Source organism: Trichosurus vulpecula, chromosome 1 (assembly GCF_011100635.1).
Source record: "Trichosurus vulpecula isolate mTriVul1 chromosome 1, mTriVul1.pri, whole genome shotgun sequence".
NCBI classification, from domain to species: domain Eukaryota; kingdom Metazoa; phylum Chordata; class Mammalia; order Diprotodontia; family Phalangeridae; genus Trichosurus; species Trichosurus vulpecula.
This window is the reverse complement of record NC_050573.1, coordinates 365,385,965-365,530,143: the sequence shown is the minus strand read 5'-3', so window position 1 is coordinate 365,530,143 and position 144,179 is coordinate 365,385,965.

The window sequence follows — 144,179 nt, the reverse complement described above, 5'->3', positions numbered from 1 at the left end:
CGTTTTATGACCTACAGGAATATGGATTTAGGTAAATTTAGTGCTCCTGAAATTCAAAAGGAGATTGATAGCCTGGGAGATAGAGGGCTCATTCTAGGAGCAGGTGGTGCATAAGCAGAGGCGTCAGAGGGGCCAGCTAGCTTCTCCTCTCACCAGTGCCTGGGCTCGGACCCGTGCCAGCAGACTCTGTCCTCACTAGAAGGCACCTATGCTGGAACTAAGCAGAGAAAGAGTTCAGTCAGGAGAAGGAAAAGGCTACTTGGCCTGGCTAGGAGGGTGAAGGAATGCTAGTGCTTATGAAAACACCGGCTGGAATGTGAACAAATTCTTTTCTTCTGGGCTAGGAGCAAGAAAAATAAATGTAGCTCATTCATTTGTGTAGAAGATTAATTTTGATATGAAAAAGTACTTAGGAACTTGATGTTAGTCACTGGACACTGGGACAGACGTGGGGGGAAGACCCTAGGATTCACAAAGAAAAGTTACGTATGGCCATCTGATTTCTTGTCAGAGAAGCCAATCCAAATTCAATCTGTCCCACATAGCAATAGATAGAACTTAGAAGCAGAAGAGTTGTGAAAATCACAAACCTTCATTTTACACATGAGGCCCCATCCAGGTTCCTTCTTTTACAGGAAAGAAATACAACTGAAAGTACCCTGAATTTGAAAATGAAAAACCTGAGTCCAGATTCCAACTCTAGCATTGACAAACTGAATAATATCAGTCAAATCATTTCATTTTGATGATCCTCAGTTTCCTCATCTGCAAAGTGGAGGGAAGAAAGTGTGCAGTATATAACTCATACGGATGTTGTAAGAAAGTGCTTAACGGACAAAGAGCCATAGAAGTGTGAGTTATTATTACAATGCAGGGCTGACCAAATTCTTGCTGACAGCAAGGTCTGAAGCAACCTCGGTTTTGCCACCCCCTTTCACAGTCCCTAATGACACCTGCCATCCAAATGACCTTGATCATTTGTCCCCCCCCACAACCCCACACACATTTGCCTTTTTTCAGCCCCAAGGCAACAAAGAGTTTTAATAAGGGTTTATTTATTTACAAGGAGAAGAGTGGCAATTTGCAAACATACGCAAAATGATAAAGTTAGAAGTCACTAATCACTCAACAAAAGTAACACAACTCCTATCCAGCCCTACCAATTGAACTGGGTTGTAATAAAAACAACAATTCATATTTAGATGAATGCTGAAGTTTTACAAAATACATTTCTTTCTTGTAACAACTCTCTAAAATGGGCAGTGGCAATATTATTATTATTATTAATTTTGAACCAGGGTCACACAGCTCGTAAGTATGGGGACCAGGGATCAAATGCTGGATTTCTGACTTCAAATCCAGGATTTTTTCCATTATGCCAGAAAGCAAATAACTGCATGAAACTCTGTTTCTTGCCTGGGATTGACAGTAGAGTAGGGTAGGATAGTGGGTCTTGCCTGGTTTCATTCTTAACTTAACAGTTGATGGATACACTTTTGTTTTCCACTGAGCTCTCAAACTCAAAAGAATTCTTTCTTCCTTGGACCCTGTATGAGGTTTTCGCCTATCCTATAACAGTTTCTGTGCCTTAGAACTTGCTATAAGCTGTTGGTACTGCTATGACAAGTAGTTCTTCCCTGACTAATGAGTTCAGGGCATTTTATTGGTCATTTATTTGTGTTCTCCTCTGCCAGAAATTCATGTGATATGTGTCTGTATTGTACCCTGTTGTTGTTCTGTTGTTTTCAGTCTTGTCTGACTCTTCATGTCCTCATTTGGGGTTTTCTTGGCAAATATACTGGGATGGTTTTCCATTTCCTTCTCCAGATCATTTTACAGATGAGAAAACTAAAGCAAACACGGTTAAGGGACTTGTCCAGAGTCATCTAGCTAGTAAGTATCTGAGGCCAGATTTGAAATTCCTGTATCTAGGCCCACCCAGCCCTCTATCCACTATGCCACCTAGCTGCTGTCTTGTCTCTTATTAGACTGAAGGCTCTTTCTGGAAAAGGACCCGTTCTACTTAAACTTAATCTCTCCCCAGTTGTCTAGCCTAGTGTTCTGCATACAATGGAACCTCAACTATCCGTTGTATTACATTGTACTGCATTTCATTGCCTTTTATTACATTGTATTATATACAAAGAGAATATAATATTGCCTCAGTCTCAACTGCCTGAATATGTACCTATTTCCAGGGATGTAGCACAAAAGTCACTGTACATCATATATATTTATACAGATAATATCCATCTTGAACAAACATCAAACATTGCCTTTCATCATGGGCATTCAGGGGAAGCTGACCAAGCACCACTGTGGGACCATTCTCACACTGCTTTGCCAGAGGGCGGGGCACCAATGTTCCTTGACTTACCTGATTTATACAACCATTCCCCTGAGACTGTCTCTTGAGGGTAGTGGTTGGCTTTGCAGGAAATCTGGAGCAAGGGAGAATATTGAAACTGACCATTTCATTTTATTCAAGGCCCCCGAAACATGCTCCCCAGCTTCCATATGCACAAACGAATTCAGAGCACAAAGAGAAAAGTGAAAGTCCTTGGTTCTGATTATTCATCATCCTAGCCAGCCAAGCTGCCCATCTGAAGGGATACTGAATCTCAGATTTGTTTTGTCTTCTTAGATTACCAAGAGAAACTCTTAAGTAGCCAGTGATGTGCTGAATTATCTGAAAAATAACATGAATTGAGAGTGAACTGCTCTTTCCATTAGTTAGGGCTGAAGGCCAATGTGGCAATGTGATTTCCTCTCCTATCACAGTGAATGCTGATCAAATTTTAGAGCAAGCAGCTTCCAATAAGGAAAGGAAACCTTTTCTCACCCGGTAAATTGTATCATCAAGTTGGACCGTAATTAGCACTTCATATTGTATTATGGTGATGGTGTCAGATCAACAGCCAAACAGAATTAGTGAGTTAAACGGGCATCAACAGAAAGTTTCAGGTCTGATGAAAGGCACTCCTGGTTCATTTATTTATTTACTCTTAGCTGTTCAAGTTATCGGGTTGCTGTCAAACAGGGCCATCATTTTGTTAGTGTCAGTGGGCAATTTGTTAAAAATCATAATTACTTGTCATGTTATTTACCATCACTTCATAGGGCTTTATAAGGCCAAACCTATAGAAATCGGTTAAGGAGACAGCATGTTCCAGAATAAATGTACTGGACTATGTCAGGAGCCCTAGAATCTAGTCAAAGATTACTTAGTAGCTTTGTAAAATTTAAGCAAATGCACCTCACTTCTCTGAGACTCATTTTCCTGATCTGCAAAATAAAGAAGGTGGATTACATGATATTTAAAGTCCTTTATAACCTTAGACTTTTATGACTCCATAATTTCCTCCTAGGGTCTATGCCTGCCATTTTGGTAGGTGCTAGGTGCTATCAGGTCTATGGGAAATATTTTCTTGAGATATAAGTTGAGAGAAATCAACACCAGTCATTTGAATTTTTTTCCTAACAGAATAATTTCTTAGTAAAGATGTCTCTACTTAGTAAAGATGAAATCTTAGTAAAGATTTCCCTCATATCTACTAATGAATTTCACAGAATGTTATAACTGCAAAGAACCTTAGAAATCTTACAATCCAACCCAAGATAGCTACAAATATTACCCCAATTTTCTTGGGGCAGAAAGTAATGTGAAAAGGCAAGGGAGACTTATACCAGTTCAGCCTTTCTCTCCCTAAGCTAGAAATCCTTAGATTAAGGATAAATTAAATATTCTAGCAGAATGGTGCCTAAATAGAAAAGTGAACAGAACCAGAAGAATGTATACAGTAACAGAAATATTGTTCGATGAAGAACTGTGAATGACTTAGCTATTCTCAGCAATACAATGATCCAAGACAATACCGAAGGACTAATGATGAAGCATACTATCTGCCTCCAGAGAAAGAACTGATATTGACTGAATACAGACTGAAGCATGCTATTTTTCACTTTCTTTCTTTTGTTTTTTCTTTTATTTGAGGCTTCATATACAAAATGACTAATATGGAAATGTTTTACATAATTGCACATGTATAACTATATGTGATTGCTCACTACCTCAGGGAGGGTGGAAGGGAGAGAGGGATAGAATTTGGAACTCAAAGCTTTAAATAAGAAGGTAAAAAAAGGATGGTGTCTAAATGCAGAGAATAGCATTAGTATTAATATTTTTTTCTTTGACATAGAACATAAACTCATGTCTACTCAAACTGCAAGTCTGGGACTCTTCCAAAAATACCTAATCTGGCATCTTTCAACTTCATTTTTTTAAATAAATATTTTGATAATTTTTCTCATTTGAATTCTATCAAAGTATTTTAATAGTACTTGGAGATCACTGGATTCTTTTGAAATCCTACATATTTTATGTTATGCACTTTTTAAATTATTCTAAGAAGCGTTCTACAGGACATATCAGATTGTCAAAGGGATCCATCACAAATGAACACCTGCACCAAACAGTGGCACTACAGGTCAATCTGGCTTACTTAGAGTTTAGTTAAGAATTAGGGGATTGTAATCTGGGAAATAGAGTTAAAGTGAAAATAGAACATATACCTTGCTTTCTTTAAAAAAATCATTTTACAGCGTAGGTGTCCAGGCAGTTGTTGGATTATGAAAGAAAGTGATCTGGAGATCCCTCACTTTGGGGATCTCATTGTTAAATCTAGAAACATGCAAGGAAAGAGTCATACACTACAAAGAGAAGAAAGCTTTCCTTCATCTCAGACCAGCCATCTGCAAAATTAGGATAGGAGGTCTGTCACTTTGACTCCCCTAAGGACAGGGGGAATGAATAACAGCTAGTTTACTTAGCACCATGGCCAGAGAAAACTGAGAAGCTGAAAGAGACAGAAAAAGAGACACAGAGGCAGAGACACAGAAAAATAGAAAGAGAGGGACCGACAGAGAAAGAGAGAAACAGAGAAAAGAGACAGAGAGAGACAATGAGAGAGACAGAGACAGAGATAGAGAGAAGTGATACCTCTTCCCAGTAATTAGACTGAAGCCTACTGTTAGGGAGTTTCGATCCTCCCCCACCCCTCAAAGAAAGTAATTCAGACTTTGGTAACTTTCCAGGGTGTGGGAAAGATTTGCCTTTGTCTCTTTTTATGCCTTGATTTTTAGGAGGGTTGCTTGGGCAGCTGTGTTCTGTATCCCTGTTTTTCTTCCTTGTTCTGTCCTTTGTATTCAGAATCCCAGTACTATGGCTATACTGATACCTCTCCAGTTGTACAAAAGGGGGAGGAAGGGAGAGGAGGTAGAGGAGAAATCAGTCTGCCTGGACAGGTGAGTTTGGGATGATAAAGTCATTCTGGGCCAGTGTCGGCTGCATCCCTGATCTGGCAACTGTCTGAAACTTTGCACCATCAACCTCAGGGCATATTTGAGAGTTCCAGACATAACACTTATTTGTATTGTAATAGGGGCCTCCTGGAAACATAATGTCTTAATACAAATGAATAACCCTAATGGTGGATTTCAGGAACCATTGCAGCCTGGTGGGGGAGATAATAAAAGCCTTCAGGTTGTAAATTCTTCCTTGGCAATACTAACAAACTTGTAATGTCCAGATGTGTCCAGTAGAGCCCGAGTAAACAGAAAGAGGTGGGACCATGGGGGAGGGAAAAAAGTGAAGTCAATGGATCTTCGATTAAACAGTAATAACATTATTTTAAAAAAAAAAAGATCTCAGGCGTAAAAAGAAGGACTGCCACTCAGTGATTTGCCCTGACTAGGTCTACTGATTTTCTTTGCTGGCCCTCTAATAAAGCAAGGTCCCATTTTCTGAAACCTGTGGTGCTGCATGGAGGAGAGAAAGCAGAAACTGGCCTGTGTAATCCAACAACGAGGAAAAATAAACTGTATGGGAAGTTCAGCAGTGAGGAAGGGAGAGGGAGGCAAATGGTAAAGGGGTATACTGACTGGGTGAATTGTTTGTCAATGGAGACTAAATCATAGAATCACAAAGTCAGAAGGTATCACAAGGTCTTTGGAGGCAGCATGATACAATGAAAAGGGGAATAGATATAAGACCAGAGGATCTGGGTTCATAATCCTGTCTCTGCCGCTTAGTGTCTATGTGACTGAGTAAGTCACTTAACCTTTCTAGGCCTCATTTTTCTCATCTGTACCATAAGACAGTTGGACTAGATGACCTCCTAGTTCCCTTCTAGGACTAAAATGATGATTTTAGTATTTAGCCTAACCCTTACCTAACCAGAGTAGAAGAATGGCAGGATCCCCTAAAACCCTAATGAGGGAATGGAAAAAGAATTTGGTCATTCCCTAAGGGTTTTCCTATCTTAATGGAGGAAAAAGAAATGAACACTGGATTATTTGTCCACTAACACCTCTGAGGGGTTAGAGAGGAATAAAGAAAACTTCAGAAGAGACTAGATTATTCAATGTGACCTGGCCCCCTTCTTATTTTACATCATTTCTTTAGTGCTACATATTCTAGAATAATCCCTTTGCTAGTTGCTAGGTGGGTAGGGGAGGGAGAGTTATAAATGATACCTTGCTTCTACTTTCTAGTTGCTTATAGTCTGTCTTAGGAAGATGACATAAATATATGATGGAATGATGAAAAAAAAAATAATACAAGTGCTATAGCCAGGCAGTTTATGCTTAGTTGTTGGCTGAGTAGCTTAGATAATAGAGTTATTATGACTTTGGAGGATGAGAGTAGTCAGAAAAATCATCACAGAAGATAAAGGACTTGAGCTAGACTCTGAAAAATGGTTAAAATGTAAACAAGTGAGGGATAACATTTCAGATGCAAGTGAGGTGGGAAGTAAGGGCATCACGAACAGAGATGGAGAGTGGAGAATGCAAAGTATGTTTAATAGTAATTAGAATAGTCTAGTAGCTCATGTAGAATAGAAATGGAAGTAGATACAACCGGAAAAGTGGACTGAGACTAAACTGGGAAGCATTTTTCAAGATGGAAAAGTCAAGGTCAAAAAGAAAAGCAGTGACTTTATTCTGCAGGAAGTATGGAGGTTTGAACAGGGGACTAACAAGAGCAAAGTAGGAACAATAGCTTCTCCCAACCCTCTCCCCACCCCTCCAAAATTTTTTTTTATCTTGGTTAGATCTAAAGAAGTAGAAAACCATTTGGTGTTATTTTTTACCATGCCTAATAGTCATTTTTCCCCCTGACTGGGATAGATATACTATTTGTCAAACCAACTCATGGCTTAGAGAACAACCTTAAGCAGTCAATCTAATTGAATATCTGATAGGTACTCAACTTCTTTCAATTAACAAATAAAAACTTGTACTTCCCTACCAAACCTGTTCATCTTAAATAATATATTTATGTTGCTATTAACAACTACTTAAGTGTTTAGAGAACTCTCCAATTCACTTTCCACTTCAGTGGAAATTCTTTCCGTCAGACAGCTGATTCATTTATTATAAGTCTCATGTGTCTGGAACACTATATAAATAGATATATTGTGGAACCTGCCTTCATGGGGCCTTTAGTGTCACAGTGTTTTCTCTTAGTTGATCCTCTAAGTACCTCTATAATCAAATGAGTATTATTGTTTTCATATTATAGATGAAGAGACCAAGGCCCAGAGAATTATGGGATTTATGGAGAAGCACATAGCAAATTAATGGCAGGCTGGTGCTAACCTCTAATGCCCCCTGGCATCTAGTCTATTATTTTAATTCTTACCAGAGGATGGTTATGATTCAGGAATCCACACGTGTGAAGCTTCAGAAGTACAGAGCTTAGCAGGTGAGATTGGATTAGTAACAAAAGCAATACCTTACTGATTGTGTGATCCTGGGGCAAGTCACTTAAATTTTCTGTGCATTATGCCCCATTTCTTCACCTAAAATGGAAAGATTGAACTGGATAACCTCGAAGATCCTTTGTGGTTCTAAATCTGGGGTGCCATGATTGCCTGCTCATTGTCTTCATCACCATTGCTGCCACCATTGCATCATTATTACCACCATCACATCATTTCCATTTCCATTTGCATATCTATGTCTGTATCTATCTCTATATCTGTCTTGTTGTTATGTCGAAGTAACTTTAAAGCATACAGAGTACTTTACTGCATCTTCTTGTTTAATTTGCACAATGACCCTGTAACGTTGATCAAGCAAATATTCTTATCCCTGTTTTAGAGAGAAGAAAACTAAAACTCAGAATAATAAAGTGACTTGCCCAAGGTTACTGATTTAGCTAGGGGCAGAGTCAGGATGTGAACCCGGGTCTTCTGACACCAGGGCGGCAAGGTAGCACAGGGCAGAGAGCACTGGGCCTAGATTCAGGAAGATTTATATCGCTGAATTCAAATAGCTTGGGCAAGTCACTTAACCCTGTCTGCCTCAGTTTCTTCATCTATAAAATAAGCTGGAGAAACCACTCTAGTGTCTCTGCCAAGAAAACACTAAATGCGGTCACAAAGAGCCAGACACCACTAATCAACAGCAACATCTGACATCAAGCCCAGTGCTTTTGTTTTTTGTATGATGTACATGAAAGGGCTCTTGCCCAGGAATATTTTCCCACTTGTCACAGTGGCTGGCATTCCCACTTCAGAGTCCTTCCTTAAGGCATCTTTCTACTAGTATATATTGTCAAGAAAATAAGACTTGTGCACATGATATGATGGCAAATTATATAATATATATTAAAATTACAATATTGTCAGGATACGTGATGAAAGCACAGAGCTAAAGAAATCATTACATTGTGGATTCTAAAGAGTGTAGGAGGTCAGAAAAGTTAGTATGAACTGATATAGTCAGGACAGCCTCCCTAGAGGAGGTAGGCATTAAACTGAGCTTTGAAAGATAGATGAAATTTGGATAGGTGGGAACAGGAAAAGTCCCATACTGCAGGAACTCACCCTGAATGAAGGTGTAAAAGAAGGGAAGTACGATGTCTCACACATTATAGGTGTTCAGTACATACACAGTCATACCCTTATGTCTGTGCATGTATATGTATATGTATATGTATGTGTATATATGTGTATATACACACAGATGCACACGCATATGTGTGTTTGTGTGTGTCTAGAGTTAAGGCTCCTGAACCAGCATGCTCTGTGTCATGGTGAGTGTTTCCTCCTGGCAGTGTCTTTGGTGCCCCAGATCAGATGAATGTACAGTCCTAGAGATGACAGTTCTGTCAACTAAATGATCATATCTCTCCATTAAATAATCAAGATGTGATTGGTATGTTGCATTTCCAAGGCAGTTTTCCAAAACCTCTCTGAGGATAATTGTCAGTTATTGCGGAAAAAGCTTGTCCTTGTCATGACTTTCCCCCAAAAGTTCTCCAACTCTGCAAACTGGTGGATCCGCAGTTCTTGGCTCCATTAGTATGTCCCATTAGAACTAAAATATGAGGTGATTTCAAGGGGCCCAGGGGCCCAAGTAGAAAACAAATGTGTGATTTTCTAATTACTAATTAACACCAGAGTTAGCAAGAATAAGGTTAATGGTATGGCCCAATTCATAGACAACATTCTTCATTCTGAACAGCATCTTCACTCCCTCACTGGAGACAGGTAGCCTCCTCTGGGGAAGGATAACCTTAACTTCTTTTTGAGCCACAGATCCTTGTCCTGGATAGGCAATAGGCTCAGTCAGCTGACATTGGTAGTCATGGGCTATTTATACTTCTCCAGGCAGCAAGGTGTCCTAGAAATAGGCATTAGACTTAGGATGCCTGGGTCCTCTCACACAGATCTGCTTCCCTCCATTCATACCACAACTGCTTTTGTCCAAGACCTCATTGCCTCTCACCTGGGCAACACACTTGAAAACGTCTCTCCTCTTTAACCTATCCTCCATTTGGTTCCTCTTTAATCTGTCTTCCACATGGCTGACAAACTGATATTCCTAAAGGTCTGACCATGTCTCTCCTCTGCTCAGGAAGCTTCAATCACTTCTCATTGTGTCTAAGGAAAAAATAGAAGTCCCTCTGGTTCACATCGAAAAGTCTTCACATATTGGATCTAGTGTATTCTTGGAGAGTAATTACACACCTCCGCTCCTCCCAAACTCTAAGTTTCAGCCCAACTTCCTGTCGCCCATACACAATATACTGTCTCTTGGCTCTGTTCCTCTATAGAAACTCTGTCTGGTATCTAGAATGCTCTCATTCTTTACCTGTCTCTTTGAATTCCCAGCTCTCTTCAAGGCTCAATTCAAGTATACCTTTCTTCAAAGAGCCTTTCCTGATTGCTCAGTTAATAGTACCAACCTTCTACCATAGTTTCTATAGATCCTATTTATTTAACAGTGAGTGCATCTAACCTAATAAAATGTCATTAGCTCCTGGAAGCCAGAAACTCTTTAACTTTCATATTTACATCTCTCATGCCTACCATAGTGCCCTTCACAAACCAGATTCTTACTAAATGCCTATTGACTAAATCAGAGCTGTCCAAATCACTGGCCATGCGCCCCCGTGCGGCCTGCCTGTGTCCACCACAAGCACAGAAATCGACACAAATGCTTTAGTTAAAGCATTTATGTCAATTTCCATGCCCATAGTAAACACAGGCTGGCCACATAAAATTGCACTGTGGGACACATGAGGCCCACGGGCTGCACTTTGGATAGCCCTGGATTAAATAATTCGATTCAAGTCTTGGCCCCACCATTTACTACGTGCGTAAACTGGGGCAAGTCACAATTTTTCTATTTTCTTACCTGAAAAATAGGTATGATAGCAAAAACTACCCTGATAACATTATAGAATTGTTATGAGTCTCAAACAAGATGATGCATATGAAAACACTTTTAAACTGATAGTGAAGTTCGCATTTATTATTATTGTCCTGCTTAGGGACGATCCATGGTAATTAAAAAGAATTGGCTCAGTTTGTTTTCTCCCTCTACTTTATCCCTACATGTATAGGATACCGCTGCCATCAGTCAGGATCATGTTCAGGCTCAGCCTGAAGGCATAATATTGGGAAGATGAATTTATAGGAAGAAAAGAAAAATCATATGTAATTGGGTATGTCTCTTCACTATTCCCTACAGATTTCCCTATGCCTTTGCCTCTGCTGTCCCTGCCACCTAAAAACTCATCCTCTTCTACCTCTCTGACTGTTACTGTCTCCTTTTACTAATTCCTCTTATGGCTCCTAACAGTGGTTTTATTTCGCATGGCTTCAACTATAACCTCTATGCAGATGGATCTGAAATCTATCTCTACTCTTTACCTCTTCTCTGAGTTTCAGTGCCTCATTTTCATCTCTTTCCTTACTCTCTCTACCTAGTTGTCTTGTCAGCATTTCAAACAAATTGCATCCAAAGCTTCCACCTTCCTCCCAGTATCTACCCTTTCTCCTTAGTTGACATGCTTAGAGTTTTTGACTGTGTAGAAACACCCTTCACTGATGCAGACTTCAGACCCTTTATGACTTTAGAGAACACTTCCTAACAGTTTTTGTGGCTGAACTTTCAACTGCCCCATAGCCAGTCTAGTTGATGAGCATCTCTACAGGGTCACTTACCCCCTAGGCCCCTCCCTGTAATTCTTCTGAAGCTACTGGTAGAAACTTCTCCCTTATCTCTCACATCTAATTAATTGATAAGTCTATTTCCAAAGAAGGAATACGGTATAGAGGACAGAATATTGGATTTGAAACCAAAGGACCTGATGGGAATCAGATCTTAGATGCATACTACATGTGCTACTAATGGAAAATTTTTTAACCTCTTTGAGTCTGCTTCATCTTTAAAATGGTGATATAATGATGATTCTGCCACTATCACAAAATTGTTGTGGGTAAAGTGCTATATGAGCCTTAAAACACCATATGGATTAGATTATTATTGTTATTTTTAACTTGGTATATTTCATATCTCTTTCCCTCTCTCTATTTCCTACTGCCTTCTCTCTCTTAGACCATCATATACAATGGTCAAATACAAATATTTATGATTAGTCAACCTGCCTCCAACCCATCCTTCATACTGTTGTCAAAGTAATCTTGCAGTTTGCAAGGTTAGTCAAGTCACTTCTCTGCTAAATATATATATATATATATATATATATATATATATATATATATATATGCAATGCTACTCTATTGTTCTCTTGGCTCTGATTTTGTTGTTCAGTTGGGTTTTTTGGTTTGTTTTTCAGTCTGATTTTTGTTCATTTCAGTCATGTCCAAATTTTCATGACCCTTCTTGGGATTTTTTTGGCGAAGATACTGGAATGGTTTGCCATTCCCTTCTCCAGCTCATTCTATGGATGAGGAAACTGAGGCAAACATAGTTAAGTGACTTGGCCAAGGTCATCCAGCTATAAGTGTCTGAGTGTCCTGAACTCAGGAAGATGAGTTTTCCTGACTCCAGGCTTGGTGCTCTATTCACTGCACCACCTAACTATCCCTCTGACTGTCACTATCTATTGACCATGTATAAGTCATAATATGAAGCTCAGTTTCTATATCTAGAAAACAGAGGAAATTATATTTGTGCTTCCTATTTCAGTGGATATTTTGTGAGGAAAGCATTTTGTATACCTTAAGGTGCTACATAATTGAGGCATTATTGTTAGCATAATATAAATGTTTGGACACTATATTGGTATGCTTCTGTTTTGGACCAGACATATGGTCTTATAGAGATTCTTGGGGCAATAAGAGCTTAAGTAAATAGTCATGTTGCATAGGTTACTCTGAATCTGATATGCTTTAGAGATGGGACTTGAACTCAGGTCCTCCTGATGCTAGGGCCTGCGCTCTATTCACTAGGCAATACTACCTTTCACAATCATTACCACAGGACAAATCATAAATTTCTTATGTTGGTATTCAAAAACCTCTTCACTCAGGCTCCAATATACTCTTGTAGTCTTTATTTCACACTGGAGACACCAACCAAAGTGTACCACTTGCTGCCTCCCAGTCTTATCCTCCCCCATCTTATGTTTTATTCAGAAGGCTGTCCATACATACCTACCCTAGATACCCCCTATATCTCCACCTCTTGAAATATTTCTCTTTTTTCTTTAAGGTTCACATCAGGTATCAACTCTTCTACTTAGCCTTCCCTGATCTTCCCACTTAGAAGTGATTTTTTACAAATTTTACAAAAATTTATACGAACAGATGCAGAGTAAAGTAAGCAGAACCAAAGAAATAACCTATACAATGACTGCAAAGATGTAAATGGAAGGAGAATAACAATAATAACAGTAACATTTAAAATCTAGCATTGTATGATTATAATGAGTAAATTTGGCCCTGGAAACAAGTTGAAAACATATACCTTCCACCCATCTTTGCAGAGGTGAGGGGCTATGGGTGTGTCTTATTGCATATACTGTCAGATATACCTGATGCATTTATTGACTACTTCTCTCCTCCCCCCATCCCCTTTCTCTTATATTTTTCTTACAGAAGACAATTTGCTGGGTGAAAGAGGGAAGATATTCAGAAATAAAGATAAGGTAAAAACAAATGATATCAATTGAAAGATTAAAAAAAGCAACTCCTCTCTTAGTGAATCTCTTATAACACTGCTTAACCTCTCCTATACACTTAATATCATTCTAAATAGATTTATAGATTCTTATGCATGTCTTATCCTCTACTAAATCGTAATACTAATACATCACATTTATATTTTCTTTAATGTTTACAAAATGCTTTCCACATAACAAGCATATAAGTAGTCAATGTAAATATTACTATCCCTATTTTAGAGATAAGGAAACTGAGTCTTGGAGATGATTTGCTCAGTCTTAAGTGCATTTGAGTTGAAGCAGGCACTTCAGTGCTCTTGACACCCACACCCTAGCTCCTTCCATGATAACACACCGCATTCTATATGAATTTTCTATCAAACTCCATTGTAAGTCTTTGGAGGGTAGGGAATACCTTCCTTCCCTTCTCTCCACCACTCTCCCCACACTTCTGCAGTGCCTGACACAGAATAGGCTCTTAAAAAATATTAATTAGGATGCACTGAATTCACTTCATTTTGAATTGGTTTTGTCTTATATTGTTACTGAAGTATTTCCCACATGACTGCTCTGTATTTCCAACTCAGATTTTCCTTTAAGGAAAGTGACAATCCTCCTCCCTCTTGTATGACTCACAACCCTCTGTTTTCCCTTCCATATATATCTCCCTGTCCCAAGAACCAGTCCTCTGCCCATAGACTGACAGGTCACTTCTCTTTAATAGCCCCTTTCTGATCTGCCATATGATAGGTTGTTAAGTTTTTATTTCTCTACTTCTCCTAACTTCAGGAGCTATTCTCCCACCTGTGAAGGACAGAATATTAACACCCGGGCACGATAGACTATTAACATCCAGACCATAAACAAAGGTTTAGAAACTCATTTCCTTTTCCTTAAGAAATTGTTGTTGAATCAAATTGAAGAATACAGTGAGAAAAAAAAAAGACCAAGAATCAGAGTCTAACTTGGGTTCAAATCCCTCTGATTCCTATGTGTGGGACATTGCACAAGTCATTTAATATCTTTGACTTTGTTTTCTCACCTGGAAAGTGATTTGGTTATACTAGGTGTTATTCAACATCTCCTTTAACTCTAAACGACAATAACAATAATATGTGTGTGTGTCCCAAAAGTCTTAGTTCAGTTTTAAGCTTTGATAGTTTATAACTGCACAAAGATTTTTGGAATATCAAGTGTGTATGTATGTGTGTAGGTATGAGTGTACACACAACACGTCTACACACACGCAGAAATAATGTCTCGTTTGAACTTTACAATGATCCTGCAAAATGTGCATTAAAAGATACTGTTACTATTTTAGAGATGAGGGCTCAGAACAGTTCAGTGACATCCAGTGTCGTATGGATGGGAGCAGTGCTGGGATTCAAATAAATTAACAACAGGTTCTCCATGGAACCACTGTGAACTGGCCAAATCCCATCACTGATGATAACTGTTTGAGGCTGATTTGAATACGAGTCTTCTTAACTCCATGTTGAGCTTTCAACCTTCTAAGTTCTCTAAGGGTTATTGGGAAGTCAGTATCGTTTTGAACCTGTTATCCATTCTCCTATCCAATTCAATCCAATTCAGCATTTATTATCAATTAATCAATTCACAAGCATTTAATAAGCATTTTTTTATATGTGTGTCACTATGCTAAATAAGAGCCCCTGCCTTTATGACTCACTCAGAGCCCTAAGTGCATTTGAGTTGAAGCAGGGACTTCAGGGCTGGTCTCTTGACTCCCAAATCCTTGCTCCTTCCATAATAACAAACATTCCCCTCAATGGCTTACTTTTTTTGGGGGGGGGGAGGAGAAGAGATAACATGTACATAAATAAGTATATAGAGAATATTCTAAAACAAATAGGTGAAGATCAGGGATGACACTCTGCTAATAGCTAGGCAGCTAGGTGGCACTAGATAGAGTATTGGTCTTAAAATTCTGCTTTTTTAAGTTCAAATCTAGCCTTAGACATTTACTAGCTGTGTGACCCTAGACAATTATTTTAACCTCTTTGTACCTCAGGTTCTTCATTTGTAAAATGGGGATAATAGTACCACCTACCTCTAAGGGTTGTTGTGGGGATAAAATGAGATAGTATTTATAAATCTTAAATTATTATATAAATGTTAATTATTACAGGGCAGGGGTTGGCATTTGAACTATTGTTATGTGTCCTTCCTTCTCAAAGAGGACCATGACATCACTGAAGTGATGGCATGACATGCAAGTGAATTGGGTTTAAGTGAGGGAGAGAGGGCTGTGCAAAGTCACCAGCCTCACTTTCTCCTCTGGAGTCATCTGGATCCAGTGGCTAGCTATACAACAGGACTACTGGAGATGGCCCAGGATGCAGTGGGGGACCTTGGCCTTTTCTAGCTAAGATCTTTAACAGGTCTCAGTTTGACTGAGGCAACACCCATTCAGTAATTAAAGTTAATAAGAATTGAGGTGGAGAATGGCCTCATTACCTAATCAAAAATTTATTTATTTTTTTAATACATCTGAGAGGGAAAAACCCTCAGGGTTTCTGACTAAAACAGAGACAATTGCTATTTACATTCATTCTGAGTCAATCAGAGACCAAAAAAATGACCAAGAAGGGTTTTCCTGAGACTGATTGTTGGCCAATCAATGAGAGCCAGAGTGATTTGGGGTTGAGGCTGGTCTCTAAGAAAAAATCATAGGTTTCAGAGATTATAATTTACTATTCCTTTGGGCAGAATAAGTGGGATTCTAACAGAATCCAGAAAGAAAGAAAAGAGAAGCCAGTGCATTCTAAGCATGGGAGAAAGTTACTATAAAGGTAGGGAGACAGGAGGTGACATGTTATGAATGAGTAGTATGCTAACCATAACTGTGACTGTGTTTCCATTTTATATGTAAGATATTGCTACTTGAATTTGCCATATTGCAGTGTCTTACTCAATCCCAATGACTCCATAGCTAAATATTATTATTTGTACCTTTAAAAAATGAGTACTTTTAGTTGTCCTTCCTCACTGGTTTTTAAGGGGTACCACCCACCCACCTCTAAACTGCACTTTGTTTCCAACTATGTTTACATCTAAAACTATGAAAGTACCTAATATCTATACAGTGCTCTTTTTAAGGAAGATTTTTCAGATCATCTTCAAATTGACATCTCAATTTCCCCTCACAGCCCTTTGAAGCAGGTATTATTATCACTACCTGGCAAAAAGAAAAGTGAAAGTTCAGAGAGGTTTAGTTCTTGACTTATGTGTCATTTCAAGTATGAGGAATTATCAAGGCACTAAACCATAGTCAAAAGAGTACTAAGATAAGGAAACTTGCTTTTGAGACTCACTTTTCCAGTAACTGTATTACCTTGGACAAGCCACTGTCCCTATCTGGGGCCTAGTTTTATCATTCCTAAAAATAGTATCTCTAAGGTCCCGTCTAGCAATAATTTTCTTGTGTATTTTTTTAATTTTGCTTATTTTATTCTGAACTTAATAGTAGAATAGAAAAAAAATGATTATACATGAAACTGTAAATCTATTACGTACTAGTAGTATATAGTTATCATGTAACTTTTTCTTTTTTTCTTTTTTCCTTCATTTCTTCCTTCACCTCTCATCCCCACCCCCTCCATAGAGGTATATATAGAATGGTTTTACACACACATGCATATACATGAATGTATATATGCATAGACACATACATACATATTTGTGTCTAGTGGGAGCTATAATTCTCTGTGATTCTGTGACTAGCAAGTCATTTTAGATGTCCATCCTGGTGTTCATTGTCCTAAATGATTGATCCTACAGATACCAGAAGCCTCATTTAAGTGACTAGCCAAGTCTTTTCTGTTCTCAGTGGAGATTTCTAATGACTTTGACCACCATCTAAGAAATTCATGAGAGGAGAAGCACAATGTGGCAGCTCTGGATAGAGTGCTGGACAATAAGTAAGAGAGTCCTGGGTTTAAATCCTGACTCTGGTACTTATTAGATATGTGACGATGTTCAAGTCGTACCTTTATGAGAATGATTTTTCTCATCTGTTGGGACAATGACTTGGACTTCTTGTTCTAAACCTATGATTCTATGAAAGCTGCCTTCAAGTGTAGGAGGTGTTTTGATAGGAAAGAAGAATTAGACCGGTACTCCTGAGACTGGTCCTGGGGGGCAGAACTAGGAGCAAGGGATGCAAAATAGAATAGGTGAAATTTCACCACAAACTTCAGGAAAAACTTCCTAACAATGTTGTCCAAGAATGAAACGAGTTGTCTTGAAAGCTGTCATTCTCTCTTTCTTCTCCCACCTTCTTTTCTGCCAAATTTAAAAAAAAGGGGGTGGGCTGAGGTGGAGGGGGGGGGGTCTGAAATTATTACCTCCAACTCTTCATCACTGACTCAACTCCTTGAAATATGGTTTCCATTTTCTCCTCAACTTCCAATTCCACTAAAGTTTATCCGCCCCACCAAGATCACAAGTAGCACACTAATTGACGAATTCTTCTTGATACTCAATGGGATTCTTCAAGCAGAGTTTATACAGTATATTATAGAAGGGTCTATGTTCTGGTATAGGTTTGACTAGATGGCCTCTGAGAGTTCTTCTCACTCTGACATTCTCTGATTCTGTAATTTCTCACACCCAAGTGTGAAGGATTGGTAGGCCACGGAGACTTAGATGATATATACATATATTCCATGTGGATATATGAGTATGTTTGTGGTGGTGTTTAGTTGTTTCAGTCCTATCTGACTCTTTGTGACTGCATTTGGTTTTTCTTGGCAAAGACACTCTAGTGGTTTGCCATTTCCTTCTCCAGCTCATTTTACAGATGAGGAAGCCGAGGCAAACAGGATTAAGTGACTTGACCAGAGTCCCATACCTAGTAAGTGTCTGAGGTCAGATTTGAACTCATGAAGCTGAATCTTCCTGACTCCAGGCCCAGCACTCTATCCACTGTGCCACACTGCTGCCCTGCGTATGTGTGTACATGCACCCTTTTAGAAAAACTGGAAGCAGAGGAAACAGGTTTTAGGCTGGTAGTTACACTGCTTTCCTTTTCATAACCTAGGTTCCTTTTCTAAAAAGAAAATTAACCTCGTTAAGCACCATTACTTGATGGAGTTACCAAGTAGCTAGTGCTGATGATTTATGAAGCTGGCAGAGTTCAGACATCTGGAAAATAAAATCGCCCAGGCCAGGACTCATCTACTTGGTGAGGAAATGAGTTAGGAGCCTGGTGACAGGATAGTGCTGCCTGCATATTCATGGCTTTCCTCAGGTCCTGGCCAATGTAGACTATTAAAGATGATATCACATCCCCTGGGTTTAGCCTTCACAGAAATGAACAGTGTGTCCTGCCTCCTCGTGCTCAGAGGTTGTAGGAGACATGTCACAGAAGTACATCTTTAACATCCTTAACACGCCATCCCCCAGCTCAGGCCGTTGTCACCGGCTGGCCCCCAAGCCTGGAATTTTCTCCTTCCTCATCTCTACCTCCTGGATTCCCTGAATCCTGTAAGTCCCAGCTAAAATCTCACCTTCTCTAAAATGCCTTTTCCCAATCCCCCTTAATTCTAGTACTTTCTCTGTTGATTATTTTCAGTTTATCCTGTTTATATCTTGTTTATATATAGTTGTTTGCACATTACCTCTCCAATTAGATTGTGAGCTCCTTTAAAACAGGAACTGGGTTTGGGTTTGGTTTTTTTTTTTGGCCTTTCTTTGTATCTCTAGTGCTTAGCACATAGTAGGCATATAATAAATGCTTATTGACCAGCTAACTGACATGAAAACAATCTCGCATTAGAAGCGCTGTTTCCTGACCTGGCTGTTACAGCTACAGCTGTAATATTTCTCTTCAACTATGTGATATTTTAATAGGAAGTTTTGTTTACTTTCCACTCTGAGTTAAACTGCTTGGAACTGACTGGAGTTGAATTGAATTGAGATTCCACTGACCATCCTAGCTCTTGAAGTGCTCCCAGTTTGTGGAAACAAGACTCATAATGAGAGACCAAAGAAGGGTCCAATGATATGCTAAAGATCTTTAAACAGAATAGGTGAGGGGAAGATAGGGAGCAAAGATAAAGGTGTTTGTGTGTGTGTGTGTGTGTGTGTGTGTGTGTATGTGTGTGTGTGTATGTGCGCACCCAACATGTGTTTGTGTCTGGGGATTGCAAGGGACATGGGGTGGGAGGTGCCCTGCAGTGAGGAGACCATCCTCTAGGCTGGGCATATTCATCTTCCAATCACAGGTAGAATTGACTGAAGGAGGGAGTCTTTATTGCAAGAGATCAATTAGAAAGCCACTGCCATTGTTCAGTTAAAAAGCAATGAGGGCCTGGCTTATGGTCCCTGGCAGTGGGAATTGAAAGGAACAGATTATAACTCATATTTAAATAGCACTTTGAGACTTATAAAATACTTACCTTCCACCTATCCTGAGAGGTACACAGCATAAAGATTATTATCCCCATTTTACAGAGGAGATGACTGAAGTCTAGAGAGATAAAGTGATTTTTGGTTTTGTTCAGCCTTGTTTGACTCTTCATGACCCCATCTGGGATTTCCTTGGCAAAGATATTGGAGTGGTTTCCCATTTCCTTTCCTTCTCTGGCTCATTTTGCAGATGAGGAACTGAAGCAAACAGGGGTAAGTGACTTGCCCAAGGTCATATAGCAAGTAAGTATCTGAGGCTGGATTTGAACTCAGGAAGATGAGTCTTTTGAATCCAGACCTGACACTCTGTCAGCTGTTCCACTTAGCTTAAGTGATTACATAAGATTAAATGACTAGGAAATGGCAGTGCTGGAGTCAGAGCCACGGTATCCTTCCCCCCTCCCCACAATAGAAAATCCAGTGCTTTGTCCAGCGTAAAATACTGTGAGAATGGCTTGGCAAAGGGAGTAGATGACTATATAATATTACATTGCTGTTTTTCTTTTTTCACCACAACTCTGACCCCTGCCCAAATTTTATATAAAATAAAAAGTGAGGCCTAGGACATTTTTTTTTTTTACCAAATGTAACTGGAAAGTTCTGAAAAATTAGCGAAGATAGGGATTAATAACGTTAGTATTGCCATGTTATGTCTCCTATTGCCCAGGTCCAAGGTGACAGCAATGGAGTGAAGAGAGAAGAAGGCCTGGTTTGCCATCTCAGGAAGAGATGAGGGGATGAGATAACCAGTTATTTATCTACTGCCTGCTGATTCCTTCCAATTGTACTTTCTTATTTTATGTTAACCTTCCTGGCCTTGAGCAATCACTACAAATTCTTAGCTCCTGCCTAGCTTACAGAATTGGTAACCTAGTCCACCGAGAACACTGACTTCATTGACTCAGTACCTTGGTTGTTGTCCCAGAACTTGTACTGTGCCTTTTTTTTCCCCCAGTATGCTTTTCTCCTCCATTCCCTGCTAAGTGTCCCTATTCCCCAGTCTGCAGCTTCACTACCTCCAGGGAGAAGTGATAGTCAATCTACAATCCAGATTATTCCAGGGCATATTTGTATCTCTACCTTTAGTGTGATTCCCAGGCCTGTAACATGACTGGGAAAGAAAACCTCATTCTCTCCAGTTTTCATTCCCCTCTTGCTCTCAAATTGTCCTGGTTCTCTCTCACCAAGCCATTAATGCTACAGCCCTAGATGCCTGTTAGAGGATAGGCCTCGCATGACCTGGCATGGTTCCCAGATATGTATTTCATTCCAAAATATAGAGACCAAATTACCAATAAAGAAATTATGAATGACTGCTGCCGATCTGTCTCTGTCATCCTTCTCCACAGCTGAATACGCTTCATTGTTGGGGATTTTTTTTTCTTGCAATTCAGCTTAAATTCTCCTTCGCTCGGTTTCCTCCCATCACTCCTAATTAGAAGCTAACCCATTTGGATTACTTCAAGCAATCCTTCTCCTCCTCTCTGCTTCTCCCCTAAGGGCTTTACTAGGTTCAGGCCTGATATTGCTTGAAATGGTTGAATTGGGCTTCCCTCCAAAGTGGTCAAGCCAATGACCTTACCCTATGGAGCTAAAATCGGATGCCTCAGGAGCCATCCTTTTAAGCTCTGGGTCGGGGGAAATACCCATCTATCTGTGATGGCTGAGATACCAATCCTGCCTAGAGGCAGAAGGATGACTATGCAGAAGATATTTCCATGATCTGACATTTCCCCCTTCAATGTCTCTAGTCAATGAATTAAGTTGTAGACCATTCTACATCTCCCCACTTTAAGCAGAGAACTGTACAAGCCCTTAGGCAAGTGTTGACCTCCTCTAGCACAAAGCAGAAAACTGACACAGTAGCTAGGACATTCTATAGCATTAGCTATGGGGACACACAAAGACTGGTATTCCCTTCTGGACTGTCATTCTAGGTTTTCTGCTCTTCACTCCTATAAGCATTGGGATCCCCTAAGCATCTTACCTAGGACTATGGATTACAAGGCTCAGTTCAAGTCTACTACCTTCCATGAAGCTACAATTGTATTTTTACAATTGAATATTGGAGAGCTCCCTAATCTTTCCTTCCTAGTTTCATCTCTCTGACTCTTCTGAATTTCTAACATGTATGCTACTGTTGACAGACTTGGTCTCACTCATCTCTAGATTATTAGCATGGCTTCTCCAGGACTCCATCTTGGGCCTCTTTGTCTTCTTTCCATATAATCTTTCTTTTAAATGTCATCAGTATTCAAAGGTTCAGTTATTGTTGCTGGATAGCTTACAGCCTAATCTCTCTCCTGAGCTCTAAACACAATCAGCTTTCTTACAGATATCTCTTATCCCCTAGGAATCACAAGAATTGTGTGTCCAAAATGGGATTCAGTCATTATTTTCTTCCATGAGACAGTGTGTATAGTAGTTAGAGGACTGCCCTTGGTGTCAAGAAAATATGGGTTCAGATCCTGCCTCTGTCACATACTATTTAACCATAGGCCAGTCACTTTACCTCCCAGTGACCCAATGAACTCTTTAAGACTAGAAGATGTAGGTTAGTTTCCTTCAAGATGGAACTCATGTACCACCTTTCACATGAAACTTCTCTTGATTTCCCCACATACACTATCTGCTAGCACCCACCCTTCTGTACTACCTTCTACTTAATGACTTTGCATATGCTTACATTTATCCTCTGCATATTTATTGTGTACATGCTTACATGTGTACCTATCTTCTCCATTTGAATATAAGCTCATTGTGAGTAGAGACTATTTCATATTTTGTATTTGTATTTCCCAGGACCTAGAGCAGTGCCTGGCACATAGTAATACAAACTTATTGGATGATTCATTGATCAATACATGTAGAAAGTATTCAGGAAATCACTGGTAAGAAAGATAAAGAGAAACCGGGAGGGAGGGAGGGAGGGAGGAAGGAAGGAAGGAAGGAAGGAAGGAAGGAAGGAAGGAAGCTCCTCCAGAGTGAAATCTCATATCCTTCCTTCCTTCCTCCCATCCTTCCTTCCCTGGGCAAGTCACTTAACCTCTGTAAGCCTCAATCTCCTGATTTGTAGAATGGGGATAATAATAGCACCTACCTAACAGAGTTGTTTGATGATCAAATGAAAAGGAAAAAAAAATGTGTGTATATATATATATACATATATATATGTATATATACATATATATGTTTGGAAACCTTAAGGTGGTATAGAAATGATCTCTATTATTATTGTTATTATTATTTTATAATTATCTTCACACTGTGGCATGCAGCATGAGTAGTGTGTTGTCTAGTTGTGAACACAAAGGCTTGAGCTAGTGAAAGAGAAAGAGAAGAGAACAAAGCAGTATGATGTGTGTTGCTGAGAGTCAGAGAAGGGTGAGATCATTCCGAGACAGAGTCAGAGGAGGCTTCACAGAGGGCCTGGAATGGGGCCCATCCCTTGGAAAGTTGATAGGATTCAGAAGGATTGAGAGTAAGGTAGAGGCCATTACAGGTTAGTGGAAGGGCTTGAGTAAAGTCTAGTTTTTGCCTAAAGACATGCCATTCCTTGATCATCAATGGTAACTATCATAGCAGCTGACACGAATATATGCGCTTTACAAAGTGCTTTATGCACATGATTTCATTTGATCTTTCCAGCAATCCTGGGAGGGGGTCAGGGCAAAGTATTATTTCCCCCGCCTGGCAGATGAAGAAACTGAAACTCATGGAGGTTAAGTGAGCCACCGCATCAAAGAGGTCAAGAAGGGTGAAGAATGTGACAAGGTCATTATATGGACAGTTAGCAGGTCATTCATCACTTTGTAACGAGCAGTTTCAGATGAGTGATGAGGTCAGAAGATAGACAGAAAAGGCTGTAGGAGAGGGAGAGAAGAGGAAGTAGACATTGAGTATAGACAGTTTGCTTTCTCAATGAGTTGAACTGAGAAGGAAGGGACAAATATGGAATGGTAGCCACTAGAGAAAGTAGGATTAGGACAGAATTTCTTGAAGATAGAGAAGAATCAAAAGTGTTTGTGGGAAGCAAGAAAGGATCCTGTAAAAAGGAGACAATTGAATATTAGAGAGAGATGGGATGCTGGTGTAAGCCCATAGTAGATTTGCTCAATACATGTTTATTAAGATGAATTTTTTAAAAGGACTTGTTTTGGAAGTTTAAAGACTAAAAAATGTAAACTACAGTAATTTGAAAATAATAACCTAGTTTATTTCACATGTGATGGTGAATAACAGTGCTACTTCTATAGCCTCACCATGGTACGGTGGGAAGATCACTGACTCAAAGGATTTGGGTTCAAATTCTCCATTCTGATCCTTATAATCTGTGTGATGCTGAGCAAATGGCTTGAACTTTCTAGGCCTCTGTTGTCTCATTTGTACAATAAAAGGATTACATAAAGTAGCTTCTTGGCTACCTTCCTGCTCTTGATTCATGAACTTATGACTCATTGCTATTTTCATCATCATCATCATCATCACCACCCCCACCCCCCTATTAAGCTTTCGGGATTGTTACCTGGGTGTACTGTCTCAAAAGAGAAGTCCTGGGCAGGAAAGTCCTGGGCTGGAAAGTCCTGGATGAATGTCACATCTGATATATTTTAAACGGTCAGCTTACTGTTTTCATCTGCATCAGAAAAAAAAAAAAAAAGTGTTAGGGTGATGCGCAGAACTGCCTGGGATTGTTTTCAACAATATGAGAAATCAGTGGCATTCAGGCTGAATTAAATCTAATTTACTCTACAAATTGCCAAACTATCAGACCTATTAAATCTGTTTATTAAAAAGCAGGAATGTCGGCTCGGGTCTCATAGCTGTGGCCTGGGATAATAAGACAAAGACGAAACCCACTAATATGGATAAATCATGTTTGATTTCGAGGCCAGAGGCAGCCAATGAGAGGGCCTTCACCTCAGTTCTCCTGTCATCCAGAGGCGCCTGGAAACTGGTGGGGGGCACCCCCTTCCTTAGCCGACCCATACTGATTAATTTCCATAGTGCTGGGAGGTTCCAGTCATTGCCCCCAATCTGGGGTCATGATCAGATCCAAGAATGTTTCTTGCCAATTCGTGAAATTTACTTGATTATCCTATCCTATGAAAAACAATTAAGGAAGAAATTGAGAGGGGAGAGTATACAGTCAGGGTGTATGGAATAGGGGTGATGCTTTCTGATAATAGTAATAAGGCAGATAGGTGATCGTCAGCTCCTTCTTGAAATGTTTGGAGACAGTTTTTTAAATGTTTTTGAATTTATTCAAATAATTGTAGACATTATACAGAATGGGAGGAATTGTTGGTAGGAAGCCTGGATTTATTGTCACAAGACCTAGATTTGGGACCTACCATTGCCATCTACTCTCTGTGTAACTTTGTGCAAGTCGCTTAAGATCCATATTACCAGTAAAACGCAACTCTCCCTTAACTTATAACTGACACTGCTGTCTTTCCTCAGCGATCCTTGACAGAGAACCATGCAGTGTACAGGGCACTGCTTTAAATCCAGGCTCTCCTAATTATGTCCTGGGTGACGTCAGGCAAGCCACTTAAGTCCATTAGACCTCAGTTTCCTTATCTGTAGAATAAGAGCTTTGGTCTAGCCGGCCTTTGAGGTCTCTTCTGACTCTAAAATCTATAATTCTATGCCCCTCTAACAGCTTGGCTGTTTTTTCTAATTGGCACATGTTGATTTGACGCAGATATCATCAGTTCATGTGAGTGCTTCAGTCCCTCTGTAGACCCAATGAATAGGGACCAGAAAAAGAGATACAACCTATTTCAAATTTTTTTTTCTAGGCTCAAAGTTGTTATTGTACCACATGACCAGGACCAAAGTACCACTGCTAACCTGGTAACCAAACAGCCTAATTTTGCCAGTACCATTTTGTTTATTTGTTTATTTTGGTCCTATGTGACTTTATTCCCTGCATAAGTAGCTCCTGGAATAGAAATCCTCTCTGTCACTGCAGATCAGTAACATAGCTATAACTCATAGTCTTAAAGATTTACCTAAGGCACTGAGAGGTTAAGTGAGTTGCCCATGATCACACAGGTAATATGCTTCAGAGGCAGGCTCTGACTCCAGAGTTAGCCTCCTCCTATCCCCGATGCCACAATCAGCAAATATGTATATATGTATATATGTGTATATATGTATATATGTATATGTATGTATATATATGTATATGTATGTGTATATATATGTGTGTATATATATGTATATACACATACATACAGATAGATAGATGGATAGATAGATAGATACATTAAAGTTTTAGACCAGTATTGTGCTTCCTTTGGGACAAAGTTACTGGGAAAGAAATTCTTTTAGCAATGTAGATTGGTATTTTCTCTGAAACGTAGTCTTTCAGGTGATATTACTTCTCCAGGGTCACACAGCCAGCATCTTTAAGAGGTAGAAATGAAACCCAGATCTTTTTCACTCTGAGGACGACTCTCTATACATCATACCATGCTGTTTCTGTTAGCAGAGTAGCCAAGAGAAAATAAATTGTTTTCTTAGGTCTGAACCTGAAAACTCAAGCCGATAAAGTGACAACAACAATATCCTGTGTATTTAATCAAAACCAATCATTAGCTCTTTGACATCTCATCATAAGGGATGCCTTCTTCCCATGGATTCTTGTCAATTGTTCCCATGGTGATGAGCCAGGCCAGATATTTAGAACAAATGTAGCTGGTTCATGGGTCCATTTTCCTCCACCTAAGTCTTGGACCTCAGCCTACAAATTCTTAAGACACGGCCTTAATTCTGTCTTTTTCTTCTTGTAGGGCTTCTTATATTAAAGAAAACTGTCTTATAAGGTTGTTTGTTTCTGGGACTTTGCATTGGTATCTGGATCCTTCTGTGATTGAAGCCATACCATTTGTGGCATTTTTATTATTTAATGTAGTATTTCCTTTACTGACTCTTCCACTAACCACCTATTCTCCTTCACCTTGCTGGAACTCGGTCTCTCGAAATGAGTGAGGGGGCCAGACTAAGTGACTCTAAGGCCCCTTCCAGCTCTGACATTCAAAGATTCTAGAATTTTGTGTTGGAACAAGCAGCAGCTTGATCCCCCAAGGGCATCACTGGCGAGGGAGACAGCAGAATCAGCAACTAGACCAGCAAAGCTTCCCCGAAAAAGTCAGTGAAAGGGTGTCCTAAACCCTACACACTTAGCCCCTGCGGGCATCACTGTATGTCCCTCACAGTATCACTGCTGTCCTTAATGACTGTAACTCATAGAGAAAAAGTCATATTCTATTCCTTATGCTCAGTTTACTAAGAAAGGAAGTGTTGGATATGTTATACATAGATTTCTATCAAAATGTTTAGAATAAGTAGGAAAGGTTTTGACTATGGCTTTAGTTATTTGGAAGAGGTACCTATTCCTGTTTCCAGGCCCTTGGACCATGCCAATAGTAGAGGTGTGTTGGGGAACATTGCTGGAAATAAAAGGGCTCCAAGAGAGGACTCAGAGGAGGCATTCAGTGCTAAATGCAAACAAATCTTTTATTTGGTGTTTTCAAGGGAAGGTCATGTGGCTTAACTGGAAACATCCAAGAAAGCAGGAAATAAAGACACCAAGTGAAGAGTATGGGGGAAACCTGATACCCCCACTGACTGGGACCAAGACAAACACCCCCAAAGTGTGACTGGAAAAAGGCAAGGAAGGGACACTACCAGGGATGTTTCTAGGGAGCCTTGGGCATGATGATGGCCTTCAGGTCATGACAAGAAGATGAAATCCACAAAACCATTATAGGAGGCTGTTTCTAGAACCTGTCAAAGAGTTATGCCAAATTCTCACTGGGGTTCCTGGATGCACTTTTATTCCACATATCTGAACAGCTCAGGAATTTTATCAGGAGGAAAAGGGGCCTGCTCAAACATGTCTGACTGGTCTCTAATCTCTAAAGTCATAGACAGGTAAGCCCCAATCAGGTAAAAAACTGGGAACTTGCAGTGGGGCATAGACAGAGATTATAGATGTGGGGAAGGAGCAGGTTGCAGAGAAGCTGCAAAACAAAAGGCAGGAGAGGAGCAGACAAAAGGAGGGGAAATGTTTAGTTTGTCAGATACAGAAAAGCTAGGCTTAAAAAATCAGAGGTTTTCCAGGCCTGTGTTTTGCTAATTATAAATTACAGCAACCTCCTTTGCTTACATTATCTATTTGAGTAAAAGGGCTCCTCTCCAAGTAACTCTTTCATTTTCTACCAATAGATCAGAACAAGTCAAATTTGTTCCAGACAAACTTGCTGGAAAAAAGGATAAATGGAAGGAAGGAGAAATGTGACAACAGAGAAGAATTAAAGAGAGGTCATGGAATGGGGTCACAAAACAGCATCCATTGTCTAAAAGGAAAATCTCTATGTTTTTGTAAATTTGATGTTCTTAAGCTTCTACCTTGCTTTGACATATATGTGTGTGCATGTGTATGTGTATATGCATGTATGTATATATGTGTATACATGTATGTATATATGTTATATGTATATATAAAAGACATATATGTATATATACATATGTGTGTATGTCTTTATTATTTCCTTACATTGCTCTTTCTTTCTTCTTTCCTTCTTGCCTGTCTGCTTTTTTCCTCTTCCAACATGGACCTGCTTGGAAATATATCCAGAGCTATTATCAGGAATTGGGTTTTTCCCAATCCACATACAGGCAAGTATGAAGAAGAGTGCCTTCAATTGAATGGGGCCAGAAGGTGGGCTCCTTATACTGTGTTGGGGAGACAGAGAAGTTGAAATAGATCAGTGTCATGGCTAAAGGAGGCTGACACGTGGGCAAGAAGGGGGAGAGGAGGTCATTCCTGTCTGTCCCCTGATAGCTATCTATTGTATCTAATTTTGAGAACTCTGTTGATTCTCTGCTTCCAAAGGACTACAAGTACTGCCAGCACCCTCAAACTTGGCTCCCCAAGTCCCACTTGGCTCCCCTAAATGTGGTCTCCCTCTCATCTACTGGATCTGGGTCCACTTGAATCTTTTTATACTTGCTCTTCCATGCAGGGGGGCTCACAATCGTGTCATTTAGATATTTCCCACTTGTCAAGACTTGCTCCTGCTATTCCCAGATGCTAGAATCATTCCATGGGGAGGCAGAAGGCAATTCTCTATCAGTCTACTCAACCTCGTGCACATATTGGGGTCACTTGTGTTTGTGGGCTGCATAAAATCTCACTTTCACTAAGCTCCTAAAATAAGATTTGCCCCAGGGAGAACCTAAAACACTCTGGAGATTTGCAGGCACAGCAACAGAAACCATGTGGGATCTGTAGCTGTGGACCCTCAAATAGTCTAACCTGAAACACATCTGTAAACTCAGGGCCCACACCTACAACAACCCCTAAAGATACACAAAATGATGCCAACTCTCTAAACTTCCTCATAGTTTCTTCACTAACTAATCACATTCTTTCCCTGATTCAAATCTCTGATCACTCCAAGCCCAACACCAACTTTCCTCCTTTCTCCTGTGTCTAGATTTCACTCTCCCTCTTTACTTCTTCCTCACAGAATCCTTCTCTTCTTTAAGGTACAGCTCAGGCATCATCTTTTGCCTTAAGCCTCTCTTGATGCTAGTGCTCTTCTCAGACTCCCTTCTTTTTAACCACTGTTAATGTATGTATATATGTACATATATCCGTATGTGTATATGTATACACATACACACATATATATGCACACATGTACATATGTATGTATGTACACATGCACATAGCTATAGGTATGTGCGTGTATGTACATGCATATGTGTATGTATTTATTAACTTTATATTTTTATATAAAACATGTATCACACACACATATACCTTTGTTTCCCTCATTAGAATGTGAACTCTTTGCACATAGGAATTGTTTTATTCTTTTTCCTTCTATCTCCAGTGCCTAATACAGTGTCTGGCACATAGTATGTGCTTATTTGTAAGTTGGTTGATTCACTAAATGCCTAGCCTTGTGCTATATGTTGAAGGATGGCCATGGTCCTTGCCTTCTAACAGAACGGAATTATTTAATCTATGAAATGAGACTTGCACACACAACAAAGAAGGGCCTTGAACCTGGGTCTTTTTGTCTCTAAAAATAGCTCTTTCTCCTATGCCACACTGACTTAGAGATATGCTTATAATAAAGTAATCTAAAATCTTAAACGCGTATATGCATATACACAAAACAGAGAATAATACAAGGCGATTAAATGTGACTAAATGCCAATTGAATATTATAGATAACAAATGTTTCAGAATTTCAGAGAAAGGAAGGTTCATCCGAGCCTAGAGTAGTAAAGCAGAATTTCTGGAGTTGGTGGGGCTCACAGGGTGGGTGAAAGATGACTAGATGAGAGGAAGTGTGGAGAGAGTCCATTGTGGGAGCTGGGGTGGGAGAGGAGTAGGAACAAAATCCTAGAGTCAGGAATGAGCTCCATGTGTGCAGGGGACAGTAATGAGGCTGGCTCTGGTCAGATACTTGCACATCCCTGCTGAGCTGGCTCATAGCTTTCTTCTCCGAAGCTGCTCTCCTGCCTTTCCCAATCGGGGCTTGAGCCACTCGGGAGGCTCTGGCTCAGCTCATGTCTAGGCCCATGCCCCGGCTGGCAGCGTGCAAGAGCAGATGCTCACATAATCCTTGGGATTTGCTCCAGATTCACGGAACCTAATCAGCAGCCAGCCAAGGCAGGATGCAGGTGGTGATTATCACACACACTCGTCCATACCCTGTTCCCTAAATGTAGAGCTAATACCTAGCTGCATCTCGAGATTTCTCCTTCATAATGAACATAATAAGCATAAAACAAATGCAAGCCTGTCAACAATCCTAACCATTACCATACCTGGCAAGGGAGATCATCTTTTAAAAAAAATTCGCTGGCATGCCTGAGTAAATAACAATATATACGCTCACAATAAGACGTAGATACTTTACAGAAATTTTCCCTTGACTGAAATGATCTATTGATTAACAAATATTTATTGGGCAGCCAATAGCTGAAAGTTTTTGTCCAAATGATCATATTCATAACCAGAAAGAATCAACCAATCTTTTTATAAAGATAATTTGTACCCTAGTATCAGGACACAAGTTACTGTCTTGGCTCTGCCAATACTAGCTGTGTGACCTTGGGAAAATCACTTAGCCTCTCTTAAGTCTTACGTTTAGCTACCTCTAAAGTGAGAGGATTGAACTGGACTTCTTCTCAGGTCCTTCCTAGCTCTATATCTCTGATCCTATGGCCTTGGGTGAAGCTACTTGTCTCTACTTCTGTTTGATCATCTGCAGCACAGAATATCATAGAAACATTAATTTACAACCAGAAGGGATCCTGGAAGATATCTAGAAGAAGTCTATATTTTATAGGTGACTAAACTCGGAGATATTAAGTCATTTCTTTGCCATAACATGGGGGATGGGAGGAAGAAGAGGGACTTGAACCCAGATCCTCTGATTCTAAATCCAGGGCTCTTTTCACAAGAACACGATGCCTCCCAGGTTTATACAGGGAGATCAAAGTATGTATATATTCTACCTAAAAGCACTTAAGAATTATAAAAACACTATAAAAATGTGAGGTGTTATTATCAGCAAAGATAATACCTTAATACCAGGGATGATTCAGCCTTGAGGGAGAATCGTACTCTTTAGAAATTATCTTAAGGATGCAGACAAACACATATCTGTGCCAGCTTCTCTACTCACCACATGTTCCTGCTAATGTACTTTCTGTTCTCAATCCTTTCAAACCATCAGGGGATGTCCCTGTGAAACTATTGAGCAATTGTCAGGATCAAACTCACCCTGAGGAAAATGCCCAATACTGTTGTTGTTTTTAGACACCTCCTAACTGGGACAGACGAAATGAATGTAACTCAAAATTACCTTCTCCTTCCTGGCACTGGTTTGTCTCTTAGGGTGCAGCTGGGGTGGCCTCAAAACCAGGAGGTCTGTTTCCTTTAGTCCTAGATTCTTTTTCATGGTTTTGCTCTTCAATTTTATTGGAGTCGGTTTAATGAAACGATAATTTAGTAAGCCCCTGCTATGTGCCAGGCACTGGGCTAGGCCTTGGGAGATAAATCAAAGTGAAACAGCCCCCACACTCAAGGAGTTTACCTTTTATTTGGGGTAAACATATCCCTACTATCCCCAGTAATCTCTAGAGAGATGGCCCAGGTCTGTTATGATGGGTATTTATGGTAGTTTATACCTACCATTATAGCAGACTATAGGGTAATCTGATAGATTTATAATATCTAAACTGGAAGGGCTCTAACCAATGCTAGTTAACTTGCCACCCCCTGCCTTCCATTTTGTACATGAGAAAAAGCAGGCCTAGAGAGGTTAAATGATTTACCTGAGGTTACTAGCAAGTGAAACAGGCAGGATCTGATTCTAGATCCTCTGCTCTCTTTGTTAAGAGAATGGAGGTCCCAGAGGGCACAGTAGAAGGGCAGGGAAGAAGGACCCTCTAGAAGTGGGGCTGGCATGCGTGGGTATGAAGGACAAGATTGGTCAGGGAAGGGAGGTTTGGTCAAGCCATCCTCTAATTATGGATCACAGGAATTCTGAGTGGTACTATCAGCAGCTGATTTCCATTATCTTCAGAGTAGCGAAGGTAATATCTGTTTTACTATCAATACCTGATAAAATAACAGAAAGGAGTGTTAGATGTGGGAAGACCATATTCATCAGCTGGTCCTACCTAATTGATGGCAAAGGCAGGGGCGAGTGGAGGTAGGGGGCCAGGCTGGTTATAGAAGAGTGTGGCTAGCTTGAGGTACTCACCCTAGCCCAAGTCAGGTCTGCCTTAGATCTCACTCCAATGTTGAGTATTGGGGCAGGGGTGTCTTATAAAGGTTTTGTTCTTCACTGCTGGTCAATGTACTGGTAGTCAGTAGCCAGAATGACAAGGGAAGCAGAGCAGATGACCAGTCCTTGGACTTGCCTCATGGTCAATACAAGGGGTAATGAATTCCTGGCACCAGACTAGTTATAGAAGAGTGAGGAAAGAGCAAGACACATTTTGGAACTCCAAGCTCCCTTCAAGGCTCATCTCAAGCAAGACCCCCTACAGGAAGCTTTCCTTGCTTCTCCCAGTTATTAGTGTCAAATTTAATTAGTATTATTTTGTGTATATTTTGCATTCATTTATCTGTGCACATGTTGTTTGTCCCCTGGCAGAAGGTAAACTCCTTGAGGGCAGGGTTATTCTGATAGGTCATTCTCTTCATGGAGAATGAGGTCAATACAACCTGGTTAAGTGGGAAGAAGAATGGATTTTAAGTTAGAACATCTAGGTTTGGATAATATCCCTGCCACGTAATACTTCTATGACCTTGGTGAAGTCATTTATCTCTGTACCTCAGTTTCCTCATCTGTAAAATGAAGAGATTAGACTAGTTGGCTTTAAGACCCCTTCCGGTTAGGCCTATTCACTGAATGGGAATTACCTCACTCAAAGTGAGAACCTGAAAAGGCCTTAGCCTGAAAAGGCCAGGGTCTCTTTATGCAACCTGGGTCATCTCCAATTGTCTTGATGAATATCTGGTCACTGGACCCAGATGGCTCTGGAGGAGAAAATGGCCTTGCACAGCCCTCCCTCACTCAAATCAAAGTCAACTGCAAGTTATGTCACCATTTTCCTAATGTCATGGACCTCTTTGAAAACGAAGGACAAGCACAAGTTTGAAATCTATGAGCCCTAATACAAGTCAGTTCTGTGGATTAGGAGGGTCCAATAATGAGGTATGTGGTAGAAACCTATGGGGCACACAAGGAGTTCCAAGATCACTCTGTTTCTTAGAATGCCAAGCTTCCTTCATGCAGCTCAATTTTCACCCCCTACAGGACACTTTCCTGAATTTTCCCAGCTGTTACTAAGTTTATTTTGTATTTACTTTGTATATATTTTGCATTCATTTATCTGTGCACACATCATTCATCCTCACCCCAGAAGGTAAGGTAAATTCTGTGAGGGCAGGAAAGATTTCATTTGTGTCTTGTGTCCCCAGTGCCTAGTATAGTGCTTGTAACGTTGAAATGCCTAAGAAATAATTGTTCAATTGAACTGACCCAAGATGAGGTACCCTCCCTTAGGGAATTTATACTCTTCTCAAGGAAACAAAATGAACATGCATGAAGTTTATTATTCATCAATAGGAGTGACACAAATAGGTAGGTTGAAAGGAATACAGAGAAAGGAGAAGGCATTACAAGCTTGTGTAAAGGAGAAGAATTCCATGAAAGCAATAGGCTATGAAGCACAAGCCAGGTTTGAATAGGTGGAGAAAAAAGTGAGAAATAGAGAATTATATGGTATAAGGGATTGCTCTGAAGCTGTAGTCGTGAGATCTAGAGTCTCTAGAACCAGGGGTGGGGATTGCTTTGAAGTTGTGGTCATGAGATCTATAGTCTACAGACCTTGCTCTGATATTTATTTTCTATTATGACCTTAGAAAAGTCACTTGGCCTCTATGAACCTTAATGTTTTCATCAATAAAATGGGGATAATAGGGTCCCAAGCAACTAACTCAGAGACGTTCCAGGGCAATCAAATGACATAAAGTATGGGAACATACTTTGTAAACCCTAAGTAATTATGTATTGTTAAATTAAATACGCAGGAAGGCAATGAACAGTGTAAACAAAGGTAAGGGACAGGAATAAATATATGGGAAGAGAAGCAGTCCAAATGAGAAATTAGAACAGAGGCTGTAGGCAAAAAGTGTAGGATAACCATAGAAAGGATAGATGGGACCGGGCTATGGAAGACCTTGAATAGGGATATTTTTTTTAATGTATAACTTGAACTGACTCCTAATGTCCCCTTGAATTCCGAAATTCTGTGATTCTGTGAATGCTTGGTTAAGGAGTTCAAATTTTAGTAGTTCAGGCAATGCCCTGCTCTAGGAAGGTGAATCTCACATCTATGGCGTGTCCCTGCACTGCATGAATCTGATGCATGAAAACTATATTCTGTGTAAAACACACATTTAAGCAACATCCCTTCTCTGTGGCTTAAAGAGAAATGATGCCAGTTATAGAGATGGAGACGAGGTGGAAATAATAGTCCCATGGAAGACGCTTGTCTTTTCCTGCTATAATCAGAGAGGCTTCCTTCCTCAGAGTGGTGTCTAACTGAATAGGAAATCCAAAATATAATGCTATAATCAGAAAAAAAAATCCTAACCCTTTATTTCCACTCCATTTTTTCCTGTAATTACCAATAACCCACTATTAGATTTCAAGGACAAAAATAACTCTTAAAGCCCCCAGACGTGCAAGCTGAACCAGTCTTTTTCACCCTGGAAGCAGTTGGGGGAGACAATTCCTTCAGGCCCCTGAAGTCTATGATTGTCAACATCACTAGTACCCCTGGAGCTGTGAGGGCAGGGGGGCCTTACTCTATGATTATTCCTTGGTTATTGAACCACAACCCAAATCTCCAAATATGTCTGCTCTGGACAATGTCTATCTAGGAATAGAAGGGGTTAGAGGGATTTAGAGAAGGTCAAAAGACGGGGAGGGGGAGAAGTGGTAGAGTACAAGCCCATCACTAAATCTATCCCAGCTTCCACTTCCCAGATGACCATATGGGTTTCTAAATTGTCATCAGTTGAGCTTGGCAGGTTTCTGGAGAAAGGAGTATCAGTCAGGCTATAAGCATCTGCTAAATGCCCACTATGTGCAAAAAGCTATGTTTAGTTGCAGGGTTACAAAGAAAGGTGAAAGATAACCCCAGCTTTGCAGAGCTCACAGTCTAGTGGTAGGCAACATGCAAATAACTATGTACAAACAAGATATATAGAGTATTTAAGATATTCAACAGAGGGAAGGTACTAGCATTGAAGCAGATCAGAAAAAGCTTATAGAAGGGATTTTAGCTGGGACTTGAAGAAAGACAGGGAAGCCAGGAGGTGGAGATGAAGAAATACAGCATTCTAGGCATAGGATGCAGCCAATGAAAATGCCTGGAGTTGGGTAATTGAGTGTCTGTGTTGGAAGAACCTGAAAAGATCTTAGCTTAGCAGGGCCAGTGTCTCCCATCACATCCTAGGCCATCTCCAGTCATCCTGATGAATATTTGGACAGTGGACCCAGAGGGCTCTGGAGAAGAAAGTGAGGCTGGTGATCTTGCCCAGCCCTCCCTCACTCAAATCAAAGTCAACTGCAAGTCATGTCATCATTTCCCTGATGTCATGGTCCTCTTCCAGAACAAAGGACAAATACAGCAACAGCCTGGAAGATGCTGCCTGACCCGACACACAATGCTCTCTCTTTTTGGACTTCTAGCATACAGACTCTGGATTGCACAATCTACCACTGTACAATAATATCCATGATCCCCTACCATTTTTTTCTTTCTTCCCTATGTGTCTTGTTTCCCCCACCAAACTGGAAGCTTCCAAGAGTAGAGACTACCTTCTTTCTCTCTTTTCCTGCTCACCATCCAAAACAACTTCCCTGTCCTCCTTCTTGCTCTAGTCATTCAACAGGTACCTGACCACCAGGACCAGAACCACTGGATCTCACAACAGGAAAATACAAATCAGCTGGACCCCCATTGCTTGGTTCCCACCAGGTACTAGACACTGACTTTCAACAGGATGCTAATCCATCTGCCTTGCCGTTGTTTCCTCAGGGCTTTGCCCTCTGCCCTGATACTTTCTTGCCAGAGCCTAAGTACACCCTGGCCTTTCCATCTGTCATGAACTGAACCTTACATCATGTATCACCCCCACCAGTTGGAATGGAAGCTCCTTGAGGGAAGAGCTATCTCACTTTTCTATTCCTCAGCACTTATCATAATGCTTGGCTCATGGTAAACACATGGTAAATGTTTTCCTATTCCATTTCTAAAAGACTGAGAACACAGTAAGTAAAGGTTTGTTCACTGACCAATGATCTGAATGAAGTAGGGCCAATTGGTCTGAGAAAGGAGGTTGGATGAAGGACAACATCCACGGAATAGGGTAGATTTGGGAATACATCTAGGAAATTAGGCAATAAGAAATATGGCATGGTAAAAAGAGTCCTAGACTGACCATCAAAGGCTTGATTTTTAGTATCCATTTAGTAGCTTTGTAACTATAGACTCATTACTTCAGTTCTACTTTGAGCCTCAGTGTGCTCATCTGTGTAAAGGAAATAATTATATTTGTACCATGTACCTTACAAAATTACGAAGCTGTTTGGAGGAAAGCATTTTGTAAATTGTCAAGTGCTATAATATTCAGGAATAATATTCAGTAATTTTATACCTTGAGGGGAAATTCTGGGCTTATGGTCTGGGTATTTTTCCTAATTTTTTTTAATTTAGAGAAACAATTCCACAAATTGTTGCTCTCTTAATTTTGTCCTATTTTTATGATACTTGAGTAACTCTATGATGGATCGATTAGTTGGTTTTACCGGATAGTTGAGGAATCAGTAAATAAATATTGAGTGCCCTGCCCTCTGTATGTAAAGCCTCAGGTTGGTTTTGGGTTGAGATGCAGAAGGGACTGGACCCTGGCCTGATGAAGAACAAATGATGCAGTGGCTGCTAATCTCCAGTGGCTTAGTTTTCCTTATCCTTAAAAATGAGGGGGTCGGACTAATTAAATTCTGAACTTTCTTTTTGCTCTGAACCGATCATTTCCTCTGCTTCTCAGGGAACATCTCATCTGGGGAGGAAAGACAGTCTTCACCCTTAGGAGCACCTGGACTCATTAGGGAGATAGATTGGGATAATAATGATGATGATGATGATGATGATGATGATGAGGAGGAGGAGGAGGAGGAGGAGGAGGAGGAGGAGGAGGAGTATAAGGACTATGACAATGACTCACGTAGAGATTGTAACTTATAGAGGCAGTGTGGCTTGGTGGAGAGGAAGTTCACCTTAAAGCCAAGAAGTCCTAGATTCATGTCTCACCTCTGACAGACACTAGTTGTGTGGCCCTGGGCAAATTATTTAACTTCTCAATTCTCAGAGTAGCTTTTTAAGATAATTAAATTGCAAAGAAGGGGGTGACCTTCATTGTTAAGGGGTTACCCACACTGAGGAAATTTTAGGTCTCATCCCAATCCCTAGATTACCCTTTAAGATTTGTAAAGCACTTTACATACCTTATTTCACGTGGGGCTCTCAACAGTGCTGTGGGGTAGGTGATCTAGATACAGACATATAGAGTAAGGGATTGGAGCTAGCTGGCATCCTTAGAAGACAGGCCTGACTGGAGCAAGGAGCAATTTTAGACTACCAACCTGCTGGCCTACAGCTAGTCTTTTTAGTTTTTCCTGTTTCCACCTCATTTTTTCCATTCCAGCCACAAAGAAGGAGGGGGCTGTGGGAGAGGAGTAGGAAAGAGTGACAGCTGACAGCCAGGGCAACCTTTGAGCTGCAGCCAGCTCAGAACAGCCAGATTGGCAGAGCAGGACTCCAGCAATAGCAATAACAAGGCCAATCAATAGAAGGTCTCTATCTCATTAATACAGCAACAGGGGGGAAGGAAAGGCAAGACTTAGCTACAGCTCAGAGAGTTTTCATATCCCCAATCTGATAGGCTGAAAGCCTCAGCAGCCAGCCTGTCTGTGACTTTTCTCTTCTGAAACCTGCAATTGGTTACCAGACGTGGCCCTCTCCTCAAATCAGGTTTGCAAGGCATCTCTGTCTCAAGGCTAGGAGTGTTCCAGGCTCCTAAGTTACCCAGAGCTAGCACAGCCCCTCCTCCCATATCACCCCCCAAAGCATTCTCCTATCTGCCCAGGAGGAGAGGCCTCTATATTTCTTTATCCTCTACTACATAGGACACTCACAATTCTCATTATTCCCACTATATGAGCTTTTAGGCAAGTATTTTCATTTTTTTTAGACCTCAATTTTCCCATACATCTAAAGGAGAAAATAAAAACACCTACCCTACTTTCTGGGCAGGGCTGTTTATGAGGACAAATAGGATCATGCATGAGAAGGTATTTGAAAAAAGTTAAAATCATAACAGAAATGTAAGGTAGCACTTTGGGTAATGATTACTCAGTGAAAGAAGGGAACAGAGCATGGTAGACAAAATGCTAGGCTTGGAGGCAGGAGGACAAGGATTCAAATGCCCACCTCAGGCATTAACTAGCTGTATAACCACTAACAAATCACTCAACCTCTCCAGGACAAAAATTAAAGTATGAGATAAGGGATTTTAAACGAGGTGGAGGGAGTTATCCCACCAATAACTTCCCAGATACATGGACTATCATAATTTCGGTTTACTAGGCTCCCCCCTTAAGAACTGTGAAAGTAGGGATTATTTCATTTTTTGTATCTTCATCCCTGTTGTCTAGAATAGTGCCTGGCAAATAGTAGAAGCTTAATAAATACTTGTAGGTTGATTGACATAAATCCATGGGGAAAATTTATATGAGGAAATAGGTATTTGCCTCCACTGTATGATTTGTTATTGTAATCCTGCTCACAACTCTCATTTCTTACCCACCTATCAGAGTTTCATTCAAACACCTTAGGAGTTTCATTTCTTTGTGTTTGGAATTCTGTTCATCAGCCACCTATGCTTATAAGATGTCCTGGGAAGGGTAATATTTAAACCAAAGCTACTATCAAAAACTAAGACGGAAGTGTAAATTAGTTCACTAGAAGCTTTTCCTCTGGGACAGCTAACTGAATATAGGGCACTGAATTATGATGGCAGAGGGGAATAAGGATGCTTTTGTTTTTGTTTTGATAGAGGCTATTGCTTGGGTGGGATACCACAAGCACAGAGTGCGAGAGCAATGGACAATTGAGAGCAGATCAGGTTAGCAGGGTGGTCAAGAGGCACCCTGAAATAGGAGGCCAAAAGAAAAAGTTAGATAGCTTTGCCATTTTTCTGAGGAGTGAGTCATTCCACAAGCCTCTGCAAGACTCCCTTTTGGGGCCTGGCGCATGGTTCTATCAGAACAAAGGCCACCATAAATCCTAGAGGCTTAAGGAGGCAGATTGTATTAGGTAAATTATTACTTAACACCTCTATGGCAGGCCCTCTGATTTCTATGCAAAGTCCCCTGACTTGAAACCCCCTCTCTGGCCACAAACTTTCCAATTTCTACCTTAGTCCTTTTGACCTGAGTATTCTTGGGGGAAAAAATTCTGATTCCTAACCCCTGCCCCCCCACCCAGGCTCTGGTTTATACCTTCCTCATTCCCAATTTAGACCTGCCCCTTTTATCATTGGGAAATGGAGTGGGGGGTTTTCAGTGGTCTTGGTGATTACTTGAATCACCAGCATGAGGCTAGCTCAGAGATTTGCTTAATGTTGCTTTTCCAAGGAGTCAATGCCAGAGGCTCTCATCTAAGACACTAGGCCTGGCTATTATAACAGGAATATTTCAAAAGCATATTCACCAAAGGGGTTTTACCCTCTTCTCTAGACTTCTCACCTCAAGATAAATGCCTCATGAGGAATTTCAGGGGATCCATGAATTTGGATAGATATGGATAGATAGATAGATAGATAGATAGATAGATAGATAGATAATTTCAATATAATCAATTTCCTTTGTAAACCAATGCATTTTGTTTTATGAATTTTTTTTCTAAGAAGGGGTCAATGATACCAGAAAAAGTTCAGAACATCTGCTCTATATTCAAATTCCTTCCTCTTTGTCTTATTGTAAGGGCAGGTAGGTGGCACGATGGACAGAGTGCCAGGCCTGGAATCAGGAAAACATGAGTTCAAATCATGCCTCAGACATTTACTAGCTGTGTGACCCTGGGCAAGTCATTTAACCCTGTTTGCCTCAGTTTCTTCACCTGTTAAATGAGTTGGAGAAGGAAATGCCAAGCTACTCTACTATCTGCCAAGAAAACCCCAAATGGGGTCATGAAAAGTTGGACATAAGTGAAACGAATGAGTGACAATAATTGTCTTATTGTAAATCATGTCTTACTAAAAGCTAACCTTTAGCAAGAGGCCTTTCCTAGGTGTTCCCCGCCAAGCACCTCCTGGCTGAGCTTACCTTTCATTTCATCAGGCCTGCATATCACAGGGGCCATAAACTGTGAAGGCCTGATTTATGCTGATTTGTACCTTTTCTGCATGATTTTTTTTTTTGCACATTCTCTCCCTCACTTGATGGTGAGCTCTTTGAGCATGGGGACTGTGTTTTTTGCTTTTCTTTGTATCCCCCAACACTTAGCACAGTGCCTGGCACATAGTAAGCACTTAGTGAATACTTGGCAGATCTCTCCCACCTCTGAAAGAGGTGCCCCAGTTGTTGGACAATTAGCATAGCATGAGCTGTATCTAAAATTATATCTGTTCCCCAAAGTTCTAGGCACATAGTAGGCACTGAAATACTGGATGATTATATTGAAGTCCCTTCATACAACCCAATGGCCTTATTTTCCAGCTTGTCATAACCCTTGCATTTAGCCTCACCTAAATCCCTTCTACTTCAGCAAATTTCATTGGCAGGTTTCACTCCTTTCACTCTATGGTCCCTGCATCTTCCCTACTCCAGCTCTTGTCCACAAGGCTAGGATGTTTTCCTCCAGCATATTCTCCAAACCCCAGCCCAATTCAGCTGAGGGAGCCCCCAGGCACCAACAAACAACTGTCTCTCTCACCTCCTCAGGGAGGGGAAGCAGGGAATCACATGTAGGATTGTGGTAGATTTTGCGGAAACACATTAGTATATTCTGTCAGGACCAAACTTTTCACTGTTTGATCACACCTCATTTGCATTTTTAATAGCCCCCATTAGACAGCCTCTGAGCTAATTAGGCAGGCGTCTATAATAGAAGACTTCTGTTTCTTGTTTTCAGAACTCAGAAACTAATGGCTGAAGCAGTACTAAGACAATTAAGTAATAAGAAAAATACTGTGTTAAGATTGGCAATAGTACAGCTTCCATAAATCATTACAAATGACTCACAGCTCAAAGTGTTTAATTAGGGGAGAAAAGTAACCTATCAAACGTTCTGATGGTAAAGAAAACATAAAGACCCCCTAGGGCAAAGAGGAGGTCACTGGGGTGGAATGAAGGAATGAGCTGAGAGGATGATGTTTGGTTTGGGATCCTAGTTCAGGGGAAGTCTGGCCTTTTTGTCTTAGACTATATGAAAGGAAGACTTAATATGGCAGCTAGGTGGCATAGTACATAGAGTGTTGGGCCTGGAGTCTGCTAAGCCTGAATTCACATCCTACCTCTAACACTTATTAGCTATGTGACTCCAGGTAAGTTGCTAAATGTTTGTCTCAGTTCCCTCATCTATAAAATGGACATAATAATAGCACCTACCTCTAAATGTGGTTGTGAGGATCAAATGAGATAAGTTTGAAGTACCTGGCACATAGTAAGCACTCTATGGTCGCTATTAATAATAATATATTCCATTGATTGGTCTTTGCTTCATCCTCAAATAAGGATAGTTGTCTATATTGATAGTACTCATAGTGGGCTAAATCAGGTTGAAGGTAACCAACAGGTTACAAATCCATTGGTGAGTTTTCCAGGCACGTGAAGACTTTCCCCATCAGGACAGGGAGATGAGAACAATTTGTTCCAATAGCCATGAAGGTGGCTGAACCAGGCACTGTGCAGTGGTTAGAGCATGGTCAGATATCAAAGACACCAAAGTCACCCACTGCATTCCTGAGCCATCACCAGTAGTCCTGACTTTTGTCTTGCCACTGAACTTGGATGACTGGAAGAGAGACTGAGGTTGATGACTTTGTGCAACTCTGCCTCACTTAAATCTAATTTGTGCTCAAGTAATGTGATGTCAATGATCCTCTTTGAAAATGAAGAGTGAACAAAAAAACTTGTAGGGGTCTATGTGATGGGATTTGAGGAGCACCTAAAAGGTGCCCAACTTGAAAATACCTTCCTCACTCAACTACTGCAGTACCTGGTGTCTCACCCTTGGAGTAAGTATTAAATTAAGTGGTGCTTGGGCAGGGACCTGTTGTTGTTCAATCAGAGTATCAATGAGAGTCCAAGTGAATTGGATTTAAGGCCTGGTCTTTAAGAAAGAAATCTAGCCACTACACCCAACATAACTAGGTAGGTTCCAGACATCACAATTTACCTTCCTTTGGGGGGAAGGGGGGAGGGGAGGGGAGCTTATAAAACAAGGGCATTTACTAGGAAGTGCTCCCCCCCCCATCTCTCCTTAGCAGATCTCTTAGCAGATCAGCACATGTGAATTTATTAGATGTGCTCATCATTATGGGCCCAGGCAGGAAAGGATTCAGACTTGGGTTAGGGCACTTTTGGGGGTATGAAATTTCAAACAGGGTAGGGAGAACAGTGATGAAATGAGGTACTTGGGTTTGTCAACACTAAGAGGACAAGGGAAAAGGTATTTGTCTTCGCAGATAAATCCTTTCTGCTTCCCAGCTGTGAGTAGAATTCATTGGGTAGAAATTTTCCCTTTATTCTAGCTGCAGTAACTCCCTTTCTTTTCTTCTTTTATCAATTCATTGACACTCCTTCAGAGCTCAACTTAGGTGCTACCTCCTCCAAGTAGCCCTCCCACATCATCACAATTATCAATTCTCTTTTCCTCTTCCAATTTTGCTCAAGTTTCTTATCTCATTTCTTTTTCCCCTTCACACCCTTCCTTGCATTACACTTATCTGTATTGATTATTTCTGCTCCCTCCTTACCAGCTCCCCCTCTTCTAGTAGAATATTAGCTTCTTGGGAAGCCTGGATTGGACTCACCACTCAATAGAGTCCATCTCTTCTGTCCAGACTGAAGTCTTTCCTGAACTCTTCCCCTGCTAGTGTTATCCTTAAAAAACTAACTTGTAGGGGGCGGAGCCAAAATGGTGGCTGGAAAGCAGGGACTAGTGTGAGCTCCCCGCTGAGTCCCTCCAAAAACCTATAAAAAATGGCTCTGAACCAATTCTAGAACTGCAGAACCCAGAAAATAGCAGAGGGAATCAGGGCTGCTGCCCAGGACAGCCTGGATGGTCCCTGGGTGAGGTCTATCCCACATGGAGCTGGGAGTGGAGCGGAGTGGAGCAGAGCCCAGCATGGGCAGCTGGGACCAACCAGACCAGGAGCCAGGGGGAGCATGCCCTAGTGCCCTGAATCAGTGAGCTGCAGCAGTTACCAGACTTCTCAACCCACAAACTCCAAAGACAACAGAGAAGGTTAGTTGGAAAAGCTGCGGGAGTGGAAGGAGTTTGCGGTTTGGCTATGTCCCGGGGGCAGCGGAGGTGGGGCAGCTACAGAAGTACAGCTGCAGTTGCTTCTGGCCCCAGTCCCACCTGGTAGGAGACATTAAGTGACAGATCAGAGCAGGAGTGAAGAGCCTGCTGAAGATCTAAGTCCAGTCCGGGTTGGGGGTTCTTGGGGAAGGAGGAGTGCTGGTGTGGTAGAACTGGCACATCCCCCCAAGCGTGGAATATAGTTCTCCAAACTCTACAAGCAGTCATACCCCACTGAAAAACTCAAGGGTCAAATTAGTTGGCTGCAAATGTGGCCAGGCAGCGAAAACACACCCAAATTCAGTCTCAGACTTTGGATTCTTTCTTTGGTGACAAAGAAGACCAAAACATACAGACAGAAGAAGTAAACAAAGTCAAAGAGCCTACAACAGAAGCCTCCAAGAAAAACATGAACTGGTCTCAATCCATGGAAAAGCTCAAAAAGGATTTGGAAAATCAAGTTAGAGAAGTAGAGGAAAAATTGGGAAGAGAAATGAGAAGGATGCGAGAAAACCATGAAAAACAAGTCAATGACTTGCTAAAGGAGACCCAAAAAAATACTGAAAAGTATACTGAAGAAAACAACACCTTAAAAAATAGACTAACTCAAATGGCAAAAGAGCTCCAAAAAGCCAATGAGGAGAGGAATGCCTTGAAAGGCAGAATTAGCCAAATGGAAAAGGAGGTCCAAAAGACCACTGAAGAAAATACGACCTTAAAAATTAGATTGGAACAAGTGGAAGCTAGTGACTTTATGAGAAATCAAGATATTATAAAACAGAACCAAAGGAATGAAAAAAATGGAAGACAATGTGAAATATCTCATTGGAAAAACCACTGACCTGGAAAATAGATCCAGGAGAGACAATTTAAAAATTATTGGACTACCTGAAAGCTATGACCAAAAAAAAGAGCCTAGATATCATCTTTCAAGAAATTATCATGGAGAACTGCCCTGATATTCTAGAGCCACAGGGCAAAATAGAAATTGAAAGAATCCATCGATTACCTCCTCAAATAGATCCCAAAAAGAAATCTCCTAGGAATATTGTTGCCAAATTCCAGAGCTCCCAGATCAAGGAGAAAATACTGCAAGCAGCCAGAAAGAAACAATTTGAGTATTGTGGAAACCCAATCAGAATAATCCAAGATCTGGCAGCTTCTACAGTAAGAGATTGAAGGGCTTGGAATACGATATTCTGGAGGTCAATGGAGCTAGGATTAAAACCAAGAATCACCTACCCAGCAAAACTGAGTATCATGCTCCAAGGCAAAATATGGATTTTCAATAAAATAGAGGACTTTCAAGCTTTCTCAGTGAAAAGACCAGAGCTGAATAGAAAATTTGACTTTCAGACACAAGAATCAAGAGAAGAATGAAAAGGTAATCAAGAAAAAGAACAAGAAAAAGAAATTGCAAGGGACTTATTAAAGTTGAACTGTTTTGTTTACATTCCTACATGGAAAGATGATGTGTATGATTCATGAGACCTCAGTATTAGGGTAGCTGAAGGGAATATGCATATATATCTATATCTATAGATATATATGTATGTATGTTTATGTATATATGTGTATAAGTGAATTTGTATGTATGTATATATGTATGTGGAGAGAGAGAGAGAGAGAGAGAGAGAGAGAGAGAGAGAGAGAGAGAAGGCACAGGGTGAGTTGAAGATGATGGGAAGATATCTAAAAGAAATAAAATCAAATTAAGGGATGATAGAGGAATATATTGAGAGAGGGGGATAGGGAGAGACAGAATGGGGTAAATTATCTCGCATAAAAGTAGCAAGAAAAAGCAGTTCTGTAGGAAGAGAAGAGAAGGCAGGTGAGGGGGAATGAGTGAATCTTGCTCTCATCAGATTTGACTTGAGGAGGGAATACCATACATACTCAATTGGGCATGTTACCCCACAGGAAAGAAGAAGGAAGAAGATAAAAAAAAGGGGGGGGGGTGATAGAAGGGAGGGCAGATGGGGGTGGAGGTAATCAAAAACAATCACTTTGGAAAGGGGACAGGGTCAAGGGAGAAAATTCAATAAAGGGAGATAGGTTAGGAAGGAGCAAAATATAGTGAGTCTTTCACAACATGAGTATCGTGGAAGGGTTATACATAATGAGACGCATGTGGCCTATGTTGAATTGCTTGACTTCTTAGGGAGGGTGGGTGGGAAGGGAAGAAAAAAGAGAATTTGGAACTTAAAGTTTTAAAAACAGATGTTCAAAAACAAAAAAAAAGTTTTTGGATGCAACTAGAAAATAAGATACACAGGCAATGGGGCGTAGAAATTTATCTTGCCCTACAAGAAAGGAAGGGAAAAGGGGATGTGAGGGGAGTGGGGTGACAGAAGGAGGGGCTGACTGGGGAACAGGGCAACCAGAATATACACCATCTTGGAGTGGGGAAGAGAGTAGAAATGTGGAGAAAATTTGTAATTCAAACCCTTGTGAAAATCAATGCTGAAAACTAAAGATATTAAATAAATAAATAAATCATAAAAAATAAAATAAAATAAAAAAAACTAACTTGTATTTAAAGACTTCATACTTAATCTCTTTATTTGTATTCTACCAATAAATACTTGTCCTTGCCTCCCCCCTTTGAAAGAAAGCCCTTTGAGAATCAGACTGTTTCATTTTTTGTATTGTTATCTCCACTGCCTTCACATTGGAGGCACTTAATAAATGGTTGTTGATCGACTGAGCAAGTAATAATTCGTTTTTTGCCTTTGTATTACTAGCACCTAGCATTGTGCCTTGCACATGGCAGGCATTTAATAATTTATTTTTTTAAATTAAATTCCCGTGCATTGAATTGAATTCAATAAACATTTCTAGAGCAGCTACTAGGTGTCCAAACCTGTAGTAGTCCATGTTGTGGAGGACATATAAAAAGACAGGGGAGTGTAGTGAGAAGCCACACAAAAGAACGAAAAAGCAGAAGATTTTAGAATTAGATGGTCTGACTTAGAATCTTGCCTCTTCCTTAATCAAATGTGTGGCCTCCTGGTAAATTACTTAACTTCTCTAGCCTAGAGGTAGCTAGTTGGTACAGTGGATAGAGTGGCCTGGAGTCAGGAAGACACAAGTTCAAGTACAACTAACTCTAAGACACTTACTAGCTGTGTGATTCCGAGCAAGTTACTTAATCTCTGTTTGCCTTAGTTTCCTAGAATGTAAAATGAGAGTCATAATCATACCCACCTCCCAGGATCATTGGGATGATTTAATAAGATAATATTTTATCTGGCACATACTAAGTGCTATAAATGCTAGCTACTGTTATTAAACCTCTTTTTTTTCATGATTAAGAGATTGAGATCACTAATCTATAAGGTGTATGATTCTAAGACTTTAAGAAGGTGATTCCTGCCTTCAGGGGACCCACAGCCTTTCCATGAGCACTTACAGACTATTTATCGAACACTGTGAAGGAAGGCAAAGTAAGAGTTGGGTAGGTAAGGCCTCTTAGAGCAGACAAATCTTCAACTAGTTCTTGAAGATGACAGGCTTTAATTGATGTAGAGAAAACAAGTTAGCATTCCAGGGGGAGGGAAATAACATGAAGCAAAGTACAGAAGCAGGGGAGGAGAAGATGTGGAGAGTGATGGTAGCTCCAGCTTGGCTGTAAGGAGGAGATTAGACTGGAGAGAGCTACAGATGGTGTGGGGGTGGCAGTACAGCTGATGGGAGCCTTGAGGGCAATTGTTGGCAATTGTTCGAAGCTCCACATTTCTGGTTGGCTCTTTGGCATGGCTGCCTCCTATTATCTAAGCATAGGGGTGTCCTCTATACCCCTACATGTACCACACCTAGACCAAAGCTAGACATAGGATTTGGTTAAAACTTGAATTAGTGGGGTGGCTTTCTTTGTTTTGGCTACATTTCAGTTCCTGGGAGTTTGTTTCATTTGGTTGGAATGTCAGCATTTTTTACTGATCACCTTTGAAGATTTGTTCAGATTTTAATCCCCCATGTTCTGAACCATTAAAGAATGATCAATGTGCTTGCTGAAGACTGGACTCCATTCTATAACTATTCATTCAACAGACATTAAACACCCACTGTGTCTGGCACCATGAGAGACAGAAATAAACACAGGCAAGAAATGATTAAATGGAGAGTTTAAGAGGAAATTGGGAAGATTTCTATGAACCAATGTAGAGTGAAGTGAGCAGGACTAAGAAACTCATTTGTACAATGACAATAACACCATAGAGAGAAACAATTTGGAAAAACCTTAGAACTGATTGATACAATGAGAAATCAGGAGTCCAGGAGACTGAAGATGAAACACAGACTCACCTCCTGCTGGAGAGGTAAAGGCCTGTATCTGGGGGCATGGCGAAGGTGGGGATTTGTTTTGTAGGACTTCACATTTATATGATGAGAATTTTCTTTTCCTTTTTCTTTTTGCTCAATGTGGGGAAGGGCAGCAGAAGAGACTTTCTTAATAAAATTTTAAAGGAAGAAAGAAAATTACTTGATCTAATCAAGGGTTCAAGCAAATAACTGTTAACACATGAGAAAATCCTTAGGAAAGTCAGAGCCATGTGTTAAGTTGAGACAAATAAATAAAATTACTCAGTGTTGTGTTTGGTGATCATAGGTTAGAGCTTACAAGGACTTTGGAGGTTACTGAGCTCAACTCCTTCATTTCACAGATAGGACACTGAGGACCAGAAAGGTTAATTGTGCCTACTGTTAGTAAGTATCTGCCAAAGGATTCGAACTTAGGTCTTCCTGACTCTAGATATGATGCAATAGCTGCTAGACTACCTTAGTTGCTCTGTTAGAAACAGATATTTATTAGCTATATTGAGCAGATATTTGTTTGTTAAAGATCCTTCTACCAGCCAAGAGTCACAACTAACAAGGGAACTCTAAAGATTTATTATTGTTCAGTCATTTTCAGTCATGTCCAACTTTTTGTGACCCCATTGGAGGTTTTCTTGGTAAAAATACCAGAGTGGTTTGCCATTTCTTTCTCCAGCTCATTTTACAGATGAGAAAACGAAGGCAAACAGGGATAAGAAATTTGCCCAGGGCCACACAGCTAGTAAGTGTCTGAGATGAGAGCTGAACTCAGGAACATGAGTCTTCCTGCCTCTAGACTCAGCACTCTAACTTCTATATCACCTAGGTGCCCTCTGAAGGTTTATGTACCTTTCTAAAGGGCTTCTAGAGAATTCTAAACAGTTATGTACAACTACACAGCTTTCCTTATCATCACAAGTCAAGAATGAAGGATTTATTAAGAAGAGTTTTGCTATTAAATCATGAGAAATCAGAAACAGAGATTCAAGAACTCTAGGGTGAGATAAAGGTGTTGTAAACAACAGAGATCCAAACAACTGAAAACTTATTAGAACAGAAGGCCTTTGTATTACTATACTGAAGTATTCTAGTGTCTTGTAGTCAAAGGGCACATAGGCAATTCCTCTTGTGATTAACATCTAGTGATATAAAATACTGGCCTAGATAGTTTAGGTTTTTTTAAGAGACTTTTTAATCCTACTTTACCTATAGACTTGAAGCGTTAATATTCTGCTCCTTCACATAGAGTAAGTTTGGAAGAAAGCTGTGTCTGAGCACCATCCTGGTAACACAATGGAATGTTCCTGCATAAGAGCCTCCATTAATAGATTTCATTCCCCACCCCCCCATTTTCAATTGCATTAATCTCGACCATGATCTGGATTCTTTTTCTCTTCTCTTTTTTGATGGTATAGAATTCCATTGTTCCTTTTCTCAACTGTTCTAACATAGATTCAAATTGCTAAGAGACTCTTATCACTGAGAGTAAGCTGAAAAAACTGGAATGCTTAGCTTCTGAAAGACTAAGGGATGCATGGTAGCTGTCTTCAAGCATTTGAAGGTCTGTTACATGAAAGGGGGATTAGATCAGTTCTTCTTAGCTCCACAAGGAAAAACTACGAAATATTCAGACGTGGGGGGATGGAGAGGAATTTCAGAGTAGATTTAAGTTTGATGTAATGAAAAACTTCCTAACAATGAAAGCTGTACCAATGTGGAATGAACTGCCTTGGAAATTAGTGGGATTCACTTTACTGTACATCTTTTTTTTTTTTGAGGCAATTGAAGTTGTAACTTGCCCAGGGTCATACAGTTAGTGTTTGAAGTGTGATTTGAACTCAGGTCCACCTGACCTAGCCAGTGTTCTATCTACTATGCCACCTAACTGCCTCTACTGTAGGTCTTTAAATAGAGACTGGATAGCTTTGTCTTGGAGGTGCTGTAGAAGGGATTCTTGGACAGGTACATTCTGCACAACTGAGCTCCCTTCTGAGGTTCTGCATTATCCAAACCTCACTTTAACATGGGAAAACCCTGCCATAACAGTACCTGACTGTTAGAACAATCTTCCTGTGGTACTAAATTTCCAACATAATGTTTCACTTAAATTGTTTTCTCAGAAGTAATTCACACTGTTAGGGGATATTAATTTATAATACTCTGTCTCTGATTTCAGGGAATTTGGGAAGACAATACTAACATAGTAGGAAGAGTAAGGTGACCGAGGCTCTACTTCTGCTTAGCTATTAAGTTAACTTGGTGGTACACAGGATAGAGTGAGGGACCAGAATTGAAATCCTGCCTCAGACATTTATTAGCTATATTACTCTAGACAAATTCCTTGACCTCTCTCAGACTCGGTTTACTCATCTGTAAGATGGGGATAATAATACCACTTCTCAGGGTTGCATGAGAATCCAATGAGATAACATTTAAAGCAAGTACTATGCAAATGCTAGCTATTATTACTAATTAGTTGTGTGACCTTCAGCAAATCAATTCTTTTTTTTTTAATCCCGAGCTTTCTCTGTAAAATGATAGGGCCGGGCTAGAATGCCCCTAGATAAGCTCTAAGGTCCATTTCCATCTGACAATTAACAATTCTAAGACTGAGCTCTGCAGAAATAGGCATCCCAAATGCTGCTCTGTGTAGGCAGAACAGATGGTTGGATTAGTTGTTGGATTTGAGGAGTTCCAGGTAAGATTGCTTCTCCCTTTCTACATCAACCTCATCAGACTAGCTCTTCTACTCCATCCCTAACCAAGGCACTCAATCTAAGCACTGGACAGACATGTGAGTGTGGGACTTTTTCTCTTGCTTTACTTAGCCCAGTTGGTGATCAGATGCCCAAGCATCAGGAAACCTTCTGGCAAAAGGATGGAAAAAGCTGTTTTGGTATACACTTCAATCCTGAATCACAGCAGTGATGGCCATCAGAAGGACACTGCTGCCAGCCTCTGACAGGCTGCAATTCCCAATTGCCAAGGATGGATTGGCTTGGGTAGTGCCCATTTCAACTGGCCACTAGCTCCCTAAATAGCCTAAGAAGATAAAAACTATTGTCCTAGAAGGATGATAGTGAAATTATAAGTCCCTGACCTTTTGGAGAAAGGGGAGAATGGGAGAGATATAGGATGTTAGATATACTCATCAGTCACATTGCCCAACTGGACAGCAATATTGGGGCAGGGGAACAACATTTGCTCCCGAGTGCCTATCAACTAAGCAAGTTATGGAATCCAAGGATTTCACAGAGCTAGAAGAGACATTAGCCGTCCAGTGATGTTAAACTCAAATAAAAATGAGGGCCACTAATTCATATATAAGGATTCCTACAGGCTACAGATTGGCTTAGTCTTAAAATATAATATTATCTATGTTTCATTATATCTTTATTTTGTTAGTTATTTCTCAATTACATTTTAATCTAGAGCTTTACTGGTTACATGCAGCTCAAGGACTTCATGATTGATACGTATGATCCAGGTCAGAGATGGAGAACCTGTGGTATCCAGGCCACATATGGCCTTCTAGGTCCTCAAGTGCAGCCTTTTTGACTGAGTCCAAGTTTTACAGAACAAATCCTTTTATTAAGGGGATTTGTTCTGTGAAGTTTGGATTCAGTCAAAGGGCTACACTTGATGTCATTGTTTAGGCCCTACCCTGTCCATCCAACCTTATTTTTTTTTTTTAAAGAAAATTTTCTACAATACACTCAATTCAAACAAACATAACCTTAGCTTTTATTAAGATATCCATGGGGGGAGACTAACCTTCTAAGGCATGACTTCTAGGTCATTCTAATTGTTAGAAGTTTTTTCTGTGGTTTTCATTTTCTTTATGTCAACACTAAATTTCCCTTTTTTCATCTGCAGATCTTGCTCCTAATTCTACTCAGCTGGGCCAAGCAGAATAAATCTAATTCTTCCATACTGTAGCCCTTCATATATTTGAAGAAAACTATAGCCTTGATGACAACCTATTCTCCTTCAGCTAAACATTCCTTTTTTTTCTTCGATTAATTGTAGACCTGAGGTCCATTACCATCTTCGTTGCCCTTCTCTGGATGCTCCCCAGTTTATCTATGTCCTTCTTAAGATATGATGTCCAGAAAGGAATCCAACGTTGCATGTGAGGTACCGAATGCAGACCTAGAAATGGACGCCGTGCTGGTGTTCGTGTGGCCTAAGACTGCACCAGTTTTCTTAACTACCACATCCCACTGCTGCTGCATTAATCCAGATCTTTTCAGACAAACTACTGTCTGGCAATGTCTCCTTCATCTTGAATTGCACAATTGATTTTTTGAATCTAGGTTTAAAACCTTACATTTAAATTCATTAAATTTCATCTCATCATTTTTGTCCCAGTCTCTAACATATCAAGATCTACTTGAACCCCAATTCTGTCATCCATTATATTAGCTATTACTTTGAGCTTTGTGTCATCTACAAATTTCATAGGTATGCTACTGATTGTTTTACCAAACCAGTGCTAAGAATATAAAAAAAGCCAATTTTAAATCACATCCATCTGAGACACCCTTCCAAGTTTACCTTGAGCTGTTAACTTCTCTTTGGGAATGACCATTGGAATAATTCTGAATATACCTAATTATGTGACCACCTAGCCTCCATGTCTTCATCTTTTCCACAAGAATGGAATGAGAGATGCTCTCAAATGTTTTACTAAAATCTAGGGTAGCTGTGTCTGCCACATTCCTTGACGTAACACTCTACAAACTCCATCAAAAAGGAAATAAGGACCTAAAGTGGCATAACCTGTTCTCGATGAAGCCATGCTGTCTCTTTCTAGATATTCATTAACAATCCCTTTCACAGTAGATGCTAGAATTTTGCCAGCAGTCAAAGGAAAGTCCATTGGCCTGAAATTTGCAAACCATTCTCTTCCCTGTTTTGAAAATCAAGGTAACATTCTCTTGTCTGATTATTGTGATAACATTTCTAACCTTGGAACTCAGAATTGGGAAACCTAGATATGAGCCCCAGGCCTCCCATTAACTTCCTGTGTGACCTTGAACAAATCATAATTTCCCAGATATTGTTTTCCTTGTTAACTAAAGAGGATACTATTCTGGGATGAGAGCTTCACACCTCTGTCTCCATCCTGGAGGATGACTGAAGAATGGACAGTGAGGATGAGAAATGATGGATGTTAAGATTTGAAGGGCAATCTCTTGTGAAGTTTTTACCTTGGGAGCTAATTTCTTCTTGCCCAGACAAAACACACGAGCTTCCTGATCTAATTAGAAGACTTAGCCTCAGACATGAAATACTTAAGGCGTTGTGAAAAGGACAGTTTCCCTGTTAGTTACCTAGTTCTGGTATAGCTTACCTAGGCTCTTTAAGACTCAAAGTTTCTGCCTGAGCTAGCACTGACTGAGTACTCCTGAGCTGTCCAGGACAAAAGGCCTCAGGCTGAACAATTTCTCCATTAAGGTCTTTGCTCTTCTTGTATACTGACTGTCGCTGAAGCTTTCCCTGTTGGCCAGTCAAGTTGCTGTTCTTGGATCTCCTCCTCTGAGACACTTGTACCCAATCAGACCAGCCTCACCAACCTTTGCCTATTAGCAATACCCCACTTGCTACCCCAATATTGGGCAACAGAAATTAATTATGTTCAGTCTAGCAACAATTTCCAAAGTGCATACTATGTGCAGAGAAGCAGTATGACATGAAGAATGAATTATTTAAAATGAGTGGAAAGGAAAAAAATTCATTAAGCATTTATTATGTACTAAGCACTGTGTTAAAACTAGAGATGCAGGCACAAAAGGAAGATGACACCTTCCCTCAGCTTGTATTTTAATGGGGGAGACTACACATGTAAGGAAATGGAAGCCAGGGACAGAAATTTTGGTTTGGAAAATTACAGGGATGTTGAGCATAGTCATGAGGATAGATTTACACATTCTGTCCAGTAGCAAGAGCAGAATTGATTTGATTATTCCTCCAGAACTGAATAAGGAGAGAGGCAGGGGGGTGGGGGCAGGTGAGCATGCCTGCCTTCAGTGACAAGGCAGCTAGTGTGAAATTCCAGGAAGAGTAAAGTGAGCCGTGGCTGAGCTCACCTAAGAGAATACAGCACTGCCCTTGGAATGAACAAGACCTATGTTCAAACTGGGGCCTTGGACACATACTTGTCAGGTATGTAACTTCAAATTTCAGTGACCTCAGGTAACTCTAACTCTTATAAGTGAGAGATGAGCTATTGACCTGCACCAGGTAGCTCTTCACACTTAAAAAAAAGTCACAGTTCTGTAGCAAAAATTAACAACAATTAATAATTACAGGTGCAAGGATACCTTTGATGAGGTAGTGCTATGTGTGTTCATCTTCTAAAAACAAACACTTTAAAAACTTAGCCTTTAAACTTAGAAAAAGTGATGTTTTTTTTTTTTCATTATAGTCTTGCCTCATTTAAAAATTTCCAAGGTTAAAAATTTCACTAACATCCAGGCAGGTTAGCTACCTGCCACCAGAAAAACTAATAAGTCGGTAATTGACCAGTGACATTAGCCTTCCTTCCTAGTTAAATCTTTTGCAGTAGCTTTGGGTGCCATAAATTATATACCTGTTTTGACTAAGGGGAGCTGCAGGATGAGTTGGGGGGTGCTTATCAAAATCTAGTCAACATTAAAGGAGGTGTGGGCCTGATAGGGAGAGAAGCAAAGTGTAATCCCTTTGATTCCCTGATGAAACATACACAGAGGCTTAACCTAATCCCTGATGGAATGACAGGAACAATAAGGAGAAAGACCAATTAGGCTCCTTCCATACTAATCCTAGAGAGATCAACACATTCCTAGGTTGTCGTTCTTTTTTTTCCCTTCCATTGTCATTGTTTAGTTTGAGCCAGGAGGCAAGTGGAGCCAGCAGACTGAAATCTCTCTGCACTCTAATGGTGTCTTCATGAGTGTCTGGGATAAATCTTTTCAGTTACAGAAACTCAGGAAGATTCTACAAAAGCATAGAGAGATTCCAGTCACAGAACTGATAACTGATTTTTCATGATGAAAGATCCCCAAACTGCCCACCCCAAACTATGATAACAAAGCTTGGACTTCATGCATTGCTTTTCTTTGGGGTAGTTTAATGCCCTTTTACATAAATGCTTGTATCCCACAATGGGGAGAACATAGATAGTCAATGATATATAGTAATTCTTTCAAGCCACTAAGGTTCCCAGACCAGTAACTAATGATGATGATGATGATTATGGTAATTATAATAATAGCTACGTTAAGTTTCTATGATTCTAACAAGTTGGGTACTCTCTTAGTGTATATAGACTGGAATCTCTCTATGCTTTATCCCAGAAACTCATGAAGACGCTATTAGAGCACAGAGAGATTTCAGTCTATTGTGTCTACGCTGCTTTTTGTTTGCAAAGCATCTTTTCAGAAATTATGTTATTTGATTCCTGCAACAACTTCGTGTAAGTATTTTCTTTCATATCTTGAAGGAGCCATCCTACCGTAATTCCTACTTGTCTGGCCTCAGGCCTTGCTTAACCCATCTAGACCTCAATTTCCTCATCTGTAAAATGAAGGGGTTGATCTAGATTAGTGGTTCGTAACCTATGATCCTTGAACTACTTCAATATATTAATAACTATATTTCAATAGAATTTGTTTCTTTTGGAATCCTGTATACTTTATTTTATACATTTAAAAATATTATTTTGAGAAGGAGTCCATCAGACTGCCAAAGGAGTCCATGAACCCTTGGATTAGATAGATGGCCTCCTGCAGATCCCCTTTCCGCTTAAAATTGTGTGATCCAACACTGATGTGTCAGGTACTCCCACCACCAAGGCAGATTAAAACTCCTCCATGGCTCTTCTAGTAGCTACAGCAGAAAAATGCATCCATCACCTAGTGGTCACCTTTCTTATCTTAGCTGGTTCTTGGATATCTCTAAACCCATTGTTTATCTTGTACTCAAAAATTGAGGAGATCTAGCAAAGATTGTACTCTACTGACATGACAATTTAGAATGTAGGCTCACTTCCACATCATTACAAAGCATAGAAGTTGGACTTTTTATGGAGGTGTAAGGTATCATTATTCCCTACAGATGAAGAAAATAAGTCTTACTTTGTACCTTGTCTAAGCTCAAATACTCATAGAGCTCAAGTGGCTTCAATCTATAGTTCTTGTCTTGTTGACACCAAGTTGTAACATTGGTTTTCTAAATTGCCTCATGTTTTAAAAGTTAATAATATTACAAAAGTTGCTTCCCTTATTCTAGGAAAGTCACCATTGTGATAGACTATAACGAGCTCTAGAATCAAAGGACCTGGGTTCAAAGTCTACTGCTGATACTCACTGGGTGATCTTGGACAAGAAAGTCATTTAACCCTCCTGGCTCCCAGTTTACCCATCTCTAAAATGAAGGGACTGGACTGGGAGGTTTCTGAGGACTATTCCAGCTTGGGAGCTTGGATCCTACTCACTTGTTGCTGGGAAATTCAGCTCAATCAGTGTGCTACCTTTGTGTTCTACTAACTCTTGTTGCTTGCCTGGAAATGAGGTAAGTAAGGCATTAAAGCAAAGACAGTGAGGTTATTTTGACTGTCCCTTTTCCTTCAGATACCATATCCACATATACACCCTCATCTCCCTAATTGCCCTTGAGACAATTCCACCCAGTTTATTTTTCTGACTTCCTATTGCACACCCAGTCCTACACCAGGCCCTGACAAAGTTGCTGTATTGGTACCCTCGAACCTATTTTGTTGGATTTTTTTGAGGGGGAGTTGGATAAAGAGCCATAGGTGGTGAAGTAGAGAAGAAAAACCTGTCCTGTTTGCATTCTTATTCCCCAAATTATTACTCATAATTCTGTCTCTCTCCTAGTCTTTCAGGCTTTTTCCCGTACCCAGAATAACAATGCTTCTGACTGCTTTTCTCCAAATATCCTGGCTGCACTCTCCAGTTTGAATCTCATCCCTATCCTTCCAGCCCACTGCCTTCACCTCTCCAGGTCCCTTTATATAGGATTTTGGCCCTTGCCAGGCCTTGCAACACCTCCCAATTTAGCAGCATCTGAAAATTTAATTAGTGGGCTCTTGTCTCCCTCTTCTAGATAATTAATGAAGATGTTAAATAAAACTGGATTAAGAATTTATTACTCTATAATTTGCAAATCATTGCTACCATTACTGGGATAAGCTCTAATGACACTGGAGGGAGCAGCTTGGGAGGGTCAAGGGTAGCCAAGCCAACAGGGTCCCAACTATAGCAATTAAGGCAGTGTGTCACAGTGGAGGGAATACTTCTCTGGTAGGCCAGAGACCCAAGCTCTACTCCATATGTTATTAACTAGCTGCGTAACCTTAGAGAAGTCACTGCTACCTCTCTGTGCCTCACTTTCTACTGTGTGAAGGGTTTGTAATAAATGATCTCTAATGGTCTTTCTGGTTACGACACTCTGATGCTAAAGGCACCTAGTGTTGTGGAAACTTAGAGAAGGGAAACTTCAATCAATTCATTAACAAGCCTTTATTAAGCACCTACGGTAGGAAAAGCAATTTTCTAGGCACTGGGAATACAAAGAAAAGAGAGAGAGAGACAGAGAGAGAGACAGAGAGAGGAGGGGGGGAAGGGAGAGTGAGAGAAAGAAAGAAAGAAAAGAGAGGGAGGGAGTGAGGAAGGAAGGAAGGAAGGAAGGAAGGAAGGAAGGAAGGAAGGAAAGAAGGAAGGAAGGGAGGAAGGAAAGAACCCTATTTTTGAGGCATTTATATTATATGAGAGGAGACAACATGAAATTACAGGGAATTGGAGCAAATAGAAGAGATCACATGCAAAAGGTAGGAATTTGATGGGGCCTTGAAGGATGCATTGGAATTAGTCAGAAAAGATGGGTGAGGGCATTGGTAATAAAAGAGATGAGCTGGAAAACATACATTGCAAAAGTCCAGAGGTAGAAATTAGCAAGCATGTCAACTGAATCAGCTTCTCTGTCTCTTTCCCCTGGGTATTACTTCTTTTAAGGCTTACCAACCCATTCATCTCCCTCTCTCCCCTCTCCTCTATTTAACTTCTTTTTGCACCAGAATGTCGCTCCCATGACTGGTCAGTGAAATCAAGAAAACTAGGTATGACTTGGTAACATAAAGGGAGGACAGAAAAAGGAAGGAGTTTTCCAGAGTCCCGACTTACTTCAGAGCCTGGACAATGGCCTTTGGGCCTAGCAGCTGTGCCTTGAGGAAGCGAGAGCAGAGGTGGAAAAGGTCCAGAGAAGGCCTGCTCAAATGAGCTGTGAGGGGGAAGAGCAGTCACATGCACAACTAAAGTGCCTGAGGCTTCTTTGGTTCATTCAATCATAGGGGACATGTTCAGTTTATTACATCATGAAGATGATGGAAAAGTAGAGACAGATCCTTCCCTAAGACTCCAAATGTTAGAATTAGGTAACCTGCCTTGAGAAGTAGTTTAATATATAGAGGGTCCCAAAATTCTTACTTCAGTTTTAAGCTACTAAAGCTTAAATTAGTATGTCTCGGGCACCTTCCCTAGCCATTTAAAATCAAAGCTGGGGACATAGCCAAGGTCTTCTAGAATACATTCATTGGTGCCTCCATCAGGGAGTGGTTATTGAACTGAGTGGATTATGGGTTTGGCCCAAATCCGTTTTTTACATGTGCACATTTAGCCCATGATTTAAGGAAACTATGAATGCCCAAAACAAATTCCCTATTGGTTGATGTTGGGAGTATTCCACCTTAAGTTGGACCCCAAGTATATTCACACAGACATATGTCCTCTTACTGTCTTTCATGCCAAGTGTTTAAAATAGAAAACGTTTTTTGTCGTTGTTGCTCTAAAAAGAGAAAAGACAAGGTAGTGTCTCACTCAAGGGAATACCTTGAAATGGGTATAATTTATAAAACAAAATACCCTTAATATGACAGCAGTCAATTTAGCCTGATATAAAAGAGGGTCTCTGTTTTCTTTCATTTATATTTTTATGATATGTAATGTCTTTATAATTTCACCACTCCACATCAAAGCTGCCAACCGCTGAGCGTCTAAATAAGTAGCATGTGAAGAAAATGAATGAATTGCTAAATGTCCCATTACGTCCACAGAGAATATCCCTCTATTTGGAGTCAGGAATCTTAAAATTGAGACGACAAATGAATGGTTCTCACTCCAATGGAGGGAGAGTTTTGGCAACTTTATTACATTGGGTGTTTGAATAGAATAAGGAAAGAGAAAACACACAGAAAGAAATGATTAAGAAAAAAAAATAAAGTGCTGGTGGTATCTGGGCTCTAGCTCTCAAAGTCAGTTCTGCTGTGAGACAGAGTGATGGGGACAGTAGGGTGCATAACTGAATGAGTAAGAGCTTTAGGCAAATGGGGGGACGGCCTGTCACTGGTGTGATTTCTGCAGCACAAAGAGGCTATTTGGAGAATTTTAACAAGTTCCAAAGTGTTTGGCCAAACACATTAGGGCTGACATCAAAAATTGAAAAGAAAAGAATGTGTCAAGCTGGTTAAAGGAAATCACAATAATCGGTAGCTCTTACAGCACTTAACTGCCAGTGCCCGGGGAGTGGCACGTGCTCAGCAAACATCCCTTGTGCCTGTCTCTCAGAGGCCAGGAGCTTGGGATAAAGAAGAGGGGGTTGGGAGCTGCAGCACCAAGGGGCTCATCAACTTTTTGAATCTACCCAAAGTGCAAAGGGGGAAACGGGGTGGATGTCTTGGAGAAGGCAATATGACCTACTGATCTGAGTGCACGGAAGTAACAACAACTCCCAAGTCTGCCCCTGGGACTCCTTTAGCATGTGTATAACTTGCACAAGCCCCTAACTCATCTTCTTAAAGTGACATCATTTTTAAACTTCTGTTCAAGCTCCATGCCCTTTTTTTTTTAACTCCTACCAGCTGACAATTTCCATAGCTGCTCTTCTCTTCCTGATAAAGGCTGTTCAACACCATCCCTCTACATTGTCTGAAGAGGAGAGAGAATTTTGCTCATGAGTAGGTAAAGGCAAGATTGTACAGTGAAAAGGCTCTGGGCCTGGGTTCTAGACTTTTACTTACCACTGATTGGCTGTTTTATCTTAAGTACCCTAAGTTTACTATGTCTCAATTGGTTGTTTTTGTTCTTATTTTTAATCTCTGAAATAGGGATAATAGTTGCTATATCTGTCTCACGGGGTTCTAGTGAGATACAAATAATATAACGTAGATGAGAGTACTTTTCAAAGAATAAAGTGCTTATTGTTACATAATACACATATATGATATAATTTTATTATATAATTATTAATATAACAATACACATATATAATATAATATTATACTAAATAAAGGTATTATTTTGTGCTTTTGTGGATCTAGTGTGATCCCTAGAGCATAGGTGTTTAATAAATGCTTGATGATTGATTATTAAATAGAAAGTCATTTATTCTTTTTTTGTGAGTTTATTTTGCATCATTCAACTATTGTCTTAATTGTGGAGCTCATTGTTGGGTACAGGTTGAAAAATCTATGTTCATAGCCTATTTGGGATCAAGAGAGGGTTAAGATCAATCCTAAATACTGATTCCCTAGGATTTCCTAAGCAAACTATCATGGCATCAGCAAGTAGAAACAGTGTTGTCTCCTCTTTGCTTATCTTTATGCTTTTATTTTCTCTTGCTTCATTGCTATTGCCAGCTTTTTTAGAATTGCATCAAATAAAATCAAGGAGAGGGTAAGTCACTGATTCTAAGCATTCTGTGTTTCTTTTCCCCAAAGAACAGAAAGTGAAAGACGAATCTAGGCCCTGCCTTTTAGACCAGGATGGAATCCAGAACATCTGTTCTCCGTGTTCATGTATACCCATGAAAGAAACTTGGGCTTAACTTGTAGCATGATTAAACTGCCTGACTTTCATGCCATGTGGAGATAAGTTCTCTTCATCAGGCAAGTTATCTGCAATCTTCATAACACATCTGGTAGTACCCCAGGGTATCAAAGCCCAGGACATAATACTTGAAAATTGAATCATGTAGCTATGGGACAAAGCAGGCAGTAAGAAGCAACATCAAGTACTTTTTTTGGAAACAGACTTGGCACAAATCCTAAATACATGTCAACATACAAACTCCTCTGGGCTTCAATTTCTTCATCTCTAAGATGAAAAAGCTAAGTTAGAAAATCTCAAAGGTCCATTCCAGTTCTGGAATTCTAGGATGTTGTAATTATATTTTTTTTCCTTTGCTTTTTTTAATCTATATAGAAAATGAGATAGAAGAAACGATCTATTTAAAAAAAAAGTGAACATGGGCAAGCCCTAGAGAAGTGTAAATGTCCTTGGAGATATAAGACAAACAAAAAAAAGAGAAAACAATGCAGAAAAGCACTTGGATAAAATTGAGTGGGCAGCTAGGTAGCACAGCAGATAAAGTACCAGGGCTGGAGTCAGGAAGACTCATCTTCATGAGTTCAAATCTGGCTTCAGACACTTACTAGCTGTGTGACCCTGGGAAAGTCACTTAACCTCTGTTTGACTCAGTTTTCTCATCTGTAGAAATGAGCTGGCTCTAGTATCTCTGCCAAGAAAATCCCAAATGGGATCGTGAAAAGTTGAACACGACTGAAAATGATTCAACAGTAACGAATAAAATTGAGCTCTAGGTTCTGCAGTTCTAACAATAAATGTACTACAAGAAGGGAGAGCAAGGAGAGTTCAATGGCCTCAGAGAGTTTTGTCAAAGCTTCCTAGAGCAGACGGGAGAGGCTTGACATATATGCAGGAAATGGAGAGGCAGAGAGGGGATGGAAGGGCATTTGTAGGTGAAGTAGATGCTAAAATTAAAAGATTCAGACAGGAATGAGCTTGATCTTTTCAGGGGGCAGTAGAGAGACTGGTATTTATAGAGGAATGAGTATGTTCGTTGAGCTCATTGGTACATATGGAGAAAAAAAAATGTTTGGAACCTATTCAGGATCAAGAGAGGGCTGAGATTAATCCTAAATGCTGCATCCATAATGGGATATTGAGGGGTGTTTGTAGTGTTTATACTTAATTCTTAACCTTAGAGATGGGTGTCAAGCAAGATTGCCATGTCTTTCTATAAACGATCCCTTGGTGCCCCTATTAGAATCAGGGACTTGGGTTCAAAGGCTTGTAGGACTGACCCAGGAGAGCATTTCTGATACTCGTGTTTCCAGGAAAATAGAAAAAAAAAATGTATCTTGTGGAGAGAGCACTGAATTTAGAGTCAGAAAATCTATGTTTGAATCTAGACTGTCACTAAGATGACCTTTAATTCCATTCCCACTCCATACATATAATTCTATATTCCTGTGGCTTAATAACTCTATAATCTTGTGCCTCCATTCCCTGGTTTTCACCTTTGAAAAAATGGTAAAGATAATGATAACTAACTTTTACATGGCGCATTAAGATTTGCCAAACTGATTGCGTGAATTATTAGGCTGCTAGGTGGTGCAGCAGATAGAGTATAGGCCTGGAGTCAAGAAGGCAAGTTCTAATGCTGCCTCAGACCCTAGCTTGCTGTGTGACAATGGGCAAGTTACTTAGGTTCTGTTTGCCTCAGCTTCCCTATCTGTAAAAAGGGGATAATAACAGCACCCACCTTCCAGGGTTGTTGTGAGGATTGAATGAAATAATAATTAGGCCATGCTCAGTATAGTGCTGAGCCAAGTACATGGGAAGCATTATACAAATATTACTTATTACTATTATTATTTTAGTTGGCTCATCAAAGCTCTATGAGACATAGGAGGTATTATGATATCCGTTTTATAGTTGCAGAAACAGAGACTAAGAGAGCTGAGATGATGTGTCTAGTGTCACACAAGTAATTAATATCTGGGGCAGGATTTGAGCTCAATCAGATTTCATGCTGGAATGGACCACCAAGTCCAACCCCCTTGGGTTAAAGATGAGAACATTGAGCTTGAGAGAAATGAAGTTACTTGTCCAGAATCACACAGCAAGCATCTAAGGCAGGTTTCGAACTCAGGTCTTTCTGACTCTAAGCCTAGAGTTCAATTCCCCTACACCCCAGCTACCTACCTAGGAATATTGTGAGGAGAAAACAAGTCAATGATTGTAAAGTGTTTTAAAAACCAGAAAGCACTTTAGGCATGTCGGCTATTGTGATTGTTGCAAAGGCAAGCCCAGAGTCCAGGATGCAGTGCCACATCATTATGGGGCAGAAATGGAGACCCTGAAACTTTTCCAGCCCATTAACGAAGTGCGAGGCCTCCTCATTTTTAAATGCAACATAACCTGCATGTCAGGTTGCATTAAGATGTCTTGGGTTACGATGACATAAATGGTTCAACATAATGAAACATGACACAGAGAAATATGGGCATTGATCTGTGCCACTAATTTAAGGACGTGTTGGGTTTTGCCTTGATCCGTTTTTATGTCCTATACCAGGAAGTGACACATGGATAATGGGCATTGTCTGCTGTATTGTTCCCATGACAGGCTGCAGAGAGCTGTTTTTCTGTTATTGATGCATCCTGGGTATTGACAAGCCAGTTTTCATATTCTCTTTTCTGATGGCCAGTTGTCAAATGGGCACATCTTACAAAAATGCTCTCGGGGCCGCCTTCAAGCAAATGAACACAACCAGGCCTGCCTCATATCTCCCTGACCTCTATTTGCACTTCCCCTATATGTACAGTCTGGATCATAGCATCATAGGTCTGGAGATAGAAGGGAGCTCCATGGCCACTGAGTCCAACTCCATCACTTTCTAGATCAAGCCGTTGACACCTGAAGAGTATAAGTAACTTACCTAAGGTCATGGATGTTGACAGGGGCAGACGGAATTCAAACCCAGATACGGCACACACCATACTATGCCATTTGAATTTCAATATATGGAACTCCCCATCCTTGTTCTCCTCCTCATTAGTATTATGGCTTCAAGTATGTTATTAAACAAGTCATTTAAACTCTCCAGGTCCCAGTTTTGTTTCTCAAATTGGGATAATACCTCCCAAGCCTATATCACAGTGTTGTTAGGATCAAATGAAATGGGAAAATATTTTGAAGAATTTCAGGTACTTGGCAAGTATGAAATATTATTATCATAGGAATTGGTGTGGCATAGTCAGAAAGACCTGGGTTCAAACCTTTCCTCTGATACTCGATTTGTGAGTAAGGGTAAGTATCTTCACCTGAGGCTTTTTTTCCAAGTTTGTAAATAGAACTAATAATACTTATACCTGCCTCACAGCATTTATTGAGAAGCTTAAGTGAGAATATATATATATATATGTATATATAAAGTAGTTTGCAAATTTCTAAGTATTTCATATATATATGTATGTATGTATATATGTATGTATGTATGTGTATTTCACTATTATTATCATTATAAAATTAGAGAAATCTACCCTTAAAGAAATCTTCCTTTGGAATGCTGTCCACAACATTTAAGAAAACATTAGTTCACTTTGGATGAGAAAATTAGAAGAGAAATAACAATTTTCCTAGTAAAATAATGGAATAGGTTGTGAAGTTTTCCCTCCTCTCCCTTCTCATTCAAATTTGAGCATGAATGATGTCTGCCTAAAATAACACATGGCTGGTCCTACTGACTGGCACTCTGTTACCAGGGTGGATAGAGGCAAGAAAACAGGACAAGGACAGCTAGAAGGAGGGAAAGGATGAGGATGGGAAGCTCCAGGACATAAGGAATGATTCATGAACAACCGCAAACATTAGGCCCTCATTTTACAGAGATAGAGAGAAAGTACGCAGAGAAATCCAGGCAAAGTTTGTGAAAAATCTGAGAATGGAGAGGTCACATTTCCAAGTGTCCTGTAATGATTTCTTAGCCTTTATTTTACAAAATCATCTTATTTGTCTCTGGTGTTCCTTCTTTCCAACTTCTTCATGACTTCAGAAAGTTAAATTGTGTCCCTTGAGCCTTCCTCCTTCTAAAGTGAAAGTTCTTATTAAAAAAAAAAATTCTGGGTTAGGGGGAGAGTCAAGATGGCAGAGAAAAGGTAGGAACTCTCATGAGCTCTTTTTAAATTCTCCAAACAACTTTGAATTCACAAAAGGATGCGGGTGCCACCCAACTTAGAAGGTTGGCAGGAAAGTTCTGTCTCACCCCAGTGAGAGAGGAGCATAGTTCAGTGCAGGCAGCATCATGGCAAGAGTAGAACAGGCCATGTCTCAGTAAACCAGCAGCAGGTCTCAGGGGCAACTAAATGCTTCTGGAGCCCTTAGCTCACAAACGGTAAGGTCCAGGGTGGGGGGTGTCAAACAACTGTTCAGAAAGAGATTATAGGGGACCCTTTGCTGTCACTGGGTGCAGGACCCTATTGCATTGCCCATACATGGATCCAGGTCCTGCATCATAGTCCCAAGGCAAGGAGGATCACTAGTACACCCAGTGAAGTGGAGACTCTGGTCACAGTTCCAGGACAGAAAAGAGTGCTTGTGGTCATTCACAGACCAAAACACAGGCCAAGAGAACCACAAACACACCTCTCCTTAGATCATACCACCTTAGAAGAACTGAAAGCTCACAGGTCCCCAGAATTTGTTCTGAAAACAGCAGCACAAAAAACCTTAAGTTTAGGACAGTGCCCTTTCTACCCCAAGAGTAGAGCCTAAATTTAACATAAAGTTAAAAGTCAAGAAATAAGCTGGAAAAAATGAGCAAACAACAACAACAAGAACCTGACCATTGGAATTTACTATGGTAACAGGGAAGATCAAAACATTAACTCAGAAGAAGACAACAAAGTCAAATCTGCTACATACAAAGCCTCAAAGGAAAATGTGAATTGGTCTCAGGCTCAAAAAGAATCTCTGAAAGGCTTAAAAAAGAATTTAAAAACTCAAATAAGTGAGGTAGAGAAAAAATTAGGAAAGACAATGATAGTAATACAAGAAAATGATGAAAAAAGTAAATTGCTTGGTAAAAGAGGCACAAAAAAGTACTGAAGAAAATAACACCTTAAAAAACATAATAGGCCAAATGGTAAAGGAGGAACAAAAATCTACTAAGGAGAAGAATGCCTTAAAAAGCAGAATTTGGCTAATGGAAAAAGGTTTACAAAAATTTACTGGAGAACTCCTTAAAATGCAGAATTGGTCACATGACTGACCTGGAAAATAGATCCAGGAGTGATAATTTAAGAATTACTGGACTACTTGAAAGCCATGATGAAAAAAAAAGAGCATAGACATCATCTTTCAAGAAACTGTCAAGAAAAACTGCTCTGATGTTCTGGAACCAGAGAGTAAAATAGAAATTAAATATTAAAAAGAATCTACCAGTCACCTCCTGAAAGAGATCCCAAAATGAAAACTCCCAGGAAGATTGTGAGCAGCCTGAAAGAAATAATTCAAGTATCATGGAGGCACAGTCAGTATAACATATGATTCGGCAGGGTCAGAGGGCTTGGAATACGATATGCCAGAGGGAAAAGGAACTAGTATTATAGTCAATGATCCCAACAAAACTGAGTATAACCCTTCAGGGGAAAAATGAATATTGAATGAAATAAGAGACTTTCAAGCATTCCTGATTGAAAAAAATAGCTGAATAGAAAGTTTGATTTTCAAATACAAGATTCAAGAGAAGCATAAAAAGAACAGGGAAAAATAAATGTTAAGAGATAATATTCAATGAGGTAAAACTATTTATATTCCTCCATGGGAAGATGATACTTGTAACTCCTGAGAACTTACTCATTATTAGGGCCATTAGAAGGAGTATACATAGACAAAGGGCATGGATATAAGTTGACTATGATGGGATGATATTTTAAAAAATAAAATTAAGGGGTGAGAAAGAGGAATACACTGGGAGAGGGGAAAGAAAGAGACAGTTTGGGGCAAATTTTGTCACATAAAAGATGCACAACAAATCTTTTACAGTGGAGAAGAAGATGGAGGGGGTGCTTGAAACTTACTCTCATTGGAATTGGTTCAAATAGGGAATAACATATATACTCAGTTGGAAATAGAAATCTATCTTATCCTACAGGAAAGTAGAAGGGGAAGGAGATGGGGGTGCTGATAAAAAGGAGGGTGGATTGGGGGAGGCAGTAGTCAGAAGCAGAACACTTTTGAAGAGGGACAGAGTGAAAGGTGAGAGAGTGTAGTATAAACAGGGGTAAAATAGGATGGAGGTAAATACATAGTTAGTAATCATAACTGTGAAAAAATTTTACATTGTTTCTCTGATGAAGGCCTCATTTCTCAACTATATAGAGAATGGAGTCAAATTTATAAGAGTACAAGTCATTCCCAAGTTGACAAATATTCAAAGGACATGAACAGGCAGTTTTCAGATGAAGTAATCAAAGCTATCTATAGTCATATGGAAAAATGCTCTAAATCACTATTGATTATACAATTGCAAATTAGAACAACTCTGATGTACTATCTCACACCTATTAGATTGGCTAATATGATAGAAAAGTAAAATAACAAATACTGGAGAGGATGTGAGAAATTTGAGACACTAATGTACTGTAGGTGAAGTTGTAAGCTGATTCAACCATTCTAGAGAGCAGTTTGGAATTATGCCCAAAACACCACTATCTGATCTTTTAACCATTAATAGGTCTGTATCCCAAAGACACAGAAAAGCAAAAGAATCTACATGTAGAAAAATATTTATACCAGTGTGTGTGTGTGTGTGTGTGTGTGTGTGTGTGTACGTGTGTGTGTGTGTGTGTGTGCGCGCGTGTGTGATAGCAAAGAACTGGAAATTGGGAGGATGCCTATCAATTGGGAAATGGATGAACAGTATGGTATGTGTGCAAGATGGAATACTATTGTGCTATGAGAAATTATGAAGGGGATGGTTTCAGAGAACTCTAGAAAGTCTTGTATGAACTGATGTGAATGAAATGAACAGATCCAGGAGAACACTTTATATAATAATAGCATTATTAGAGAGACAAACAACCAAATAACCTTGAAAGACTCCGGAACTCTAATGCAATGACCAACCACTATTTCTGAGGATTCTTGATAAAATATGCTACTGAACTACTAATAAAAAGGTGATGGATTCAGAAGAAATAATCTGTTCTCATACAGAAGTTCCTCCATTATTTCTGCCATCCAAATAGGATTATCTAGCCTCTCCCCAGCAAAGTAAAGTATGCCTTGAAGTGTGATGATCAGACCTTCCCACACACTTCCAGGTGCAGACACATCAGAGGTTTTTTTTGCTTTTGTTTTTGTTTTGTTTTTTGCTTTGTTTTGTTTTACAAAGGCAAGACCAAATTTTCTGGTTTCTTTCCAATTCTCTCTCTGGGGGCCAGAGGAAATAAGAAGGGACAAACAAAAATGTGTCAAGGACAAGGACCAGGGTAGAGACAAACAGGTGTCAGAGGTGGGATATAAGCTCCTTGAGACCAGGGGCTACATCACCTTTGTTTTTCTCTTCCTAGCAACTCACATTGTATCTGGTACATAGTAGACACTTGATAAATGCTTTTTTTTCTTTCATTGTTACTTCATTCATTGGATAAGAGTCATGGAGTATGAGTAACATCTGGCCAACCACCTTATGTTCCAAGGTCTCTTTATAGGATTCCTGCTGAGGGCAAGAACTGGTCTGGAGGTATGGATTAACCTCCCCCCATTTTCCATCCCCCACAAAGGGAAATCAATACAAAGTAGAGGAATGAAAGAGCAAAGACTCCCAATCATACTGAAAGGACTATCTATAGTAGCTGCAGAAGACATTAGCTGCAATGCGGTACAAAAAGCAATGGATCTAATGTCAGAAAACTTAGGTTCTGATCCTAACTCTATCACCAACCAATGCATGATCTTTGGCAAGTCTGTTAACTTCTCTGATCCCATTTCCTCATAAATAAATTGAAAATAATACTATTTATTCTACCTAGCTCAGAGAGTTCTTCATTCAGTTAATACACAAGCATCTATTAGGCATCTAATGTGTTCTAGGTATTACACAAGGTTCTGGAAATTCTAGACAAAGATGAACCAGCTGCTGTCTTCAATGAAATAGCATTCTCTTGAAGATAATATGGCTGAGAGAGCAGAGGCCAGGTTGATGGGGTGAGGTGAGCACTCCTGCCAATTTCTCCCAACCCAACCTTCTAAACAACTTTTAAAAGCTGTGTCAAGTCAAATTCTGAGTGGAATAACACAACAAATTATAGAGCTTCATTTTTCCAGCCCAGAAAAGCTTAGAAGGACAGAAAGAGAGGTGTGCAGACCCAGGAATAGGGGCTGACCAGGAATGTAGTATGGTGGAAGCAACAATAGCCATAGGGCCTAGGGGCAAAGGCAGTGACAGCAGCAACAGCATTGGTGGCACAAGGAGAGCTCAGCTCCTAAGGATGGTAAGAAGACTAAACATTTGATGAAAAAGATATTTTAGGGGATTTCTGGGCTAATAATGGGCATGGGATTCAGCATCATTTGTCAGCTCCTTTGTTCATTACCTATTTCCTGGCTGTATTTTCAGAATGGAGATGACTAGTTACCATCTCTAGTCTTGAGGGAGCAGCGAGCCTTCCTGGGTAAGAACCAGAGCACAGTAGGAGGTTGACGGTCAAACCTCTCCTATATCATACCACCATGGAAGCACTGAAAACCTAAAGGTCCCCAGATCAAACCACGAAAGCTCAGGTTGGTCATCTTCACCTCAGGGATTAGCAGAGCCCAACTCTAAAGTCAAGCGCAAAGTCAAGAAACGGCTTAAAACAAGCAACAAAAAAGAACCTGACATAAACAGCTTCTGTGGTGACAGGGAAGCTCAAGAAGAAGACAATGACATGAAAACATCCATAAGCAAAGCCCCGAAGAAGATTCTATGGTTGTGACCGTCAAATGAGAGAATGAATATAAGGCTTTTTGAAACTGTAAAGCTCTAAAGCTCCATATACATTTCAGTTATTACTATTACTGGGCAAGCCTATTCACCCATTTGAGCATCAATTTCCTCATTTGTACGATAGGGATAATAACTCTTGCACTATTTAACTCATCAGAGTATTGAGAGGAAACGTAGATTGCTGAGTGCTTAATACAGAAGAGCTTTTTATTGTGCCTTAGCAAATCATATGCTATACTCAGGGGTTCTTAACTTGGGGTCTGTGAACTTTAAAAACAAAGTGGTGATGTTTGCATTTCAGTATAATTAGTCATCTTTGTAATCCTGTGTATTTTATTTTATGCATTTAGAAACATTATTCTAAGAAGTCCATGGTTTTCACCAAAGTCAGTAACTGCTATGATGTGGATCACATTCTAGAATAATTAACATATATCCACATATGATCTTATTAATTTATTTATATCAGAATTGTCTGGGGTCCCCCCAATAAATTCCTTTTTTCTCAAATACATTCCAAATACTTTGGTATGATGACATTGTTCTGGGGGGAGCTGTATTCCCTGGGGCAGGGGCAGCTGCTCAGGGAAGCTCCACTGCATGCCTTCTTGTGAAAGGAGGAAAATTTCATTTGCATCGTCTTCAGTGACAGTTGAAGACATTTTGCTTTGGAAAAAAATGAGCCTAGTTTGGATGGAAACAAATACAGTACAATTTCAGTAATTTCTTTTAGAAAAGTTATCAAAATCATGGCTTTTGAGCTGCAGCAGTCGTTGGCATATTTAAAGACATTTTATAAGCAGTTTACCTGAACTTTCCAAAAGCTAGAGACTAAAGTAAGGATTTTTTTTTAATATTGGAATGGGGGTGAGGACCAGGAATCAGCAAGGCAAAAAAGGGAGACATACTTTTCTCTGAAGAGGGGAGCAACTTGGAAGTGATAGGTACAGAATTAAGCATTATCTCTGCCATTACACCAAGGAGAGTAGAGCAGGAGGCAGCCAAAGAATGACATGCAATGGAAGAGAACAGGATGGAATGGAATCCTGGGCTGGAAGGAATTTTGAAGATGGTTCAGTCCAACTCCTTCATTTTCCCAGAAGGTGAAGCTGAAATTAAGTGCTTTACCCAAAGCCACATAGACACTGTGAACCCTCCTTATTCTGGGTTCTTGTTCTGTATTTTGTCTCTTAACCTTCTGACCTGTTTCCTCAAACTTGTGGTATATCCAGTTATGCCACACTGCCTTTCCCTTTGAATTGAAATGTACCAAATAAAGACTGTTTTATATCAATGACTTGTCTAATTCTTCTCCAAAGACCATTTTAAGGCCCAGTGTCAGGTACCTCAAAAGAGTGGGATTAGATAATTTCTGAGATCCCTATAAGGATCTCTACGATCTATAATTGTATGATTCTTTATAATCTCTTTTTATATAAGAGACTCCCTAATACCCACCCTATCCACTTACAGAGACAAGCAGGGAAGCTTTGTTGCTGACATATTAAAATTTATATACAACTTTTAAAAAGTAAAAAGAACATAAGAGTTCTCAGTTTCACAGCCCTTCCATTCCCACCCAAATTAGAAAAAAATAGACCAGATGAACTCAAAGGTCCCTCTCAGCTCCAAATCTATGAGTCTATAAGTAACTGTATAAACATAAGTGAGAATATAAACATTTGAGAAGGAAAAGAACATTGGATCAGCAAAGGCTTCCTGGAGGACTTGAAATGTGAGCTGAGCCTTGAACAAAGCAAAAGATTCTGAGAGAGAAAAAGGAATTATTTAGTTTGGCTGGCATATAGAGCACAGACAAGGCAGAGAATAGCTGAAGGGAATAAGTAGTGAAAGTGGTGTTACAGTACAAGGTACAATGGAGGAAGCCCAAGATCTGAAACCAGAGGACCTTAGTTCAAATCCTGCCTCTGATGCTTACCATCTGTATGATCTTGGAGGAGTCATTTAACTTCTCTGGGCCTTGATTCTTTCTGTAAAATGAATGGATTAGAATAGGTGACCTCTGTATACCCATTCAACTCTAAATGTATAACCCTTTGATCTTGTGATTTAAGCCAATCTTTGTTATTATTCAAGTGGATGTGATATATCTCATAAACTATCAAATACAGTTGATGTGTTAGATAGTTTCACTGAGTTGCTTTTTTCACTTTCTTTAATTTTTAGTTTTAGTTTTTGCTTTGAAGGATGGATTTCTAAATAGAGGGTGGAGAATTGGGGTGTATTATGAAATAAAGGTAATATAAAAACAAAAGATATCAATACAATTGATCTTTCAAAAAAAGAAATGTCACTACTATTAAAAATGACAAATATGAAGGATTTGGAAAGCATGAAAAGACGTATGAACTGATGCAGAGTGAAGTAAGCAAAGAAAACATAACACCCAATGGCTACAGCAAAGTAAAACAACCAAAAAATTGAACTGAATGCTCAGTAGTCATAATGATATATCTTTGCCATGGAGAAAAGTTGAGAAAATACATCTCCCTCTCTTCAGTGCAGAAGTTTGTTGTATAGGCTGTCAGACATGGACAATGTGTTGGCATTGCTGGACATTTTTTTTTCCTCCACATCATGACAGTATTGATGGAGTACTCTGGCCCAGTGGCTGTCCCTTACCACATGACCAACCCATCCTCTCTTTCTCTCCTACAGTCCTCTTCTGATATCCTCTACCCTGTTCCTAGGAGATTCTCATTGGTTGCATGTTGTAATCTACCCACATTTACCATGTACTTTTCTATTGCCCTCTATGTGATGATCACTTTTAGTTCCTCAGAGTTCTTGTTGCCACACAGCAAAACTTGAAAAGTGTTTGCATGGAAAAGATGATCTTTTGATGTTATGGGAAGCTTGGGGTCAATAAAAATGCTTTACAATTCCTGAAAGCAATCTGGCTCACTTGTCTTCTTTTCAGCCCTGGGCCCATCTCATTTTCCTTTACTGTCTGTCTCACATATACATACTGTTGGACAAGTACTAGAAAGTGCCCACTTAGTCATGTTGAAATCTGGGCATTAGACATTCTCTATTTAATTGTTTTTTTTTTTTTTTTCTGTGTGGATGAACAAGTCAAACTCCACTGAATGATTACAGACTTTTTAGGAGACTGAAATGTTTTGGGGTTTGGTACAATCAGAACAACGTCATCACAAACAAGAGTATATGGATAATCTCACCAGCCAATGGGAATCTCCACCTTAGCCTGATTGGATCTCCTTCTTATAGTGGTGAATACTTTTGTCAACCATACATCTCCATGCTTTATGCTTCACTTGATGTTTTTCATCTAGTCATTGAATAGGGTTACTGCTGTGGTTATATCTTCTAAGGGATCTTGAATGATCTTGATATATGGATGGGAGACCCCTGATTGTAATGGAACCTTAAAGGCAGGCTTTTGTTCTACCAAGTTGAATATTTTTTTTTCCACAATCAATGAGCAGTAAGCATATGGAATCTTTTAGTGCCATTCAAACTATTTCCAAACAACTCAGACACTGTGACATTAAGGTCCAAGTGTGGTGATTCCACTGTCTTTGAGGGAGAAAATTGTTGCATTAGATTTTGCCATTATTTTCCACTTTTCTTCTGTTTGTAGTCCTCTTTCTATCTTCATCCTTGAATGCCCTTGGGATAACCTTGCTTAGTTGTACATTTTGCCAACTTTCTTTAGACCTGCTCCACCCTGAATTGCTTCTCTTCACTTAATGAAATTATATAGCTCGTAATTGCCCATCATCCATCTTTGTAAGATTTTTATATGAGAGTTTATAATCTAACCCAGAATTGCCTTTGCAGCCACTGCTTTCATTTTGGCAAATTAAAAGTTTGTTGACCAAGGTGCTTTCTGGCATATTTTGGTTTCCTTATTGGTTATAAGATATGTCTTACATTGGTTTAAATTTTGAATAAAATTATTATATTCAGTGTCAATATTATTTCTGTTGTTCATTTCCCAATTTTAAAATTTTCAGTGACTTATGTAAATGATTTCTGGTTAATCCTTCTTATACCATGTATTTTTTAATCACTATTCTTTCTTTTTTGTTATTTTTAAAAATAAATTCTGAACTTAGCTCTGACAAGTCAACGGTCTAACTATGCTCAAACAACTGATTCAGGGATAACTATCACATCCACATTAAGTCTTTTACCTTCTTTTAAAATTAAATCAGTTACATTCTTTGTGATATTATTCGGTGCTCACCATGTCCAACACTTACACTTTTAGAAAAAATCCATATGATATGGAAATGTGATGTTCCTTGAAGACAGTGATTGTCTTGTGCCTCTTTTTGTATCCCCATTGCTTGGCACAATGCACAGAACATAGGAGGCACTTAATAAATATTTATTATTTGAATATCAAGGTCTTTTGACTCCAAAGCCAACACAATTTCTACTTCACCATAGCTGATTGGCTGATGTGGGCTTTCGCCTATTTGAAATGATATATGAGGGGATTCAACTCATTTTGGGAATGAGTAGTATATTATCCTGGTTCCCAGTGGCATGAAGTGTCATGTAGGGTCCATTTACTGAGATCAGGTCCTGGAAACTAGGATAGATAAATGATTAACTTATCAAATCATAATCCCAGTCTAGTCACATCTCTCCAGAAGAAGGGGCTTGTGGTACTCACCAATGAAAGTAGAAAGACAGGGAGATCCAATTAGTGTTTTTGGTCCCAATTGTTTAAAGGACCCTCCATGAAACTAAGACTTAATTGGACTGGTTGTAGTGGTTTTTTGCTAGGCAAGGAATTAGACTATTGAATCAGTGTTAGGCAGTGGAAAGCACAGGAGGGGAAGGGAAAGAAAGGAAAGGGGAGAGGGAAGAAGGAAAGGAGGGAGAGAGGAAGGAAGGAATAATGAAGGAAAGAAGGAAATGAGTAAAGAAAAGAAGGAGGGGGAGACAGGGAGGGGAGAGATGAAGGAAGGGAGGGAAGAAGGAAAGAAGAAAGGAATAAAGGAAAGAGGGGAGGGAAGGAGGTAGAGAGAGAGATGGAGGGAAGTCAGTGAGGAAGGGAGGGAAGAAAGAAAGAAAGAAGGAGGGAAGGAAGGAAGTAAAGAAAGAAGTAAGTAAGGAAGAAAAGTCAGAGAGATGCTGGAACTAAGAAAAGATCCCAAGACTCCCTGAGAGGCAACATGATGCCACAGAAAGAACACTGGTCCCAGGTTGAGTGCTAAGTGAATTTTTTTGTTTGGTCTATTGTATAAATTCTCCAAAGAATGCTATACCAGACCTAGGTTTTATTTCTCATTCAGCCCCACCTCATGGTAGTGTTCAGACACCTGGATAGGACCTCAATGTTTTTTTCAGAAAATAGGTTTCCAGCTTCTTGCCAGAATACTCAGTGGAAGACATACGGCACTAATAATCTGAAGTCTTGGGTTGTAGTTTGAGTAGTACCTCTGCCACTAATTCGCTACATGATTATGGGCCAGTAACTTTCATTCTCAATGATTCAGATCATACATCTGCTAAAAAAAAAAGTGTTGTTGATCTATACCAGGGGTCCTGACCTGGGGGCCACAGACATCCAAGATATTTCAAGTGGTCCAAGAACTTAGGTGGGGAAAAATTTATATTTTATTTCAAAGTAATTGATTTCCTTTGTAATCCTATACATTTTATTTTATGCCTTTAAAATATTGCTTTGGGAAAAGGTCCATAGATATCACCAGACTGTTCCAAGGGTCCATCATAAAAAAGGTCAAGTTTTTGGGCTATATGATCTTAAAGATCTCTGTTAACACTGACACCCCATGGCTAAAATACTGAGAAATGGAATGAGTCAAATGTTACTTTCTTGAGCCCAAGAGGTTTTGCTCCTTCATGGATGGCACAGAGGAACCATGTAGGTACAGTCCTGCTCCTGTCTAAATATGGGATCTATCCAAGGCACCCTGACCATATCTCATTTCCAGTATCATAGACTTTTCATCGGCATGGTTTAAAAAAATAATCATGGCAAACTTTAATTTTATTACCCCAGAAATATATTAAAAATGTAGATCTTTTATAATTCCTTCAATTAACAGTAGACACTTCTTGATTACTTTCTAATTAAATCATTTCACTCCAAGACTTGGTAATTACAACAAGAAGTTATTAAAATTAGAAAACATTTGCTAACTCAGTACTTTTGATTATTAAGCCTTTGTCGTTTAATATCACCAAACAGTCTATGAAGATATATGAGCATGGAAACTGATTTTAATGTCTTCAGCTGCAATAATTAACCACAGGTGTCCTAAACAATGCCATGTTTCTTTCCTGTCACATATTTTTTTTTCTGTGAAATCTATTGTTCTTGTCATCAACCCGATTTTGGGGGCCTATTAAACTATCTTCCCGTCTATATTATTGTTTTTCCCATAGAAGAGAATTATATCCTTGAATCTTTTCAGCTTGGGTATTTTATCTTTCTTTGGTACACTGATGAAAATACATCCACAGCTTATTAGAAGAATCATTTTGAGTTACTCTGCTTTTGATGGGTTTATCTGACTGATCACCACATTCCGATCTATAGAACAATAAACCTCCCTGATCAGATACATTCCTTGAAAGAAAACATCTGCACAGCAGTGGCAGAGGGAACACTATGCTTTTTGCTGCCATGCTAGGTCATTGGGGTGACAATTTCCTCTCATCAGACTTTTCCTATGCTGTGATATCTTTTATCTTCACCCAGCAGACTCTCCAACACAGAGAAAGAATACTTTTTTTCTCCTTTGGTCAGCCTCTGTGAAAATCAAAAAAAGAGACTTCCCCCTCCCTCTCTCTTGTTCCTTACAACTGAGCAGCCACTACCGATCAGTATGAGTAAATGGTACACACATCATCAGTGATAGGAAATGGCTTTTGAGGAGTAAGATTGGATCCATAGAACCAAATGATCACTGTGAGCTGTGATCAGTCAAAGCAAATTCCGCCAAATGTGATTCTGAGGCACAGGGTTAGGTGCTAATGGCCATCTATTGGAATATTGGTTTGACAAAATGGGCCTTGGGAAGATATTGACAAGTCCTTCAGTGTTCTAGCAGAAAAGATCATCTTAGAGCAGAGCTGCTCCTTTGCCTGCCATCTGCAGAGAAGGCAAGGGAAAGATTTGGGGTGGATTAATCACATGTTAAAAAAGCTTTCGGAGAAAATCATGAACGCAGATGACTGCCATTAGAGAAGCTTCACAGGAATTTGAACCTATTGGAATGAATCATGGCAAAGATTAGGGGAAATTCAGAGGGTATCTAGATATCTTCTGATATTGATCCAGTTCAGTCATATCAGAAAGCGCAAGATTAATGTCTTGTTCCACACAATTCACTGTATTTCTCTCTTTCTCTCTCTCTCTCTCTCTCTCTCTCTCTCTCTCTCTCTCTCTCTCTCAGTTTGTCTGGACCTGTTACTTCACTGATATAGGGAAGATTTATTTCCTCTACTGATGCTATCCTGCAGCTGGTCAGTCAAATATAGTCTTAGAAAGTAGACTGGTTTACTTAACGTTAGTAAGTTAAGCAGCTTCAGCAGGTTCACCAAGCCAACTGGTATCAGATACCTAGGTCTTCCTGGCTCAAAGGTGAGCTTCTTATCCACCCTTCAATGCTATCCCTCTTCTTGTTTTAAGTAAAAAGAAAACCTTACATTTGTTTTCCCCATTAAACAAAAAATAAGGTTATAGCTAAGATTTATATAGTGCTTTAAGTTTTGCTGTAACTGACTCTAGAGAATTAAAAACGAGTACACAAAAAGCAATGGAGATAAGTATAGTGGGCATAAACAGGCTATAACATTTGGATGTGTTATCAAGAAGAAACTGCGAAGAAGAGCATGAGTAATAGACCTAGCTTGTCAAGGAATTGTAGGACAGTAAAAGAAGCTGGGCTGGACCCATGGTGAAAATGAAGGAAGGCAGGAGAACAACCAGAGTGCTCCTCCAGTCTGCTCCAGATATCAAGAGAAAGTAAGGCAGACCTGTAGCACATTGGTTAGACACCAGTAAAAGCAAGCAACATGGGACTTTTTACTATTTTTTCTTTTGAACTGCTTCTCAGCACTAAGGCAATCAAGTACCTTTGATTGAGTCTTGCTTTTGTGAAGCCCTTGAGAGGTGTGAATCCCTCTGGCCCTGAAAAAGGGTATATATACTCTGAGGTTAGCATTGTGTTTAGGGCTCACTCATTGGAAGAGTGTTGGTGTGGAGATTTTGGGTAGCCATTAAGGAGCCCCTCTGTTTTGAAAACCCAAATGTTAGTGCTTCTCTCTCTGGTATCTATGTATGTATAGCTTTGGTCAGACAGCTAGAAGCCTGTCTGTTGATTTGTGTTATTTGCTCTGTTTATATAATTTCTCCTTGTAATTTCTGTTTGTGCTTTCTCTGAAGTTCGGGGTGCTGACTTTTTCCCCTGAACTAAGTGAATGATATGTTTAATTAAAGTAAGATTATTAACTCCTTAAAGTTACTTTCCTTAGAAAAGCAGATCAAAGAACCTATTCTAGCAACCCTCCAGTGTGCTGGTCTTGCTGGTCTTTTTGTTGGCCTTACACAGTCACAGTAGCTGCAAGCAACATTCTTGTTACAACATCCTATGGCAAACTTATTAGAAGACATGGGCAAAAATATGAGTTGTTCAGAGGATGGGCTGGCATAGTTCAATTGCAATCTGATTCTTTGCTGAGGACTTCTAAGTGGATGAAACCACCGGTTCATTTGAATGGTTAAGGTTTACAAAGCACTTTTCAGATATTCTCTCACTTGATTAGCCCTTTGAAGCAGGTATTATTATTATCCTGATGCAACCTGGGGTGTCACACCCTTTTTACAGATAAGGAAATTGAGGTAGAGAAGTTAAATGACTTGCTCAGCATTTATACAGCTAGTAAGTGTCTGAGACACAATTTGAACCTAAGGAAGGAAGGAAGGAAGGAAGGAAGGAAGGAAGGAAGGTAGGAAGGAAGGAAGGAAGGAAGAATACAAGCATTTATTAAGTACCTACCACATCACTACAAAGTGTTTTGCGAATATCTCATTCAATCCTCACAACAACCCGGGAACATAATTGTAACTATTATCACCATTTTAGTGTTGAGGAAACTGAGGCAAAGATAAGTGATTTGCTCAAGGTTCAACAGCTAGTAAGTGTCTGGGGCCAGATTTGTACTCAGTTTTTCTTGACTGCACACCATCTAGCTGCCTCATTCAGGTCTCAATTGTGCTACAAACTCTACACATTAAATCAGTAATTTTTCCATTTTCCACTTCATTTTGTCAGGTATAAAATGAAGAGTAGGGACTAGATGACATGCCTTTCCCAGCTTTAATACTTTAATATTATACAGGATACATTTTTGTGTATATGTCTGTATATACACACACCCCTACATACTATACACAATACATACATATATACAAAATATGTACAATACATACAAAGTGCATAATATATACATTGCCTGATGTTTAAAGTCAGCAACACTTTGTACCTGATTTTTTTTTCTTGGTTTACATATTCCTTTTCAACCTTTAGAGCCCTGAAGAACAAAGTGGGATAGAAGCACCTTGGTAAATGTCTTGATCTGCTCTGAACATTCTCAACATAAGCTTCCATGTTGCTCCAGTTCCACCCATGCTGGGATAAGCTCAGTATCTCTCCTACACATATAAAGACACCAACATAAGCCTCCCCAAATGGCTTATTTACATGCCCTTGAGATATTCCACTTACTTTACCATTACATGGACTCTCTGGCTCTGACATTTCTAATTAGTTTGTTGGGAGAGCTGTGACCAGTGAGAGATTCACACTCAGGCAGCATCTCTATAACTAAAGATTTCAGAAATTATTTCTTTTGGTTTTACCCAAACCTTTAAAAATTTTTTCTTTCTCATTCATTTCTACCTCATGGCCCCAATGGCTCCCAGAAAGAACAAACACTCGCTATATCTCTAGAGCGGAATCAAGTCCAGGAGATCTATGTTGGTGAGTTTTCAGAAAATAAACTAGAGGGAAAAATAAGTGTGTGTGTGTGTGTGTGTGCGTGTGTGTGTGTGTGTGTGTGTGTGTGTAGGAGAACCCTTTTTCTGACTTCCTTAGAAACCAATCAATCAACCAATTACAAAAGCAATATGGCATAATAGAAAGATGACTGTGGCACTGGGTTTGGAGTCAGCTGGACTGGGTTTGAAACCCAGTTCTCTTGCTTACTACCTATGTGAACTTGTATTGTGTAACTTGCACATCGTATAACCTATATGAACCCCACATTCCCCAGCTAGGAAATGAAAATGGGATAGATGATCTCAAGGATCCTCTCCAGCCACTAAACTCACTGTATATGACTTTAGACAAGTCCCCATGTTAATTTCCTCTTTTGTCAAATGTGAATAGTCAGTCTTGCCCTGCATACTTCATGGGGCTTTCAGAGGAGGAGATGAAATAAAGTATGGGAAAATGCTTTTGTGAAAGTACAGAATACTCTACAAATGTGTCATTGTTTTCATTAACCATAAGTAGAAAAATGTGTTTTAATAAATATATCACATAAGAAAAAATGGATAAGATAGTTTCTAATTGACAAGTAAGTACTTTTGGCTTTCTACCCATCTGCCCATCCTCCAGGAGTGGGTGAATCAGACAACTTGTTAGACAGCAGGGTGGATTGAAGGAAGGATGCAGGAAGAGAGATAGGCTTTCGAAAATATTCGTTTGTGTCTTCATGGAAAGAAGCAACTAGGAGACAACTTAAAACTCTAGCTGCTGAGCAATATGGAAAGGAAGTTCAAGGAGCTAGAGGAGTTTGTGTGTGTGTGTGTGTGTGTGTGTGTGTGTGTGTGTGTGTGTGTGTGTGAATGTTCTTAGAAATGGAAATTTAAAAGACTGTGGTTTGGCAAGAAAGCTGTTTATCCAAAAATTTCCCATCACTTGAAGAAGCTGATTTGACAAGTCAGTGTAGCTATGCTTCCACCCTTTTATAACATGATTCTTGTATTAGGGAAAATGGTTATTTCTCCTGTTAAAATAGGGCCTCTAGTCTTTAGCTCACTTCCTTGTCTTTTGTTTTATATGAGTGAAAAAAGCATGCCTTGAATCTTACCAGTCTACTATTGGGCATTTATGCCCTGTCTTTAATTTTCAATCTCTCCCTATTTACTGGCTCACTAGTGCATCCTTAAAAATTTCCTCAGTAGAGCATACCATCCTGTCAAGAAAGCATCCTCTATCTCACCTTCATTTCATAGATGTAATCTGAGCAAAAATAGTCTATAAATCTATATTTATTGCCTCCACTTCTCCTCCTCCCATTTATTTCTCAACCCCTTGCAATCTAACCTCATTCCTGAGGTTACCTGTGCTCTTAGGCCTGTTAAATCCCATGACCTTTTCTCCAATATTCTTCTTGACTTCTCTGCAACTTCTGACACAGTTGACCCAACCCCTCTTCAAGTCTATTCTCCTCCTTTACTTCCTATGACATTGCTTTATCTGAGTCCCAGTCTTTGTCTCTCCCTCCCTCCCTCTATCTCTCCTGGTTCTCTTCTTACCGATCAGACTCTTGTTTCTCAGGTCCCTTTTGAAGTATCATCATGCATAATATGTCCCCTAAGTGTGAGCATATCCCAAGGTTCTGTCCTGCACTCTCCTGGTTTTTTTCCCCTACAATCTCTCATACTGATTGATCTCTTCAGCACCCAACAGACTCAATTATCATTTCTATGCAAATGAATCCCATACCCTATAGATGTAGCTTTATCTGTCACTTAAGACTACAATACATTTCCTCTTCAACTTTGTCTATTATATCCCAACATGCCTTCAAAAATCACCCCCAGAACCACCTTTTGCATGAAGTTTCTTTCTGGTCTCCTTACATGTATTCTTTAATCAACTTACAGATATGCACATTGTTTCTCTTGATCTAATGTAAGCTCCCTAAGGGCAGGAACATTTCATTTCTGTCTTTGTACCTTCAATCCTGAGCACAGTGTCTGGCACCTACATAGGAATTTATACATGTCGGTTAATTCATTGGTTTATTGGTTGATTTGAAATCAGATCTATTCCTGGAAAACCACTTTACAAAACAGTGTCTGACTACCTGCCTCTATCTATGACATTTGCCAATTTAATTCTGAACCTCCAATCTAATGTCCTTTGCCAGAGCTAAAGATCATTTTCTTCTAAACTTGAGCTGGGCCTATGTGATTCTGAAACATCCAGCCCATTTTGTTAAAAAATGTGTTTGACCATTTGAAAAATTTAAGCACATTGAGGGCAGAAACTCTTTTGATGTTTGTCTTTATATGTTCAGTAACTGGAATTGGGAATATAGAATGGTGTACGGAGAGCTGATCTTAGATTCTGGAAAACATGTTTAAATCTCAGCTCTGACATAGAATGGATTTGTAACTTTGGAAAAAGTCACTTAACTTCTCAGTGCTCCCAGGCAGCTCTGTAAGACATTAAGTTACAGAACAGTTTGCTGATTTGTTGATTTCCTCACTGGAATCTCCCTATACCAGGGATATCACAGGTATCCCCTTCTCTCAATCTACCCCTCCCCAAAATCCCCAATACCTCTCCTAGATCCTAGGATACAGAAGGTTCTTCAGAAATCCTTCGTATACATGGCACTCAGTGGACTATGTCTAGAAAAAATAGACAGGGTCAACTTCATTCTCCACTCAGAGCAAGCATGTCTCTTTGCAGGATAACAGAGGGATAATTTGGAGGAAAGCTTTGTGATCTTTCTTAATTGCAACTACACAAGATTCACATATATGACAACTATCTTGGATGTTTTTTAGCAACCCCTTTATGCATTAATCATAAAAACCTGCCTTTCCTGAAGTTATAAAGTTCCTTTGACTAAATTTCTACCACACCATCAATCAATAAAAGTTTATCAAATACACCCTATATGTCAGACCTTGGACTAGATGCTTGGGACATAAGCAAAAATATTGACACAATTTCTACATACAAGGGATTTACATTCTGATAGAAGAGATAAGCACATGTGTGTATGTACATGTGAGAGAAGAAGAAGAAGACAGAGACAGACAGACACACACGCACACACACACATGCACACACACACACACAGAGAGAGAGAGAGAGAGAGAGAGAGAGAGAGAGAGAGAGAGAGAGAGAATAAACACAAAATACAAGGTAGTTGGGAAGAGAAAGTACTAGCAGTTGAGAGAACCAGAAAAGGCTTAATGGAGAAGAAGGAAATTGAACTTTATCTTAAAGAGGGACACTCTATGAGGTGGAAGTAAGGAAGGAGGGCACAATAACCAATTCAAAGGCAGGAATGTCCTGTGTGAGAAACAGAGGAAAGGCCAGTTTGCATGACTTAATAGGTGAAGGAGGAGGACTAACGACCAATGAGATTAGAAAAACAGATTTGAAAGAATTTAAAAGTTAATCAGAAGAATGTGTGTGAATACATATAAATTAACATATATACATCTATGTAGACATCTATGTAGTGTAAATGTGTACATGTATGTATAGGTATGCATATTTCCCAAGAAGAAATAAGGAGACGACCATGGAAGTTAAATGAGTAGGGATTTCACAAGGTCAAATATGAGTTTAAGGAAAATTATTTGGACAGCAGTGAAGAAGACAGACTGGAGTGGTGAGGATTTGAGCCAATAACCAATATAAAGCTGCTGCAGTAATCTAGGGGAGAAGCAATGAAAGCTTGAACTAAGGTGGTAGCTGTATTGGTGGAGAGAAGGGGGTCAGATGTTATGAAGATAGAAATGACAAGGTTTGGCAATTGATTGACTATGTGAGGTGAGGGAGAGTGAAGAGTCCAGAAAAGTACTGAAGTTATAAGCCTGGGAGACTGAAAGGATGATGAGGCCTTATATAGAAATATGAGAGTTTGGAAGATGGGAGGGTTTTGAGGGGAAAATAATGAGTTCAGTTTTGTACATGATGTATTTAAGGGGAAATCTGATTCAAAAGTCAAATAGACAGATACTCTTTTTGGCCCTGGGGATACAACACAAATAATGAAATAATTCCTACCCTCCTAAAGATTACATTCTCTCCAAGGATTCAGCATGTTTATATAAGTATATACAAAATAAATGTGTGATCAATCCATCAACAAGCATTTATCAATCACTAACAAAGTGCCCAGCACTGTGCTAAGTAGTAGGAATCCAGATATAAGCAAAAAAGTACAGTTCCTGCCCTTGAAGACCTTATGTTCAGGATAGCTGAAAGGCAGGGAGAAGGAGAGGTAGCTGGGTATGGGCATGGTGGCTAAGTCTGGGGAATGAAGATTCTGGGAAGAATTCACCAATGGGAGAAGGGGCCCACAGGAGTAGAGTTAGGAGACAGCTGAGACATTGTAATATGAAGGGAAGTGGTTAGCAACTGGGAGTATCTGGGAAAGCCTTAAGTAGGAAGTGATGCTTGAGGTAAGCCTCAAAGGAAACTAGGGAATCCAGGAGTTGGAGCTGAAGAGGGAGAATATTGATCCAATTGGAGACAGCCTATGCACAGACACTGAGATGGTAAATGGAATGTTGTTTGTGAGGAGAAACAAAAAAGTAGTTTGTTTTTATGAGAGTAATATATAGCAAACCTGGAAAGGTGCATTGGAGTCAGGTTGTGAAGGGCTTTAAATGCTAAACAGAGAAGTTTGTATTTGATCCTCTTGGTAACAGGGAGTTTATTGATCAGGGGAGTGACATGGTCAAAGAAATGCTTTAGGAATATTGCTTTGGCAGATTTGTTGAGTATAGATTGCAGAGTAGAGAGGATTGAGTCAGAGACCAATTAGGGAACTATTCAATCAAAATGGTCAAAGCCCTTATGTGTGTGCAGACAAAACTCACACTGAGCACCACTTTTGTCAACATGTTTGCCAACCTTTGACTCTCATCTTTTCTAAGAGCTGTTTTTGTTGTATTGAATTAACCTAGGACTGATGATGGGAGGTTGGGGCCAAAACTGAACAGAATCCTCATTTTTAGTGTTTCTGATATTGCAGATTCCTTCCACCCATAAAGAGACAATTGTATAGCACAATTATAAAGACCAAAAGGTTCTGAATCTGATCTTATCCTCTTCACCTTTAAGAAGATACCTGGCTGATTCCTTTTTTACAGGCAACAATGAGAAAAGTCATTTAATGAAATTCTATTTTTAAGTGGATCTCTGGCTACTGTGAGCACCTCCTATGTATAAATAGGGCAGTAATGTTGCTACAGTAAGAGACATTCTCCTGAAGTGAATTTTCTTGCAATTTATTGTATGTCTTCAACTCACTCTCTACTGATGCAACATTCCCCAGTCTGGGGACCTAGACTTTCTCATAACAGTGGCCTGCAGTATGATACAGTGGCCTCCAGTCACTCATCAATCCAAATCATTTGATGTGGTTTTAATTAGTCCAATCAGGGGACCCAGTAGATATTATATCTCTGCTGCAGAAGGAGGAAAAATCAACACTTTGTTTACTTCTGGTGCCCCAGACGCATGAAGACACACCAAAATAACTGCTATTTATTTTACAAGATGGAAAAAATATTGACCGCCCTCCGGTCATAGAAGGCATTTTCTTTTGGGATTACAAGTGCAGAGATGAATTAGGTACACTTAGGATCAATATCTGTTTCTCTTCTTGGCTCAAGATGGGATTTGTCAAAATTCGAGAGCAGATTCTATTGAGTGTCAGCTACAAATCCTTCCAGTCCTGAGTCATACACCTATTCAGGGTTGAAATATAAAAGGCAAAGGGCTTTTTCAGCTACAATATCTGGGGTCAGTATGCTGGATCGCCTCTCTCTGCCTTTTCCTTTAATGAGCTTTGGTTTGATGAAGTGACCTTACAGGTGGAGAAGGGAAGGGAGTAAAGGGTCTTTGCTGGCCATGGGCAGTCACTCCTCACCGAACTGAGGAAGAGGCAAAGTTGTAGCACACATTGTCGAGGCAAGGGAGGGGAGGGGAAGAGAATGGAGAGCAGCAGAAAGAGCTGAAGCTAAAATAGGCCTTGTTAAAGGCAAGGCCAGAGCATCAGAAAGACTGCTGGGGGAGGGTAAATGTGGCTGGAATTTAGAGGAGGCATTCTCTCTAGCCCTGCATAATTTTTGGAGGCCTACAACAGTTAATCAATATGTCCAGTTGAGGAACTAGCCATTAGGGATAGGGCGTGACGTGGCAGAAGATGCCTGTCCTACTTGTATAAGGTTTTGCAATGAGTTGGGAGGAATCAAATCTTAGAAAGTAGGATAGGGAGGCAATGTCTCTGAAAATATAAATTCTAAAGCTATTCGGATTGTAGCTACTGAGGATGGGAAGCAGGCCTTTCAGGTACAAACACAGAGAAAATTTTATTTTATTTCATTTAGTTTTTAAATAGTAAGCATTCATTTTCTTTCCCTACTACTTCCCCACCACGGGGGTAGAAAGGCAGGGAGAAAAAGAAATCTCTCATAACAAAAATGTGTAGTCAATCAAAACAAAATTTCCCACACTGGCCTTGTCCAAAAATATCTGTCTCATTCTGCATTTTGAGTCCTTCACCTCTCTGTCAGTGTTGAAAAAGGAAAGCAGGAGATGAGTTGGGCCATACTTTAATAGCTGTGGAGGAGAGGAAGAAACATTTTCGACAGGGAAAATTGCATATGGAAATGGGAATTATTATGGCGTGTACAGGGGTCAGTTAGAGAAAATGGATTGAACTGGTTAAGACCCCCCTCCCCCTATATACAAGTCCCAGTCCCCAGGGGCTGCTTTATTCTTTGCCCTACAGTTAGACCAGACCAAGCTGCTGGGTCCCTTACACTTGCTTTGTATTCTCACCCTCAGTTCCTTCTCACTAAACAACCCCTAACTGCTGCCATATCTCTCTCTGTCCCTGCAGGGGGTTTCCCAATTTCCCCTAAATTGTTTTCATTGGATTTCATTCCTCTTAAAGGTCACCCCAGGCATTGTTATTTCTGCCAGGTGAGCACAACTCCTTTTCCCAAATAACAAACACAATCTGGGCCTTAGATACTGAGACAGTATCTTTCTGGGATGTTTGGAAGAAAGCAGAAGCCAATGCAAAGCTAAACCCAAACAATCCTCAGAATACTATCTTGGAAAGAGCTATCTAACATGAGTGAATTTACTAGGAAATGGAAGTTTGCTCCTCTAAGCAGGAGTGTGTAGATGGAGGTCTGTGGAAAAGCTGGCACACCTTGATGTCCTCTTTAACAGGGTAACTCAACTGATGATGAATCCTTCCCTAATGGCCCAAGGTCTTCATTAGCAACATCACTTAATGTACTATGCTATAATATAGGAATGCATTTTATGTCTCCTGACACATATAGGACTATCTCTTCCTACTTCAATGCACCCCTAACCACCTTCTGTGCTTTCCTAGTTCATGTGTCTGTTTTTTTATAGTTGTTCTTTCTCCACCTTTACTATTAAGCTACCAGCTATCACTTTGTGTAGGGAGTGTGGCAGCCCCTAGCAACCACCATTTCTAATTGACTAGTTTGTGTTTTGTTTGTATGTTTATTTTTAATGAGAAAAAGAAATAAATTCTGACTGAGGGACTTAAGAGCTTTGTTTTAAGTGCATAAATACTACTGCACAAACGTTGGGATGTCTCCCTGGGTTGCCCACAGGCCTTTTTCTGCTTGGGTCCTTGTTTTTGCCTATATTCTGAACAGGTGTGAGACTGGCAGAAGACAGAGGGGCCCCTGTCAACTAGCAGAGTCATTATTTCATGTCCAAGTAAGCAGTGCTTACGTCTGACACCAAGGCAACAAAGTTGACTCAGGAAATTCAGTCAAATAATACGGCAATTCAGATCTAAGAAACAAAGTGGGGGTGGGGGGAAGCCTACGAAAGCTACACTTACCATTTGAATTGGCCTGTTAAATTAACTGATTCTCTCCTTTGGCAAACCCTATGTAAAAGTTCCTTCAATACATGTTAAGGAATGCTCTAGAATATGAAAGCAAAAGGCTTGGTTAATGACCCAGAGGTCTCCAGTCCTCTAGATGTTTTGAATTGTAAAGACCAAACACTTAGATGAATAGCTGACCTTACTTTTCACATCAAGATGCCTCAATATTTTGGAGGGGAACTAATCATTGTACCCCATGCTTAACTTAAAAAAAATCAATGCAGCTAGGATAAAAAGATGTAGTATCAATAGTGGAAAAATCTGTGCATCAAATAACTCTGATAAGGGTCTGATATCCAAGATATGTAAGAAATTAACAAAAATATGTAAGATCAAAAGTCTTTTCCCAGTGGATAATTTCTCAAAGCATATGAATAGTTCTCAAAAGAATAGTTACAAACCATTAATGACAATATCAAAGTGCTCCAAATCACTAATAAGAGAAATGCAAATCAAAACGACTCTGAAGTCTTATCTCACATACACAAGAGATGGACAAAGATGACAAAAAGGTTATTATAGTCTGCTAAAAAGGCTTAAGCCATACACTAAAATCCTTTTGGTGAAGCTAACAATTTGCACAACTCTCCTGGAAACAATTTGAATTCATGTTTAAAAAATGTCCATGCCCTTGGGCCAGAGATCCCACTGCCAAGAACATATTAACCCCATATACACCAAAATATTCATAGTAGAGTTTTTTGGACAGCAACACAGAACTGCGAACAAAGTAGATGTTGATCAACTGGGGAAAGGCTCAGCAAATTACGGTGCATGGATGTAATGGAACAGTATTGTGCTGTAAGAACTGACAAATATAATACAGAGAGGTATTAGGAAGCTATTTGAACTGATATAGAGTTAGCTAAGAAGAAACAGGCCAACAGTCCCAACAATGACTGCACCGGTGTAAACAGAAAGAATGGCAGCAAAAAAGAAATGGAGGACTGTGTAATTTATAAGAAAGACCAAGCTTGGTCCCAAAGAAGAATTGGGGGAGGGTGGAAGTACCTCCTTTCCTCCTGGAGACTATTGGTGTGGAATGTTACTTTCAACTTTTAGTCACATGATACATTGATTTATTTGACTGAACCACTTTTTTCTCTTTATTTTCATAATTTTTATTACATGGGATAGCTCCCTGAGCAGTAAAGGGGGAAAGGAAAGGGAAGGGAAGGGAAAGGGGTAAGGGAAGGGAAAGGGGTAGGGGAAAGGAAGGAAAAGGGGTAAGGGAAGGGAAAGGGGTAGGGGAAGGGAAGGGAAGGGAAGGGAAAGGAAGGGAAGGGAAAGGAAGGGAAGGGAAGGGAAGGGAGAAGAAAGATGAGAGGTTCCACTTTAGAAGCCATTGAAGGGTGATAATTTATGAGGAGAAAGGAGAGTTATGTTTTTAACTGAGCTAAAGGCAGCTAAACAAGTTACAGAAATATAGGACTAGTATTTAGGAAGGGGGTTTAAAGATCATTTAGTGAAAACCCAACATTTTCCAAATGAAAAAAAAAAACTGAGGCTCAGAGAGATTAAATTACATTCCCATAAGTAGCAAAATTAAAGGGTAAAATGTTAGGGTTTTGCTAGTCAAGTGTTGTGTTTGTTTCTGAGTAATTTGGAATTTTAACACCTGTCCATCTAGGTTCTTTCCCCATGCCTCCTCACCCCCCATAGAAAAGGCTGGTCTTGCTAATCACTAACGATGGAGGTTAAGTCATTTCCATGCTTTATCACAAAGAAAGATGGCTAGTAATTCAGTCACTTAGTCAGCCAAACACCCTTGGGAGGCCTTCCTTCCCTTTATTCTCTGGCCCCATCTCCCCCAGGTGCAACATTATGAAAATGCCCCTATACCATGCTTAGAATGAGGAATAAGAGGAAGAGGAATCTTCTGGGATCATTTTGTTTATTTCTGGAGAGGAATTTAAAAACCTTAGGTGAAAAACCCCAGTGGAAGTTGGACTGACAGGCTAATTCAGTTTCTTCTGTCTCCATTCTCTCTAACACAAAGAAATCGACTAGGGTATTTGGACTGAGAAAAACAGGCGCTTGGGTTAGATTTAAACAGAGAACTAATATAAGGGAATAAGGGCACACAGGCCAACTTGCTCCTCCTTGAAATTTCAGTGACTGGAAAAATTAGCCTCCTGTTTCCTTTCTTCTCCCCCCCTTTTTAATTATAACTTGCTGAGGCACTAGCTAATACCCTTTAATCTCTTTTAATAACTACCCTATCCTGGGTTTTTCTAAGCATCCTTCTCAAGGCATCCACAAATCCGAGAATGCTCTTAAGATTGACTGACTGACTGATCTCTCAGCTCTGCTGATTGACTGATCCATGGTTTATTCTTCCAACTCTGGCTATGAGGGATAGACTGAAAGGGGAAAAATAAGAATTTGACCCTACTCTAGTTACTGAGACCAAATAACTCAGCTGGGGCAGCCTTCAAACAAATTGTGAAGAAGCCAGAATTTATCTTCACTATTTCTTTCTTCTTCTCCTCATTTTAATCCTTTCCCCCTCTTTCTGAACTCATGTCTTCTGAAAGGGAGGGAAAACTAATAAAATCATTAATTACATCATAAGATCAATGAGGGCAGGGGCCATGTCTTATTTATCTTTTATGTTTCCTGCAGTGTTCAGCAAACTAACACAATGTTCTTCATCCAATACAAACAGCAACTTAATACATATTTATTGAATTAATATACTAAAACATAAAATGATTTATTCATATTGAAGTGTTAGGGACTAAATATGTTCTCTGTTTAAAGGAGGAACTTGGTGCAGGTAATGGTTAAATCAAATGGGAAAAGTTCTAATGGTGGAATTTCAGGCACTTTTACTGACCAATGAAAGATTTGCAAGCTAGGTCCTGCTTAGAACCCTCTCAACCCCCAAAATTATGTAATTGCTCCCCTGTTTCGTTAATTCATTATAGCTTCCCTTATGATTTAAATTCGGTGAATATTTATCAAATACCTCCTAAATGCTAGTTGCTGTACTGGAAACTGATGATACAAAGATAAAAAACAAACCGTCCCTGCCTCTGAGGATTGTCCTCTTCTTGTCATCCTCACTCTTATCTTCCCTGCTGTTGCATAGTAGATAAAGCGTTGGGCCTGGAGTCAGGAAGATCTGAGTTCAAATGTGGCTTTAGACACTTACTAGCAATGTGACCTGGGGTAAGTCACTTAAGTTCTTTTTGCCTTAGTTTTCTTATCTATAAATTGGGGATAACAATAACACCTACCTCCCAGGGTTGCTGTGAGGCTCAAATGAGATGACATTTGTCAAAATGCTGAGCACAGTGCCTGGAACACAGTAAATACTATCTAAATGTTAGTTGTGGTACTTCTTTTTCTTCTTGTTTCTTCTTCCTCTTCTTGTTGTGGTCCTTCTTACTAATTATTATATCTTTCCCTGTCTGCTGATTGCTTCCCTACTGCCTATAAAAATGTCCATTCTCCCCCCCCCCCATCCATCTCCACTATCATTCTGCCTCTCGATCCAGTGCCTCATTCACTACACAGTTCCTACTGCCTCTAGAGAAAGACAATATTGTAAAATCACAGAAAGGCTAAGGTATCAGAGGAAGTCCTAGACATGCTGGTTTCCACCAGGCAAGACCCATCATCCCCTCTTGTCAAGGTAAAAGGTTAATTTCCCACTTTGGGTCATCCTTATTTTCAACTTTATCTCAGGTTATTCCTCTGAACAGAGCAAGCAGATCTATATATCCTCCACGTGCGTCTGTCCCCTCCCAACCTTCTTTCCAGTATATACATCAATTCCTTTAATAACTAAACTCTTTAAGATGGCTGTCTACTACAGGTGTCTCCATTTTCTTTCCTTTCGCTCTCTTAACTGCCTATAATCTGGATTCCAATGGCATCATTCAGATAAAATTGCTCTCTCCAAGGCACTGATGTTCTCTTAATTGCCAAATCTAATGGGCATTTCTCAGTCTTCATTCTTCTTGGCTTCTTGGTAGCTTTTGACACTGTCAATCACTCTCTCCTCCATAATACTCTCTACTTGCTATGTTTTCATGACACCAATCTTTCAGCTTTCCTCCTACCTTTCTGACCTCACCTTCTCAGCCTTTTTGTTGGATCTCAATCTAAGTCATGCCTGCTTACTGTAGATGCCCAACAGGCTTCTGTCCTGAGCCCTCTTCTCTTCTCTCTCTATATTATTTTACTTGGTGATTTCCTCAGTTCCCATGAACTCAATTATCATCTCTGTGCTAATTATTCTCAAATCTACACATCATTCCTAATTTCTCTGTTGACATCGAGGATCTAATGTTCAATTGCCTATTAGACATCTCAAACTGCATGTCTCATTGATATCTTAAACTCAACATACTCAAAACTGAACACATTATCTTGCTGTCTAAAGCATGCCCTTTTCCTAACTTTACTATTACTATCAAGGGCAGTATCATCATTCCAGTCAACCAAACTCGCAATCTAGGTGTCATCCTTGACTCTTCACTCTCTCATCCTCTATCTCCAATCTGCTGTCAAAGACTATTCATTTTACCTTTGTAACATTTCTTTCATATGTGCCCTTCTCTACTCTGACACCTCATATCCTGGTAAATGCCCGCATTACCTCATGCCTTGCCTGGACTATTGTAATAGCCTATTAGGTGGAGTGCCTGCCATAACTTTCTCCATACTCCAGTCCATCCTCCACTTAGCTGTCAAAGTGACCTTCCCAAAGGGTGGATATGACCAAGTCACAGCCCTTCCCCACCCCCACCATGGCTCCCTATTATCTCTAGGATCAAATATGAAATCCTCTGTTTGGAATAAAGTCCTTCATAAACCCCCCATATACACCTTTCTTGTTCTTTTACACCTTTCCTACCCTCCTTTCACCACCACATATTCTATAATCCAGTGACATTGGACTCCTTGCTGTTCTTCGCTTGAGACTCTCTATCTCCAGACTCTGGATATTTTCACTTGTGGTCTCCCAAACCTGGAATGCTCAAGCTTATTTATCTTCACCTCCTCCAGCTTTCCAGACTTTCTTCAAGTTCTACCTAAAATTCTACCTTCTATATTTCTCAATTTTCCTTAATGCAAGTGCCTTCCCTCTATTAATTACTCCCAATTTGTCATATGTGTGTGTATATATACACATGTGTGTATATGTATATATATATGGTGATATGGAGCTTGTTTGTACATAATCGTTTTCATGTTTTCTCTCCCACTGTACTGTGAATTTCTAGAGAGGAGGGGCTGCCTTTTTGCTCTTTTTTGAATTCTCAGTGTTTAGCTACAAATCATAGTTGTTTAATAAATATTTACTGACCGACTGACTGGAATCTTTGATTATTGACTGTCTCATATTATCCTTATTATTGCCTGCATGCTTCTTCTCTAACTTGATTATGACATGTTTGCAGATTGTGGTCTATCCTCTTATTTCCCCCACAACCCCTGGCACAGGGCTGGGTATAGAGTAGGAGCTCCATAAATACTTCATTGATTGATTGGTTGATTGACCTGGAAGTTAGAGTGTTTCACTTGTCATCCAGATGTTAGGTGCCATGTTGACATGGCCAGTGACTGCCTAACCAGTGTTGTTGATTGACAGGCTGACTGCAAAACTCTCAAGTATGTTGTTAGGGGAAATGTTAGAAAGGGAATATCTAACACTGGGATTTCCCAGTTATTGTTTTTCATTGTTAAATAGGGAATGACCCAAGTGGTGTGATCTTAGGGGAGGTTTAGAGAGAAAGGAAGAGGAGGAGAACGATTTTTGAAATCCTTAGAATAAAATTAATTTTAAATCAAAATCCATTTTTTTCAGTGTTTAAAACAGTAGTTCTAAGAGTGGACAGCAGAAAAAGAAAGCAAAATTTACATAAGCTTTTGGTAGGATGATTGAAGTCTATAGAAACTCAAGAAGAATTACATAAGAATTAAAATAAAATGTTAAGCAACCTGAACCTAGTGCATACCTTAACATCACTCCCCTTACCTACTTACATGACAAGAGATCATTAAGCCTTTCTATGCAAAGTTAAACAAAAAGACAGTTTCTCCTCTCAAGGAGCTTACATAAAAAATATAGGTTCTTACCCTGGGGTGTATGAATTGTTTGTTTGTTTTTGGGGGGTAAATTTATTTCAATAGGATTTTTTGTAATCCTATATATTTTATTTTATGCCTTTAAAAACATTATTCTGAGAAGGATCCATAGGCTTCACCAGGTTGTCAAAAGGGTTCATGACACAAGAAAGTTTAAGAATCCCTGCTCTACATCACAAAAACTCTCTAATCATGTATTATTTGTCTGTTACACCTATCTATGGTGTTTTTTGTCTCCTTTCTAGGCTATAAATTTCATGAGGGCAGAGACCTGTGATTTACCTAAATATTTTAACCCATGCCCCAGCAGCCAGCACTGGTCACCATACACAGTGGACCCTTTACAAATGTTCATTGATTTGTTGATTGCATTTGATTCCCTCCTTCAACAAGTCAATAAGCATTTATTAAACACCTACTATGTGTTGAGCACAGTGCTAGGTTCCGGGGATACAAAGAAAGATGAAAACAGTCCCAGCCCTCAAGGAGCTCACAATCTAATAGGGAAGAAATCGTGCAAACTATCTATCTGTCTATGTATGTATGTATGTATGTATCTATCTATCTATCTATCTATCTATCTACCTATCTGTCTATCTGTCTGCCTGCCTGTATGTCTGTATTTATCTATCTAACCACACACACACACACACACACACACACACACACACACATATATATACACATATATATACATATGTATATATATGCATATATAAGCACATACATATGTGTGAGTGAATATATGTATACACACATATATGTGTGTATCTATGTTTGTGTATGTATATAAATATAGATATGAACAATCTCCAGGTTTTTCTACCTATATCTGTATCAATGTAGGTATTGATATAGATATAGATCAAATAACCTGGAGGTAGCCACAGAGGAAAACACTAGAATTAAGAGGGTCAAAGAAAGGCCTTTTGTAAAAGATGGGATTTTAGTTGAGACTGGAAGGAAGCCAAGGTAGCCAGGAGGTAGAGAAAATGAATGAAACTATTCCTGGCATAGGTACAGTCAGTGAAAATATACAGGGGAATATGGAATATCTTGTATGAAGAATGGAAAGCATCACTGAGTTATATAGTACATTGAGCCAGAACTTGAGAACTTTAGACTCATATAATAACTTGATCCTGGTATAGAGAGCTACGAGATCTGGAAGATCATTAAGACCATCTGCAAGAACACAGGCCAAAAGGGTGCTACAGCTAGTAATGGATCATGTCTAAACTCAATTAATTTCAGATTTTGTGTTCTTCCAGAAGTATTTGCATTTAATTGTATTCAGCCTTGTTAAGTATCTTCTATATGCCAAGCAAAAGACAAAAGTGAAAGAATACCTTCAGTAAAGGAGCTATAGTGGAGACATCATTTTAGTACCTAAGTCTATACAAAATGTATATATTTTAAAAAAAACATTTTTTGATGGGCACAGGGAAGGCATAGGGACAAAAGGATAAGAAAAGACCTCAGGTAGAAAATTGTTAGAGTTAAGCTTTGAAGGAATCTAAGGATTGTAAGGGGTGGAGGTGACGATGGAGGGCATCTCAGACATGGTAGACAGTTTGTGCAAAGACATAGAATCAGAGATGGAGTGTCCTATAGGAGGAACAGCAAGAAGTCTAGTTTGGTCACATCAGAGAGTGCTTGAAGGGGAGTGATGTATAAAAGGGCTATAAAGGTGGTCTGGAATCAGGTTATGAAGAGTTTCAAATGACAGAGGAAGTTACACGATCCCAGAGCATATAAGGAGCCACCAGAATTTATTGAGATTCTTAAAGCTCAAAAAGCATTCAAAGGAACTGAGACCTCACTAGTGGACTCTTAGGTACCAGGGCAGGTATTGTTGGACATGTTTTGTGTATGTGCCACCCCCCCCCCTTCTGTGTGTGTGTTTGTGGTCAGTAGGCTCATATGAGAGAATGGATGCAAAACACTGCAAATCCTAAAGTACTGTACAAACATCTATTGTTGCTGCTGTTGTTAACCTGTAGCTAACAGGCCTGCGGTCTGGTGATGGCTTCATTCTCTGAGCCTTCCATTGCACTATTGCTGAGCTCAAGCATTGTTTATGGAGTAAATGTTTAATTGGATCTGTAGGGGAAAAATAATGTAAATATACTTAGGTTTGATCTACATTATTAACATTTTCTTAAGTGTAGACAATTAAAAATAATAATAAATCAAGCCCTGATTTGTAGAAATTATGATTTCTGATGTGCAAATGCTCATACTGAAAATTTAATGATCGATTCTTCTATAAAATAGTTAGAGCTGGCTCCAGCACACCCTTGGGATTCAGGCTTCCCAAGTTCCCTCTTTCACACATAGTATTAACTATATCTCACTCTTCTGTAAACTAAACCCAGTCCCGCTAGATGCTTTAATGTGTCCTCCATTATATGCAAATGCCTTAGAAAAGAATGTTTAGCTATTATTATTCATTAACAGGTTAGTACAAATAGAATAATGTCTTTTTTTTTTTTTACAAAAAACATGCCTAAGAATGAGGGTCTTAGAGAACGAGATTTTTATTAGCAGGTAAGGCATACGGTATCATGTGCTATCCGAGTTCCAAACTCTGCCTCAGACACTTACCAGATGTGGAATTCTGGATAAGTCACTTGACCTCTCTAAGCCTCAGCTTTCTCATCTGTAAAATGAGGGTGATGATAATCCGTGCTTCACAGGGTTGTTGTGAAGATCAATACAATTACATCCATAAAGCATTTGCCAACCTTAAAGAACTATACTGATGCCAGCTATTCCTGTTATGGAGTTGGGGAAGGGAAGTGTTGAGAAGAAACAGAAGGAGAGCATAATTTACAGTTTGGGGCTCTGCCAAGGAGAGAGAGGTACGAGGGAGGGGAATAGCAATGAGGTGCTCTGGGTAAACCAAAAGGAGCCTAAGGGCGCCAGGCATCTGCAGGGTAGAAAAAGGCTCTGAGGGAAGGGGTGCTGGTGAAGGAGAGGAAAGCAAGGAAACCTGTAGACAACCTGAAGGTACTTGGGTTTGTAGTGAACTGGTACATTGGAAAGAGTACTACAATAAAGGGGGAAATCTGGACTAGCTGGCTGTGTGAGGCCAAGGAAGTCACTTTCTCTCTCAGGGCCTTGGTTTCTCCATCTGAGAAATGACACAGGTGGAAGGTAAAGCTCTTTTGACTTTATCATTTCTCTGAAAGAGGAGATAGACCTGTGATTCTTGGACTTGGGCCCCAACTATCCTGACATCCTCCACTGAGCACAAAGGTTCTTCCTGGGCCTAGGCTACTCTAGCTACAGAGGCTGCTTACAGAGCTAATAACCTTTGAATAGCTGCTCTCATTTCCATGCTGATCTGAGTGAGGCTACAAGGAATAGAAGGCCTGTCTGGGTACTGCTCAAGATAGGTTTCACAAAGCAAGTGAGTTTGTGTAGCAATTGTAAGAAATGTGTGTGTGTGGCAGGGGGGAAGGAGTTTTGTTTTCACAGAACTGAAGGTGTCCCTTTCCACCTCCAGCACCCCAGCTTTAGCAGAAACCAGGCCTCAGGTCGGTCAGGTGAGAGGTCAGAGGCTTGTATGCATGATCAAACCAGCCATTTGAGGAGGGCATGACATAGCTCAGTCAGGGGGTTGTATCTGGCCAATGAAGAGAGCATGGCAGGAGATTCAAGGTGAAGGTCCATGAAAGGATTGGCATCCATCTGAGTCCTTTGTACTTTCTCCTGTACTCTGTTCAGGGGGAGGTACCCATTTATTCAGGGGGAATAAATGTAAATTATAATTAAAATGTTCCTGGCTTCCCAACGAGTCAAGTTTATTCCTAGACAATGTAAGTATGTTTCTAACAGCAATGAACCCAACATCAAGGTGACCAGTACTTTATTAGCATCTTGAATAAATGAACTTGAGACCCATGAGCCCTTCAAGTCAGATGCCCATGACATCTATAGATATATAGCAGTTACAGGATATATTATGGAGGATTAATAAGAGTTTTAGAAATGAGACCCAGAGCTCAGAAGTAATTCAATTAGCCTGCAATCTCTTACTGTAGTTTTTGTTTTGTTTTGTTTTATTTTGTTTTCCTACCGGCTGTGCACTTCAAAGGAATTTAGGAGGTCAGAGGCAAGATCATTCATCTATATGGACTTATTGGGCCCCTACTAGATTTACCAGATGAAGTGGGGCAAAAAGGGAAAGAAGACAGAATCCTTTCCCTCAAAGAGGTGACAATGTGTTTAGAAAGACAAAAGCTACATCTGTGAAAACTATAGAGGAGAATACAGTTGAACAGGCACATAAGAATTAATAATAATTAATAGCTAGCATTCATGTGGTGCTTGCAAGGTACTTTATAAATATTATCTCATTTGATCTTCACTACAACCCTGGGAGGCAGATGAGGAATTTAAGATTAAGTGACTTTGTTCAGGGTTACCCAACCAGCAAATGTCTGAATTTAAATTTGAATTCAGGTCTTCTTTACTCCGAGAACAGTGTGTTATCTACTTCAGCTACCTGACTAACTATATTTAAAATAGAGGATCTAACAGTATAGTTCACATAAGGTATTAATGGTTGATTACTGCTTGATGAGCTAACCCCTGGGCAATATTTAAATTTTAAAAAGCTCTTTCAATATGTTAAGTAACCACTTACTTTGAGTAGGAATTCAATACACCAAGTGGTGGAGGGGGCAAGATTAAGCAACACTTAGAACACAGACCCTTGGAGCCTTTCCTTGGCCATTCTTCACATAGAAATATTTGGTGGAGGAGACAGGGTTTTAAGGGATCTGCTTGTCTCACTCTGGTACCCTGAAAACTATTTTGCCCTGTTGTCAAGTGCAGCTGATCAACATTAACCCCTGGTCATGTTCAATTCCCTGTGACTGATCTCCATGCTTGCTAAACCAGCCATGGAAATCAGAGTAGACCCTAGAGCCCGGGATTGGAAAGAAAGGAGACTGGAACTGGAAGCAAAAATATTTTAGGAGATATAAGGCAGCAGGGTGATGCAGATGATTTAAAAAAAAGTTAAAGTAAACTTGGGCTTGAGAACTCAAGACTTGTAAGGATCAATTGAAAGAAGCTGAAAATATTCATCTTGGAGAAACTAAGGCTTATGGATTCCATGATTGCTGTAAGCGATAATGTGAAGGACAAATGATATGGAAGAGATTCCCTTACTCTGTTCTCCCCATTTGTCCTCAGGAGGCAGAAACATAAGCACTTGGGTAGATGTTGCAGAAAAGCACATTTTAGTTCAACATAAAAGAAATACTTGCTAAGCATTAGAGTTGTACAAAAATAAAAAGGACTGCTTTGGTTGGAAGTAGTTTCTACATTACTAGAGGTCTTCATTTGAAGGCTGCATGACCATATGCCAGGGATATTGTAGTGGAAGTTATGGATCTGATAAAAAGTTGTACTGGATAAACCCAAAGGTAATCGTCGATTTAGAATCTTTGATGCAATATTTGAGAGTTCATGTTATGTACGGAATAGTTGAAGTCAGCATGGATCCAAACGCATCTCGAATTTGCCAGCTAATGGGTACCACACTTTAAGATGGACATAAACAAGTTAGAGAATGGCCACATGAGGGTTATCAGGATGTTGAAGAGTTTGGAAGCCATGGCATATGTGGAAAGGTCTTGAGGAAACTGAGAACCTTTAGGCTAGAGAAGAGAAAATGTAAAAAGATATGAAAGCTGAGGGGAATTCTGGGAAGATTGTGGAATAGGTCAGAAATTTCCTCATTCTCCAGATTTCCTTCACAAACAGACAGAAAATCACCACAAAATGACTGTAGAGCAGCAAAAGTGAAGATGTGAAACAGTCATCCTCCTAAGACAACTTGGGAGGACCTCAGAAAAGACAGGACCTCCAGGGACTGGGGTTTGGCCTGAGTAAAGTATACACACCTATAGGCCAACTCTGTTGAATCAACAAGCAACAGGCCCTGGATGAGCTCTATCAGGAGGCAGCCTAGGAAGGACCTTAGCTTAAAAAGGCTGAGGTCTCCCATTGCATCTGCAGTCATCTCCAGTTGTCCTGACCTATGTCTTGCCACTCTCCCAGATGTCTCCAAAGGAGAGAGTGAGGCTGTTGACTTTGCACAGCCCTCCCTCACTTAAATCCAATTCATTTGCAAGTCAAGACATCATCCTTCTGATGTCATTAGTCCTCTTCCAGAATCAAGGACAAACAGCAGCAACAACAATCTGTGAGGTCTCAAGAAATTTCACCTCAACTTTCACCCCACTCATGGCCTCAGAAAATTTCACCTATGTTCCCTACAAGTCTGTAATGCAGAAGAGAGGACAGACTTTCTGTGATACTCCAAGGGGAATAAGTAGGATCAATTAATAGAAACTATAAAGAGGCAGAGTTTGGCTCAACGAAGGAAAGTTTCTAAAAGCTAATCATGACCTATGCTCTACTACAAGTCTTCCTTCTGTGCCTACTCAGATGGCAAGCAGATGACTCTGGTTCCTGAAGATTATACCCAAGGTGAATAGACTTTGGCAGTCCTACTATGCTGAAAAGGCTTCTGACATGGTCCTCATGACAGACTACTTGCTTGTTGTCCAAGGAGCCAGCTTGACTAAGTTGGAAAGATTCATCAACAAAATAGTCTCAGAGGGAATGAATTTTTCAGCCACGACAATTCTTAAAGACCAGATCATTGGAGGAAGTACCAAGCCTAATGGAATAATGTGTCATTGGACTGTTGTCTAGTAATCGAATATATTGCTTTGTGCAGAAATGTCATTCTGAAGGCATTTAGGTCAGAGATTTGCATACCAATCTGTCAAGTACGTTGTAGAGAAGCTTCCTACACTGGTAAGGAAAATATAGTAGCTAACTTCCTCTAAGCTTCCTTTCAAATTTAAAGTTACCATCTAGTAGCATGTTGCCATGGAATGGATAGATGAATGGATGGATGGATGGATGGATGGATAGATGAGTAAAAAAAAAAAACATTTATTAATACTATGGCACTAAGCGCTAGAGATACAAATTCGAAAGCTAGTACATTTCCTGAACTCATGAAGACAACACAAATAGGGGAGCAGTAGCTAAGAAGTGTCCCTTTAGTCTGGAAAACTATAGGGATGGTGAGTGGGAATAAAAGGGAGTAGATTCAAACACACTTTTTCAGAACCAATAGCAGATTTTCTTTAATTGTGATTCCAGAAATAGAAGGAGGGGGAAAGTGGACCAATTCTTAATTCAGAGAACATTAGTTTTAATTCCACCTTTGATATGTCCTCTTGTAAAATTCACAACTTTGCCAGTCCTCAGTTATCTCATCTGTAAAATGATAGTTAGATCAAATGACTTCTGAGATTCCTTCCCAACTTCAGATCTATGATCCTATGGTTCCTTTGTATCTCTTATTCTTTGAATTGATTCTATGATTCTCTAAATGTATTCTATTCATTAAAAAGTCATTTTTTTCTTTAACACTCTAATATAACATTAGAATAGGTAACATTATATAACACTTTTAAATTTTGCAAAGTGCTTTGTATTTACTTTTCCCAATAATTCCACGAGACAGAGTAGGTGCCATTATTCCCATTTTACAAATGAGGAAAGTAAGACTCAGAGAGATCACTTATCCAAGATTACAGGGCTAATAAGTGCTGGTGGCAGATTTTGAAACTAGAGATCTCCTGCCTCCAAGTCATTAGAACCTAAGATTTTCCAGCCCCTTTCTTTGAGGTATCAATCATTGAAATTTCTGAAAAACAAGTAATAGGCTATTGCTGCTAATGTCTGTCTAAGTTTGTTCTCACTCACAATGGGGTGGTCCACAGATGATTTAGTAGAATTACTGTATTCATATTTGGATGATCACTTTAAAGTTGATAGAGACACTTTATAGACTGGGAAACTAAATTATAGAGGGGCTAAGGAATTTTTCCATGGTTACTCACCTAAGTAATTGTCAGTATCAGGACTCAAATGTAGGTCTTTTGATTTCAAAATCATTGCTTTTTCCATTTTGCCAATCTAGGTCCCCATTTGAAGCACCCTACAAAGTGATAAAAATCAAGGGTTGGCTCATGTCCTACCTCTTAAAGCAGGGGTTCTTAACCTGGGGTCTATAAATCTGTTTTATTTTTTAATTTTTGAATTAATTAATTAATTAATTTTTAGTTTTAAACATTCACTTCCATAAGATTTTGAGTTCTAGATTTTCTCCCCCTCCCAAAGATGGTGTCCTGTTTTATTTTTAATATGTTGATTATTATGTTTCAATGTAAGAGTTTTTCTTTGTAATCTCAGTTATTTTCTTTTAAGTATTTACAATGGTAATTCCAACAAGGAGTCTAGAGCAGGGGAGGGTAACCTGCTCTAGAGGCTTCACCAGACTTCCAAAGTGGGGTCCATGACACATAGGAGATTAAAAAGCTTTCTTTCTCTCCTTAGTTATTAGTGATCTTTTCCTTCTCAAATAATTATGTATGTGCTTATGCATTTACTTATTGTGTCTCCCTGAAGAATTTAAGCTTTTAGAAGTCAAGGACTGTTTTCTATTTTATCTTTCTAGCTACTTCATCTAGGATGGTTCCTGGCATGAAGTTGATACTTCATGAATACCATTAGAATTGTGTCGGATTGGGCAGGCAAAATGTCCTATGACCTCAAGGGGGTCTTCAGAATTTACTATGCAGTCCTTAAATATTAATAGCAAAAATGATCATATTTCTCTTTGATTATAGTGTTTTAAGCAAGCATGGGGCATATGGGGTGCTAAGGAAGAATTAGCTCCTCTGGTATGAGGGCTCACTGAGTCCTTTTCAGGATTGCCCATTCTCCATTGGTGCCCAAGCAGTCACCCTGACACTCACCTATGGCTCCAAGGAGCTGTAGAATGTATAGCAGCTATACACCAGTCAACCATCTCTATAGACAGAGGATGACCAACAGGCCTCAAACCCATCGGCGAGTTAGGGAAATGTCTACCCCAAGCACATGAAGACTTCCCCCAGAGAAGTGGGTAGATGAGAACAACTTATTCCAAAAGACATAAAGGTGACAGAAGCAGATGCTGTGGGGCCCTCAGAGCTTGGTCAGACATTGAAGATGCCAAGGTCATCCACTGCATCCTGGGCCATTACCACTTGTCCTGACCTTTTCTGGCCACTGCATTTCCATGACTCTGGAAGAAAGAGTGAGGCTAATGATTTCATGCAGCGCTGCTTAATTTAAATACAAATCATATGCAAGTCATCACCCTGTGATGTCATTAGTCTTCTTTGAAAATAAAGGACAAACAGCAACAAGCAAGCATAGAGAAAAATACCCTCCCTATTCTAACTTGTAAAACTTACAGTGACACTATTATCACCTAAAATATTATGGAGAGCCTAAGGGTGAGGGCCTGAGTGACTGATTGTGGACTACCTCACCTGGTTCATGTGGAATTCTGGTGATGGGGCCATATCCCATCCTAATACATCCATACAGCACTGCCCCAGGTACTTGGTTTGGGCAAGGACTCTCACCAGATCCCAACCAAACTTTGTTCAAGACCAGGCATTGTGTGAAGTAGCCCAGAGCTCCCCTACAAGGTATAATGTGTACCTAGCAGTTTGTTGTTGTTCAGTCATGTCAAACTCTTTTTGACCCCATTTGGGATTTTCTTGACAAGATACTAGAGTGGTTCGCCATTTCCTTCTCCAACTCATTTTGCAGATGAGGAAACTGAGGCAAACACCCTTCAACTCATTTTATAGATGAGGAAACTGATGCAAACATAGTTAAGTGACTTGCTCAGGGTCATAAAACTAATAAATAAGTATCTAAGGCCAGATTTGAACTCAGGAAAATGAGTCTTCCTGACTCCAAGCCCAGCACTCTATCCACTGCACCTACTAGTTGCTCTCTATATAGTGGCAGTTTATTACTAAAATTCATCCTTTTTATAGGACAATTTGCTTAGAGCTCGTTTAATCCAAGCACCTCATTTTAGAAATGAAAAAATTGAGGCTCAGGGAAGTTGAGACTCGTCCAAAGAAACATGGGTAGCAAGTGGTGGAGCCTGGATTTGATCTCAGGTCTCCTGTCTTCCACTACAACTCACTGCTTCATTGAACTATCAGTTGTCTGAATACTTCTTTTAAACACCAGTGAGGAGGAATGGTTTATTGGAAAGAATGGCAGAGTTGGTGTCAAGTGAGACCTGGGTTAAAATTCTGCTCTTAGCACTGAACAAATATGAGGTGATTGTACCGTATGATTAAAAATAAAAGTCATCTAACTTCTCAGTGCCTCAGTTTCTTCATTTTAAAAATGAGAATAATAACACTTATTGTATTATTTTATTTTATAATATTACAATGTAATAAGCAATATAATAATAATGCTCTTTACCTCACAGGCTGCTTTAGAAATCATTTTGTAAATATTTAAGTAATACATGAATGTGAGGCATTTTTATAACCATTATAGAACTGAGTGAATACACACATCCTAAGGCAGTTCGGTAGAACAGTAGATAGAACACTGCACTTGGAACGAAGAAGACCTGAGTTCAAATCCAGTCTCAGACATTTACTGACTGTGTGACCCAGAGCAAAATCACTTAACCTCAGTTTTCTCATCAGTAAAATGGGGATAGGAATATCACTTATCTCCCAGGGTTGCTATGAGGATCAAATGAGGTAATACTAGTAAAGTGCTTTGTAAACCTTAAAGCATGATATAAATGATACCTACTGTCTAAGAAAGATCTAATTTTCTCTACAGTTTCTGATTGGACTCAACGTGGTAATTGCCCATCCCTACTGAATTAAGTCCCAATGAATGTAATTAAAATTATACTTTCCTCAAGATATTGTTACTTATTTTACATTTAATTTACTTATATACTCTCCCCCAATTTCTCATTTCTCCTTTCCCCAAAGGGCAAATGGTAAGGTGTTACAACTTCTAACACCAGGAGGCCCAAGAGAATAGGATGTGACCCCAAGATACCCTGCTGAAGATGTTGCTCTCACTGACCCTGAAGGAGTGAATCATCACAGGCAACGTGTTTCCTCTTCCCTGGGCCTAAGCCCTCCTAGACCTCATAGAACAAAGTAGCTCTAGTCTAAGTCACAAAACAAAGTGATTTTGCACAGAGAATTGTTGCTCTTAATCTGTTTGGCACCTCCTCAAGATCCACATAAAAGGAACACAAATCCAGACACATACAAAAAATCACTTAGGAACAGCAGAGGATCAGTATGGTACATTATTGATGCTATATGGTTTTATATATGTCCTCAAAATGCTAGCCCTGGTTATAACTTACTGTATCCACACCCTGAAAGTGATAAAGTTCCAATCTGACAACAGGAATCATTGAATGTATGGAAGCCTAAAAGAGTTAGTTAAGAAGTTAGGAAGGCAAAGAAACAGACAGACAGAGAGAGAGAGAGAGAGAGAGAGAGAGAGAGAAACAAACAGAGAGAGAGAGAGAGATTTATTAGAGGTTTATTATTTTCCAGGCATATAGTAATGGCATTAAGTGCCGGTAATACTAATATAAGCAGGCAAGACAATCCCTACCCTCAAGGAGCTTATATTTTACCGAGGGAAAAGAACACATAAAAGAAAGCTGGAATGGGGGTCAAGTGGAGAGGACGGCAAGGTTTGGAGATGCCTAGGAATGGGCATGGAAGCATGTTTCTGAAGAAGAAAAGAGAGAAAATGAAAGCTCATTTATGAAAGCATTTCATCCTGAGGCGGAATCTAAGGTTGGGGTGGGGGAGGTAGATAGAGAGGCTCATTGCTTGGGGGGGCAGCATGTTATGGAGACAACATAGTGTGGAGATGCTAGAGGAGTAATGCGGAAGTCTGGTTCTAGGCAAGGAAAAGCAAAATCTTCCCTATGAGACCCTGGTGCTCTAGGGTTAGAGCCCAAAACTCTTACGAGGGAGAGATGAAAATGATAGCATGATGTGGCAATATCTGGGAAGGAATGCAATAGGAAACAGAAAAAATTTTTAAAAAAAGAAAGGATGCTTCCAAACTCAAAAATTTTTCATCTTGCTAATGTGAGTACTCCCACCAATGGGGCGTATCAGAACCTATTTATGCTTCTTTAGCCTGTGTGATTCATATCTATATGCTCCAATAAGTTATTGCTAGGGGTCCATCCAACTTGTTGGGGCCTTCCTTGATATCACAGGGTCCCCACACATCATAAGAGTGGTCGATCTTCATCCTTAGGTGTGGCGGCATGACCTGTGCCAGTGTTCTGGTTATATATCTTTTTAATCAATTTTTTTTACCACTTTTGGTATGCATTTTTTTGGTTGAAAATGGACTTCAGTCTATCCTCACTCACCATGTATCTTTCCCTCATCCTGCAGTGACCAGAAACTTTGATTTTTGAAGACTACTATTATCTGTTCTATGGCCAAATAGCATCAATGGAAAAAAAATTGCAATGAAAAGATGGTCCTTTGGTTTGGGGGTCATTTAAAGTGTTACATGATTCCTTAAATGCAATCCTGGCTTCTCTCTTCCTACTCAAGTCTAAGCTCTGTTCATTGCCCCTATTCAGTACCTGTCCAAAATAGATATACTAATGGCTTGGATTTGTGTGCTAACCAACTAGCTGAAAATCATAATTTTCATGCGGAAAAGAGGGACTGAAGAGAAAGAAAGGAAACTATGACTATTTGAGCTTATAAAAGAAGTTATGTTTGGAAAGGAAGGAAATGTTTGCACAGAAAAATTGTTAGATGAATTTAGGTCTAAAAAGTGGAGCTGTGTTTGAAAAAGAAGAAACGCAAGAAGTTAATATAGGCTAAGGCCTTTTGTGAATAGGTTTCATAAGTAAATACAAGAATGGGTATCATGGGCAAATATCTTTTATAATAATTTTTTTTGAACCTGTGGAACACATGACTCTGGAGATTTTTTTAAGACTGAGGTCTATGTTGCTTAAGGGAAAGGCAAGGTAACCTCTGAGATCCCTGAGGGTATTAATTATAGTGAGAGTGATAAGAGAGATGGTACCAACAAAGGTGATAGTGAAAGTGATGGTAAAGGTGTTGTTGGTGAAGATGACAATGGTGATTGTGGTGAAGTTGGTGCCGGTGATGAGTAATGATGGTGATAATGGTGTTTTGGTGACCATGGTGACTTGGTGTTAGTAAGAGTAAGAGTGATAGAGAGATTGTTGATAATGGTGAGGGCAGTAATGATGAAAAGAAGGGTGGTGGTTATGTTGATCTTGAAACGGTGATGGCAAAAGTAAATGATGGTGATGGTAAGAAAGGGGGGCAAGTCACTTCAGGGGGTTTCAATGTATTCACCTGAAAAGGGTAGGTTTGGACTAGATAATGTCTAAGGTTCTTTCTAGCTCCATATATTATTGTTTCATTTTTATGTTGACCTGACAGCAAAATTCAATTTTCCATCAATTCAAATATTTGAAGGAAGCTATGATGTCTTTCTCTGCTCCCAGAAACTATTCTCTTCTGCAAGCTAAAAATTCCCAATTCCTCCTAATCTTCTTCACATGGTATAGGTTTGAACTCTTTCCAAATCCTGCTCTCTCTCTACTAGATATATTCTAGTTTGGAAAAGTATTTTATAAAATAGGGTACCTCAACTTGGAAACAGTATTCCAGGTATTGTCTGACCAGGGCAGCATGCAGTGGGACCACCTTTTCCCTCTGAATAGACCCTTGTGTAGCTAACATTAGTTTTCAGGCAGCCGTATAACATTGCTTACTCATTTTGAACCTGCAGTTCATTAACATTGGTAATCTTAAAAAAACTTTATTAAAAACTTGATATTGAATATCAATACAACCACAAAACATGCTTAGCAATTACTAATGTCTTTTTGAACAATTTTAATAAATAATCATAACAATTTTTTCATTCATTCCCTCTTAGTCCTCATCAGGATGGTTTATTTGTCATTTCATTCTCATTCACTTTTGTCCATGTGATAGTAGTTGTTAACGTACTCATTTCTTCTGATTCTGCTATTTTCACCTGCATAAAGGTCTTTCCAGATTTCTTTGCATTACTTACACTTGTCAGACTTAGTTGCATTACAGTATTCATTTTATCAATGTGTCATGATTTACTTAAACATGATCTAATTGTTGGACATTTAGACTTCATCTAGTTTTTTGCAATTATATATATATATATATATATATGTATGTATATATCACTACCATTTAAAAAATCTGAACAGATCGCTGCTCTTTCTATTTATTTTTTGTAATGTAGAAAGGGCATATTCCAAACTGTTTCATCTTTTTTCCCACATGAAAGTTTTTCTAATACATATTTTTATAATAGCCTACATTTTATATGCTTTTTTAAACTCAAGTAAAAATGCTTTTTTAGATCTTTTTTTAACTTAAGTAAAAAAACCTGCAGTTTTAGATCTATCAAATATTATCTTTTTGTCCATACTTCATACTCTTGGCCTCTCAAAATTGTTTTGTATCCTGATTGAATCTTCAAATATTTTACTTCTATTTCCTAGCATTTTGTCATTTGCAAATTTGATTAGCATGCCATGAAAGCCTTTATCTAATTCACTGATTTTAAAAAAAAAAAAAACAGTTGACCCATCTTCCCTGATCTACCACAAAGGCACTTCAGGTTTATACTTATGCATTAATCAAACATCAGAATCACAGACTCTAAGAGTTGGAATGGACATTAGATGTCATATAGTTCTCTACAGTATTTCTCTCTACAATATTTCTGATAAATGTTCATCGAACTCCACTTGCATACCACCAGAGATGGAAACTCATATATTTCATATGAAGGCCATTAGTTAGAGCTAATTTGGTTAGCTCTAATTGTTAGGATTTGGGTTTTTTTTAACAGCATCTAAATTTGCCTCTATGCAAATTCTCTTGATTGGTCCCAGTTCTGCCCTCTGAGGCCAAGCAGAACGAATCTAATCTCTTTGCCACATAACTATACTTTGCATACTTGAAGACAGTTATCATGTCTGAATTCACTGGCATCTGCTACCCTAAAATTTAATCATTAAAATTCTCAAGGTTCATTTTAATCATTTCCACTTCACCAATCATTTCCTCCTCATTGGTAAGAATCAACTACAATACAGTATCTCCCTTCATTGATTCTTCCATGTTCTGAAAGATGTAATTATCAGAAAGGGATAGTAAGTCAAGAATTTATTAACTACTCTGACTTTGGCAGAGACCTATGGCAGAAGTCCAAATAATTTAAATCTCTCATTACATTCCACCTCTGCACCAAATTTATGATCAGTGTCAGGAGCTCACCATCTATTTCCTCTAGCTGTCCTGGTGGTCTATAATATATTCCCATAATAATATCACTTATTTTTTCCTGCTTTGATCCTCATGTGGATACCCAGCACCAGACATCCTACCATAATTCCATGTATTACCACAAGGACCAAAATCTTTTGTGACATACAATGTGACTCTGCTATCCCTTTCTATCTAAACTGTTCAATATTGTGTACTTTTCCTTTGTCATAGACAAGCCGTGAACTCATTCTTTCCAAGTTACTATGAAATTTTGGAATTTTTCTGGATCACATACAACCTCAGGCAGAACACAGAGATACACAGACCCAGCCCCAAGTAAAGCCTAATTTAGTTCCACCTTCTGCTCCTTCCCTCTTTTACCTGCTAAGCGAGAAACATGTTATTTATTATTCTTCTGTTATTAGGACACACATGCAAATTATTGGTCAACTCTCTCAGTCATCCAAATTCACACACTGACACACTCACAGTCATTCATGTATATCCTCTGGTACATAAAGTCATATGCTTTCACACTCACTCCTTTATTATTGACACACATGTGATCCTATGCTTTCTTAAACATATTGACACACTCATACTTTCTCATATTCTTATACTCATCCTCCCTCTCTTAATTCTCATGTATTGGCCTCTTCTCCTCCCTATTCCTTACCCATTTATAGACTGTTGATTAATTTTCATATTTTGTTGTTGTCATTTTTCAGTCGTGTCTGACTTTTTGTGACTCTATTTGGAGGTTTCTTGGCAAAGCTAATGGAGTGGTTTGTCATTTCCTTTCCCACCTCATTTACAGATGAGGGAATTGAAGAAAACAGAGTTAAGTGACTTGCCCAGGGTCACATACCCCATAAACATCTGAGGCCAGATTTGAACTCAAGAAGATGCCTCTTCCTGACCCTAGGCCCGACACTCTATCCATTGTGCCACCTAGCTGCCAGTTTTCACATGCAGGAATTCTGGTATCTGAAACCTCAAGTAGGCAGTGCCTTTTATGAAAAGAAGCTGAGGCAAGCCTAATTGTCTCTCCTACCTAGGCAGAGCCGGTAGAGATCTGCTTTGATCTTCTCACCTCCTGTTGCTTCTGTCCATCAGTACTGACCTTCCTCATGTTTTATCATGGGGCCTAAGAGATCTAAAACTGTGACCTTGTCATAAAAGGAAAACCTTCCCAAATGTACTTACATTTTCCTCACTAATGCATTATGGACATTTGACTCCCTAGCTGCCTCATCTCCTAGGAACCTATTCTGTCTTCTGTATATAAAACAGTATGTCCTCTCCACAGACAGCAAGCAGAGGTACTTAATAGATATAGTAAATTATTATTGGTTGAAAGGTCCTGATGCCCTGGAGTAATCAAATTCTCCTTCCTCGCTCACTCACTTCAGACACTGTATGTAACAGATGCAATTAACACTGTGCTGAGATTACTTGTTGGGTTTTAGTATGTCAAAGTGTCTATGGATGTAAATGGAACTGATGCCTCAAAAATTTAGGTCAAAAGGCCAATAACATTTGCTTGGGAGTGTCAGAGGAACTAGGTAGTTCACAACAAAAGTAAGTCAAAGGGCCTGAATTTGAATCCTGTGTCTGTTACTAACTAGATACTTTTCCCTGGAAGTGATGCCTTATCATGATATACAGATGAGACCTTAGGTTATCACAGGCCATAGCAGGGCAACGAGAGATTCTGCTGGACCAGAGAAACTGAAGGTGCTCTGTCCCAAAAGGAAATATCAGATCTGGGCTTTGGGGTCTTGGATTCAGCCCTGCAGAAGCCTGGTCTCTAAAGAAATGCATCAGGTTCTTCCTTGCTTTTTGTGTCCCTAACTGTTAATTATGAAGAAAATCACTTAAGAGAATTCTCATATCTAGAATCTCCTTGAAAGCAGTCCAGTGGAAAGAGCATCAAGATGACCTGGGTTCAAATATGGTCTTTGATGCCTTCCACCTGTGTGACCTTAGTCAAGTTGTTTAACCTCCCTGGGCTTGAGTTTCCTCATCTGTGTATATACATATATATATATGTATATATATATATATATATATATATATATATATATATATATATACGTATACATATATATATACATATATATATATTCGTATAGATATACATGAATAGAAGAGTTCGGACTAGGTAACCTCTGATATGTTGTTTCTCTTTATTTCTATGATCTTATGACCCAAAGGAGATTAGAAAAGTCCTTAATGTGAAAAGTAGAACAGGTATAGGATAACTATTTTCTCCCTACACAAGAAATCCTTAAAACACAAAAGACTTATAAGTGCACATTGACAGAGGCTGAAAACATGAACTAATAACCCACAGGTCCCACTATCTCTTCCCAGAGATTGATACTTAAAACATCCAACAAGAAACATTTTGTGGCACTGCTAAATCCTTTGCCTTTGCTCTTCACTGTCTGAGCAATTCTCTCAAAATCTATATCTTCTTAAAGGCAGGGAATGGCTCAAGCTCATCCTCTTGCCAGTGGTCATCTCCAAAAAAGCCCTGTAGGAGAATCAATGAGTAACTCATACACATGGTGAGCATCAGCTGAGGGACCAACAGCTCCCAAACTCTCAAACTCAAGAGTTTCCTTTCAAAGGTAGATATATCATTTTCAGGATTGTTGTTTGGTCCCCTAGGCAAAGCAGAAGAGGCTTCCAGAGGCTTGAGGTCCAATCTCAGAGACATCTAGGTCAATACATGTTGTCTCATTGCCTTGTTTGATTAGCCACCATATCTTCTGGAGTAGAGAGAAAGGTAACCACCTCTCTCTTCCTCAACCTTCATGGGAAATTCCAAGGTGAGTTGCGTGCTACCTATTCTAGAGAAAGGAATGAAGGGAATTGAACCTATCTGTCCTTTTAAACTAATGGAGCACTTTATCCCAAGTATTGTCAGGGGAGGTATTTTCCCATACACACATATGGGAAAGGGGGCCAAGAGGTCAGCCAAGTTTTGTTGCATTATCCCAGTGAGCCACGTCCTCAAGGACTGTGCCCATATTTCCCTGGAATTAGGGTAGGGAACCTATGGCCTCAAGGCTACATGTGGCCCTCTAGGTCCTCAAGTATAGCGGTTTGACTGAATCCAAACTTCATAGAACAAATCCCCTTAATAAAAGGATTTGTTCTGTGAAACTCAGACTCAGTCAAAAGGCTACACCCAAGGATCCAGAAGGCCACATGTGGCCTTGAGGCTGCAGGTTCCCCACCCCTAGGATAAAATCTTGGCATTCCATGTTATGTATTTTATTCAGAGCAGGTAGGAGACTTGATATTTACCCCCCTGGAAATTATATAAAATATGAAATATGCATGTGCATATTGAATATATACATATGCATGTGAATATTGTACGTATATGACATCATAGGTCTGATAAAAATATTCTAGTCATGCTTCATCTGAAAAGCCTCTTATACTTTGACAAATAATTATAATTTGATACATATAATTCTACAAAGATTTAAGGTTTCATATCACACAGAGGTCAATGGTGAAGCACATGATGACTGTAAGCAGGCTGAGTAGGATATTTCTTATACATCAAGAGTTGTATACTAAAGGTACTATATAAAGGGTATAATCACTGAGAGGTATGGCCAGAAGAGATGGGTCAGCTATGCAACAAGAGAAAGGGATTACAAATGGGCTACCTGGGGGTTCTCTTCCTAACCACATCATATAAAGCAAACTAGAAGAAGGCTGCTGACAGGTAAGGTATGTCCCCTGTGTAGGATAATAACAAAAGTTAGGTAGGATGAGAAGCTATTTGTTATTCAGTCATTTCAGTCCTGTCCAACACTTTGTGACCCCATTTGGAATTTTCTTGGCAAAGATACTGGAATGGTTTGGCATTTCCTTCTCTAGCTCATTTTACACATGAGGAAACTGAGACAAACAGGCTTAAGTGACTTGCACAGAATCACACAGCTAGTACATGAGACTGAATTTGAATCTAGGCCTTTCTGACTCAGGTTCAGCATTCAGTCCACTGTGTCATCTCTATATTATTGGATGTAATATCATATGTTATCTATCTGTTTATACAAATCCCCACAACATTTTGGAGGGGAGTGGAGTGGAAGTTAATGCAATTTATGAGATACTCAAGTGTTTTTTTTTTCCTAAAAGTGGGACTTGGCCAGTGCCTCAAGATTAGCCCTCATGCCAGCAAGCCAATACAGACAGTTGCAGTCAATAACCTGATCCCATCTATGCACTCTGGGCATAGCACAATTTGATTCAAATTCCTACTACAGCAAGAGTTATAGAAAAGGCTACCATTCTGGAAACAGTTTGGCCTCAGAATCAGAAATTTCTTCTGTGCTGTTGCCCAAATTGAAGATTTGTTTTTGTGGCTGTCTAGATTCCTGATCAGCCTCTTGCATGGCCCTATCAGAAAGTATTTAGGGTTCTCTGTGATGATATTCTCTGTGTCGTAACCCCTGTCATGTTCCAGCCTTTGGTTCTGCTGAATTTTCTAAAATGTAATGGAAAGAACATGGAACCAGAGGCACTTGGGTTTGGTTCTTGCTAGCTGAGTGACGTTGAACAGATCCCGGAACTCCTGTAGGACTTGAAAAAAGGATGAGGTTGAATTTGATTATCTTCAAGGTCTTCTACATTTCTCTGTAGCTCTGACCATTTCTGGCTCTTCAGCTCACTGTCTTGCCTGACACTCTCCACACCATTCTGGTAGCTATTGCCTCACTGTGATCTCTACTGTTTACATGGACCCTGGGCCCTCCTTGGGCTCTTAACATTATAGATTTAGAGTTTTAGGGTTCTCAGAGGCCATCTAATTTAACCATTTCATTGTAGAGATGAGGAAACAGAGACCTAAAGAGATTAATTGACTTGTCCAGGTCATATAATCAGTAAGCAACTGAGATAGGATTCTAACTCAGGTTTTGTAGTTGTAGTCAACTTTCAACTCCACCATGACCTGAAAGCCACCATTTTTATATTTCACCAATCCCTCACTTTCAAGCTTGTCCAAATTCCTTCAGTTTTAGTTTTTCTTTGTTTTCATTTTCTTCCTTTCTCTCTCCCAACTAAGATCCTGTCCTTGTTACTTGATTGGCTATTATGAGGCCTGGATTGACAGGTGAGTCAAACCCCACCTGGTTTGCTTTCCAAAGGAAGTTGATGACTTTGTGAATAAGTTGATTAACCTTAAACTCCCTTAAACACCCAGCTATTAACCTAAGGTGCCTCATGTCTGTGTCCCCAGAAAAGACACTTTGTTCCAGAATTCTGGGAGCAAGAGCCCTAGAGGGTAGGGTCTAAGGCACATAGGCAGGTCTACAGGCAAATTCGTAGTCTTACCCTTGAAAAACATTATGATTGCTATAATTTTCATCGAAGAATACACTATAAGTCTCTGACCAAAATATTTCTCTTTGTAGCTCTGCTCAACCAACAGATATGTAGCCTTATCAATAACATACAACTTTTCAGAGACCAGTTTAATTTAAGTCCCACTTCCATAAAGTCTTCTTCATCTGCTCCAGACACCAATGATCTCTCCCATCTCAACTGGTATTTATAATCAGTATCAACAATCAAGCATTTAATTGTGCTAATGAAATCATAGAATTTTAGAGGTAGAAATTATTTTAAAAAACTCCTAAATCAAAGCCTATCATTTTATAGATGAGGGAACTAAGGCTCAGAGAGGGGGATAGATTGGTTGAGCTACCTTCCACTCTGGAGGCTACATGTGGGATGTCTTTATTAGAGATTATAATAAAAAGGTGGGGGACAGAGACTTTGAGAATCCATTTAGTTCCCTAAATATGGAAAGTGACACCCAATGAAGCTCTGATACATAGTGTAGGCACACCTTCAGTAACCCTTTACATAACCCCCCTGAAAACAAACTATCTGTCCTTTCTTCTGATCTTGTGACTAGACCCCATCAGAAAGATATGTGGCAAACCAATTTACGCTAAGACATTTTTTAACAGAAAGAGGCTTACAATACTACCCTTGCTATAGATGTGGACAGTCAGATAGATAGATTTTAAACTTGGAATTAGCTTTTTTGGGAGGATGATGGGAAAAGAGAAGAAGGGAAGAGAAGAGAAGGGAAGGGAAGGGGGAAGGGAAGGGGGAAGGGAAGGGGGAAGGGAAGGGGGAAGGGAAGGGGGAAGGGAAGGGGGAAGGGAAGGGGGAAGGGAAGGGAAGGGAAGGGAAGGGAAGACAGCAGAACAGAAGAGGTTTGAAACCATGTCAAGAGTAAAACAGGGAATTAATTAGGACAGAGCAAATGGATTTTTTTCATCAATGAGGTCCCAACTGAGATTAGATTCCACAGATTTGCAATGGACTAAATTAGCATGTTTTTGTGACTTTGTCCAGAGACATTCAGAAACATAAGACTATACAACATGAAGGTGGTGAACCATGGGGGTGATCCAAGGTTAGAGTTTGAGAAGAAGCAATAATAGGACAAGGAGAGCAGTGGTTTATAAGATTAGATGACTGTCATCTTGGAAGGTAAGGAGCAATTAGTCTTTAAACAATGAAATATGAGACAGAGGGATCAGAATAAGAGGAGCAGCAACTAATGAAAGCAGTATGTTTTGAGGGGAGAAGAATAAGGAAGGATTCAAAACGAGGGTAATGACTAAGGGGTTGATTCACAAAGGGCACCTGACTAGGGTTTGTATTAGTTCAAGGTGGGGAGGTGGGGGGAACTGGTGAGAAGATGAGATGTCTTGTCATCTTCGAAGTAGGCAATTAATTGGCTGTAGCATAGAACTATTTGTCACTGTTCTGGTTTAATGGACAGATCTACAGGCTTGCCTGTTCATTTTAGCAAAAGGAGCCACAGTAATCCCTGATTGCCAGACTGGAATCGATGCTCTAACCTGCCTCTCTACATGGCCTTGGGCATAATTCTATCTTTTTGATCTTTAGTTTCCCCATCAGGCTGGGGGGGGGGGGGCGCGGTGTGGTTTAGAACAAATAAAATAATGAATACCAAAGATTTTCTTTAAGATTTTGCACTTTACAAATGTAAGAAAACATGCTCTTATTAGGTCAAGTATATTAATTTCTAATGGTAGGTATAGCAAATTCCAAAGCAAACAGATGGCAAAAATATTTGGAACTTGAGAGGTTGTTTTGCAATCATCTTCAAATCATACCGCAAAGTCAACCACCTATTCTGCCCCACGTCTACATCTGCCCAACCCTGGGAAGAGAATCTAGTTTTTCAGGGGTCACCTCCTTCCCTGTCTAGCTTCTCCCACCCTCTAGGAGATGAGTTGGATAAGCTCCCCTCTCCCTACCCCCACCTGACAATGATTCCTCCTGCCTCCTGAATGTGAGTATTGGCACCATTATCTGAATATCAGTAATAACAGATAGGAACAGCAGATACCAATGTTTCATTACCCTCAGCACCGCTGGGGATTGCTTCCAGGATATTTGGATTATGTGGCTTTCTCTTTCTGACACTGACTTTGTCAAAAGTGAATTTGCGTTGATAAGTTAACCAATGCGAGTCCAAGGGACGAGATGACTGTGGATGTGGAAATTTTAAAAATTCAAATCCCATGCTGTACTATATATCACCAGAATTCTGGCCCTTGGAGATATAAACAACTAAAGATAATTTCTCAGCTTCACATTTTAGGTCCTCTACAATCTGACCCCCTCTCCTATTCTTTGACCTCACTAATTTTTTTCTTGCCTTCTAACCCAATGACAACTTTTCAGACCTGTCAGGCTATGCCCTACTCCATATCATATTGATTCCAACTGAGAGAGAGAGAGAGACAGACAGACAGACAGACAGACAGACTAGAGAGGGGGAAACATGGTTGGGCTGAGGAGGGAAGAAAAAGGTTGAAATAGCTTCTGTGTGAAATGAAATAAGGAATCAATTAAGGAAGAGTAAAAGGACTGCCTTGATCTAGTGAAGGCTGAGTTGGAGCTGGATCACACAAATTTATAATGTCTCCAGTCAGTACAACTGTGTGATTTCCTCCAGCTTTCTTCAACATCCCATGAGTGAGAAAGAATAGAGGAGGTAGATAGTGGTAGTAATTCAGGATTGGAGTTTGACAAGAGATAAACAGTAAGGTGGCAAGGGCTTCCAGAATAGAAGACAATGCAGAACCAAAATGGCTAACTGTAAAGTTGAAATTAGAAAGAGAGGAAAGTGGCATCAGAGAACGTCTAAGGGCTTGAGAAAGTACTTAGAAAAGGAGGGATTGGAGTTTTAGATGATGATGAAGATGAAGTTTAAGGGGAGTGAGGCATGGGAATGGGTGAGATGGTTATGGTCATGGGAGGTTATGGCCAGGTAGCAAAATTTCTAATTAAGGGATTGAAATTTCTGAGTAATGGTGAAATCCCATGTGTGAGAAGCTTTCCCTATACCACATGGTCCTCTCTATTTTCTTATCTCCTCTGAATTTATTATCCTCCTAAGAATTTATTGAGCAAACATCTTTACATACTGCCTTGTGGGATACAAGACAAAGAAAAGACATAGTACCTATGCTCACGCATTATGAATTATGAAGTTTTGCTGGAAAGAGAAGTCATATACATACCATCTATCCCTTTTCCATGTTAGGTTGGAGAAGGAGGAAAGTAGCTTAAATAGAAGTAGCAGGAAAAAAGACTCAACTTCTCAGTTAACAAGTATTTATTAAGTATCTTCTATAACAGGTATTGTGCTAGGTACTGGGGATACAGAGACAAAAATGAGATAGTCTCTATCCTCAAGGGTATCCAGTTTACTAGGGACAAATGCAGAAAGGTACAAAGCCTATAGAAAAAAATATAATGTAATTTTGAGAGGATGAGGCATTAGAAGTTGGGGGGGTATATATTATGAAAGGCCTTATGTAGGAGGTGATAACTGAGCTGAGGAAAATATAACAAAGCTATCTCAAAATAGAAATGACTAAATAATGACCTCACCATCTCGGGAAGTATTCAAGCACAGGCTGGATTACAATCTGGTGAGGATATTAAAAGAAGCTTCCTGGACTGGGTGAGAGAGGAGAAGGAATTATGAAGAAATTTGGAGGGCTTGGGAACTGTAAGGAAAATCAGATTGTAATCTGGAGAAGAGACTCTGGACAACTCAGGAGAAAGAGAGGAAGAAATTTTGGAAGACAAGTTAAAGAAATTTGGCCATAGGAGTGAATGAGGTGAGAAAACATAAAAGAAGTGAGGAGAGTGATAATACCAGAGCGTGAGACTTTCACAAAGGTACTTTACCACAGTTCTCCAGGCAAGTTGACCACAGAAACTATCATCAAAAATAACAAAGGTCTAAAAATCTCAGTTCTAGTATGGAAGGAGAGCAAGGTAAAGATGTTAATGACCTGAAAAGTTTGTGTGATATTTATATTTCTGTGGTGACCAAGAAAGTGCTAAATATTATCAAGGTACAAGCCCATTTCCCCTTAAGAAGGGAAGTGACATAGAACATCCTCCCACACTTGGAGCTAAATAATACCCCGGAAAGTCTCCCCAAAAGGGGAGGGAGCTGAAACCTTGGAGCAAGAAGCAACTGTGAAGAAATGACAATATGAACCATAGGTGATGTCAGTTGAGAGACGAATCCAGTAAAGAACTTTACTTGCGAAAAATGAAAGGAGATGTATGATTGCGGATGTCCTGGTGAGGAGTACTGAAGCAGTATTTGTCAACCTGGCATTAACAGTAAAGGCGTCAACTGTCATTCTGGGAGGTGTCTACTGCATCCAGTGGAGAATATCCCAAGTTCTGTCAAATATGATGGCTGTTCTCTACTTTTGGTGCCTTACATGGGCAGAAATAACACTTCCAGGAGGAATCAAGAAATCATTACTAAGGATTAGGATGTATGAGGCAAGAAACTGGCAGCCTCACCACTCAAGTGGTGTTTTAATCACTAATGCCAAATGAAGCCAAAAGGTTAAGAAGAGAAGGGCATATAATTGTTTCTATTTCTAAAACATCTCTCACATCCAACACTTTAACCTCCAGCAGCTACCACTTTATTTCAGGTCTTCATCATGTCTCCCTAGGATTATAGTAATAGCTTCCTAATTCTGCCTGATTCAAGTCTCACTCCTATGGTCTATCCTACACACATCTGCTAAAGGAACTTTTCTTAAGCACAGATATAAGCATGTAACACCTCTGCTCAATCAACTTGTGTTTTCCTGTTTCCTCCAAGATAAACTCTATTTAGCTTTTCTGGCCCCAAACTTAAATTTCCAGCTATTGGATCTTATTCCCCCTCCCACACTTTGCAAGCCAACCAAACTTGGTTTTTTTTTTGTCTCTTTCTCTCACATCCAGTTCTATCTCCCATCTTCATGCCTTTGAATGGTTGCCCCAGCTGCCTGTACTGAATTCCTTCTTCATCTGCACTTCCTAAAGGCCCTCCCTTCCTTTAGGACCTCAAGCACCATATCCTGCATGAAACTTTTCCTGATTTCTACAATTGCTAGTATCCTCTCTTCCAAAGTATTTTCTGTTAATGACTTTGTATGAATTTGTATTCACTTTGTATCTGTGTAGTTATGCATAATTATGTGTAACCTCTTTGTGAGTAAGGGATATTCATTCTTCATACCTGTATTCCCAGCATTTAGCACAGTTTCTGGTAAATAACAACAAATGTATGTTGATTGATTGGGAAAAAAACATAAGATGGTATCTGACAATGGATTTCTGGAGGATGGCTTATAACGCAGGAACATTGGTCTCTAAAGTAGGGATAGAGTACACTTAACAATAGTTACTAAAAATCTATTTGCCAACAAGGCATAGGAATTTAACCAAAAGAGCCCAGAAAGAAAATATAGTTAGATAAATATAGAGAAGTTACACTACAAGAGGAATAGCAACGGAGAAAACCAAAGATTCATAGGAGAAAAAAATTTAGGAGAGGATAAGACTTTTAGAGCTGAAAGGGACCTTAAGTGTTATCTTGTTCAATCCATTCATCTAACAGATGATGAAACTGAGGCCCACATATATGAAATAATTTGTCCAAAGTTACATAGTGTCTAAGTGGAAGAACCAGAATTCAAATATAAATATATGTGTGTGTGTGTGTGTGTAATATACATAAGCATAAATTACATATGTAAACATTTATATACATGCACAAAAAATATATATTCATATATATAGTTACATATATAATCTATATTCACATATATGCTTGCCAAAATACTTTGATATTTTATGATTTCATTGGTATGAGAATTCCCCCCACCAATACAAAGAGCAACCCTCCATGACTTTAGTAGATGATTTTCAAGAGCTCATGTGGCTGAAAAAAATTATCAACCTTCAGACGGTCTGGTAAATAATCTCTCTAAATTTATCTAGGTGGGTCATTTGCTAAGAAGTAAACAATCTATCATTGACCCCCATTTCTAAAGATTTTTCATCCTGATATAAACTGCCAGAGTTTGTTCCCCTCTGACAGAATCTCTGGGAACCTTAGGTCATCATCCCACTACAAAGAAAGATTGGAGGAGAAATTCCTTTAAGGCCATCTTCATATAAACACATCACACAAACACACATATATACATACAAGTTGACTGGAAATTCCACAAAGTCTTTACATGCTCAAGGATACAAAATGCTTGTCCACATAGGACTTGATGGATATTTGCTGTATTGAGGTGAATACACCAGACTGGCTGAAGGATGATATACTTTTCGGCCATGGCAACTCTTGAATACCATCTACTAAATCATGGAAGATTGTTATTTTCATTGGTAGAGGGAGTTCTCATACTAATGAAATCACATATTGAATGGAATTCTACCAAGTAAATAGGTTGAAAGAGTAAATGTTTTTTATTCACTCAAGGGCAGCCTATGCCAGGGTCCAGTTTGAGAATTTTCATATCGATGTACATCTAGACAATGTCACCCTGCCCACAGTGACATCTTCCCAATACAAAGCACAACATAGACCGGACATTCTTTGTAAGGTAAATTTGCAGATGCCAGCAAGAAATACACTTATAGCTTTGAGATTGTGTGTATTCTTAAGTTATTGTTTCTTGGTTTGTTTTGTTTTGTCTTTAAAAAAACTCAAAACCTTTTAAAGAAATCTAATTATATGTTTGAGTTATCGGCTGTTTTTAAACAAAAAAATTAAACAACAAAAAAGCTGCTCATTAAGAGTCTTTTGTCTACAAAACAAGTGTGTTTTCCTAAGCCATAGAGCAAGCAAATTCTAATTGCTGGCTTCATTATACAGAAAAGTCCAAGTGTAACAATCAGGAGCCTTATTACACATACATAATTGAGTTTCATTGCAACTTATGAAAACATAAACTCTCTTAAACACACTTGCAGAAAATGTCGCATCATCAAATCAACACTTTTATTATACAAAAGTAATTGTGTTTAAAGACAGCAAACATATGTTACTTATACAAAAAAAAATGAGTTGGAATATGATTCAGAAGTCTAAATCCTGAATCTCAGAGAGATTGTTTTGCTTGCAAATGCAATGTGAAATAGGCAAACAGCAAACTTGTCTAATGAGATGGAGGATTCACCCTGGGGAGATACTGAGAGCAGAACTTGGTTGTCTGGGGGGAGAGGAGGGCTTTGGGCATGAACAGCCTCCAGTGAAGGAACCAGGAACACTTGGGGGGTAAAGCCCTGAGGTTTGCTGACTCACCCAGGCCCTTAACAAGGCTGCAGCCATCACTGGCCTTTGCTGGAGACATGGCAGGGGAGACATGAGGGAGATGTATCCCTTGATTGCCCACCATGGAATTGCTTTTGAGGACTGATCAAGAAAGGAAACTGTAAGGCCTTTTTTAGTATTGTGTTATTATTAAACTCTTCATATATTTATATCTTGTCTTCTCAACTAGACAATAATCTCCTTAATGATGAGAACTGTATCTTCTACTTTATTACCATCTCCCACAGTGCCTAGCACAGGGTTTTGCCTAGAGTAGGGGCTCAGTAACCCATATCCATTGGTTAGTTGAATAATTGATAGTTTGAAATGCTCTGTTCAGTTATTTGGATTCATGCAGATGTGTCTGTTTCTTTTCTGTAATTATTTGAGAAATTTTCATATTAACTCACCTTAAAGGGTCTTAAGGCCCTGGGGAAATTTGATATTACTTATTTAATATGCTAACTCCTCATGCTACAAGGAAGGTATTATTATTGTCATAATTAAGGCCATATTAATTAGATTTTTCAGGCACCTGGATTCTACTCTCAGGTACCCCTCTGATAGGCATCAGAAACCAGCACAAGAAAGATTCTCCTGACTTGTTCATTGAGAGAGTCAGATATCCATAAGTGTAAGAGACCTCCCTCATGGTGTGATTTGGAGAACACCACCCAGACTGCCATAACCAAAAATAGATCCCCCACTACTAGTCACTAATTATTTTAGGTTAAAACTATGCCTCCAGGATCTTTTTTTTCCCACTGCAAACATCCTTGAAAATGATAAAAATGAAATCCACAGATATTGACTGAACCTCTGCTATGTCAATTGGTCAGCAAATATTTATAAAGTGCTGACTGTGGCAGGCACCGTGCTAAGTACTGGGGATACAGAAAAGCAAAAACAGTCTGCTGTGGAGAGTGGACATTCTACTGGTGGAGACAATATATAAACAAGTAAGTAGGTACAAGATAGATGCAGAGTGGAGAGAAGGTAATCTCAGAGGGAAAATACTACCAGCTAGGGGGCCCTGAAAAGGCTTCCTGTAGAAAGTGGGATTTAATTTGGATCTTAAAGGGAACCAGGAAAATGAAGAGGTGGAAGTGAGGGGGAAGAAGGAACTTTGAGGACCAGAGCGAGGTGGTAGGAAATGGGTACTGTGTTCAAGAAATGGCAAGTATTACAATGTGGTTCAATAACAGAGAATATTGAGGGAGTAAAGTATAAGAGTGGAAAGTTAGGAAGAGGCCAGGTTATGAATCACTTTACATACTGGAAACAATAGGGAGTCACTGGAGCTCATTGAGCAAGAATGTATAGTCAGGCCTACTCTAAAGAAAAACCACCTTGGCAGTGGAATGGAGCAAGGGTTAGTGTGGACAGAGACTTGAGACTACTGTACATCAACAGAGTATTTTGTCAAAATATTTTAAAATCTAGGGTTTTGTTTTCTAGCCTTTTTTTGTCAAAAAACGGTCATGTACAGTACAAAATAGCATAAAAGGAATTATTGAGTTGGCATTTGACTGGAAAAGAAGGTAACCTGGCTATTTAGTGAAAATAAGGGACAACCACATGGTGGAGAAAGGAAGTAACGAATTTTAACCCTGGGCTCAGAGTGATCTCTATCAATCATAGACTGGTCCCTAAATCTCCCTCTAGATGAACTCCCTAATCCAAGATAGACACTAACCTTAACCTGGTCTACAAACTGAGGGCTAATTCTGAACAGATTTTATAGAATTGCAGACACATAGATGCAGAACAAGTCTCAGAAGCCATCTAATCCTACCTATACTGCAATGTTGGATTTGAAGTCAGGAAGATCTGAGTTCAAGTCTTGCCTCTGACATTTCCTAGCTATGTGATAATGGGTAAATTTCTTAGCTTCCTCAGGCCTCAGGAAGACTGGGTTCAAATCCAGCCTCAGATACTTACTAGCTGGGCAAATCATTTAGCTTCTGTGCCCCAGTTTTCTCATCAATAAAATGGGGATAAATATAGCCTCCACCTCCCCAGGTTGTTATGAAGATAAAATGAGGTGGCATTTGTAAAGCACTTTGGTAACTTTAAAGTACCATCTTTTAAAGTAGCTGCTATTATTATTATTATTATTATTGTTATTTTAATACCTATTTCACAAGGTTGCAGTGAAACTCAAATGAGAGAATATGTGCTGTGATAGGATCAGCAGTTTCCTGGCACAGGTCCCCTGAGCCTGACAGAGCTTCTTCTCCTCCCACCCCATGCAATCTGATTGGCCGTGGATTCCTTAAAATAGTTTCCTGACCTGGTGGTATACATGGTCCTAGCCTTGTGTATTTGTGGTGTCTTGGACTTGGCATGTGCCCAAGACCACTCGAGTCACCATACCCTGATGACCAACTGACCAGACGCGTTTCCAGATGGAGATGAAAAGGGCTGTGTCTGGAGAAGGTAAGGACTACTATATCCTTGCTGCATATCCTTGCTGGGTTAGGGCAAAGCAAATCTTTTCCTTTGTTAAATATTCAGTGACTTGAGAATGCCTCATTTCATGCCAACATCAAACCTAAACCAAGAGGGCACTGACTTTAGAGCCGTGCCTACAACATATGCAAAGCGCTTTATAAAATTTTAAGTGATATGTAAATTTTATATTTCAAAGTAATTATTATTGTTCATTTTGTTATTTTTATTCTAATCCCCACTGTAACATACTCAACAAGTGGTCATCTAGCTTTTTCTTGAAGAAATCTAGGGAGGGGGACGCTGCTGCCTCCTGAGATAGCTTGTTCTATGATTGCATAGATCTCATTGTGAGAAAGTTTTCCTTACATCGAGTCTCAATCTGCTTCTCTCAAATTTTGGTGCATCACTCCTACTAATGTCCTCCTGGGTTAGTTCTTACAAGAAAAACTGGGAAAATGAATGTGGATGGCATTGTTTGACCCCGACACAGACTATTGAAAGCAACTTCAAAATTACTTTTAAATAAGGTGTCTTGGAATCTTATGCTCTGACCAATAGGCAAAGTTCCAGAAGCAATAAACTAAATTTATTACCTTATGGTCTTTGAATGGGTTTATAATTGTGTTCTCCAACATTTTGTTAATAATCCAATTCACTTAGACAGTGTAGAAATTGGCCAACAGCATTTCCTTCAGAAAAGTATCCTTTTAAGGAAGAATATCTTAAGAGGTTTTCTGGCTAGGGTGCTGCCCTGATTATTATCCCTGCTTAGACCTGATATCGCTGCTTTAATGTTCTCCTCAGAAACAGAAACAGCACTTCTACCTACCCCACCCCCATTTCTTTAACAGTCCATTTGGACAGGAGGGAATACCATGTGCTTTGTTGCAGAGATGCATATTAAGTAGACCAGGCGGGCCATAAAACCATCACAGAAGGTGAACATTAAAGAGACAGCGTTAATCTCCCAGTGATAGTAATGAGTGTCTCCACTGTCAACATTGACATCAGGTGGTAGAAAACGCATATGGAAATCCAAAATGTTATTAGCATTCATATACAGTTCCTTTCACAAATCGTAAAGCCGTCTTCAAGTTTGGGAGCAATGAGAACAGGCAAAGTAAAAATGATGCCCTTGTTTTACTTAACAGAATTTTCTGATCCTATCCCAACCTATCCCCATCACTTCTCATTGTATGTTCTCCACATGACACTTGCAGCTCACCTTATTCTAGCTCATTCTATTTTTATGGTGGCCCATTTGATCTCATCCTCCTCTCCATTCCACCCTTTCTCATTCTTTATGGCTCTACACCACCTCATTATTAATGTTGTTATCATCTCCTTGCTATACCCCAAACAGGACATTCTAATTTCTGGCTCCAGGCATTTTTCCTGGCTGTCCGCCATATCTAGGATGCTCTCCTTGCTCACCTCCACCTCCTGGCTTCCCTGGCTTCTTTCAAGTTCCAGCTAAAATCCTACCTTCTACAGGGAGCCTCTCCCAATCTGCCTTAATTCTAGTGTCCTCTCTCTGTTGGTTATTTCCTATGTTTGTATAGAGTTGTTTACATGTTGTCTCTTCCCATTACATTGCAAACTCCTTGAGGACTGGGACTACCTTTTTTTGGTGGGGTGGGGTGGAGAAGGGAGCTTTCTTTGTGACTCTAGGTGCTTAGCACAGCTCAGCCTGGTATATAGTAAGCCTTTAGTAAATGGTTTTTGACAGACTGACTGACCGAAAGCATCTTTAGGGCAACTTTAGTAGCAGCAAACCGATGAGGGTGATACGTACCTCACGTTTTTCCTATATGGTTTTGATTTCTTCTACTAGGTCTCTGAATTTTGAAAACTTTCCATTCCATGCAGTTTGGAGATTATTAGTATTAAATAGGGCAACATCAATTTAAATGTCTTTATTTTTTTTAATTGACCCATATTATAGCTGAGAAACTGTAAGCAACAGTTTTGTCTGGGATGATGTTCCAGTTCTAATCCAATTTATTTGTTGGAGTAGCAAGGATATTTTTGAGGTCTGTATTTATAACATGTGGTTTTTTTCAGTTAGTCCATGAAGGATGGTGAGCTTCTGGTGTATAATTCTATCCATCTGATCATTTCTTTCTATATATGCGTGTATTAGGAGGGCAGAGTTTATAATCTCAAAGAGGATCATAAACATGTCTGAAACGTTCGGAACCGCCGGATATAAGAAACTCTCAAAGTAGAAGGCAGAAGAATCAAAACATTTATTTAGGCTCCACAGTAACCAACCCATGAACCAGCAACCCCATTTTGATATATTGATCAAAAGCTTCCAGGCCCAATAAGTACGCCTTGAAAGAGTAACCAGGAGGCTACAGAGAAGCATGATTGCGTAAAGCAAAATCATGTTTCCCCCTCTATGGTAATAAGATTACCCACTGGCCTGAAGTCTTTGTTCAGCTTTCTCCCGTAGGTCAGCTCTGCTACTGGCAGCTCCTGCTTCAGCTGTGGCTGTGGCTGTAACTGTAGCTGTAACTGTCGCTGTAACTGTCGCTGTAACTGTCGCTGTAACTGTCTCTGGCTCCAACCAGAAAAGGAAAAGAGGATCTTCAAGCTGTCCTCTCCCCTCTTATAGAGTTTTTGACATCATCAAGCACCGCCTGAACGACCAGGGCCGATTGGTTCTTGACTTGGCCCCTCCCCCTAGCATAGCCGTTAACACCTCCCCTCAGCCAGCCCCATGACTCATCACACAGGAAGTTGTCTGCTTCCTGGAATGCTCTTTGGGCTTCCTGCCCCGGAAGAGCAGGCCACAGTGTCCAGAGGCTCAATGAGGTAAGCTGAGTCATTCAAAGAAAACAAAGGCCATTCTGGCTACAATGCGTTACGCACAAAATTTTGCAACCTGCTATGATATATTGCATAGTTCCTACATTTCTTTGCATAATCTTTATTGATCAATAACTCTGCCTTCCTGAAGATAACCTTTCTGTCATTTCTGCTGGCAGTGGTCCCAAACCACTCTCATAAATCCACTTTTTTCTGTAGACAAATCAGCAGGACTCGGCCATTCTTCTGATGTTTCCTCGTGGAGATGTTACTGATTGAGTTCATATGAATCATGACCACCATCATCATCATTGTCATGTCATCATGTTTGATAGAGTTCAAATACAAATTGGGTAAGGACAAGTCACTAGACTGGCATTATTCTTTAATATGTTCTCGTGATTACTGTGCAAATAGTTAAACTATACCTTTTGTAATTGAGTGATAATAATTATCATCATCATCATCCATAACTATCCATTTTATCTCATTCTACCTCAATCCAAATCTAAACTTCCACACACCCCCTACTTATTCCCAGTCTGTGCCGTTTTTAGCACAATTAATGAATAACACTGACCAGTGGTGATGAACCTTGTCCTAAGTGCTTAAGAGGAGAAAATACACAAGTAGTAGCTGTTCACCCTACCCCAAGAGAGAAAGAACAAAAGCCCTTGGGAATGGGTGTATCTATGGAGGACGAGAGAGGGATACTCAGCAATGCCATTTTGTTTAGCCCCCTTGTAATCTGATTTCTACCTACACAGCTCCACTGAAACTCTTCTCTTAAAGGTCACTGAACACCTCCTAATTGCCGTAGCCAGTGGCCTATTTTCAATCCTCATCCTGCTTGATCTCTTTACAATTTCTGACACTGTTGATTACCAGATACCTAAAGTACATATGAATAGAGCACACAATGATTATTAGTTTAATGAATAAAAAAAATTAATCTATTATTACATGATCCCTGATTTGGGTCATTATACTTCTATTAATGGAGCCTATGGTGCCATTTGTCTTTGTTATTGTTTTTCTGGTTGTCATATCAATCCATTTGTTTATATTGAACTTCCAATGTACTAAAAATTGCAGGCCTTTTTATATCTGCTGCCCAATAAAAGCATCCTATCATGGCTTTTTCCCCTTTTTCTTAACAGTTCTTCCAACTTAAATGAAAGACTTACCATTTATCTTTATTAATTTTTTTATTATAGTTAGTATATCATTCCACACCATCAAGATTTTTTAGATCCTGATTTTGTCCTCTTTCTCTATTAGTAATTCCTACCAAATTTGTAACATACCCAGGTGTTCTAAGAATGACTTATGTGTCTTTATCCAAGTCACTATTAAAAAGAGGTTGATAAAAATGGGGCCAAAGACAGGTTTACAGAACACCACTAAAGACCTCATTCCAGGTTTACAGTAAACCATTAATCAATGTTCTTGGGTCCACTCATTACTGAATCTGTTATCAACCAGTCAGAACCACAAAATTACAAAGATGGAGGAAACTTTGAGGCCATCTAGTCCAATCCATAGATGGAAAAGTATACCCTCTACAACACACTTGACAAGTGGTCACCCAGAATTTGTTTGAAGACCCCTACAGAACCCGTTACATCCAAAGATGATACATTACATTTTGATATTGCTCTAATTAATTTCCCAAATTAAGTACAAATCTTTCTCTTTATAACCTCTATCTATTGCTCTTAGTTTTGCTTTCTAGTATCAAGATAAACAAGCCTAATCCCTTTTTCACTTGACAGTCTTTCAAGTACTTAAAGAAAGTTCCTAAGGCTTCTTTTAATCAAGCTAAACATTCCTAGTTCATTCAGCTGAGCCTCATGGACCATAAACTCAACTCTCTTAATTCAGGAAAGGGTTACAGCCTCAATGATAATTTCAAAAAGGGAAAGATCCAAATGAAAGAAACTTCTATTAGAGATCTATTTCTTAAAACAAAGGAGTGGTTGGGGGTGGCGATTTGAAATAATCATTTGGGACTTCCCACCTGGAAGGAAGTGACCATTGCATCTAAGAATTTGTGACAGAAGAGAGGAAGAGTGGGCATAGTCTAACTTCCATCTAGATTTTAATAGGACAAATCCCAAAAAGTTCACAAAAAGAATAGGAAGGATACATTGGACTAAAATTCTAAAGGAAAAAGTCAGCCCAAGAAGGAAGGAATACTTTCAGGAATGAAATACCGAAGACACAAAGAGAATCATTTCTTTGTTAAATAGCGCTTTAATTTTAACCCAGCTACTCTTCTTCCAAAGTCAGTATTCTTTCCATTTTGCCACACTGTGGCATGGTAGAAAGAAGATTGAAATTAGAAAACATGTGGTCAAAGCCACCTCTGTCATTTTTCTAGCCCTATGGCCCTGGACATATCATACAGTCAATATATTAGAATTGCAAGACACTTCACAGGTCCTATTTTCTAAGCTCCTCATGAAGAAACCAAAGCACATAAAGGTGAGCTATTTATCCAAAGCAACAAAGCCAATTAGTGGTGGTTGGAAAACTATAATTCACTGTGTCTAGTATTTTTTTTTAAATTTCAGCAAGGAATTGCATCTCTAAAAATGGGGATATTATTTTTAATTCCTACTTCTTAGGGTTTCTGCGAGGAATTTACTTTGTAAATTATAAAATGCTACACAACTGGTGATTTTTTATTATTATGTTATTAAAGGAGACTCTTTAATAAAAAGTGAGGAAAATGGAATGCAGGTACCCAGAGAGGTGTGAATATTTGGGGTATTCTTTTTTGATAAGTATTTATGTGGCTTGAATGGGTGGCTAAAGGATGCTAGTTCATCCTTTAAGGGTGTCCTAACTAGGAGTAAGGAGTCAACTGGTGTTTCTCTCCTAAGTAAGAACCTCAATTTTTCCCCCAGGGAAGGAGAAAGAAGATTGGGATGGCAGAAAAGAGAAGCTTATGATGGCTAAATCGATAATGAGTATTATATCAGCTCAACATGAGGGTAATAGTTTATAAAAGATAAGTCCTCACAATTCAGAGAAGCTTTTGAAAGCCTTATAACTTCTCAAGAAGATGGGTGGGAGGGGTACGGAGTGGGAAAGTGTCAGCCAGAGAAGAGGCTATGAGAATACCAGCAGCATCCACTGTATCATCCATGAAAACAACAACAATAATTAATAATAATGATAATGACATGGCTGCAGGAGCTATTATTTTATAATTATTTTGAATTAAATTTAATGTCCAAAAGTTGGTGTTTTAATTAAAGTATTTGATCTGGGTCCTGTGGGGAAATTGCTCGTAGCTTTTAAATTACTTTGCTAAACCACATCCCATAGAGGCTAGAGAAAGGCAGCACTGCTCCTTCTTGGTCCTTGAGTATGAAACTTCCCATCCCAGGCTTTGCTACACCATGCAAGTTTATAAAAAGAGTTGCTTTATTAGTGGTTATGGCTAGTTTGTACTTCTCTTTGGCAATTTGGGGTTGGGTATAAAAATCAATAATCATTTCTTACTTGTAAGATACGCAGGTCTGTTCATGTGATTCCTGTCTATTGGAAAGAAGTTAGAGTGGAAAGTGAGAGACATTGAGGAAAATAGGGCCTGCTTGCTTTATTCAAAGGAATAATTTGAGATAAAGTTGAAAGTAAGGTTCGAACCTCTGACTCGGGGTGGGAAATGATCCTTTTCCATTGCTAACAGGGAATAAAGAATTCTATTTAGTGTCTAATATTTTTAGGAATTCCTCTGACTTGCTAGTGCATCTGTTATTTTTAAGTGTCACACACATCCCCACCTCACCTCCACCCATATCCCCCCTCTGCCACCTCCAAAGACAATAAATGGTATAATGAATAAAAGCTGGCGGAGAGGTAGGAGATCAAGGTTCTAATCCCCACAACTGTTAATTAATTCTATGACTTCATCTCTCTGTTTGGTTCTCCATTTTTTCATGTATAAAATTCGGGGGCTTTACCTAAATGATGTCTAAACTTCTTTCCAGATCTGGCACTATAGCATACTAGGAGAGAAAGGGGAAATCAAAACAGGTTGGGGAAAGCAGCCAAAGGATAAACAAACTTCCCCCACAGCCTATGATGTGGAAGAAGTGATAGAGTGGGAAGCCCCTGAGAGATGGCATCTGGAGTATGGAATAGCCACATGGCGTGGTGGAAGGAGCACTGGTATTACAGTCAGCAGGCCTGAGCTTGGTTGTCAACTTGGCCACTTCCTAGCTATGTGATCCTGAGCTTTCTGAGTCTCAGTTTTCTCCTGTAAAAAGAGAAGAATAAGTATACTTGGGAGAAAACTGCTTTGCCAAGTGCCCCATAAATGTAAGCTGTTATTCCTAATCCACCCATGAAGAGAGCCTACCCTAACTTTTAACTTTAGAAATTTCACTAGCTACTGCCTCCCCAACGAGCCTGGGTCTTGTATTGATTCAGCTGCTCCAGCTGCTCCAGGCCCTGTTCCTTTCTCCAAGCCAGGTGGCTTTTGCATTGGCTAATTGAGTTGTATAACTTCATTTAATGCATCGGGAGAGTTTATAGTTGTTTTTGCATATTCCAAGAGGGAAGATACATATTGTGTGTCTCCCCGGTTAGTCATGTACTTAATTAAATTAATGAATTAATTTATTTGTTTATGAGGAATACAGTTGTATGAACAGCCTTCGCTTAGCACTTCTACCCTTTACCGAGGGGAGAGATTTCAGATTATTTTTCAGTGTTCTTTCTTTAATAAAGTCAAGCATTGGCCTAGAGCAAAATGGCAGGCAGTGGAGTTGGTCTTTGGTGACCCTAGAATCAGAGAATGTCCAAACTGGAAAGAGCTCAAGAGTTCCTAGCCTGACAGCCTTCATCACAAGTGAGGAAATGGAGGACCATAGAGGTCAAATGACCTCCTAGTTGTACATTTAAAGGATCAGAGGTGGGTCTAGAACCCAGGCCTCTTGACTCCCCATCCAGTGTTTTTAGTATAACTCTTCCTTATCTTTTTTTACCTCTTCACCCATCACTTCTCCAGGACTCTCTGATTGTCTGGAGATCCTTCCAGTATGGAGGAAAGTAGCTCATAAATTCATTAGCCCTCAGGTATTAGATCCTAGGTGTGTGTCCCCTCAAAGACAGATTGAAATTTATTACTAACTCTATAATCATAATAAGTAGGTCACCTGACCTGTCTGAGCCTCAGTTGCCTTCTCTGTAAAATGAGGAGAATAATCTCTGTAGCATCTAGCTCTTGGGATTACTATGAGGATCAAAGAGCGTAATATGTGTGCACTTTTTCTCAAATGCGAAAGCTCTATTTAAACATCAGTAATTGTCATTATTATTTTAACAGTACTCAAGGCCTTAAACTAAAGGAATAAATGATGTGCTGATGGTGACATTTCAAGAAGGAGCCTATGATCAAGGGAGGATTTTTTTGTGCAAGTGGGCCTTGTGTGAAACCACAGCTGGAGGAGGCTGCTTAATCAACATCCAGCAATTATATTGTCACTCTAAGTTTTTAAACAAATTTACATACCCTATCGTACTGGAGATCCACAAAAAACTTATGAAGTTGGTCCTAGAGGTTTTATTATTCCCATTTCACAGATGGGAAAATGAAGGCTCAAAAAAATTTAAGTGACTTGCCATGGTACCACAACCAGTAAGTGTAAGTAACTTAAGTAAGTATAAGTATTAAGGCAGAATTCTAACCCAACTCTGACTAACCCCAGATCCAAAATTCAACCCTTTGGAACAGTGGTCTCCAAAAATATTTTTTTTATATACTATATTGCTATCAATAAAAAATTCTTAGCCTACCTTCCCTCTATATTTATTTATTCATGAATTATATACATGTACTAGTGTTATCTATATTATAAAAATTACAAAATAGAAGTGAAAAAAGAACAAGAGAAACATAAGATAATATCATATTCTAGAGTCAGTAGGGAGCCATTGGAGTTTATTGAGTAGGAGGGTGACATGGTCCAACTTGTGCTTTAGAAACATTACTTTGGAAGCAGTGAGGAAGATGTATTGAGAGTGGGGAGAGACAAGGTAGGTCAGTCAGTCCATCAGTGACTCAACAAGTATTTATTAAGTGCTTGCTATGTTCCAGGCACAATACTAAGTTCTGGACATACAAAGAAAGGCAAAAACATGATCTCTGCCTTCTAGGAACTTATACTGAATGGAGGAATCAATGTGTAAATAACTAGATATGAGATATATAGAGTGCAAGTGGAAAGGAATCTCAGATGGAATACTAGTTTGGGAGGCAATGGGGCTAGGAAGCCCATCTAAAAGGCAAAATTTGAGTTGAGTCTTGAAGGAGACTAGAGAAGCCAGGAGGCAGAGGTGAGGAGGGAAAGGATTCTCTTATATGATGGACAGCTAGAGAAAAGATGCAGAGTTTGAAACTGAAATATCCAATGAATGCAAGGAGACCAAGTAGGAGGCTGTTGCTATAAGTTAGGCAAGAGGCAGCATGGTGTCTGTATCCAAAGAGGAAGGGGGTGGATGTGAGAAATGTGCATGCAGATCCAATAAAATTTGACAACTGATTAGATATATAGATATAGGGTGAAGGAACGTGACCTCTGAGGTGTATGAACCTGGGTGACCAGAAGTGCCCTTGATAGTAACAGGCAAACTATGTTTGGTCACATGACTAACAAGATACAGTACTAGATATTTTCTCTGATCTTCCCAATTTCTAAAATAAACATTGAGTATAAGAGGTAATGTAATTGTAGATCTCTTCTCAAGCTTAGACACCAAAAAGTCTAATAAAGTAACAACCCTATGCATAGAAAGAAGTCACTCAGGGCAATGCTTGGTCAGAGCAGCACAGTGGGACTCATGAACTCAGCTTATGCTCTGCGATCCACTCTGCAATTTCCTTACTGCTGTCCAAGTCTCTGTCAGCACATCCTGCCCTTGACCTCACCCCATCATTTTGTGTCAAGAAGTAATAGAATTTAGCTCTATCTACCTCCACACCATTGTATGGTGGAAATAGTGCTATGGGAAAGTGGAAGCATGTTCTGCCTGGGATGTCATACAAATGCTGCTCTAGACAGAGAGAGCACTCGGCCTGAAGGAAAGGGGGAATAATATTTACTTGGACCAGTTCAATCCCCTTCAGAAGTCACTTGGGGCAGGGTTTAAGGATGGTGAAGATTAACTTCTCTAGAATGGAAAGAAGCTAGAACAGATTTAAGCACTCAAAGGATCCAATGTCAGATGGGAAAGAGTCATAAAGGGAACAATAGGTGAATATAAGGGCAGAAGATTGGAATTACTAATTATTTCAAGAGAAAGAAAAACTCAATTAGAACCCTTGAGGGCAATAATTAGGAAGTTTAGAAGATGGGTGAGTTTTGGGCAAATGGCAATATAACAACATCTTCCATCTACACTTGCTCATCCTATGTGATTCACTCTCAAAATTAAAAGAGAGGAGGCAGAGGGTTTACTCACAGGTCAAGCACAAATAATTCCCCAAACACAGAGCTTGTCTATGAGGGTGTGCCTGTTAGAGCCACCAGGTGATCTGGTGGGAAGAAGATGAAGGTAGAGATTTCCCTATGGCACCTGCACAGCTGGTGTACGTAGTAGTTGGTTTAGAAATCAGGGGTGAGGAACCTGAGGCCCTAAGGCCACATGTGGCCCTCTAGGTCCCTGGGTATAGCCTTCTGAGTCCAAGTTTTACAGAACAAATTCTTTTATTAAGTGGATTTGTTCTGTGAAGTTTGGATTCAGTCAAAGGGCCACACTTGAGGACCTAGAGGGCCACATGTGGCCTTGAGACCACAGGTTCACCACTCCTGGCTTAAATGATCACTACTTTCAAGGGCCTACACTCAACTTACAAAGAGGGAGCAGGGAAGCTTGCAGGCCAGAAGTAGAAGGCAGAGTCAGGGGATGTTGGCAAATGGTCAGTGGAATCGTGTTAGAGGCAAACCTCACATTTGACTTCCCATCTTCTCCATTCTCCTTGTAGTCAGGCTGTGGCCTTGCTGTGGTGACACCATGCCTTCCCCCAGGAGACCCCTGCCCCCACTTTGGAAAGTACTGCTCCACAACACTAAACTGCCTCCTCTTCCTACTCCTTGGATAAATAGGTCCTGCTACTAATCATCTGGTGGCTGTTCTCCATCAGCTTGATTGTGAGTTCAGAGAGCTATTTGACTGCCAGGCTGCTGAACCTGTATGAATTCTGTTTATTGGAGACCAGCAAAGTATATTTTCTAAAGCTTTAACTATGGCATTTGGAGTCTTGGATGAAGCAAATAAAGATGCAATCAGTGTCATTGTGACTCTCCCATATTTACGTGGAGTAAGCAGAACAGGCTCTCTGCTGAGCTGCCAACTGGTTCAGTTTGGGGAGTACTCATCAGTCCTCTGTTTTCAGGGAAGTGGGGTACAAAAGAAAGAAATGGAAAAAGGACCCTAAGCATTTTGTTCCCTGAGATTCTGAAGACACAGCATGATGAAAATATTCTAATTCCCTCTTGGTTTATTTTGCATAATATATTGGGCCAAACAAGACTGAAACTGGACTTGCAAGCTGGGAACAGAATACTTCCTTGGGCAGTGCTAATGGGCAGCCCAATCAGCAGAAAATGCTTTATGATTGTGTGCTGAATTTCAGCCCCTGAGGTTCACAGCTTGATCAAGAAAGGAGGCAGTCCAATCAGCAGTGCATAGAGCTCTATATTATGACAAGTGACAACTCTGCTCCTTGGAGCATTCGACAGCATCAGCAAATCCAACTGTGGGTGCAGGAAAGGGGCCCACAAATGAGACATTGGGGCTCAGGGTATTCTGGCTATGAAGTTGTGAACCATAGAGAGGTATTGGCTGAGGTCCTGTCCCTCAATACCTGGATATTAGAGAATTGATGTAGAAGGGATGCCTGTGCTGGCAGGAACTTGAACTAGCTTATATTCATGGTCCCTTCCAACTCTCAGATTTCTCTTAAATATTTAAATGTTCAGGGGGATCTGTGATCTCCTGCATATGATGCATAACAATGACCCATTCATGCCAATCCACCCTGAACAATTCTTGTCCATGACCTCCAATAGGTTCAGCAGAGTAAGTCTATCCAACTGGATGGAAGTGTTTCTTTATTTCTCCTGACAGCTGAAGGCAACCAGTGAAGCACTCTGGCTATCCATTTTCATCCCTTCCCCTTACCAAGTGTTCATTCTCATCTTATTGTTTTGTCATATGTTTCTTTGATAACATTTTTTACTCCTATTCTTAAAAAAGTTTTTATTGGCTATGTGTTGGAACCTTCTCATATGCCTTACATACCTCTCCTTGGCCCTCTGTGCTATACATTTTAAATTTAATTTTTAATTTGGATGATTTTTGGAGATTGTGCTATTCCATGTCTCACTGCCATATGTCAACATGGAGGAATTTTGGTATTTGAAAGATTAACTTTTGTTTCCATGGGAAACTTGAGATCATTAAAGGAGCTTTGCAGTTTCTCAAAAGCAATTCTGAGACTCTAAGTTTCTAATAAACACATGTATACGTGATGTGACATATTTCCATCATATCTATGTCATACATATATGTATATGTTGTTTCTCCACTTCCACCAACCTTTGATAGAATACAAGCTTTTGCTAAGAAATGAGGGATAAATGAGAGTCATAGAAAATCCTGAGCACCATTTTTGCAAATACTTTGCCATTTCAATGACAAAGTAGTTCAAAAAGTTTATCTATGGGGAGTAGAATCCACTGTGATCTATAGAATATTGTATAATCCAGAGTTAGAAGAGGCCTAGAGGCAAATAGTCTAAGCCATACCTGAATAAGAACCCCTCTAGAACATCCCCAATAAGGAGCCCTTACTTGAAGATCTCCATTGAGACCAAACCCATTACTTTCCAAAGCAAAAAAGTCCACTTTGGGATAATTTTCTCTAATCATTACTAGGTTTTGTTTTCTTACACCAAGCTTAAATTAACCACTTTGAAAATCCTACTCAGTCTTCCTAGTTCTGCTCTCTGGGGCCAAGTAGAAAAGTTGGAACACCCTTCTATGGGACAATCCTTCAAATAGCTAAAAACAAAAAAAAAAATAAAAGCCTGCTTCTATGGCTGTCATAACGCATTGTTGAAGCATGCTGAGCTTGCAGTCAATTCAACCCTCAGCTCTTTTTTGGTCTTTTCCCTTTCTTACAGGAAGCCTTCCTTAACTTCTCCCTAGCCATGACTCCCCCATCTTGTACTTGGGAAATTGAATTTTTGGATGCTCCTGAGCTCCCTTCAACCCCTTTTCTAGGCTCTGAAAGAGGAAATTTAGGCAATGTTGTGCTCACCCCACCTGACATCATCCTTCTAGGTTAAGGACAAACTCCAAGTATTTCCAATCCCCTAAAGCACTCCCACTCAATATACACACAGTGAGTTATTACAGATCTGAAATTGGATTCAGAGGACCTGGCTTTAAAATGCAGTGCTGCCAGGTACTCCTGTTGTGAATTTGGGGAAGCTCCTCTATCTCTCTGGGTCACTGGTTCCTCATCTATAAAATGAGGAGGCCGAGCTCCGAGGTCCTTTCGGCTCTAAATCCATAATCTTTGAATACATTTAAATCTTTCCATTTATCATCCTATTTTCTCTTTTTCGTGGGTTCTCCCTCAGTGGAAATTTTAATAAGAGGCAAACTAAACCAAAATTAAACCTTGAGGAGCAGGAGGAGAAGTCATGAATTGGTTCAATCCATTGATATGTTTTTAATATTGGACCCCAGGCAGTGAAAAGTTATCCATATCCTTCTTATAGTGACATGGAAAAAGCCTCTAAATAGTAGTTAGCAAATCCCACTTACTCTCTGTGTCACTTACCTCTTCAAGCCTCAGTTTTACTTCTGTCAAATAAGGTTAATAATACCTAACCGGCCTGAGAAGCTATTCTTCAGTCAAAAGCACTGGACTGGGAACCAGAAGACTTGGGTTGAAGTTCCAGCCCTGATAAATATTGGGTCTGCTATTTAGTAGTAATTTCACTTTGATCAGATCAGTTATTGTCTTGGATCCTCAACTTCCTCATCTATAAAATGGGAATAATGATTTAATTAAATAAGCATTTTAAACTACCTACTGAGTGCAGAATACCGTGATATTGGGGAGACGTAAAATTTAGATGATCTATCTCTTGCAGTCAGGGAGCTTAGAGTCTAGTAGGGAAATAAAGCAAATTTAAATACCTGTGATTTTTTTTTGAAATGCATAAAAGAGCCACCAAGAGCTATGGTCACAGTGGGGAAAGGTGGTCATTGGCTGGAGGTTCATGGAAGAAAGTCTACCTGGAGGAAGGGCTCAAAAATTCTGCTGTCAAGAAGTTTTTCTTTATATTAGGATAGGAATTCAAAAGGAAGAGGAAGAATATTCCAACCATCGGGGACAGTGAAATCAAAGATATATAGTTGGGAAAAATGCAAGACATATTGAAGGACTACAATTAAATGGCTGAAGTAGAATATGTGTCAGAGAGTGTTGTGAGATGAGACTAGAAAGGTAGGATGGCCCTGTGGGGTTGCAAGGCCTTCAGGCAAAGTAATTCAACTTTTGGCAAGCAATGTGGAGCCACTGAAGACTTTAGAGTAAGGGCATGACATTGTGTTATCAATGCATACCAACATTTGAACTTCCTACCCCAAAGGATTGTTGGAAATCAGACTTTTAAATGATAAAATGTTATATAAATGTCAATTCTCTGCCCTTTTAATTTTTCCTTGATCAATAAAGACACTTCCTGATTCTAGTCAGAGAATTCCTAATCCTTTGCTCTGAGTCCTCTGAGTTGAGGGATAGTTTCCCAGATGCATACATTCACGTTGTTTCTGTTCTAGCAACCTATAGGACAGCTAAGCTACATTATTTACCATTGTTTGAACATGCTCTACCCTTTCCCACTTCTGTGGTTTTAATCCCACTATTTCCTGTGCTTGAAATGCCCTTTCCCAACTCCTCTCAGTCTCCATCTGTTAAAGCACCAACCTATCCTTTTTAAAAAAAGTTATTTTATTTTTAATTTGTGGAATAAAATAAGCATTTCCATAATAGCATAGTTTAAAAAAAAGATGATCGCACATGGAACAGCAATTCTACTATATATAACTTGCTATTCCTTTTAAATAAACAACAAAATTATTATGTAATTTTTTTCTTCCCTCCATACCCCCTCCCCACCCTAGAGATAGCCATCACTCATGAAACCTTCCCTAATCCTCACAAATAGAAGTAATATCTCCCCACTTGAACCATTCTTGGTAATTTGAACTTTTCCTATGCATAAATCAGATCTTACTTTGAGTTATGGTTATTTGTGTATGTGCCTGATCATATATTGCCCATCTTTGTATCTTCTTGGTACTAGCACAGTGCCTTAAACCCGAGAGATACCCAAAAAATCTTTGGTGAATGAACAGATGAATAGATGAAAGGAAACCCATTACGAGCACTTTATGCCACCTGTTGAACTTATTTAAAACCCTCTCCTACTACTATCTCTGAACATTCATGATCATTCCTATCCTTATCTCTTTATTCATGCAATTCAATTCAATTTAACAAATGCATATTGGACACCTACTATGTGCAGGACACTAGTTTTCACCAGGACGCTTAGCTTGCTTCCCTCCTTATATTTGAGACCCACAAGGCTCCAGCCCTACCTCCTACATGAACTTGTCTCTATCGCTAGCTTACATTGATGTCTCTTTTGTTTCAGCTCCTATAACACAAGCAGATTTGCAAACTCCGACACTTAATTATATCCTGCCTTATATAGATAACGCATCCATGCCCTCTGTGTGACTTCTATCTCCTCAACTATATTTTGAGCTCTTCAAAAACAAGGCCTATGTTTCTTCTTTTCCCATCTTCTACATAGTCCATCCCAGAGTACATAGAATGGCACATAGGGTGACCCAACATATATGACCTTAATTAATCATGTGAGCTATGTGTGTCATGAGTGAGATCTAGATCATGAGGAAGCACCATATTGGAGCTGCCCACAACTGCCAAGAAGAGACCTTATATGCTGACTAGGCTGGTGTCCAAGAGAGTTGGCCAGGTCACCAAGTCAATAGATATTGTCCACCAAGTACATAACCTTATCATAGTAGTTGAGGTGGGTTAGGGGATATGACAATAGTTGCTGTCATTGAGTCATTCATGACATTAGTCTTCATGACCCCATTTGGGGCTTCCTGGGCAAAGATACTAGAATGGTTTGTCACTTCCTTCTCCAGCTCACTTCACAGATGAGGAAACTGAGACAAACAGGGTTAAGTGACTTGCCCCGGGCCACACAGCTGGTAAGCATCTGAGCCCAGGTTTTCATTGAGAAAGATAATCCCTTCTGACCCTAGGCCCAGTACTCTCTCCACTGCACCAGTTAGCTGTCTCACAAAAGTTGTCATTCAGTCATAGCTGACTCTTCATGACTCCTTTTGGGTTTTTTTTTTTGGCAGAGATACTGCAGTAGTTTGCCATTTCCTTCTCCAGCTCATTTTATAGATGAGGAAAATGAAGCAAACAGGGTTGAGTGACTTGCCCAGGGTCACAGAGCTAGTAAGTTTTGGAAGTTGGATATGAACTCAAGTCTTCCTGTCTTCCAGCCACATTCTATCCACTGTACCACCTAGCTGCCCCCTACAACAACAGTAGTTTTTGTCTATCCCCTGGAAGACTGGACAATCCCATCAAAAGCCAGATTCATGGAATTACTGGATTACAAATTCTTCAAGGGAAGAGACTAGTTCTTGTTTCAACTCTACATCCTCTGACTTAGTACAGAGCCCAGCACATAAGAGATCCTTAATAAATGGTTGTTGGGTTGACTTGGATGAAGAAATAACTTAAGTAACTCAAGAAATATATTAGTAATTGCACATTATCATAGAAAAATACAAACTACCAAGTTTACAGAATGGGTTAGGACTCTAGTCATTCCATAAAATCCATAAAAATGGATTTTCCAGGGGAAAAAAATGAAAATTGACAATTTAGCCTGAAATTTAATTTGGGAAGCAGAGCAGAATTCTCTTCTACTTGTGTCTTGGTAGGAGATAAAGATACTCCTTTACTGATGAATTGGGTTACCAGAAAACCATTAAAATAACATGAAAGCATTGCTCACTTATTCTTACCCAATAGTTTCCATTTCTTAAGTGGCGGAGTAGCTTAATGGAAAGAACAGTAAGCTGAGCATGAAGAAATGGATTAAGAGGCTAGTTCTGTCAATTATCATCAGTGCGATCTTGGGCAATTCATTTAATCTCTCTGGGCCTCTGTTCATTCATCTTATAAATGGGGATGATGATAATACTGGCCTTGTCTACAGATAGAACACTGGGTTATGGTGAATGGAGTTCTAGAGCTTCATTCAAAGAGGTTCAAATCCAAACAATGACAATTATTCTTTACTTGACTATGACCAAACCACTTTTCTTCTCTGAACCTCAGCTTATTCATTTATAAAATGGAAATAACAGTACCTGTATAGAACCTGACTCTTAGGGTTAATGGGTCAGCTAGGGGGGTTAGTGGATAGAGCACTAGGTCTGAGGTGAGGAAGACCCAAGCTCAAGTACGGCCTCAGATACTTATAAGCTGTGAGATCCTGTGTAAGTCACTTAACCTCTCTGTGCCTCAGTCTCCTCCTCTATAAAATGGGGATAATTGCACCTATTTCTCAGGGCTGTTTGTAAGGATCGAACAAGCTAATATTTACAAAACGGTACGCAAACCTTTAAGTCAGCTTTATTTTTATTGCTATGAGGCTCACATATTTGTAGGCACTTCACAAATCTCACTGAATTGTATAGCTGTGAGTTATTGTTAACTTTGCTTACTTCACAAGGTCCTTGGTTTGAGGAGCAAATAAGATAGAAAATATTTTCTAAATTACAAAGTGCCGTGCAAACATAATAACATCTGGCATTTATATTATGGGAGGCACGGTGTTATAATGCAAAGAATACTGGACTTGGAATCTAGGGAAATGAGTGTGAATTCTGCCTTTTACACTTAATACTCATGTGACTGTGGGAAAGTCAGTTAATCTCTCTTGGTCTTAATTTTCTTATCTGTAAAATGAGAATAATGCCTGTAGTATTACTTCAAAGAGTTGTATCGATGAAATGAGATGACTTATCACAAACTTTTAAGAACTATACAAACATCAGCCAACCAATGAGGTAGGTTCCAAAGGTATTCTTATGCCCATTTTACAGATAAGAAAATTAAAGCCCAGAAATAAGATACACAGACAATGAGGTATAGAAATCTATCTTGCCTGTAGAAAAATAGAAGGGAAGGAGATAAGAAAATAGTGGTGGTGATAGAAGGGAGGGCAGATTGGAAGTGGTAATCAGAATATACACCATCATTGGGTGGAGGGCGGGGAAGAGTTGGGAGGAAAATTTAGAACTCAAAGTCTTGTGGAAGTGAATATTGAAAACTAAAACTAAATAAATTAATTGGAAAAAAATTAGAAAACTAAGGCGCAGAAAGGCTAAGTGAACCACCCATGATCACTCAAGTAGTAAGTGATGGAATCTGGATTTGAATGCAGGATTTCCCTCCTGCCTCCAAACCTGGTAGAGTTTGTTTGTTTCTTTGTTTGTTTTATTGTTGTTGTCCTTTTTGAACTACATGCCACCTCTTAGTTCTATAGGAACAAAGTTATACATTTCAAATATGGGAGATCAACCTAATGACGTCATCAAAGGGCTTCTCAATTTTATAATGGGGTTTGGTTATAATTTTCTAATACTATTACTGTAAAACTAAAGGGAAGTGTTGTCTAGTGGAATACTAGAGGGCCAGTACTGGAGTCAAAAAGACCTGGGTTCAAGTCTTAACTCGGAAACTATCTTTGTGACCAAGGTATCAGAGGGCCTCAGACCACTGGCTAAGATTGTAAATTAGAGAAGAATTTCTGATTTACAACAGCAGAGGAACTTTCCACACCAAGAGTTCCTCACATTGATGAAACCATGAGTCAGAAACAGCAACCACAATAACAAAGATAAACAACACCGTCAGGGCAATATTAGCATGTGAGGTATGCCTATACTCAAATTATGCATCACCTGTATTTTTATATACCAATTGCAGCCCAAATTTTCTCATCTAACAAAGTAATTACATTTCTTCACTAAGTGTAGCACATATAGCACATAGGCTTTCTGGTCCTAGTGAGGTGGGAAAGGGATGATATTCTGTCAATTTTGTAGATGGGCAATGGGAGATTGTATTTGTCCTTCATTTTCAAAGAGGACCGTGACATCAGGGAAATGGTGACATGACTTGCAGTTGACTTTGATTTGAGTGAGGGAGGGCTATGCAAGATCACCAGCCTCACTTTCTCCTCAAGAGCCATCTGGGTCCAGTGGCCTGATATTCACCAAGACAACGAGATAGCCCAGGATGCATTGGGAAATCCTGGCCCTTTTAGGCTAAGGCCTTTTCATGTGCTCACTTAGAGTGA